Source organism: Haliotis rubra, unplaced genomic scaffold (genome assembly GCF_003918875.1).
Source record: "Haliotis rubra isolate DU_JTF1 unplaced genomic scaffold, ASM391887v1 Scf222, whole genome shotgun sequence".
Classification (NCBI taxonomy): domain Eukaryota; kingdom Metazoa; phylum Mollusca; class Gastropoda; order Lepetellida; family Haliotidae; genus Haliotis; species Haliotis rubra.
In genome coordinates, this window is record NW_025766248.1 from 1,082,843 (window position 1) to 1,197,704 (window position 114,862).

The 114,862-nt window shown below is 40.6% G+C and overlaps 7 protein-coding genes across 7 annotated transcripts; 6 read left to right on the top strand and 1 right to left on the bottom strand.

Moving 5' to 3' along the window:
- The first annotated feature begins 5,092 nt into the window (after window positions 1–5,092).
- Window positions 5,093–16,078, top strand: LOC124277509 (universal stress protein PHOS32-like). The gene is made up of 4 exons (XM_046713219.1): window positions 5,093–5,186; window positions 11,340–11,420; window positions 11,814–11,920; window positions 14,134–16,078. The coding sequence occupies exons 1-4, from the start codon at window positions 5,102–5,104 to the stop codon at window positions 14,323–14,325; spliced, it is 465 nt and encodes a 154-aa protein (XP_046569175.1). The 5' UTR covers window positions 5,093–5,101; the 3' UTR covers window positions 14,326–16,078.
- Window positions 16,079–17,229: 1,151 nt separating this feature from the next.
- On the top strand, window positions 17,230–25,602 carry LOC124277510 (toll-like receptor 4). The gene is made up of 2 exons (XM_046713220.1): window positions 17,230–17,358; window positions 22,167–25,602. Exon 2 carries the CDS (start codon window positions 22,252–22,254, stop codon window positions 24,721–24,723), a length of 2,472 nt encoding a protein of 823 aa, XP_046569176.1. The 5' UTR covers window positions 17,230–17,358; window positions 22,167–22,251; the 3' UTR covers window positions 24,724–25,602.
- Window positions 25,603–29,895: 4,293 nt separating this feature from the next.
- LOC124277519 (universal stress protein Sll1388-like) lies at window positions 29,896–49,741 on the top strand. The gene is made up of 4 exons (XM_046713230.1): window positions 29,896–29,966; window positions 30,417–30,472; window positions 37,140–37,247; window positions 49,064–49,741. The coding sequence occupies exons 1-4, from the start codon at window positions 29,896–29,898 to the stop codon at window positions 49,246–49,248; spliced, it is 420 nt and encodes a 139-aa protein (XP_046569186.1). The 3' UTR covers window positions 49,249–49,741.
- A 2,437-nt stretch (window positions 49,742–52,178) lies between these two features.
- Window positions 52,179–60,490, top strand: LOC124277520 (toll-like receptor 4). The gene is made up of 2 exons (XM_046713231.1): window positions 52,179–52,231; window positions 57,050–60,490. The coding sequence occupies exon 2, from the start codon at window positions 57,135–57,137 to the stop codon at window positions 59,607–59,609; it is 2,475 nt and encodes an 824-aa protein (XP_046569187.1). The 5' UTR covers window positions 52,179–52,231; window positions 57,050–57,134; the 3' UTR covers window positions 59,610–60,490.
- A 4,238-nt stretch (window positions 60,491–64,728) lies between these two features.
- Window positions 64,729–72,572, top strand: LOC124277473 (universal stress protein Sll1388-like). Its single transcript, XM_046713168.1, has 4 exons — window positions 64,729–64,886; window positions 65,367–65,447; window positions 70,633–70,739; window positions 71,769–72,572. The coding sequence occupies exons 1-4, from the start codon at window positions 64,817–64,819 to the stop codon at window positions 71,964–71,966; spliced, it is 456 nt and encodes a 151-aa protein (XP_046569124.1). The 5' UTR covers window positions 64,729–64,816; the 3' UTR covers window positions 71,967–72,572.
- Window positions 72,573–78,545: 5,973 nt separating this feature from the next.
- Window positions 78,546–80,256, bottom strand: LOC124277474 (probable ATP-dependent RNA helicase DDX23). The gene has a single exon (XM_046713170.1). It carries the CDS (start codon window positions 79,997–79,999, stop codon window positions 79,085–79,087), a length of 915 nt encoding a protein of 304 aa, XP_046569126.1. The 5' UTR covers window positions 80,000–80,256; the 3' UTR covers window positions 78,546–79,084.
- Window positions 80,257–82,834: 2,578 nt separating this feature from the next.
- LOC124277521 lies at window positions 82,835–103,543 on the top strand. Its single transcript, XM_046713232.1, has 4 exons — window positions 82,835–83,012; window positions 90,461–90,541; window positions 95,346–95,455; window positions 103,499–103,543. The coding sequence occupies exons 1-4, from the start codon at window positions 82,943–82,945 to the stop codon at window positions 103,541–103,543; spliced, it is 306 nt and encodes a 101-aa protein (XP_046569188.1). The 5' UTR covers window positions 82,835–82,942.
- The last annotated feature ends 11,319 nt before the right edge of the window (window positions 103,544–114,862 follow it).

Genomic DNA, 114,862 nt, shown 5'->3' on the forward strand with positions numbered 1-114,862 from the left:
ATGGTTGACACATGTCATCGGTTCCCAATTGCGCAGGTCGATGCTCATGTTGTTGATCACTGGATTGTCTGGTCCAGACTCGATTATTTACAGACCGCTGGAATATTGCTGAGTGCCTCGTAAAACTAAACTCACTCACTCACTCACTCACAACTATTGGGTAAAAAGTACCAATACTGGGTGATGAATACAATAACAGGTATGCAGCTGAAGTATTATTCATTATATTCAGAGAAAAAGTAACAAAATATATTCTTTGACACGTTTGAACCTTAGTGACATGTCATGTCAATGACCAGTGACCAAATTACTGTCCGATTACCTATGTATAAATGAGATAACTATTGTCCTGCCTGGCTTAGATTCTAGTATATGACCAGAAAGTGCTTGGTTTCATTGAGACAACCGCCTCCGTTTTAGGAATATGATCCCCGACCGCGTTTACCAAAAGACGTTAAAATATGGATTCTGGCGCTCGGCATTATAAACAGGACCGGCTGACAGTATACAGCTATTTCATGCTTCACTGCGGCTTGGTTTCATTCAAGCAGACGCGCATGCACGTCGTCATATGAGCGAAATATTCTCAAGCACGACGTTAAAGCCAATTTCACCTCACCTCACCTCAAGAGAGACAACTCCGTTAATCCTTTTTCATTAGTTTGTGAAGAGTTATCCCCCTTTGGTTGCTTGCTAGCAGACGACATTTTCAGTGATCCTCAGTATGGATGATTTAGAGAAGAGGAAGTTGATTTTAGAGTATTATAACAAGAACATCAGATCAGCTAAAGTGATTACAAGTAGAACAGGCATCCCTTTGTCCACTGTTTATCATGTTTTGAAAAATATTGCAAATGGATATGGCATTGGTCACCAGGGAGGCGCAGGTAGGCCCAGAAAATTGACTGTCGGTGACATGCGGCGGCTTGGTATTCTTGTTTCTAAAAACAAACGAAGGAGTTAAGAAAACTTAAGGCTGGATATGACTGATAGAGGAACTGTGGCTGTCTATAAGGAGACAATTAGAACTGAGCTGCATGCAATTGGTTGGCAGAAAAGTCGAGGAATTCCATCACCGATCATGAAACCTGAACAAAAGGAGCGAAGGTTGAACTGGTGCTTACAGCATAGAAATTTTAACTGGGACAATGTGATGTTCTCAGATGAAAGTTGTGCGTGGCTGTTTCCTAATACACTGAAATTCTGGACCAAACAAACTGAAAAACCTTTGTATCTGCGCCCAAAGTACAGTCCGAAAGTTAACGTGTGGGGTGTCATATCTGTGTTAGGGGCAACGCCCCTCTGTGTATTTGAAGGGAATATGAACAGTGAGAGGTACACAGATATTCTCGAGGGACATTTACTTCCATCTGCTCACGTGTTCTATGGAAATGTTTTGATTTTCCAGCAGGACAACGACCCAAAACATTTTTCAAAGCCTTCACAGGCCTGGTTTCGGACCCAAAATATGACATTATTAGATAGGCCAAGCTATAGCCCTGACCTAAATCCAGTAGAAAATGTTTGGGGACTTATGAAGGAAAGTGTCAATAATCTTTAACTTCTCAATAATTTCTGGTTGTACTGTATATTCCATTTTGCATACCTTGCTTTGGTAAATAACACCCAAGTCCAGAGGAAAACACTCCTTTCTAAATTATTCATGAATGTTCAATTCTAGTGATTATGAATAATGACTTGAATTCATGACATTTTAAAGTATGATTCATCGACGTTACAGATCTTGAGGGTATACATTTTTCAACCTTTAATCCTTTCTATTGCCCATTTATGGTGTCCCCCGCCGTGATATTGCTGGAATATTGCTAAAAGCGGCGTAAAACTAAACTCACTCACTCACTCCTTTCTATTGATTTTGACTTTAATATTAGAATTTTCACTGCCAATATGTGGATTTTATGGAAACTTCATCCAATATTATGATTATTATGACATCCTTGTTCAGACAGTTCTTTCTAAACAGCAATAGATTGTGCCCAGGGTTTTGGTTACACTAAGCCTGTGAAATGGCTGGACGATGGCTACCTTCAGCTGAGGTACTGTAAAGCACCTGCTGAAGTCAGATACAGCATAATGGCACAATATTAGCATGTCAGCCAGTCAGCATGTCATGTGCCAGCATGTCACTCCTTCAGCATGTCATGAATGTAGCATGTCAACCATTTAGCATGTCACTCCTTCAACATGACATCAGTGCAGCATTTCAACCATTCAGCATGTCACTCCTTCAACATGGCATTAGTGGAGCATGTCAACCATTTAGCATGTCACTCATTCAACTTGTCATCCATGCAGCATGTCAACCATTTAGCATGTCATTCCTTCAACATGTCATCAGTGCAGCATGTCAACCATTCAGCATGTCACACCTTCAACGTGTCATCCATGCAGCATGTCAACCATTTAGCATGTCACTCCTTCAACATGACATCAGTGCAGCATGTCAACCATTTAGCATGTCACTCCTTCAACATGTCATCAGTGCAGCATGTCAACCATTCAGCATGTCACTCATTCAACATGTCATCAGTGCAGCATGTCAACCATTCAGCATGTCACTCCTTCAACGTGTCATCCATGCAGCATGTCACCCATTCAGCATGTCACTTGTTCAACATGTCATCAGTGCAGCATGTCAACCATTCAGCATGTCACTCCTTCAACATGTCATCCATGCAGCATGTCAACCATTTAGCATGTCACTTGTTCAACATGTCATCAGTGCAGCATGTCAACCATTCAGCATGTCACTCCTTCAACATGTCATCCATGCAGCATGTCAACCATTCAGCATGTCACTCCTTCAACGTGTCATCCATGCAGCATGTCAACCATTCAGCATGTCATCACTTGTTCAACATGTCATCAGTGCAGCATGTCAACCATGCAGCATGTTACTTGTTCAACTTCTCATCAATGCAGCATGTCAACCATTCAGCATATCACATATCAGCAAGTCAACTATAAAATATGTCATGCCACAAGAATGTCACACATTTAGCATGTAGGAATCAGCTTGTGACATAACTCCCAGATCACTCACTCAGCTGGTCTGTCATACACACCCTGAAACAAATATAAAATACATAAAATCTACTTGTCAGATTGGGTGATTGTGGGTTATGGTGCCCCAAAGTCGTTGCTCATGATATCGAACACTGGATTTACTGGTTTTGACTGACATATTTAGTATTTACAATCTTCTCTGATTTAGTGTTGGTGTTTGTTTGTTTAAAGCCGCGCTCAGCAATGTTCCAGCAATATGGCGGCGGTCTGTAAATAATCGAGTCTGGAACAGACAATAAAGTGATCAACAGCATGAGCATCGATCTCCGCAACTGGGATACGATAACATGAGTCAACCAAGTCATCCAGCCTGACCACTCAATCCCGTTAGTCGCCTCTTACGACAAGCGTGGGTTCTGAAAACTAATTCTAAACTCGGATCTTCACGGGTAAGAATGCTGGTGAGTGGGGCGTCCACGTGTGGACTCAATTACCCGCGGGATGAAACCCGCCTCTAACCCGACTCGAGTACCCGAAAACAATACATTTCCTTTTGAAAATTGTCACATTACTACAAACTTTGCACCTTTTGGGAACCGTATATTGCCGTTTACAGCATCAACATTTGAGCCAAGAAATATTATTTTCCATAAATGTTTCAAGACACACACACACCCGTTGTTGTAGCAATTTGTCAGACTAACAGTAGCCCGTCACACTGATGTACCCTTTGGAGGCAACACTTGTACACGTGTCAGTCGTGCGGGAAGCATATGAAATTGACTTTATAACTTTTGATTTAATCCCCGCCGAGCGATGTATATCGGGTCTGTCCGTCCACCACGTTTCGTTTCGGGAGCAATCTTTCAACCCATACGATATTTCGTCGCCAAACTTGGCACATGTATAGGTCTAGTGGCAAACTGGTGCCTCTTCATACTTTTCAGATTTTTTAAAGATTTAATATTACGAGGTTCCATGGCAACAGCTATAACTTGGACTGCAAATGCAGTGGCGGATACAGCTTTTTGAAAAGGGGGAGTGGTGTGTGGTGTGTGGTGCACTCTCTTGAGAAGTGTGTGTGTGTGTGTGTGAGAGAGTGTGAGAGACACCTCATTGTCAGGAGAGTTTCAATGGTCATTTAATAAACTTTCAGGACAAAGGGGGTGTGTGTGTGTGTGGTGGTGTGTGTGTGTGCACCCCCACCCCCCACCCCCATTGATGCAATATCATTACACAACTTACGACACGCATTCATCACTGAATGTAAACTTACTTATATTTTGAGTTCGTGGAGTGAGTGAGTGTGGTTTTACGCCGCCTTTATCAATATTCCAGCTATATCACTACGGGGGACATCGAGCCCGGGTCTTTTGCGTGACGAGCGAACGCTTTAACCACTAGGCTACCCCTTCTCCCTTGAACTTACTGTAATAATATGGTTCAGGGCCTGTGAGACAGACTAAGGGATTTGCATGTGGGTTTTTCTCACTGCTAATCGTGTTGCCATTGTAACTAAGGGAATGTTATGACAGGTTGTACGTCACGGTACTCAAGGAATACTCAAGTACACAATGTATAGTGTTTACGCAGAAAGTGTAGCCTGGGGCTCCTTTTCAATTATGTATAATTTATTATCTTCTTATGCTTTTTTCTGAGCAGAATATATATAAAATAAGTTAAACACTATACAACACTAAACAGCAGCAGCAACACACGCTCGCGCGCGCGCGCACGCACGCACTCTCTCAGAAAAAAGAAACAAGACAACATTTCGTCACATACTCTTAATGCAGCACTTTTTTAATGTTGAACATGCTATATTTATCTGTGTTAAAGGGTTATTTTTTAGTATAATGTTGTGGCCGTGCTAAATCCATACACAGAATGAATGAGTTAAAAACGGCCATTCAAGTCTTTTCATAATTGTGTGAAACGGGTTCATTCATTTGAGATCCTTCAGACGGGTTGCATATGGTTTTATTTGTTAAGCCTAGTAAATCCAACCTTCCGCTTATCGCTAGCGGTATAGTGAGGGAATTGCGCTCAGCGGAGACATTGACTTTCACAAAACATGGCGGAGAAGTCGGCTACGAGTGGCTCTCGCGTGGTAGTGGTCGCGCTTGACGGGAGCGAGTTTTCACAGAATGCCTTTAATTGTGAGTACACTGGTGAACGAATGAGGTATGTTATATTTAATCAGACAGAACTTAAACGTCGGCGATATGCAAATTAGTCACAGCCCGATCGTCATGTACTTATGTACAGGACCATGCAACTATTCAATACTAACAAGGCGAGGCCGAAGGTGGTTCGTTAACAGATTGGCTCTTCACATTGTCTCATATATTCGTGTTATGCACATTCCTGTTGCATGCGCCGATCGTTTAACAATATATTACAAATTATCTAGTATTTTTATATCGTGCTTTTTTGTCCATTTGATATTGATCAGTGGTCAAGTCAATCCTCAATCTGTACATATTACCAAGGCAGAGCAGGTACTCGTACCAGGTGCCCTCAATCATGAAATGTACACCTGCCAATCATCGAATTTTTTAGCCCTTGTCGTGTTAGTCAGGCATGTGCAGTGGAACCACTGGCTTAGGTTAAGCTATACTGCATACAAACACGGGTCAACCTGACCAGAATAATTTTAAGCGAGCCAGGTTTATTGACCGGCAGACCAAAATGAACGCTGAAAGCTTGGCTAGACCAGAGTGGGAATGCCAGGCACTATTGGTACTGGCTTCTAGCGAGCCCCCTGTCGAGTCGAGTTGGTTGTAACTGGCCATATTGGCTGACTTCCTTTGTTCATCGATTTTCTGACCCGCAGTGGGGGCCTATGTACCAGTTTATCTGCGACGTCATAATCGGCAGCTTGTGTGTACAACATTCGTTGTATTGTAGCTCTGGCGTTTCATATCCTAATAAAATCAATAAATATCTACTTATGGCAATGTTTGCAATATGAGCAATTATAATGTTACTATTTAATGTTGGTATGTGTGGTTTCGTTATTATTCATTTCCAGTCGAATACCGTTATCTCGAATCCCTCCTCGCTATATTATGCTTGCAACGACAGTGAAACTTCAGAACCCCCAGCTGATATTGCATCTCCGCTTATCTCGAACTGCGATTAACTGGAAATATTCTTTACGACTTCGAGTTAGCGATGTTGCAGTGTGCCAAAGTTTATAATTGTCATAACCGACTGTAAATCCACAGTTGATCGGTATAAGGCAGGTCTGAATTTTGTGTGACGCCGGGTTAAGTTTTGTTTAACGCTGGTTTTAATTTGGGGTGACGCTGGTTTGAGTTTCGTATGAAGCCGGTTTAAGTTTTGTATAACTCCGGTTTGAATTTCCTTTGACGCAGGTTTGAGTTTTGTGTGATGTTGGTTTGTCTTTTGTTTAACGCGTACCTGCCAACTCTCACGTCTCCGGGTTGCAACTCAAGTCACGCTCTCACGACAAAACTGATAAATATCACGCCAAACTGGTTCGACCCCCTCACCTTCCAACCAGGGCCTAGATTTTCGAAGCTCTTTTAGCTCTAAGATAGTAAGATAGTCGTACGTTAATGTTAATGTATGGCACTTACGAATATCTTGCGCTAAGAGAGCTTCGAAAGTCTAGATCCTGGTTCCACCCTGGACCCAGCCGTGACTTGTGTTCCTTGGACCTCGATATTTCAATATTTTGTTCAATCTTGGGGTTGGATTATGAATTTAAAAGCCAGTTTAACCAGTATTTCAGTTGTATTTGGGGCGTCTCAGCTTGCAAGCTTGGGAGGAAATTAAAGCAGTGGTGACAAGTATAGTGCTAACAAACCTAGAAAACCGGGATCTCGTAATTTGTCAAGTCTTCTAGACGCAGCCCAGTAAAGCCATTTTCGGTGTCCCGCGATGTCCATCAGGCAACAGTTTTCTTGATGAAGATATAATAAGTCATCTTCTATAGCGCACAGCCTCCAAACACCAAGTGATTGCTCGCGGCGCTTTATCATAATCTGATTCTTATTTCCCCGGATAACCCAAGCTGCCAAGCTGACTTTATCCAACCGGGTACCCATTTTCTGCTGGGTGAACAAAGGCAATTTGGAACAAACTCACTTGCCTGAGATGAGACCACATGTGACACTTCGTTGTGGTACAGGTAAGGCCTGAAATTCTAGAAACTCTCAGGAGTCAAACTGCCAAACACGGTCACCCGTGCAAGGACTGTACGAACTCGACGTTGCTTACAGCTGATTCGTGACCTGAGTTCAATTTCTACATTCAACATTGACACATGGGTGTTTTGTGCAGATTTCTGTAGACTATTCAGAAAATGCACTTGCGTCGCAAGGAGTGAGTGAGTGAGTTTGGTTTTACGCCGCTTTTAGCAATATTCCAGCAACATCATGGCGGGGGACACCAGAAATGAGCCTCACACAATGTACCCATGTGGGGATTCGAACCCGGGTCTTCGGCGTGACGAGCGAACGCTTTAACCACTGGGCTACCCCACCGCCCCGCGTCGCAAGGAACGTGACATTTGTGTTATGAAGCACTCTGCGTGAGGCAGGTTGGTTGTTGATCAGGACCCCCTTTCACAAAGCACTAAGGTGATCGTAAGTCACTAAGGTAACCTTTGTGCAATGTTAAAGAATAGGAGTTAAGGTAGTAAAGGTTGCCTCGTGAAAGGAGACCCTGGCCCCGTTTCTAATTCCGGCAGTTCGTTTTAATTTCAAGGAGCAGTCATACCGCGTCGACATTTTCTTCTAATCTATCACGCCTGTGAGACTTTACAGCTGGCTCAATGGGTTTGTTTAGTCTCCAAACTAACCTCGCCTGTGTATGTGCACGTAGACTTCCAACGCTTGTTTTCCGAAAGGGTCAGGGTTCCGTCGCACAAAGCGATTTTAGCACTAAGGTGGTCGTAACTGCCATACCTTAACACCAACTTACGTTCATCGTAGTGCTTAGGTCGCTTTGAGGAACACGGACCTGGTAATTCATCACAAGTGGTGGGGTAGTGGTTGGGGTTGGGGGGTTGGAGAAACCCAATAGTGTTATTTTTTAACGTTATTTATGTTTTCTGGTCATTTATGATACGGACCCGTGAAGACCCGGGTTAGAATTGGTCTTCAGCAACCCATGCCCGTCGTAAGAGGCAACTAACGGGATCGACGGCAACATATGAAACGGTGCTAACACCAACCCCTATAATAACTGAATGTATATGAATGCAGACTTGGTGTCGTCGCTATTAGGCTGAAACAATGCCGATGCCACGTAAAACTCAACTCAACTTTACTTTAATAATTTAGCAGTCCTTATAAGAGCCAAAACGAAAGCATTGGTCTTGGCTTGGTTACGACGATTTGGGATTTTATTAGTTTTATGCCTGTTGAAGCGTGAAGCACTGCCACAGAAGTGTTTCTGGTGTTCAAAAAACTTTAAACAACCTTTCCGTTATATTCATTTTGTATGAAAGACCAAGGTATTAATTTCATGGTTTGTTATCTCTCACTCTCACACTCATACAAGCGCGTTAAACCCTGTTTCCCCTCACCTTCTGACTGAATCCTGAATGGGATTATTATGCATAGGATGATCATTGATGCTGATGCTGCCATTCAACCACTTCTCCATCTTCCGTTTCAAGCTCGTCGTTCTCAACAGGCAGTCCAATAACGTCTGTGAGCACATTCTGGACCAACATTGATTTTTCTATATAATCACATTACTGCAGCATAACCACTACTCCCAGCTAATTACGTTCCATTTCCTCGACTGATTTCTGGCACTCATCCCGAATCTGTTGTTTGCTGTGATATACTAATTGCCTCTCTCAGAACAACCATCTTCTTGTGACCTGGTAATGGGTTCTGACAAAAAGAGACTTCTGTCGCAACGTTCAATATTCTGGGCTTTAAGAATGAGGACATTTTTTTTATGGATATACAACTTCTTTATTCTGTATAGGGCATGTTTAGCACGCGATTCCAATGACATGCACGAGTTGTACACGTGCAAAAGGTGACATGTAAACCATGGTTCGAATGAGGAATGAATGTCGTCATAATGACGTCAGGATATTATGACGTAACTCAAATTAAGGGTGTATTTTATCCGGCAAACTCTGCGCCTTTGATCTTTAGCGAAGGATACATTTAACCTTATGTGTCTATATATTAAATATTCCTTGTCCAAAATAATTTGCTTGCAGGGGATGGTTTCGTTAAAAGAATACCAGACCGTTCCCATCCCACCAAACAATTGTACAAAGATTATAATTAATGCTTTCCCAAGCAAAAGCATTCGCGTTACTTACCCAAATCTCCAGCTATAATCTTTAAGCCCATTCACAAAAATGTAATGTGAACAAATAATGCCCACCTCAATGAAAGTCATAAATAAACCTATGACAGGGCTTGTTTGACCTCCGCCTGTTGCAAACATCTCGGGACCAATATACCAATGAAACTGAAATTTCACATACCTGTTCCTGCTAATGATGACACTCCAGTTTGTTCAAAATGTTCAAATCCCATTTCATTTTTTATGATCGTTGTTTTACAAAATAAATGAAAATTGAAATTACGAAATTGAGGGAGTTTAACTGTTTGCATGTATGGTTTGTCTTATAGCTGACATCGTGGTTTGTTTACATCGATATGTTTTCAGTCCACAGTACATGTATATATGTGCAAAAAATATACAGTAACTCATATCAATGCTGATATCTTTTCTCGGTTTCTTTGTGGATATTGTAAGCTGTAGACTACACTCTATTTTACATCACGGTGAACTGCACTATTTTTAAAAAGGTGTTGAGGGTTATCCAATGATTTTGAGTCTCAGGTGAAAAAGACACTGTAATTATGTTACCAATAATGTCGGGTCTGCCAGCAGGTTCTAACTGACCAGATGACCAGGTACGTAAATGGGTCATAATAACTAGGGCAAATAACCTCGTTATAACGCTGCAATCCGGTGACTGACCGCTACTCTATCGACCTCAACACAGTATCTTTCATGAATAAGTAATCCTTGTTGGTCACAGTCTCATTTCCCCCAAACCGTGCACCTTATCGGGAATGATAACGACTGACTGACTGAGTTTAGTTTTACGCCGCTTTTAGCAATATTCCAGCAATATCGCGGCGGGGGACACCAGAAATGGGCTTAACACATTGTGCCCAGGAATGATAACGAAATATTCTGTGTTAAACTGAACTTACAACGCTCGCCATGTGGATGACATTTGTTCGATTCCCAACATGGGCAGTGTGTGAAGCTGATTCTGTTTTTGTGATTTCATTTTTGTTTAATATATTTTGTAGCTAGGCATCCTGACTTATGTTAAGGCCAAAAGCGACACTGAGCTGTTTTGTTTGTTGTATGGCGTCGCCCTATATTCTTGTTGTGTGATGGCGGTATATAAATAGTCTGGAACAGACCTCCAGTGATTCTCATCCATCATGAGAATCCATCAATGCAATTGGAATACAGTGACATACATCGGCTGACCATCCGATACCGTTCGCCATCTTTTGGGAATTTCGATACGAATGAGAAATAACCAACAACAATGTTTCTGTAAAACTTGAGGCATCAGTTTCCATGAAGGAAAGCAATTCGTTTGTCAGAATATGCCTTATATGTGCCTTTCCCTGCAAATTGTCAGTACAAACATGTCTTATCCCCTCTTTAATGTGTGTATAGGTGAGTCTCCAGGCTTGGCTGTGCAGAGTTACGTCCCTTGAGTACGCCACTTTGTATGCGCCACACCCACTCAGGGGTTTCACTAACGTGGTGCAACGTCTAACACCCGCATCGGGCGTTACTCCTCCATCAGACATCGTGATATATTTGGAATATTGATGAACTCAATGCACTATTTTTTCAGTGCGGCTTTTTTCATTTTTAGTGAGTGAGTGACTTTAGTTTTACGCCGCACTCAGCAATATTCCAGCTATATGGCGGCGGTCTGTAAATAATCGAGTCTGGACCAGACAAAAAAGTGATCAACAGCATGAACATCGATCTGCGCAATTTGGACATGATGACATGTGTCAACCAAGTCAGGGAGCCTGACCACCCGATCCCGTTAGTCGCCTCTTACGACAAGCATGGGTTACTGAAGGCCATTTCTAACCCGGACCTTCACAGGTCTTCTTATCTTTTTGAGAGAAAGGAGTCGTGAACAAGAAGAAGCACTGAACTTTTTCTCGCATTGCACGATGTTATTATGATGTTAAATTCATTTTGTGGAAAGTTTCTTTTATTCCAATACACTCAACCACTCACGCTTGTTTCAGGGTACAAAGAGCATATCTACAGGCCTGACGATTTCGTGATCGCCGTCCACTCGCCCGAGTATCACCACTGTCTAAACGCAGGTAGGACGCTTTGACATTCCTTTTCATGATCATGATGATGATGATGATGATGATGATGATGAAAGATGATGATGAAAGACGATAGTGAAAGGAGCTGATGAAAGAGAATGAGGGAGGTAGGCGAGAGATGATGAAAAATGATGATGATGATGATGATGATGGAAGACGATGGTGAAAGAAGCTGATGAAACAGAAAGAGGGAAGTAGGCGAGAGATGATGAAAAATGTTGATGATGATGCTGGAAAATGAAGATGAAAGACGATGGTGAAAGGAGGCGATGAAAGAGAATGGGGAGGTAGGGGAAAATTGATGATGATGATGATGCTGATGATGATTCACAGTATTGACAGGGGATGATGAAGGATGTTGCAGTGGTGTCGTTACTGTTGCAGGCCATGAGCGTCCAGACATCAAACAGGTCGTGGATCAGATGGAACAGGAACAACAGAAGAAGAACAAGATGCTGGAGGGATTCAGTGCCCTGCTCTCTGACGCCGGGGTAAGTGCGCGTGCGTGCATACGTAATTGGCGTGTGTGTGTGTGTGTATTGGAAGGATGCTTGGAACAGTCAAATAAACTTCACATGTGCAACACGATTCCCAGTGACGGTTGAGAATTTAAACGTATTTGGAAACCATCTCGCGGCCGAAAGCTCAAGGGATTTTCCATCCCACTACCCAAGGACGGTGGGGTAGTCTTGTTGTTAAAGAGTTCGCTCGTCACGCCGAAGTCCTGGGTTCGATTACCCACACGGGTACACACACGTGTGAAGCCCATGTCAGGTTATCAGATTTTCCAAACATATCAACGGTGGTTGTGTGCAAAGTGGCGATGCACGTGACTCGTTAGGGACCGTAATGACGGTGCCAGTTCATGGACCATGTCCATCATTGAACTTAAGGACCCAAGGGCATGGCTTGCCTCCAGATCGACCTGACTTCACGTCGACATGAACGCTTGTCTCCATAGAGCATACTGGTATGGTTCATAGGTCCATCCAACATTCATGGAAAACAATAAACATAGATCATAAAGGGTGGATTGGTGGCACAGTGGTTAAAGTGTTTTCTTGTCACGCCAAAGGTCTGGGTTCACTCCCCATGAGAGTACAATTTGTGAAGCTCATTTATGGTGTCTCCCGCCGTGATATTGCTGAAATATTGCAAAAAAGTGGGGTAAATCCAAACTCACCTACTGGCCACACCCTGGTGCTTACCTTCTTAAACACACAGGAAGGTGAGTGTTATAGGAAACTTGCAAACTGTTTAAAATGCAAGAAATACGGAAAGGAATAAAACACAACAGGATACCATATGGTGAAAAAATAGGGTAGACGTAAGTGAGTGAGTGAGTTTAATTTTACGCTGCTTTTAGAAATATTCAAGCTATGTCACAGCGAGAGACACCATTGATGGGCTTTACACATTGTACCCACGGGGGGGGAATCGAACACGGGTCTTCGGCTTGACGCCTTAACCGCAAGACTGCCCTATCGCCCTGCGTAGAAATAGAAAACGACATCGTTGACAGCGGGCGAGAGGGAGACTACATGCAGCCTGTAGACAAGTGAAGTCAGTCACGTGTAAGATTGAACACCCTTTCATTGTCGACCTCAAATGTTTAGATTTTTAACCATAATCCACCGAGAGACCCTGATCATCTGAAAGAAATGTCTGAAACATTTTTCGACGATATTTTTTCCAACACACATTTTCATAAACATTAGGAAACGGTCGTAAAATATCTCTTGCTGGGAAATATGAGGATGGGGTCGGCATTAAATATAAGTATCATTCTTTGTTTGTTTGTAAGTTGTCAGCAATATTCCAGCTATATGACGACGGTATGTTAATAATCGAGTCTGGATCAGAAAATCCAGTGATCAACATTATGAACACAGATCTACTCAATTGGGATCCGATGACATGTGTCAACCAAGTCATGGAACCTGACCACCCGATCCCGTTAGTCGCAGGGGGGACAGACGGATATTCTGTGGAACAAGCCTGCCGAATAGAATGGGATGACGCATGTTTCGAGATTATACCAACATTATCAGATAGGCATGAGTTCTGTTTAAAGAGGTTTATGAAATTCAAATGGCAATAAAAGGGCGTTACCTATACTTGAGTGAGTGAGTTAAGTTTTACGCCGCACTCAGCAATATTCCAGCTATATGGCTGCGGTATGTAAATAATCGAGTCTGGACCAGACAATCCAGTGATCAACAGCATGAGCATTGATATGCGCAATTGGGAACCGATGACATGTGTCAACCAAGTCAGGGAGCCTGACCACCCAATCCTGTTAGTCACCTCTTACGACAAGCATGGGCTACTGAAGATCCAATATTCTAACCCGGACCTTCACGGGTTACCTAAAACTTTAAATGACAACGGATGGCACCAGTTTGTGTTTACAAAGTACACCTGCTCTGTTTATAAGAATTCCTTCAGATTTAATGATTTCCGTGCGGGGCATGTCCGCATACCCGTATTGTTCATAGGTCGATCGGGGCGGTGGTGTAGCCCTGTGGTTAAGGCGCTCGCTCATCACGTCCAAAACCCGGGTTCGATTCTTCAGATGGGCACAATGTGTGAAGCCCACTTCTGGTGTCCCCCGCCGTGTTATTGCTGGAATATTGCTAAAAAGCGGCATAAAACCTCACTCACTAACTGTGAATGTGTCTCACGTGTTTCTGTTTGTTGACAGATGACAGGCAAGGTAAAGAGCGTGATCGGCAATCCAGGGGAGGTAATCGTGCGTATTGCTGATGAAGAAAACGCCAGCATGATCATCACTGGAGCGCGAGGGATAGGGAAGATACGGAGGACGCTTCTCGGCAGCGTCAGCGACTACATTGTACACCATTCTCACGTGCCAGTTACAGTGTGCAGGCGGTGACCGACTTCCCGTCGTAGCGTTACCGGAGTATACATGAAATGCGAGAAGCAGGAGCTTAATTTACATCTCAAATGCATAATGTTTAGATTTTATATGTTGTATGTCGGAATTGCCCCTGATAAGAAAATTAGAACATATGCCCTCAATACTCTGCCAGCTCATGAATTCAAATCGTCATATAAGAAGTTATGTTTAAAGAAGTAGCAGACCATGGGTTAAACGACATTTCGGGATATCCCATTTCGATATCTAAACAGTTTTCCTAATAATTGATTGCAAGGCAACATGTTGAACCCATGGGTTGACTTCGGTTCAGCCAACAATTCGACATATCCGATTTCGATACCTCGTCATTTCCACTTTTTAGTATGTCAACATACACCAACTTGTTAAGACTTGACTTAATTTAACCGACGATTCGGCATATGCTAAGTTTGCTATGGTGGTTAAGAATCGACTTCATGACTGGTGATTGTTCGACATATCCGATTTAGTTGCGAAGTTTGTTATTAACGTGTGGTATAGTGTGATAAGTGGTTAGAAAGGGTCAATAGTGCTTACTTTCAATATCCAGTGAGGCACGAAGAATTATGGATTATTTGTCACTTGTGAGTGTGAGTGAGTGAGTGAGTGTGTTGGGTTTAACGCCGCTGTTAAGACCATCAGTCATTATTTTAGGTGTTCCTCATCTACGACTATAACCAGCTAGAGAGCGGGCCCCCCAAAAAAGGAAATATAGTTTTCAAAAATGATTTCCACTAATTGTATAACTATTTTTTAATTTTTTTTTTAAAATGTGGATGATTTAGTAATTTAAATTGATTCATTATGTAGATCGACTTGCTTTCTTTCCAAAACAATTCTTTAGTAAACGTAGATGAAAATAGACCCAGCTGGCCTGACCACTAGGAGTGAATGAGTATGGTTTTACACCGCTTTTAGCAATATTCCAGCAATATCACGGTGGGGGACACCAGAAATAGTCTTCACACATGGTACCCATGGGAATCAAACCCGGGTCTTCGGCGTGACGCGCGAACGCTTTAACCACTAGACTACCCCACCATCCGAGACTGGGAGGAAAGACTGAAGTGATGTAGGTCTACGGAGTTTCCTACTTCGGTAAACTGATAAAGCGGCGACACTCTAGTGAAATTTGGCTGAGTGTGGGTGTGGAGTGAGTGTGGGTGTCGGTGTGGAGTGAGTGTTGAGGGTTGAGTGTGGGATGTGGGATAGATGGCGTGGCTTTTGGGGTACTGTGTGTTGGGTGTGGAGTGTGGGGTACTGGGTGTGCAGAAGGGTGTGTGGATTTATTTGAAGAAGAACATGACATATCAATCTCTCAGAAAATCATTGATGTCGATCAGTTGTTAAAGAGGACGCAATGATGTCATTTTGTTACGTCATGAAGAGCAGATGACGTCATATCGCATACATTTTTGGCTGTGACTGTAAGCGCCATATTAGTATAACCAAGCAACATTTGGAATAATATACTGATACGATTATCAGAATATCATTTTCAATTTTCTAACCTTTGTGGAGTACTGAACATTTCTTTGTAGAGTTTCTCAAAATTTCACAATGTCGAATGTTTGGGGCAATATAGTGCAGTTACGTGTCGTCATTATTGTCTGTTGACGTAACTGAATGTAGGGGTGACGCCTTTGCGTACGGAGTTATGGCAAGTTATCATGCTGCTAACTTCATGAAGAGTTTGTGTTGGTCACTTTTAATAAATGTCACAATTATATGCTCGACGTTGCTTGTTATTATAAACATAAGGGGAACTTCATTTTTTAATTTACGATTCGAAATATTGGGAGATATATTGGAGTCAATCAATGTTGATATGATAATAATGAATGTTTTGAGAGTGCATCACCACTGCATTTCCACCATAGTTGTTTGTACAGTAATCGCTCTTGAAAGATGATTGGTGTATGACGTGAAATTTTCATTTAAAAACCAAAACAAAGAGAAACGGCTAGAAACAAACAATAACACCAGTTTGATGCAAGATGATTGTCAAACTTAATAATCTACAGTGATTTATCGACTGTAAATCGTTAAAATCAAGAAATCACACCCCATGCACATGTATGGGGCTACTGCGTTGTGCACGTGCATCCTTTGCGTTGTGTTTAGTGTTTGGGGGTGGTGATAAAAAGAAATGGTGGTGCGTTCATAACACCCCTGTCTTTGAAACGTTTGTCAACGTTTATACTTCCCTTCCAAACTGGACGTTCAGGTTCCCCTACTTTTTTTTGAAGAGTATACACTGGCAAAGTCATGGCTTGCGATCAGGCGAGTTTTCGTGGCAGTTTTTATCCATCACCTACAATCATTTACTTTTCGTTGTCTTAAATCCAAATTGTCCAATGTTTCCTAAAATCAGTGCCATGGCATGTTCTTCAACTGTTAATCAAATTCTCAACATATTCAGACATTTTGGCGCTTGTTGGCATATGATGTCTGACTCTACACACCTGGGTAACCCTTCAACAATGACTTATCATCTCGTGATGGAAATCAGATATTTATGTACGAACGACGATAACTGACATAATCTTGAGTCGTTACAGGTACATGTTTTGTAGATTAGTGGGTAGAAGATCATTCCCAAGCTCATTTTCAGTCCATACCTTGCTGTCACTGACATTGCAGTTGATGAGAAACAGATGTTCAGATGAAAAGAACGTTTCGAGAATGAAAAGAAATTTCTCCTGAAAGGACATGTGTATGAAACACTATAAAATTAACTCGAAAAAAGGCGAGCCCATCCTGTGCAACCCTTGGCTACCACCAAAAACATCTGTAACCAAACCTCTGTCATCTGTATACTAAAGGCAAGAAGATGACACTCTTCTTTAGTCAACCACAACTCTTGCAACAGGGAAGTGTGATTTATGTTTACAACTGTAAGAGTTAACTAGCTCCAGAACGGACTATGCTGTCAGCCCGTGACAAGGATGTTAAATCTGATTCCAGTAGTCGAGGAACCGCGTTTGCAATGTCAGGACGTCAGTTTTGGTGAGTAGGAATTAGAATAATGACAAAAACTCTGAAACAAGAAATATCCGAAAACTCGTCTAGAGCACAGTAAAGAAAACGATATTAGAAACGTTTTTTCTTCAGTAAAGCATGCTTTGGTGTTATTGTGGTTTGGATGTGGAAACAATGCGTGAAAGAAACGATCCGATTCTAGCAGGATTAATCCTTCCAGTATGTCACTTAATTACAAACGCAATGGACATACTTCTGTAGCTATTTCCTATTAAGTAATTTAGAATTATTACAATTGTGAAATATAACGGTTTCCCTATTTTCATGTGCAAATACATACGTTGTAAGATGACTTATATTGTAATCTCTGGAGGTTCAGTTTGGGAACACCTACCCCAAAACCAATGTTTGTCGCAATTGCAGTCGCCTGGCTTGCAATCTGTATTTGTATGGTATATACGATTCTTATGAAAATCATCACCTGTCCTGTCTAGACCATGCTATTAACAGACCGCCGTCATATATACCACCGGCAAAAAGAAGGGACCTAGTGAAACGATAATACAAATGAAACGACGATAAATGTGTAAAACAAGACCAGATGAGACCTTCATGTTTGGCGTTAAATGCACGACCACCCTGGTGGTAAAGTGTGACTAACTTGAGTATGATTGAGCTTTGTATTGTCGCCATTCCGCTGGAAGAAATTCCTCAGTCACCCCCTCACCTCACCCCAACCCCCTGACACAGAATGTCGTGTACATATCGCCAGACAGTCCATGACATCACCGCAGCGTTGCCATCAACGTTTTCTTCCATTCCTCAATGGGAGCCAAATCGTGATCTTCTAAACCTGGTGTATCGCCATTGGATCACAGTTCGTCCCTGGTGTTGCTAACCCCATCTCCGTAATCCCGAACTTCCCCTTGTGAGTTCCCCTATAGCACTACACACTTTAGCATCTTTGACATACAGTTTCATTGGAATAGATGACATGTTAAAATGCCACGCAGAGGTATTGTAAATGAACATCTTAACGACATCTACCTTCAAATCATTGGCTCCCTTATTTTAGAATATCTTGAATATTGCTGGGTACGCCGCTGGTTCTCTCTCAAAACTACAATGAAGGACATCTCAGCTTAGTACGTTTTTTGACTCAGTATCTTATCTGGACACAATAGACATGGACATTTTTTTTCCAGCTACACGTATGTGAACATTTTCAATTTCATTCTTTGTGTTGGACCATAGTGACCTAGTCAAGTTAGACGATGATAGCAATTCGCCGTTTTAAGCATTACAAAGATCCGTTACTATAGTTACCGAACATCATTTGACCAACTTTATGACCCTTGGGCAAAACCTTAACAATTCCCTTTGAAAACGCCTACAACAAATCGACATTAACTTCAATCACTCACCCATTCCCTACACACGTTTTGATATATCATTATCGTTGTGACTGTACCTGTCTAAAAGACAATATAGGCCATGAGCCAGACAATTTTTCGATACCACTTTTATGTTTTTTTGAAGTGTCATGGTCTCTACATATCGAAAATATATGATGCCATGTTGGTTTGGTAGCTTAGATTCAGAACGAGGCTAAATCCACGATGGCCGCCAATAAACCCCAACATTTTCAAAAAATGTCAATTCCAAGCTTGAATCATGGATAAAGTTCAGCAAATAGGTTGGAAATTAAAAAAAAGGAGATAAAAAGGTGCTAACCTGATCAAAAAGATTTAATTAATATCAAGTGTGTTATTTGATACCTTTAAATCATATTTTGTAAAAGTCAAAGTTGTAAGTTCAAAGAACTTCTTCGAAAACTCATCATTTCATTTATTCGGAAGACACCTCTTTAATTTCAAAGAGTTAGATCACCTTCAAGTTCCTTAATTTGTGTAGTGATAGTCACTTTTCCGCACCATAAACATCAGCTTCATCTTCAGTGTCACTCTTCGGCATGTCATGGTCCTCGCATACCATGTTGTCACAAATCTGGTTCCGACATGTCACGGTGTATTTCAGTCCATTGGTAAGGCATTGACAACTTGGCGGTTTACAGACTGTTGTGCACTTGCAAGAAATGAACTCAAGAACAGCATCTGGAGCAAGAGATCCTGACATCTAGCAAATCGCTATGTGACCATTTTCTTCCACCTATCAATTACCATCTGTTGCCCGTGGAGTTGGATACTCAGCTTCTAGACAGTTGTTCCATATTGCAGCTTGATAGTTTGCTCTCAGGATGTGCATAGATAGACACTCAAAGCAGTGTGGCAATTGTCCTGGTTCAGTTATCCATTTTTTCGCTTCAAATGGGTGGTAGCGCAATTGATTGACATCCCTTATTGAAGAACCTGAGACATACAGGCGGCATGTGAATGCTTGAAGTGAGTTGATCAAACCTGGTGGCACAGCCCACTCATTCTCAAGTTGTTGGAAAGCCTCTGGATAAGAAGTTGACAAGAAGTTTGAATGCATTGACCTTCCCTCTGCCTCCAAGAGAACTGACAGTATCACATACAGTGCAAGCGTGTAGTCCAGGAAGGACCTTGCAAACACTTTGACCAAACGCCACAGCAACTATCTGATTTTGTGTACCAGCTTTGGTGTAAATATTGGTTGCAATGTCACTGCTGTTTGCTAAGGACAAGACAAAGTCATCTGTGTCAACTGAGGAAATGACAACTGATTAGGATTCCAAAGATGCATGTTTAGCATGAAACAGCACCGGCGTGTCTGCTTCTTCTAAGGTAGTAGACAAGGATTCAACTTCAGCTGAAGATTCAGAGGTCATTCTGCAGCACTTGCTTTCACAGTATTCTGTCTTCAGGTTTGGTCCTGGAATGAGGACGCTGCCGGTCTTGAATAATGAACTGGATGATATTGATTTTGCTTTCTGATGATCGTATCTTGTGTCTTGAAGCAATGTTACAGTAGACTAGGCTGTTGTCTGGTTCCCGGCTAACTCACTCTGCTGACTTGATGGAGTTGTTATGGTACACTTCAAACACCACATCGTTGCGGTAACCTGTTCCAAGAGGCAAAGCTAGTCACTTTCGCATGTCCAATTTCCTGCTTTGAGCGACAAGAAGCGTATGGCCAAATAGCTTGTTATCTGTTTTCAGGATTGTTGCAGTATTTGACCCTTTCTTCTTCTTTTGGCAGTTGACATGAGTAAATGCTTTCAGACTTTGTTTTGGAAGACGATAGTAAAACTTCTGTCTGCCTCCTCTCCAAGCTGTTTGGCTCGGTGAAGATCTTGAGCAACAGTCTCAAACCATCTGCTGTGAGTAGGTACTATCTTACCACTGAACATAAAAGCATAAGTCTGAGCCAGCTGCGAAGACTCACAGAGATTGAGGCACCTGACTTGGAACATTCAAGGATAGTCAAGGATGAATCTGATGTTTAGTCCATTGTTAACCTGATCGAAGATGAATGGATCAACCCCCTTGTCACCTGTCCACCTGATCTCATCGGCATATCGACAGGGTCTTGTGCTCCGACAGATGTTGCTCAAGATCTTCAGTCAACAGCTAGGAGAGGAGGCATACCTTCATATTTCTGAAGAAAGACTTGAGAGCTAGACAAAGCAGGAATTTGGACTTGTGGAAGGTACAAGCTTTGCCCCTCGGACTATTACCATTTGCACTAGCGATGGGACAATGAAAAAGGCCAACAAAGCAGCATTAGCAAGACATCTTGAAAAATCTGTCTCATTGCCAGAGGTAATTCCTGGACCCTCAACATGCATCATAGATGGAATGAGTGTAGTACAGAAAACCCATGTTGAGAACAAGACGTTCTGGGAACTGTCACTGTTAGTCATTTATTTCATCCGCCCTACATATAGGAACAGGAAGCTATCCCACAGATGGAAGAAAGTTGCTGTGGCGTTTGGTCAAAATGTTTGCAAGGTCCTTCCTGGACTACACGCATACACTGTATGTGATACTGTCAGTTCTTTTGGAGGCAGTGGGAAGGTCAATCAATTCAAACTTCTTGTCAACAGCAAGGAATTTCAAGAGGTTTTCCAACAACTTTGGAATGAGTGGACTGTGCCACCAGGTTTGATAAACTCACTTCAAGCATTCACATGCCACCTGTATGCCTCAGGTTCTTCAATAGGAGATGTCATTCAATTGCTACCACTTATTTGAAGTGAGAAATTAGAAATTTTACCATAAATTGTATATTTATATACTTTTCCTTTCTCATGACTTGCATCTCTCTCTTGGACACTGAGTGGAACGAATGTAGACTTTTCCCTTAGGCCTCTCTTGTCCATTCGCCCGTGCATATATATATATATATATATATGTATATAAGTATATAAATATACAATTTATGTTCAAATTTTCAAATTTTCAAACTTATCCCATCTCACGACTTGCCCTTATCCCACGGTTGGACAGCGGGAGGCAGATTACCCTGTGTCAGAACAGCGCAAACAGCAATGCTGCATAGACTGAAGACAACCGTAGATCTTTGATTGTCTATCTATGCACATCCTGAGAGCAAACTATCAAGCTGCAATATGGAACAACTGTCTGGAAGCTGAATATCCAACTCCACGGGCAACAGATGGTTATGGATGGGTGGAAGAAAATGGTCACATAGCGATTTGCTAGATGACAGGGCCTTTTGCTCCAGATGCTGTTCTTGAGTTTATTTCTGTAAACAGTCAAGTTGTCAATACCTTACCAACGGACTGGCTTATGGTGAATATGTTCTCTAGGTGGGGGGGGGGGGACTAGTACAAAAGACTACACATTGCTACATCTGTTTCAAAATCCTCAATCCAAATATGTTTCTTTCAGAAAATGTAAGACGTCTACACCAGAGAATAGTCGGTCTCGATTATAAGCCAAACAGATTCATTTGAACGTGTCTGGCAAGTTCAGAATGGCAAATCTACAACATTCAAGGCTCATATTCACATGTGCTTTCGACATCCTGCTGGCAGCAATGATTTCTGGTCAGAGTTGTTCCCCTTGTAACTGTACCTTCGACCACCACCAGGTATACGTGAACTGTTCAAACTTGAATCTTACAAAAGTTCCAAAGGGTTTACCAATATCAACCACAGTGCTTTTTCTGAATGGCAACAACATAAAGACAATAGGATCAAAGGTATTTTCAACAATGAGAAATCTCCAGTATCTATATCTTGAAAGTAACAATCTCAACAGCCTACATGAATTGGCTTTTCATGGCCTTAACAACCTCGTCAACCTGAGCCTAAAAGACAACGATCTAAAGCTGGATTCAAAAACCTATAAAACAAATCTGTTCAAACCTCTACATAAGCTTCAGGTTCTTAACATACAGTTCAATCAGTTGACAGCATGGCCTGGAGATGACAGTGGACATGAAGCATATCCTGACGCAACCTTTCAGTATTTATCAGGACTTACTCATCTTTACATCGATGGTCGTCCAGCAGGCTTTGGACCAGGATTTGCCAAACTTATGAAACTTTCTCTTCTCGCCTTCACCCCCTACACCAACTATTGTAAACTGACCTTGCAAAACTCAACTTTTGTAAATGTACCCCATGTGGAATACCTGTACATGTCCTACTGTCAAATCAGAGAAACAGAACCTTCAGCATTTTCCCCTTTTCATCGTATCCATACAATTGATGTTTCAGAAAATTGGGATTTAGGATTTCCTGAATTTGTTAAAGCAACGTATGGTCTACGTGATTCTCCATTACAAATTCTGAAAATGAACCATATAACTGAATTATCCCAATCTTGTTATCGACTGCGGGTAAACGATTTTGTACATTTAAAGAATACCTCATTGCGTGAACTTGACATTTCTGGCAATGGACTCATTGATTTTGAAAAAGGAACCATGTTAAATTTACCCGTTACTCTAGAGGTGTTGAATGCCCGATGGAACAGGTTTTACCAGGGCCCATACTTGTCTGAAATGACGCAACTGAAGGCACTCCGAGTTCTAGATGTCTCACACCAGAAAATACTACAGCATGCTGGTGCTCACTCAAGTCAAGGGAGAGGGTCGTTTCTATACAATTTGCCGCCAAACCTTCAAGTGTTGAAAGTATCATACTGTTGCCTAAGAATTACTTTAATATCGGGTAAACTGAAGAAAAACGATTTGAGAACCATTTCTCTAAATGGTATTTTGATTTCTTCTGTCACAGGTGTTGTTGATGGTTTTCAAAAGGTTGAACATTTTGATTTCTCTGACAACATAATGGAATTGTTCCACTCAAGTTACTTTAATATTAACAATAGCCTGAGACATCTCAACCTTTCAAAAAACTTTCTTGGAAATGCGATAGATGCTGACGAAAAGGGTGATGCTTTTAGTTACATTGTGAACTTGACAGATCTGGATATATCTCAAAACAGAATAAGTTACTTACCAGAGGCTATCTTTAGAAATTTAACAAATATACAATTTCTCAGAATTAATAATAACAGTATTAGAACAATTAATGCTCAACTCAAACACTTGTCACACCTAAAATTATTTGATGTACGTCATAACCATCTTCTCGAAATGTCTGTCAAGACTCTACAACAACTGGACAAACTGTCACATGTTTCAGTCCGCCTGAGAGGAAACCCTCTAAATTGCATATGCTCATCCCTTGAATCTCTCCGATGGATGAAAAGAGTCGCTGATAAAGTTGAAGATCTGGATTCACTGACGTGTCTTACTAAAAATGGAATGGTCAACAGCTTTAGAAATCTAGATTCTATAATAACAAGTTTGGAAAAAGAATGCAGTTCAAGTGTTCTAACTTCTGTTCTAACAGTGTCCAGTCTCTTTATAACAATGGTCGGTATAGGATTAGGGGCAGGGTATCGACATAGGTGGAAATTGAAATACCTGTACTTTGTCGGGAGAAGAAAGTATCGGGAACTGGAGACTACTGACCAAGATGGCCAAGTGTATGAGTATGATGCTTTTGTGTCATATGCAGACACAGACAGATGCTTAGTTATCGAGAGTATGATATCGGAACTGGAAGACAAAGGTGGACTTCGATTGTGCATCCACCATCGGGACTTTCTTCCAGGGGAAGTCATTGCTTCCAACATCGTCAACGCGATCCAGAATAGTCGCAAGACCTTGATTGTTTTGTCTCCTTCTTTCCTGAAGAGTCACTGGTGTGATTTTGAGTACAACATGGCCCAAATGGAGGGAATTACAAGAAGACAGAACATCGTTCTGGTGGTGCTGTATCAGCATGTTGACATGAAGCATCTACCCAAGGACATGGCAGTGATGTTGTCCAACAACTGTTACTTGGAGTACAACACGGACGTGTATGGTAGTGTTGTATTCTGGGACAGGCTACGTGAATCTATTACCACAGTCAACAGAATGGAATGACACACCATTGAGGATACAACTCTTTAATTGTATATAGATGTAAGCATTACCGTATATCCTATTCCATGGTAACAGATGCAGCATGTGTCCCAGGGTAGTATTTATAGTCTTAGACACACCTGTGTTGCCATACTTCACTCTCTGAATAGTGACACAAAAATGTCAAGAGCACTGTGTTATAATTTTCAGCTTATGACCAAAATATAAAAAAATGATATTGTAACCACTGGTCGTAAAATCATTGGTTCCAAAGACTTAGTAATCCGTACTTTACGAGCAGCAAATTAGTAAAAAGGTAAAGAAAGACTCAAACCACAGTTCCCATTTCTGCTCCTAATTTTTAAGCTATGCCTGTTTGGAACAAACATTCATTCATCCCAGTCCATCAGAGCTTTTAACAGTAGCTAATACATTTTGGTAACATGTCTGTCTCAGCCTATAATTATTGTTTCCTTGTTGACAACGATACTTGTTACCTTTTTAGTGCTGTTGTTTTACTGCATACTTAATCTTATCTTGCCAATCCTTTATCCCAGCTATTATCAGAAGTCTTACTATTAATTTAGTTTGTTGGACTTTTGTGTTTTACTCTATTACTAATACATATTCCTTTGACAATAGTGTCTATTACGCTTTTGTGCTATAATTCATACTGTATTCTCACCATGATCTACTGAGGTTTTCACTGCAAGATTATAAATGTGACTTATTTTTGTGACCACGATTTCTATTGCAGTGTTAGTGCTGCACCTTACATTCTTAACTTCTCTCATAAATGTCGTGTATTGTATGATTATGTATTTGTAAGCATTATTTTATGTGTTCATTCACGGTGTAGCCATAATTTCCCTTTGGAAAATAAAATATTATCTCATCTGATATTAACTTACCTTACCTTTCCTTCACGTTTAAGTCAATTCAAAGTTGATTAATCTTTGATGAGCCTTTTTACAAAACATTTATTCACCCCTCTTGAGTTATAATTTTTAGTTTATGACAAAAATATAATAAAATATTCACTGAAATATTATCTCATCTGATATTACCTTATCTTATCGCATCTTATATGACCATCTTCCCCAACCAGATACGACTTTGTACCACTTCGAGTTCTTCTGTATAGAATATTAACTTGGCTTCATATTCCTAAGAACTGACCATTAGGGAGTAATGAATGAACATGGAAATAAAGTATTTCCTAGCAGGAACCAAAGCATTTTTCACACAAAACATTTTGTCAAGATGTCCACAAAACCATCAGCAATCAAATAGCATATTCTCTTTAAAAGCGAGTGAAACAAAAAGGAAAGAAAAGAAAAGCGTTTTGAAGTGGATCGTGTCTTTAGTGTGTAAGTGCATTACCCAGGTTGTAGTTTCTGTAAGCCGTTGGGCGGTGGGGTAGCCTAATGGTTAAAGCGTTGGCTCGTCACGCCGAAGACCCGGGTTCGAATCCCCACATGGGTACAATGTGTGAAGCCCATTTCTGGTGTCCCCCGCCGTGATGTTGCTGGAATATTGCTAAAAGTGGCTTAAAACCAAACTCAGTCTGTCAGTCTGTTAGCCGTTATCTTAACTGGAGACCAGGCAGTTCCCTTATTGCAAAAATCATATTCGGATTCCGTACACGTATACTATTACGGTAGTTTAGCATGGTGACATCCTGGTATAGAAAATGCAAGCTGAATTCAGAAACCTTGTTTTAACCCTTTCGATGCTTACTTGGAACCTTACTTGCACGGGGATTCGTTAAACTAACACTAACATTCACCATCTTCTTCCAAGTTTGACACCACAGAAGACATGTTTCGTTACTGGAGTGTGTATTTATTTATTTATTTATTTATTCATTTATTAATTTTTTATCTATTTATTTATTCATTACTGAGAAAACTGTATCAAAAACTGTGTCGAATTCGAAGTATTTTCGCAGGGCTTTTCAACAACCTATTTCATAGCAGGAAAACGTAACAGGTACAAGTCGGAGATATTCACGATTCGTTGTTATATGGACAGAAAAATGCCGACTGCTACCTTAAACCCCTATCTTCCCCCTGCCCCCCTAATAAACAAGCACACTTCTTACCAGAAATATTTTCTCCACGTAATGGTGGTAAATACGATTCTCTCACCCATGATCATATCTAATTTTATTATCTATCCAAACTGAAAAGTGCCGTGATACAATACAGTTCAACTGAATTCACTTACTGTTGAAACCAGATAATATCGATCTCCATCATGCTAAGTTCCCGTCAACCAATATCGATCTCTATCATGCAAAGTTCGCGTCAACCAAATAGGCAACGCCTGGTAAATTTGCATAATACCCAGGAAATGCGTCTGTGGTAAATTTGAAGAGTGAGTGAGTGAGGTTAGTATTACGCCGCACTCAGCTATATTTCAACAATATGGCGGCTATCTGTAAATAATTGTGTCTGGACCAGACAATCCAGTGATCAACAGCATGAGCATCGATCATTGTACGCAACTGGGACACGATGACATGTGGCAACCAAGTCAGCGACCATGATCACTCGATCCCGTTTGTCGCCTCTTACGGCAAACATGGGTTACTGAAGATCAATTCTTCACGGGTCTGATTACGATAAACTTGGTTACCGAGATAGAAGATCATTTTATAGAGCCCAAAGCAAACTTTACACTCTAAATGAAGGATAGATGGGTTCTTGAGACAATCACGCTAAACCTTCTAAAACGTTCCGCTTTCATTTATACCATCTCGATTTTGGAATTTCGTTTCGTACACAGTTCTAAAATGGACAATTATATGCCCCTTTGCGATCTATCATTCTCCCTTTTTGGTGTAAATTCCATGCCATTCTCAAACAGTAATATGTTATCATATCCATGGCAGGTACGTGAATGTTGTCATAATTATAATCCAATATGCTTGTCTGAATGCATTGCAAACTCGTACCAGAGGTTTGGAAGCCTCGACGATGATTGGCAAAAGAGAAAGATCAGATGACCCAGTCTCTTACAGCTTGTTCAGTTTGACCTAAGCTACTCTACATATGCATGACCCGGTAGGTCAAATGGCAAAAACGGCAGGTCGAGTTAACTTCATTAAATAGGTGAGCAGAGAATGTAATTAATGCTGCGTTCGTGCGAAGCATGCATAAATGGATTCGTTACAGAACTTGTCCCGGAAAACAACACTTCTGAAAAAATAATCATTTCATGTTTTTCTTGAATTGTTTATGCAGTCATATGCTATGCTATCTAGCTTGGTTTACTAACTTTACAACGTACAGACGTCAGTTACTTTCACAATCCGTTTCGCTCTCGCTATCACCTGTAGCTTATATTTGTTAAAGAAAGTAAGGACATTGCTGACGATTTCTCGTCACTGAGATGTCAAACGGCGACCTTGTCTCGGCTGTTCGGACATGTTGACAATCAACTGACAAAGGTGCACCCTTCAAAATAATGGACCCAACCAGTTGTGACACGGTCACGCAATTCATTAGTATTCACTTGATCAGGTCAAGCTGAACAAGCTGTAGAGGTGTCTTCAGATCTTGACGAAGAATGGTATCGTAACGCTCTACAAAAATAAATTTTAATGAGACCGTACACAGAATATGATAATATTTCAAAGATTATTTCTACCTTATTCCGTCTGCACAGGACAAAACTACACACTGCTTGCAGAAAGTGTGTGTGTGTGTTGTTTTACGCCGCGTGTAGTAACATTCCAGCAAGACCATAGCGGGGGACGCTAGGAATTGATCTCATTGTACATCATAGGAAAACTGAACCCGGACCTTTCTCTTGACGAGCGAACACACTTCTTGGAGTGCGAGTGTATGAACAGCATTCATCGTGGCTGCTTTCTCTTGACGAGCGAACACACTTCTTGGAGTGCGAGTGTATGAACAGCATTCATCGTGGCTGCTTGAGCCTGTGTCAGTCAAGGAAGCAGCTTGTGGCCTTGTGTGAGTGATTGAGATGGGTTTTACACCGCTTGTAGCAATATTCGAGCAATATTACGACGGGAGACACCAGAAATGAGCTTCACACATTGTATCTATGTGGAGAATAGAACTCCGGACCTTCCTCGTGACGAGCGAACACACTTCTTGGAGTGCGAGTGTATGAACAGCATTCATCGTGGCTGCTTGAGCCTGTGTCAGTCAAGGAAGCAGCTTGTGGCCTTGTGTGAGTGATTGAGATGGGTTTTACACCGCTTGTAGCAATATTCGAGCAATATTACGGCGGGAGACACCAGAAATGAGCTTCACATTGTATCTATGTGGAGAATAGAACCCGGGTCTTTGGTGTAACGAGCGAACCATTAGACTACCCCAACGCCCCTATTCTGAAAAAAAGATTATAAATGCATGGGTGAATGAGTATGGTTTTACGCCGCTTTTAGCAATATTCCGGCAATATCACGGCGGGAGACACCAGAAATGAGCTTCACACATTGTATCCACGTGGAGAATAATACCCGGGTCTTCATGGTGACGAGAGTGAACGCTTTAAACCACTAGGCTACCCCACCGCTCCGGATTATAAATCATATAACAATATAATAGTAATATAACAAGAAAATCTTCCCAGGTTTCTGATTTAAACATCATAGTAAAACGCATGACAGTTATTCGCGTAAATACTATAAAACTGTATTACACCCAGCCAAGTAACTCATTTACACTGTAAAGGTAACGTGAAGAATCAGTCGATAATACCCGTGAAAATCACCGTTAGAATTGGTCTTAAGCAGCCCATGCTTCTCGACTGGCTGGATCGGTGGTCAGGCTTGCTGATTGGATTGGCACACGTCATCGTGTCCAAATTGCGTAGATCGGTGTTCATGATGTTGATCACAGGAGTGTCTGGTCAGACTCGATTATTTACATACCGCCGCCATATAGCTGGAATATTGCTGAGTGTGGCGTTAAGCAACATACAAACAAACAAACAAATCAGTCAATAAAAAAATACACACGTTGTGTCATATAGTTCATTTTTTCTGACATCACAACATCGTCACCAACGTATGTCCAGTGTGCTTACTTGTGCTATCTGTCATAGTTATCATGTAACCTCGTTCGTAGTGTCACGTGACTTAGAGATATGCTCACTTCAGACAAGAAAGGTGAGTGACGACGTACAGAGAAATCCATTCACAAGAACCTGTTCAAGATGGCCGACGCCAAGCGAGTTGTAGCCATAGCGATGGACGGGAGCGGAGAACTCGGACTATGCCTTTCAATGTAAGTGTGAGTTGAATCCTAAACAGGAAGTACTGTTTGTAGGAGGGTGGGATTACGTTCTACTCCTCGAGTATCACACGTGTCACGAGCATGTGTGATATGTGTAGACTAATGTGAACACTAGTGGGGCAGATAGCGTCTCTTTTTTCTTCTTCTCTTATCAGCCCCCTCCTCATACAGAATGCATTATATAGTGAGATGTTTTTCATTACGCTATTCTATTCTTGTCAAAATGAAAACTTACTTTCTGAATATTCATTATATGAATTCTGCAGTGTGATAATTACTCCATGCAAGTAGACTATTTGCATTCTGTGGATGAGCTACCTGTCCATTTTCTGTTTACAATGAAATAATTAATATATTTACAGTAATATTTCCACATACATTTATACATAGGTAATATATTCATTGCTTCTCCGCGGGGGTATATGGACAATATTCACAAAGCAAAGACCACGTCATCTTTGTCCACTGTCCAGAATATCGGGCTGTTGTCCACTCAAGTAAGATATGAACGCCATAAACATTAAACTACGTTAAAACGAGACACGCTTATAACGAACTGGCGGGTATAACGAACTGACGGATATAACGGATATAACGAACTGACGGATATAACGTACTGACGGATATAACGAACTGACGGATATAACGAACTGACGGATATAACGTACTGACGGATATAACGAACTGACGGATATAACAGACTGACGGATATAACGAACTGCTTTTTGTTCCGGCCACATTATATTTTAGATAGGGGCGATAATTTAGCCTAGTGGTTAAAGCTTTGCTTATCACCGAAGACCAGGTTCGATTTCCCACATTGGTACAATGTGTGAAGTCCATTTCTGGTGTCCCCGCCTTGATTTTGCTGGAATATCGCTAAAAGCGGCGTAAAACCATACCCACTCACTTATATTTTAGTGGAAATGCGTATAATGAACGACTATGAATGTTTCCAGTCGAGTTCGTTATATCAGAAGGTTACTGTACAAAGTACTTATGATGTTAATCTATTCTGTTGTGTCGGGCTGCCTGGTCCAAAGTAGGGAACACTTTGTGTTTGGTAATTTGACTGTACGTGCATAAAGTCCAGTAAGAGAGTGAGTCTTTAGAATCGATTACACATTAAAGGTGAAAATGAATGGATATCAACTTTATTATAGGGAACGCGACGTTTCCGGGTATATTCTTACTTCTTCATCTGTTAGAGGCATGATATTGTTTTTAGTCAACTGTCAACTGCGTTCGAGTTATATGTTTGTTTCAGTTGAATAAAGTTCTGTATTGACATTCAGGTCAATCTAATTTAATATGATTTTTTGATGATACCTCTCTGCATCTATATTCGAGGTCACCTCGATGGAGGTCAATAAGAGTCAGCAGTGAGGGGCTGTTACATTATTCGATAAGACTGCGCGAAGCGTTCGTAGCAGTATATGTGATTTTGGATCTCGAAAACAGAGCTTAAACAACTTTTCCCGAATGCACATAATTGAGGCCGAGGGATCATATTGTTTTGGAAATTATATACAACCTGTCCGATCTACATCCAACATGGGATACAGTCGAATACATATTCTTGTATATCCGTAGATTTGTTTTAATTAAGATTAAAATTCATGATAATTCTACGCTCTTTCGGCCTACAAATAAAGGAGGATGGGAAAGAATACATAGAAGTATATATATCATCGTTGTCATGTCGGAATGAAATATGGAACAGGAAGTAGTAGAGTCTTATGTCTCTTTGTGGAGCTGTGCTCGCCCACTGAAATAACACACCGTTGTTGAATATGGATACTCCACTCCAGACACATTATGTGGACTCAGTCCCAGCCAACGAGGTTTTGTTTGTACCAATAATACCGACGAAAGGTTGAGGGGTAACAACAAGCAGCATATCTTAACATCTCTTGGTATGGACTGGTATTGGTATCGAACACAGACCTTCCGCTCTCCAATCAGACGTTCCATCCACTCGACCACGAGAGACTGTGTCAAAATGTTTTCAACTCGTCATATTCAACATTAAGTATTTAAGATGCATCTTCAAGTTTCCTAAAATGCAAATGGCGACATGTTGCAATACCAATTACAGGCAACACAGGGCCCTACTTATTTCGAGGGTCAAATCAACAGGTTGATGACAGGAGACATTTCTTGATTGTTACCGATGTTATCAGTTCTCGGCAAGCTCGAAGTTACAACAGCCGACCTCACAATGCACATAGCAGCGTGTTTGTATGACCAGACTCTCATGTATTTTTTATACCGTCATCGTTACATCAAGAGGTCAAGGTCAGCGTAATATCACAATATTTTTTTATACACCGCCATCGTTACATCAGAGGTCAAGCTCAGCGTAATATCTACGTATATTTATACACCGTCATCGTTACATCAGAGGTCAAGACAACGTAATATAACAATGTATTTTATACACCGTCATCGTTACATCGGGAGGTCAAAGACAACGTAATATAACAATGTATTTTTACACCGTCATCGTTACATCCGAGGTAAAGGACAACGTAATACCATAATGTATTTATACACCAACTTTACATCAGATGACAAAGGACAACGTTATTAATATCACACAAAATGCACACTGAGACGCTTTGTAGATATCACATTAGCTATACCTAGTATTAGCTATCATCCTCATTATATCCAGGGTATTACATCTCCATACAATAATTTAGGAAGTACCCGCATGCGATTAGTAAATGATAAAGTCTGGACCAGACAAGCGTGTGGTTGATAACATGAGCATTATGTGTACGCTGACACGCAATCGACCAAGTCACCCAATCCATTCCTATAGACCTTGTGGGCCTTAACAAACAATTGATTCTACTGGAAGAAATAAGCTTATGTTGCCTACATGTTCTCCTAAAATGTTGTCTTCATATTATTTTTTTGATTTTTTAGTATTAGTCTGATACAACTTATGCGTATGGTGTAACGCTGGTTTTATTAAGTATTTTTGTATGTCATATTGGACTGAAACAGGGCTGTGTATTAAGCCCCATTTTATTTACATTTTTGAACAATGAGGTTGACTGCCGATGATCTTGACACATGTCGAAGAGAAGAACAATTATTCCTGACTGACATACATTCTTTTCTATTAATGTTTGCTGATTACGTTATTTTTATTTCTGATCGAGTATGTCCTACAATCGTGGAAGTTAAATGTCAACCTTTCGAAAATGAAAATAATTGTTCTTCGTAAAAAGGTAGAAAATGGTTTTATCGATATCGTAATGAAATTGATTCAGAATATTACTGACCTTGGACTTTTGATGAGCAGAATCACATTTGGCGATATAAATGGGAAAAGGCCATCATTGAATGTTTTCATATTAGTTTGGGCAATGGAAAAGTCCCACTTGGAATATTTTTGTCAATATATAATAAAATGAAACCCATCCTTCTTTGTGGATGGGAAATATAAAGGACATCGAAGACGAGAGGTGGTAGAGAGGGCCCAATTTCTCTCATGTAAAACATTATCTGTACAGGCATTAACCAGTCCTAATGTAATGGCTTCAGTAGAATGCGGACGATACCCATTGTTGTAGATGATGGTTGGGTTGACTTATTAAAATACTGGATAAAACTACTTCACATCCTATCCGATAAACTTCCGAGGTGAGGGCAAATGTTAGTTAATCCTGACTCAAAGGTGAACAGAACTGGCCAGGAGATGTTAGACATATTTATTTAGTTTTAGGTCTTGGCTATGCTTGGGTCTTACAAGACGTTGGATGTATAGGTAAATTAGTTTTCGTCACATTTTCAAACCAAATTAAAGATATGTACCGCCAAAATTCCAAATATACTCCTGCTACCAAAAGAAACGCACGGGTGATAATGGAATTTAAAATTAACTTTATTTTATTTCTATGCAAACAAAACCGGTTACCTTTAACCAAACATAATGTATACTTGTTCATATCCATTAAGTATCAGCTCAAACACACCCATTTCATGAAATATTGTTGTTTGATGATGGTTTTAGAAATATCATGAAATTTTCACGTGTAAATGACACTTCGAACGATATGCACGTGAAAGTTGCTTCACCTATGCACCAGTGTGTAGGGTATGTAGGGGAAGGCAGTTTAACGTGTTCAATTCACTTTCAACGCCAGTTTGCGGCAATTCAACGTACCATGCCACGACTTAGCAGAAGCTGACCGGAACATCGCCATCGGACGTCTTAGAAGCTGGCGAATCTCAGTCATCAGTTGCAAGACACTTCCAGCGTGCATCACACAGCAATTTCCCGTTTACATGGAGGCGCTACAATCAAGCTGGGCTCGACCCGCGACCGACCTCGGGATGATTAGCTGGTACGGTAACCAATGCTGCACAGGACACGCTACATCCCGGGTGTTCCATTTACGTAACCGGGCCGTCCCAGCAACACAAACAGCAGAGAACGTCCCAGAGTCTTCGCCGCGTCTCCGCTGAACCATCGAAAATCGCCTCCAGACAGCGCGGGATACGCGCCCTCGACGACCTCCCACAGTAGGATGCACACTACGACCTCATCATCGCCCTGGCACGTGTTCGATGGTGCCCAGGAGCGTCCAGAGATGGAATTGGAGACATTTGGCGGCAGATTTGGTTCAGCGGCAGATCCTCGTTTCCAACTTCGAGAACACGATGGTAGGACGAGGGTCATATAGACGGAGAGCTTGAGACGTTACGCCCGTAATTGTGTAAGTTGAAGCGGACCAGATTTGGAGAGTGTAAAGTGGTATGGGGGCCATTTCTTACAACAGGAGAAGTGACTTGAGGGTACGTCCGTGGTAACCCTGACGCTGCAATTCGTTACAGGGATGAGAATTCTGCAGCAATCATCTTGCTTTACCTATGTCATCAACCCTCAGCGTCACGTTTTTTCCAACAGGACAACGCCAAAGGACCGCCACGTGGCTCGCATCACGATGGACTACCCGACCCGAATCAGGAACATCCACAGTTCTTCCCTGGCCTTCAAAATCCCCGATTTCAACCCAGTACAGAGCATTTGTGGGACCAGCCTGGAAACGCGTTCGACACGTCGTCGAGAAGCTTCAACTAAACGATTGCAACAACTGCTCTCAGAAGCCTTGCAGGAGATGGAGGAGGATCCCCAAGCACGGATTCAAAGACTGATCGTGTCCATGGACCCAGGAGGTGCCAAAGCTGTGTTTACTGCAGAGCTCGAGGAATTGGTCACAACAGGTACTTTGACCTCCACGCGCCATCTGTACGCCCGATTACCTGCAATGGTTTCAGAGACAAATGATGGCTGCATGTTTTGTAAAGCTGACTCTTGACGGCAGCATCCATAGTGAAAGAATTACGTTCGTGCGATCATTGGATTTAAAGTTTTATTTAGAAACAAAGATAAAGTGTTTACATTCCTGAGTTTTCACCTGTGCGTTTCTTTTTAGGAGTATATTGGCATCTAGCACCAGATAATGAATCTGTGCAAGTTTTAAGATTAGCCTTGAAGCAGATGGCTAATTAATGGAATCGACCCAAGTAATGCATATTAGCAATTATAACCGACTTGGCTCCTGGTCAGAGTTTGATGTATAACTTTGGTGATAACAGGAGACATAATAAAATTACCAAAATCTGAAAGAAGGTTTATATTGTAACCTAATATCGGAGATCTGTACCATTTCCTAACTATATGTAACAGCCTTAAACTGAGACTGACTGACTGACTGAGTTTGGTTTTACGCCGCTTTTAGCAATATTCCAGCAATATCACGGCGGGGACACCAGAAATGGAGCTTCCTCATTGTACCCATGTGGGGATTCGAACCCGGGCCTTCGGCGTGACGAGCCAACGCTTTAACCACTAGACTACCCCACCGCCGCCAGCCTTAAGAAGAAGAACATCCAGGAGCAATACATACCAAATAAATGCCAGGTACATAAGGAAATAAAACAGTTCGGCTTTTAAGCAACCACTTATCAAGATATGTTATGCTATGCTTCGAATATGCCGTGAAGAAAAGGAAATGAGAATCGGATTGAAATGAAATGCGGAGCTCTACTGCTCAAATTATCTATACTGTGTGCACTTCATTCATACGGGCCTATCTAATTTCGGTGAGCTTTCTTACATTACAAAGCGGAATAAGTCAATAAGTTAAAAGTGTCACGGTATATCCAGAATGCAGTTATGTCTATACATTTATTCTGCAATCTAAATTTTACTTGCCACAAGGGGTATACTAAAATGGCCTTCTTAAGCCCACGCTTTCCTGAACACCTCATTATCATGGCTATTTCATGGTGATGGCATACGATTTTAGTATCATGGAATCCGAGGGAGACATATGTCATTGTCGCTCTCTCTCAAAAACAAACAAAATGAAGAATAGAAATTAACGAACGTGCGACAAAGCGACAACACATCCCTTCCAGGATTCCATGCTTTAGTCTGTCATACAGACCCTAAAACAAAGTGTTATGTTCCCAAATGCAGCCTGTGCAGAGTCTAGAATGTGTGGCAAGCCTAGATTATCTACTCTTTTCTGTAAAATATGTTCATTTAGGAGACTAGATGTTAGTCCTAGTACATATCTTTGGAGCACTCGCTGCATATAGTCAACACTGGATATACTTTAAAATAATGGTCAATTATATATTTGTTAGTATTTATATCTGTATTTATCTATGTATTTGTGTGAGTACGTGGTATGTGATATTGTTTTTCTTAGCTCCTGTTTGATACTTCTGTTTGGCACCCGTGAAGGTCAGGGTTAGAATGTGCCTTCAGTAACCCTTGTTTGTCTTAGAAGCGGCTAAGCGGGATCGAATTAGTCCAGGCTCGCTGGCTTGGTTGACACATCGGTTCCCAATTGCGCATATGGATGCTCATGCTGTCGATCACTGGATTATCTGGTCTGGTCTATTTACAGACCGCCGCGATATAAGCTGGAATATTGCTGAGTGCGGCGTAAAACTCACTCACTCCACTCACTTCTGTTTGTGTTGTATATTGCCGTTTAACTGAAATTGCATACGCGTAATATATTTTCTTACTTGGTAATAAAAGCATTATGTTGATATCTCATATGTTATTATAATATTCACAATATGTGTACATACTGCATCATTCAAATGTCCTGTGTTGTAATGCTCCAGGTATGGTGATGACTGACATGGCTATAGTAGCAGACCAACTGGAGGTGGAACAACATAGGATCAAAGAATTCATAGAGCAGCTGGGGAGGAGGCTGAAGAAATTATGGGGTACGTGCTTACAGCCATTCTCTTCCACAGAGATTACTTGTCATATCTTCCTACGAACCTCTGTTCTAATACGGCCATATCTCCCGGTTCTCATCTAAAATCCCCTAGCGGCAAAAGATCGCAACACGAATTATCTCCCTTCTTTTCTATCAATCAGCACGTGTTACATCGACTTAGATTCAACCCGACTAACACAAGCAAATGTGGGAATACAAATATCCCCATCTGCCGGGGACTTGTGTTGATGTTACACACAAGACGTTTAATGGCTAGCTTGTCCGTTGTCAACGAGGGCGATGGGGACGCCACTGATCCCGCCATAACATGACTGAGTTCTGTCACAGAAGAAACGTTTTGCGCATCGCGTAGGGAAGATTTTTATTTTCTCGAAGCATGCGGAAATTACCGAGGCCTTGCGAATGATCACTTTTGAAACAACGTCGCTGATTGCACAGCTAAATCTGATTGCCTCCAATGACGAGTCCTGAACGCTCTCCCCATGAAAGGGCCGTATTAGAACAGAGGTTGCGTAGGAGAGATATGACAGGAATAACCTCTGTGGGAAAGAAAGAAGGAGCTTACAACCAGAGTACGAGAACCTAAATGAACACAGATGCTATCTAAGTTAAGCTGTGAGAAAAATAATGTGAAGTCCTGGCATCCACATGTGCCCCTGTCATTGCTGATCCTGTTTCTTGATGCGTGCCAAATTGGACAAGACAAATTGAAACAAATGTCATTTATCTCTAAGACGTTAAACATAAACGCTTCAGAGATAAATATTCAGAATGAACACTGGGCACAAGACTGTATGGCAAGAGAGGATGATTTCAGTTTTTTGAATCGTCAGCTTCCCCTTAGTGCCTAACAATATTCCATCTTTTTTGTGTCTACAACATTTTGAGGCCGCAAGTGAGGCATACTTTTTCTACGAAGGTTTCACTCAGCGTCCTAGACTCTTGTTAAGTTCTCTCATAGGATTTGCTTCATCAAGGTTACAATATATAAAGGTCAGACCTACAAGTTTTTCTAAGGCAAAATTTAATAATAAACATGTGGAGACATGTCACGAACCAGTGGCCAAGCGATGTCCGGAGCAAAGAGTAGGTGAGTGAGTGAGTTTGCACACGCCGCACTCAGCAATATCCCAGCTATATGGCGGCGGTCTACTTAGCCAAATAATCGAGTCTGGACCAGACAATCCCAGTGATCATCAGCATGAGCATCGATCTGCGCAATTAGGGAACCGATGACGTAGTAATCAAGCAAGTCCAGCGAGCGGCAATACCGATCCGTTAGTCGCCTCTTACGACAAGCATGAGTCGCCTTTTGTGGCAGAAGCACATGGGTTTGCTGAGAGACCTATTCTACCCGGATCTTCACGGGTCTCAGAGCAAAGACCTGTTTGGCTGACCATATGCTACCCAGTGATGGCTTCTCAGGTGGACAATTGACCTGAGTTTGCATAATGTTTTGTGACATGTGCCACGATGAGAATCATTGTTGTTGTTTAATAGTGTTTCTTAAAGAGCATTTCTGCATGATATTATCAGGAGATCATTGAAGTCACCTTTGTTTTTGGTGGAAGAGATTACAGTTGATATGTTGTGATCAAAGACTAAAATACATATCAATATATTCCTCGGCATAGTGAAGCTATGAAACAATATGCATTTGAACAAAGTAATTAATAAATACTTTATGTATGTATATTGTGGATGTTGATGTATTCAACTGTCGAGTGTGGCGGGAGAATCTTCTGAAAATTTCTCAAATTGTGATGAAGGTATTTTCTTTTAAGGATTCACAATGTTTCATTACATTTTATGTCTGTGCTAATATACCAGAACTCATTTCTAGGTAAGATAATTCCATGGACTTAAGTGTTTACTGATAAATTGTAAATGATATGAAATATGTTGGGTTGTATGCTTGTGCATGTCAGAATGTTATATATTGTATTATTCTAATGTGTATAGTCTCAACATTCATAATGATGTTATGAAGTTCTCACACAAAATAATTTTGTTGAATACGAATATATATATAAATGTGATGAAATATATGTTTGTGTTACTTCGTGATTATTGACAAAGCAGAAGGGGAGAAGGAATAAAACAATATGTAAATGACGTCGATATTATATCACTAATGTGTTGACATGCTAACGCCAGACCCATTGCTGACATTTTACGTCAATGACCTTGACACGAAAGCGTGAACGATTCCATGGAGTTGATGTGAAGAACTCAAGTGTTGAATTTAGGTTTCTTATGAATACGGAAAGGGTTTTGTCACTTTCGTATATGTTGACACAAGGACATGCGATCAGCCAAAGTACCAGATCAAGTTAATCGCCATTTCGGGTGTAAACATGTATGTATTAGATTTGTACAAAAGATAGCATTTGCTAAAAATATACCCAGGTATCACAACAGGTGTAAACGTTTGATTTTCTTATTGCCCTGATTGGTGGACCAGGCGAACTCATGTAAACGTTTGATTTCTTAATTCTCATCCTTGGTCGACCTGGCCAACTCATGTAAACGTTTGACTTCTTAAGTCCCCTCCTTGGTGGACCAGGCGAACTCATGTAAACGTTTGATTTCTTAATTCTCATCCTTGGTCGACCTGGCCAACTCATGTAAACGTTTGATTTCTTAATTCTCCTCCTTGGTCGACCTGGCCAACTCTTGTAAACGTTTGACTTCTTAAGTCCTCTCATTGGTGGACCAAGCGAACTCATGTAAACGTTTGATTTCTTAATTCTCATCCTTGGTCGACCTGGCAAACTCAGGTAAACGTTTGACTTCTTAAGTCCCCTCCTTGGTGGACCAGGCGAACTCATGTAAACGTTTGATTTCTTAATTCTCATCCTTGGTTGACCTGGCCAACTCATGTAAACGTTTGACTTCTTAAGTCCTCTCATTGGTGGACCAGGCGAACTCATGTAAACGTTTGATTTCTTAATTCTCATCCTTGGTCGACCTGGCCAACTCATGTAAACGTTTGACTTCTTAAGTCCCCTCCTTGGTGGACCAGGCGAACTCATGTAAACGTTTGATTTCTTAATTCTCATCCTTGGTCGACCTGGCCAACTCATGTAAACGTTTGATTTCTTAATTCTCCTCCTTGGTCGACCTGGCCAACTCTTGTAAACGTTTGACTTCTTAAGTCCTCTCATTGGTGGACCAAGCGAACTCATGTAAACGTTTGATTTCTTAATTCTCATCCTTGGTCGACCTGGCAAACTCAGGTAAACGTTTGACTTCTTAAGTCCCCTCCTTGGTGGACCAGGCGAACTCATGTAAACGTTTGATTTCTTAATTCTCATCCTTGGTCGACCTGGCGAACTCAGGTAAACGTTTATTTCTTAATTCTCATCCTTGGTTGACCTGGCAAACTCAGGTAAACGTTTGACTTCTTAAGCCCTCTCATTGGTGGACCAAGCGAACTCATGTAAACGTTTGATTTCTTAATTCTCCTCCTTGGTCGACCTGGCGAACTCAGGTAAACGTTTATTTCTTAATTCTCCCCTTGGTGGACCTGGCCAACTCTTGTAACCGTTTGACTTCTTAAGCCCTCTCATTGGTGGACCTGGCGAACTCATGTAAACGTTAGATTTCTTAATTCCCCTCGTTGGTGGAAGAGGCGAACACTTGCAAACGTTTGATTTCCTCATTCCTCTCTTTGGTGTACCGTGCGAACTCATGCATGACAATGGTAATGGATTATCGAATTGGGTTTATAATGAAAAGATTAATAATGTTACGAATATTATGATATTCATGAAACAGAAAGCAACGATATACTTGGTATAATCACGGGAGATTTATGCTACAATCAGGTGCCATTATAGAGTCCAGTTATAATGAGACATAATTTATTCGTCAAGGTAATTTATAAATATAATTCGGATATTTATATAGCGCACATATCCAAGGCGCTGTTTCTACCCACGATCATTGGATGTCACTCTCAGCGGCACATCTTATTATCAATCTCAACTCCCACTGGATCATACAACTCTTGCAGCCATTATGCGCACCAAGTTATTGCGACTTTCCCATCCTTACGAGGTACCCATTAACAGCTGGATGGACTGGATGGACACATAGTCACAGTATTTTGTCCACGTTTACTGCACGTTGCTGTACCCGCAACTAGATGTTTGCACATGTGGCCAACATCTGGTCATATACCAACGGATTCGTGGGTTCCTTTAAGTGCACAGGGTTGTGTACTGTACACTAGGGTTTGTGACAACACTTAAAGAGTCTGCACACAAAGTTGACTCCAAGGTTTTTACACCCGGTCACATGTGAGCTCGATCCCGGCACCACAAAGTCGCTGGATCATTAGCCTGGCACCTTAGACAGCCCACCTTGTCCGATATTGCTTATGGGTAATACAGTCAAATATCTTCGTGTCGAACTTTCATGTCTGAACATACGGTTGTGTCGAGGTAAAAGTCAACTCCTTCTATTCCTTCCCTAGTAGTCATAATTTTTCGGTTGTGTAGAACCTCGGATAACTCGAAGTTTTACGTAGGCCCTTTTAGTTCGACACAGCGGTGTTTGTACTGACCATTAGTGTTATATATTTCGACAGGTCAAATAGACACATCAATACATGTACAATAAAAGCATAAGTACTGCATGATATCGGCATAAGGTAACGTCGTGTATAGGTCATGTACTTGGGCTGACATTTGAATCACTGGATGTTACAAGTGGTCTGTGAATGAGCCACTCTGTCAATTACATATCCATATCTGATTATTGCAGTGAGTGGAAACTTGTGGGCATATCTGATACACGGTAGCGATAGACGATGTCGATCCAGTAGGCCATACTGTGGACCCACGCAACATTTCCATCAGTTACAGACACTGGGTGTTATGATACACACAGTGATTTAAATGTGAGGACGGTTTACCTGCAGAAAGTACCGCGCGAATTTTATGGCTGACATGCAGGCTGAGATTTCAAATGTTTTCGTAGAGTTAAATCATCAGGTAACATTGAGTTAAATCTTCAGGTAACATTGAGTTAAATCTTCAGGAAACATTGAGTTAAATCTCCAGGAAACATTGAGTTAAATCTTCAGGAAACATTGAGTTTCAATGGAAATGTGGTATTTTTGTCTCAAATCCACGATGAACCGAAAACCAGAGTGAGTGACACACACACACGCATGCATGCACGTGTGCGCGCACGCACGCACGCACACACACATCAGTGTAATGTGTCTGCCTGGTCTGTGACTCACACAATGTAATATGTCTGGTCTGTGGGCTAGACAGTGCAACGTATTTGGTCACACAGTTTAATGAGACTCTGAACACAGGACAATTGCCTTGTATTACAAAGCATCTTTGCAGAACGACAAAGAGGCCAATATCAAACATTGATACAGTGCATCAAATGTTCCCACCAGCTTATGTCATATACGGATACAGGGAGTGTAAGTATAGGAGGAGAGGAATTGTGTACATTTAAACTCGGTTACCGAGACAGCTCCTACTTAGTTCCACGACAGTTTCAAACGGCTGCGTTGTGTTTGCTAGGTTTCTGATTTGATTACTTCCGGTTGAGATTTGAAGTGTGATTAGCAGAATGTTAAACATCGAGAATACATCATTTCCAGGAAAAGTCTACAATTGTACATGAACTCAAAATAAAGATCAACCTGTTTATTCTCTATGTGTCAAGAAGCAGTACTCATATATCGGTATCAAGTCTCTGGTGGACATTACAAAAATACAAAAGAAGTAATGTCAAAGCAATAAACCATTTAGGGAGTGAGATATGTTGATTTTTATGGAGAAGCATAATATTATGCATTGTGAATGACACCTTCCTCCCTAAAATTTAAAAATCTAAGAAGTACAAAGCAACTGACCCACAGCACCCCCACCGCAACTCCCCCGTTGCGTGTCATGTCTAAAATCAATGACACACCTCCACAGAACAAAATGGATGATCCCCTTCAAATCATCATCACCCCCACTAGCCATTAATTAGGACTGGTCCCTAAGAGAGGGTGAGTGACTTGGCAATAGTCCAGCAATATAACGCCAAGGGACACCAAATATAGGCTTTCACGTTGTACATATGCGATTAAACCACCCTCAGTTCATTTTAGAATTTTGGAGACTCCAAGTTTCCGAGACCTCTTCTTGTCAACAAGGAGGAGTGAGTCTGGTTTTACTCATCCTCAATAATCTCCAGGGTATACCTTACGATCACTTCCACTATACCCTGACGCATCCACGGCGGACCCATAATTATATTACCTCCTTTGCTGGCTTTTATCCAATCAGGTGTCTACGCTGGGAAGTTGAGCGAACCAAACACTACTCACTTTCGCTTCTTAAAATTATCTAACCGTTTAAACTTGGCAAGCACAATTGATGCCGAGGTACTCCTGAAAGAGGTAGAAGGAGTTATTTTATATATTTTTTGATCTGATATAAGTTTCAGATCTGTCAATTTGGCTGTATTATTTCCTCACAAATCTGAGTGGCACTGTGAACTAACCTTCGCGACTGCGACGGCTATATTTGTTGACACTGGCAAGCTCGGATGTAATGGCGGCTTAGCTGATTGGCTACTGTGAGAATGCGGAGCCGGCCTAGGGAGGTAATATAATTATGGGGCTAAGCCATGGATGCATCCAGGGTATAGTGGAGAGTGATCGTAACGTATACCCTGGAGATTATCGAGGATGGGTTTTACTTCGCTTTTAGCAATATTCTAGCAATATCGCTGCGGGGAACATCAGGAATGGGCTTAACATTTTCCACCCATGTGGGGAATCGAACCCGGGTCTTCGGCCTGACGAGCGAAAGCTTTAAGCATTACGCTACCCCACCGCCCCTCACAAACAAAGAAGACAAACCGTAGGGATGACAGTGACAGAACTAGTCTCCGGTGACTCGGTGATCCATTGTAGTGTAACCTTACTACACGGAACAACTAAAGTGCTGGTGCTTGTGAACGCTACACCAGTATCATTCTCTTCCCACAGAGGTTACTTGTCATATCTTCCTACGAACCTCTGTTCTAATACGGCCATATTTCCCTCTTCTCGTAAAATCCACTAGCGGCAAAAGATCGCAACACGAATTATCTCCCTTCCTTCTATCCAATCAGAACACGTGTTACATCGACTTAGATTCAACTTGACTAACACAAACAAAATGTGAGGCCACAAATATCCCCCATCTGCCGGGGACTTGTGTTGATGTTACACACAAGACGTTTAATGGCTAGCTTAGTCAACGAGGGCAATGGAGACGCTATTGATCCGCCATAACATGACTGAGTTCTGTCTAGAAGAAACGTTTGCGCTTCGTGCAGGGGAAGAGGTTTAGTTTTCTAGAAATATACGGAAATTACCGAGGCCTTGCGAATGCTCACTTTTGAAACAACGTCGCTGATTGCACAACTAAATCTGATTGCCTCCAATGACGAGTCTTGAACGCTCACACCATGAAAGGGCCGTATTAGAACAGAGGTTACGGAGCAAGATATGACAGGAGTAACCTCTGTGGGAAGAGAATGCACCAGTATTTGATCTTTGCGTTCCTGTCGACACTTTTACATTCACCGCATTTGTCTGCACTCTGATGTGTTCCATCCATCTCTGTCAAAAAGCGACTGTTGCCTTCCTATATTTAACCAACCAACCAACCAACCAATAAACTTTTTGGTGTCTTTTTTAGTAATATCCACAACGAGAGCAAAACTCATATCGGTTAATCGTGATGTTGCTGGAATATTGCTGAATGCGGATTAACACTTTGTCTAACTATCCAGGGTACATGGCCCGAGCACCACCTGTCATTACAAATACAGTAGTGTGTAGTGTAGTGAACAAATAGTTGACAAAATAGTTGAGGCATAGGTGACTTAACTGTACACTCAGTGCTTTTTCCAAAGATGTTTCTTATTCCGAACTGCAGCAGCTGTTATGAGAAGTGGCACTTCTACTTTGTAATGACGGAGTCTGTGTTATTTTATGCTTCAAAGCATTGTTACACCACGATGACATTTTGCTGTGAAACGCTGTCTCGCGTGCGTGCGTACGTGCGTGCGTGTTCGTGTTTGTGAACGTGTGTGTGTGCGTGTGCGTGTGCGTGTGCGTTGACTTTGGACAAGGAACCAGTTAGTTCACTTCTAAACAGAGTTCTGTTCAGTTCATCGAGGGACTGTTACACCGAGGGCTTTTGGCGATCTGCCTACCAGAGTGAGAGAGAGCGAGTATGGTTTTACGCCGCTTTTAATAATATTGGGCAACATCAGGGCAGTCGATACCAGAAACGGGTTTCACACATTGTACCCATGTGGGGAATCGAACCCGGGTCTTCGGCGTGACGAGCTGTCCCTCCTCCATGGAAATGAGACGTAAATCTAGTTTTATGAATGCAAATTATTCAGAAGTATATCCAGGTTTGTTGCTATAGGTTTTCGGTGATCCATTCATCTATTCATATTCGTCCCACTGCTGTTTTCAGAGGCAGTGATAGCCAAGTGGTTAAAGCCTTACCCCTTCACGCCAAAACCCCGTTTTTTCGTCATTTGCATAATGCGTGAAGCTCATTACTTGTGTCCTCCGCCGCGATATTGTTAAAAAGGGGGCGTACTCACTCACTGCTGTTTTTGCTCCTAATCATAATCGTACAAACAACTCTCAATTGACGTTTTCTAAAATTTCTTCCACTAAAAGTAAATGATGGCAAATGGTCTGAATTTACAGACATAAATAGTTAAGATTATATCACCAATGTCAATGAATAGCGTTCAGATTTCCTTACTGTTAATTTGTCAAGCAGGTTTGTTCTGGGCAGTAGGATGATAAACCAATTCGGGGAGACAACTTGCTGAAGAAGTAGCAAGAAACATCTGCTTCAGGATATTGAAGAGATGAGAATCTTCATCCCTCAGGAAGGAAACTGTAACACTGTTTTACCCTAAGACCTGCCCGAGCAAAACTATCTACTACCCATCAAAGGTTTAGACACTTAAAGCACTCACTCACTATATATATATATATATATATATATATATATATATATATATATGTGTGTGTGTGTGTATGTGTGTGTGTGTGTGTTACATCGAAGCTGAAGTTCTCCACTAACTTGGGAGAACCAACTGCAAATCATTTGCAGATGCTCAAGGATCATGCATCAAAATGCTGTAAAGCATGTGGAAATATTGGGCATGTGAACAGCTGAGTTTTGGTGTAAAGTTTTGTTAAGAATTCGCCAATTTTCACTAAGTTTCATCAACCTCCTCCGTGGTGTAGTGGATAGCGCGTCCGCCCGGAGAGCGGAAGGTCGCGGGTTCGATCCCCGACCGCGTCATACCAAAAGACGTTAAAATATGGTACTTGTTGGTCCCTGCCTGGCGCTCGGCATTAACGGGTACAACAAGGACTGGTCGGCTCGGAGTCAGTATAATGTGTCTGAGTGTCACTGCTGCGTGGTATCTCAGTGGGCTAGCACTATAAAACCAGCTTAAGTCTGGGCTAGTACACACGGATGCGCGTCGTCATATGGGCCAAATATTCTCAGGCACGACGTAAAAACCCAATTTCACCTCACCTTCACTGAGTTTCATCATTTATTGAACTCATGGCAATATTCATTTCAACGTTACGAATTTATTTTACAATACATCAGTACATGTGTAAACAATACCTTTAAACAGTATGAAATATTTTGCCAAATTTAGTACGTGGCTACATTTACACCAGTGAGTCTAAACTTTTGATGAGTAGTATACTTACGTTTTCTCCAATAGACATTGCCGTTGTATAGTTAATAATTGTTGACACGTTAGATATTATTATGTTGATATCTTTACCAGAAATATGTGTACATGGTCAATATGGATCTTTCCTTCAAAGCTGTCACATCGGCCTCTCCCAGCATCATGCACGTTCCTCCGTGAAGCACAGCAGCAGTGAAGTCCATTCTATTGAGATAGCTGGTCACTTCCTCCGCTTCTCCCTTCCTACCGACAAAAAATGGTAACAGGTGTTTCCAATCTTTCCTGAAGGATCTCAAACAGCCAATCATTCTTCTGTCGCCATGTTGATACAATGATGGCTGTGATCATCTTGGATGTGAATTGAATCTAACCTGTACCACACAGGGATCATACAGAAAGGTACACGCAAGACGCTCCACCGTGGGAGGCATGGTAGACGTGAACATGACTGTCTGGTGGCATTTCTTCGCATTCTCTTCTCTACCTTCTGTTTCTGGCATTCCTTGTAATATATCAAGGATTTTACGTAAATCGGACTCAAAGCCAAATTCTACCATAACATCCACTTCATCCATCACAACACAGGTCCGCTGGTTGAGAACAAGACTACCTTTCTCCAGAACATCAAGGAGTCGGCCTGGAGTTGCTACAACAATCTCACAGCCCGAATCAAGCTTGTTGGTTTGCTCCTTATAATTTACACCTCCGATGACTGTGGCGGTTCGGATGCCACTTACTTCGCCAAACTTATCACATTCCTCCTTGACGTGTTGAGCCAACAGACGTGTTGGTGTAAGAATAATGGCATCGGGAGCTTTGGTCGACTTTCCCATCATCTCGCATTTTGGCAATCCGTGAATCCATGCGAAAAGAGCAACAAGGTATGCAACTGTTTTACCGCTTCCAGCTTCAGCAACACCAAGAACATCCCTGTTTTGTAGAGCAATAGGAATTGTTTGCATCTGAATTGGAGTGGGGATTTTGTATCCACTTTTGTCAATGAGCTCCCTTATAAAACTAGGAACTGTGAGGTCATCCCATGATCGCAAAGGATGAGGAGCACTTTCACCTTTGTTATGATTGGTATTTATCATCTCACCTTCGATATCATCAGATGAGGAATGGAATTCCTCCCTGCGATTGTCTCCGCTCCTGCCACTTCTATCTCTGCTCCTGCTGCAACTTCTATCTCTGCGTCTACGTCGATGACGACCTTCTGCGTCAGATCCACTTCTCTGATAATCTCTACCTTTCGACGTGCCTTCATGCAGTGTTCGTTTCCGATTCGTTGTTCCCACTTTATAACCGCTGTTTACAATATACTTTTCATCCGGACTGACAGTCTACACACTTACGTCCATGTCAGAGGCGTGTGTCGATGATGCTTGCTTGAGGCGTGTGTCGCTGATGGTTTCCAAATGCGACGAAATTGCGTGTACACTAGTGTCTCATCATATATAACTTGATATACCCCGAATGCTACACGCTATATGGCTGCGGTATGTAAATAATCGAGTCTGGACCAGACAATCCAGTGATCAACAGCATGAGCATTGATATGCGCAAATGGGAACCGATGACATGTGTCAACCAAGTCAGGGAGCCTGACCACCCGATCGCGTTAGTCGCCTCTTACGACAAGCATGGGTTACTGAAAATCCAATATTCTAACCCGGACCTTCACGGGTTACCTAAAACTTTAAATGACAACGGATGGCACAAGTTTGTGTTTACAAAGTACACCTGCTCTGTTTATAAGAATTCGTTTCAGATTTAATGATTTCCGTGCGGGGCATGTCCGCATACCCGTATCGTTCATAGGTCGATCGGGGCGGTGGTGTAGCCCAGTGGTTAAGGCGCTCGCTCATCACGTCCAAACCCCGGGTTCGATTCTTCAGATGGGCACAATGTGTGAAGCCCACTTCTGGTGTCCCCCGCCGTGTTATTGCTGGAATATTGCTAAAAAGCGGCATAAAACCTCACTCACTAACTGTGAATGTGTCTCACGTGTTTCTGTTTGTTGACAGATGACAGGCAAGGTAAAGAGCGTGATCGGCAATCCAGGGGAGGTAATCGTGCGTATTGCTGATGAAGAAAACGCCAGCATGATCATCACTGGAGCGCGAGGGATAGGGAAGATACGGAGGACGCTTCTCGGCAGCGTCAGCGACTACATTGTACACCATTCTCACGTGCCAGTTACAGTGTGCAGGCGGTGACCGACTTCCCGTCGTAGCGTTACCGGAGTATACATGAAATGGGAGAAGCAGGAGCTAAATTTACATCTCAACTGCAGAATGTTTAGATTTTATATGTTGTATGTCAGAATTGCCCCTGATAAGAAAATTAGAACATATGCCCTCAATACTCTGCCAACTCATGAATTCAAATCGTCATATAAGAAGTTATGTTTAAAGAAGTAGCAGACCATGGGTTAAACGACATTTCAGGATATCCCATTTCGATATCTAAACAGTTTTCCTAATAATTGATTGCAAGGCAACATGTTGAACCCATGGGTTGACTTCGGTTCAGCCAACAATTCGACATATCCGATTTCGATACCTAGTCAGTTCCACTTTTTAGTATGTCAACATACACCAACTTGTTAAGACTTGACTTAATTTAACCGACGATTCGGCATATGCTAAGTTTGCTATGGTGGTTAAGAATCGACTTAATGACTGGTGATTGTTCGACATATCCGATTTAGTTGCGAAGTTTGTTATTAACGTGTGTTATAGTGTGATAAGTGGTTAGAAAGGGTCAATAGTGCTTACTTTCAATATCCAGTGAGGCACGAAGAATTATGGATTATTTGTCACTTGTGAGTGTGAGTGAGTGAGTGAGTGTGTTGGGTTTAACGCCGCTGTTAAGACCATCAGTCATTATTTTAGGTGTTCCTCATCTACGACTATAACCAGCTAGAGAGCGGGCCAAAAAAAAGGAAATATAGTTTTCAAAAATGATTTCCACTAATTGTATAACTATTTTTTAAATAAAATTTTAAAATGTGGATGATTTAGTCATTTAAATTGATTCATTATGTAGATCGACTTGCTTTCTCTCCAAAACAATTCTTTAGTAAACGTAGATGAAAAGAGACCAAGTTGGTCTGACCACTAGGAGTGAATGATTATGGTTTTACACCGCTTTTAGCAATATTCCAGCAATATGACGGTGGGGGACACCAGAAATAGTCTTCACACATTGTACCCATGTGAATCAAACCCGGGTCTTCGGCGTGACGCGCGAACACTTTAACCACTAGACTACCCCACCGTCCGAGACTGGGAGGAAAGACTGAAGTGATGCAGGTCTACGGAGTTTCCTACTTCGGAAAACTGATAAAGCGGCGACACTCTAGTGAAATTTGGCTGAGGGTGGGTGTGGAGTGAGTGTGGGTGTCGGTGTGGAGTGAGTGTTGAGTGTTGAGTGTGGGATGTGGGATAGATGGCGTGGCTTGTGGGGTACTGCGTGATGGGTGTGGAGTGTGGGGTACTGGGTGTGCAGAAGGGTGTGTGGAATTATTTGAAGAAGAACATGACATATCAATCTCTCAGAAAATCACTGATTGGACGCAATGATGTCATTTTGTTACGTCATGAAGAGCAGATGACGTCATATCGCATATATTTTTGGCTGTGACTGTAAGCGCCATATTAGTATAACCAAGCAACATTTGGAATAATATACCGATACGATTATCAGAATATCACTTTCAATTTTCTAACCTTTGTGGAGTACTGAACATTTCTTTGTAGAGTTTCTCAAAATTTCACAATGTCGAATGTTTGGGGCAATATAGTGCAGTTACGTGTCGTCATTATTGTCTGTTGACGTAACTGAATATAGGGGTGACGCCATTGCGTACGGAGTTATGGCAAGTTATCATGCTGCTAACTTCATGAAGAGTTTGTGTTGGTCACTTTTAATAAATGTCACAATTATATGCTCGACGTTGCTTGTTATTATAAACATAAGGGGAACTTCATTTTTTAATTTACGATTCGAAATATTGGGAGATATATTGGAGTCAATCAATGTTGATATGATAATAATGAATGTTTTGAGAGTGCATCACCACTGCATTTCCACCATAGTTGTTTGTACAGTAATCGCTCTTGAAAGATGATTGGTGTATGACGTGAAATTTTCATTTAAAAACCAAAACAAAGAGAAACGGCTAGAAACAAACAATAACACCAGTTTGATGCAAGATGATTGTCAAACTTAATAATCTACAGTGATTTATCGACTGTAAATCGTTAAAATCAAGAAATCACACCCCATGCACATGTATGGGGCTACTGCGTTTAGGGGTGGTGATAAAAAGAAATGGTGGTGCGTTCATAACACCCCTGTCTTTGAAACGTTTGTCAACGTTTATACTTCCCTTCCAAACTGGACGTTCAGGTTCCCCTACTTTTTTTTGAAGAGTATACACTGGCAAAGTCATGGCTTGCGATCAGGCGAGTTTTCGTGGCAGTTTTTATCCATCACCTACAATCATTTACTTTTCGTTGTCTTAAATCCAAATTGTCCAATGTTTCCTAAAATCAGTGCCATGGCATGTTCTTCAACTGTTAATCAAATTCTCAACATATTCAGACATTTTGGCGCTTGTTGGCATATGATGTCTGACTCTACACACCTGGGTAACCCTTCAACAATGACTTATCATCTCGTGATGGAAATCAGATATTTATGTACGAACGACGATAACTGACATAATCTTGAGTCGTTACAGGTACATGTTTTGTAGATTAGTGGGTAGAAGCTCATTCTCAAGCTCATTCTCAGTCCATACCTTGCTGTCACTGACATGGCAGTTGATGAGAAACAGATGTACATAAAAGCGAAAAGAACGTTTCGAGAATGAAAAGAAATTTCTCCTGAAAGCACATGTGTATGAAACATTATAAAATTAACTCGAAAAAAGGCGAGCCCATCCTGTCCAACCCTTGGCTACCACCAAAAACATCTGTAAACAAACCTCTGTCATCTGTATACTAAAGGCAAGAAGATGACACTCTTCTTTAGTCAACCACAGCTCTTGCAACAGGGAAGTGTGATTTATGTTTACAACTGTAAGAGTTAACTAGCTCCAGAACGGACTATGCTGTCAGCCCGTGACAAGGATGTAAAATCTGATTCCAGTAGTCGAGGAACCGCGTTTGCAATGTCAGGACGTCAGTTTTGGTGAGTAGGAATTAGAATAATGGCAAAAACTCTGAAACAAGAAATATCCGAAAACTTGTCTAGAGCACAGCAAAGAAAACGATATTAGAAACGTTTTTTCTGCAGTAAAGCATGCTTTGGTGTTATTGTGGTTTGGATGTGGAAACAATGCGTGAAAGAAACGATCCGATTCTAGCAGGATTAATCCTTCCAGTATATCACTTAATTACATACGCAATGGACATACTTCTGTAGCTATTTTCTATTAAGTAATTTAGAATGATTACAATTGTGAAATATAACGGTTTCCCTATTTTCATGTGCAAATACATACGTTGTAAGATGACTTATATTGTAATCTCTGGAGGTTCAGGTTGGGAACACCTACCCCTAAACCAATGTTTGTCGCAATTGCAGTAACCTGGCTTGCAAACCTGGCTTGCAATCTGTATTTGTATGGTATATACGATTCTTATGAAAATCATCACCTGTCCTGTCTAGACCATGCTATTAACAGACCGCCGTCATATATACCACCGGCAAAAAGAAGGGACCTAGTGAAACGATAATACAAATGAAACGACGATAAATGTGTAAAACAAGACCCGATGAGACCTTCATGTTTGGCGTTAAATGCACGACCACCCCGGTGGTAAAGTGTGACTAACTTGAGTATGATTGAGCTTGGTATTGTCGCCATTCCGCTGGAAGAAATTCCTCAGCCACCCCCTCACCTCACCCCAACCCCCTGACACAGAATGTCGTGTACATATCGCCAGACAGTCCACGAGATCACCGCAGCGTTGCCATCAACGTTTTCTTCCATTCGTCAATCGGAGCCAAATCGTGATCTTCTAAACCTGGTGTATCGCCATTTGATCGCAGTTCGTCCCTGGTGTTGCTAACCCCATCTCTGTAATCCCGAGCTTCCCCTTGTGAGTTCCCCTATAGTTCTACACACTTTAGCATCTTTGACATTCAGTTTCATTGGGAATAGATGACACGTTAAAATGCCACGCAGAGGTATTGTAAATGAACATCTCAACGACATCTACCTTCAAATCATTGGCTCTCTTATTTTAGAATATCTTGAATATTGCTGGGTACGCCGCTGGTTCTCTCTCAAAACTACAATGAAGGACATCTCAGCTTAGTACGTTTTTTGACTCAGTATCTTATCTGGACACAATAGACACGGACATTTTTTTTCCAGCTACACGTATGTGAACATTTTCAATTTCATTCTTTGTGTTGGACCATAGTGACCTAGTCAAGTTAGACGATGATAGCAATTCGCCGTTTTAAGCATTACAAAGATCCGTTACTATAGTTACCGAACATCATTTGACCAACTTTATGACCCTTGGGCAAAACCTTAACAATTCCCTTTGAAAACGCCTACAACAAATCGACCTTAACTTCAATCACTCACCCATTCCCTACACACGTTTTGATATATCATTATCGTTGTGACTGTACCTGTCTAAAAGACAATATAGGCCATGAGCCAGACAATTTTTCGATACCACTTTTATGTATTTTGAAGTGTCATGGTCTCTACATATCGAAAATATATGATGCCATGTTGGTTTGGTAGCTTAGATTCAGAACGAGGCTAAATCCACGATGGCCGCCAATAAACCCCAACATTTTCAAAAAATGTCAATTCCAAGCTTGAATCATGAATAAAGTTCAGCAAATAGGTTGGAAATTAAAAAAAGGGAGATAAAAAGGTGCTAACCTGATCAAAAAGATTTAATTAATATCAAGTGTGTTATTTGATACCTTTAAATCATATTTATTTCTCATTTTGTAAAAGTCAAAATTGTAAGTTCAAAGAACTTCGAAAACTCATCATTTCATTTATTCGGAAGACACCTCTTTAATTTCAAAGAGTTAGATCACCTTCAAGTTCCTTAATTTGTGTAGTGATAGTCACTTTTCCGCACCATAAACATCAGCTTCATCTTCAGTGTCACTCTTCGGCATGTCATGGTCCTCGCATACCATGTTGTCACAAATCTGGTTCCGACATGTCACGGTGTATTTCAGTCCATTGGTAAGGCATTGACAACTTGGCGGTTTACAGACTGTTGTGCACTTGCAAGAAATGAACTCAAGAACAGCATCTGGAGCAAGAGATCCTGCCATCTAGCAAATCGCTATGTGACCATTTTCTTCCACCCATCCATTACCATCTGTTGCCCGTGGAGTTGGATACTCAGCTTCCAGACAGTTGTTCCATATTGCAGCTTGATAGTTTGCTCTCAGGATGTGCATAGATAGACACTCAAAGCAGTGTGGCAATTGTCCTGGTTCAGTTATCCATTTTTTCGCTTCAAATGGGTGGTAGCGCAATTGATTGACATCCCTTATTGAAGAACCTGAGACATACAGGCGGCATGTGAATGCTTGAAGTGAGTTGATCAAACCTGGTGGCACAGTCCACTCATTCTCAAGTTGTTGGAAAGCCTCTGGATAAGAAGTTGACAAGAAGTTTGAATGCATTGACCTTCCCTCTGCCTCCAAGAGAACTGACAGTATCACATACAGTGCAAGCGTGTAGTCCAGGAAGGACCTTGCAAATGCTTTGACCAAACACCATATCAACTATCTGATTTTGTGTACCAGCTTTGGTGTAAATATTGGTTGCAATGTCACTGCTGTTTACTAAGGACAAGACAAAGTCATCTGTGTCAACTGAGGAAATGACAACTGATTAGGATTCCAAAGATGCATGTTTAGCATGCAACAGCACCGACGTGTCTGCTTCTTCTAAGGTAGTAGACAAGGATTCAACTTCAGCTGAAGATTCAGAGGTCATTCTGCAGCACTTGCTTTCACAGTATTCTGCCTTCAGGTTTGGTCCTGGAATGAGGACGCTGCCGGTCTTGAATAATGAACTGGATGATATTGATTTTGCTTTCTGATGATCGTATCTTGTGTCTTGAAGCAATGTTACAGTAGACTAGGCTGTTGTCTGGTTCCCGGCTAACTCACTCTGCTGACTTGATTCAGTTGTTATGGTACACTTCAAACACCACATCGTTGCGGTAACCTGGTCCAAGAGGCAAAGCTAGTCACTTTCGCATGTCCAATTTCCTGCTTTGAGCGACAAGTAACGTATGGCCTGTTTTCAGGATTGTTGCAGTATTTGACCCTTTCTTCTTCTTTTGGCAGTTGACATGAGTAAATGCTTTCAGACTTTGTTTTGGAAGACGATAGTAAAACTTCTGTCTTCCTCCTCTCCAAGCTGTTTGGCTCGGTGAAGATCTTGAGCAACAGTCTCAAACCATCTGCTGTGAGTAGGTACTATCTTACCACTGAACATAAAAGCATAAGTCTGAGCCAGCTGCGAAGACTCACAGAGATTGAGGCATCTGACTTGGAACATTCAAGGATAGTCAAGGATGAATCTGATGTTTAGTCCATTGTTAACCTGATCGAAGATGAATGGATCAACCCCCTTGTCACCTGTCCACCTGATCTCATCGGCATATCGACAGGGTCTTGTGCTCCGACAGATGTTGCTCAAGATCTTCAGTCAACATCTAGGAGAGGAGGCATACCTTCATATTTCTGAAGAAAGATTTGAGAGCTAGACAAAGCAGGAATTTGGACTTGTGGAAGGTACAAGCTTTGCCCCTCGGACTATTACCATTTGCACTAGCGATGGGACAATGAAAAAAGCCAACAAAGCAGCATTAGCCAGACATCTTGAAAAATCTGTCTCATTGCCAGAAGTAATTCCTGGACCCTCAACATGCATCATAGATGGAATGAGTGTAGTACAGAAAACTCATGTTGAGAACAAGACGTTCGTGGAACTGTCACTGTTAGTCCTTTATTTCATCCGCCCTACATATAGGAACAGGAAGCTATCCCACAGATGGAAGAAAGTTGCTGTGGCGTTTGGTCAAAGTGTTTGCAAGGTCCTTCCTGGACTACATGCATACACTGTATGTGATACTGTCAGTTCTTTTGGAGGCAGTGGGAAGGTCAATCAATTCAAACTTCTTGTCAACAGCAGGGAATTTCAAGAGGTTTTCCAACAACTTTGGAATGAGTGGACTGTGCCACCAGGTTTGAGAAACTCACTTCAAGCATTCACATGCTACATTTATGCCTCAGGTTCTTCAATAGGAGATGTCATTCAATTGCTACCACTTATTTGAAGTGAGAAATTAGAAATTTTACCATAAATTGTATATTTATATACTTTTCCTTTCTCATGACTTGCATCTCTCTCTTGGACACTGAGTGGAACGAATGTAGACTTTTCCCTTAGGCCTCTCTTGTCCATTCGCCCGTGCATATATGTATATATATATATATGTATATAAGTATATAAATATACAATTTATGTTCAAATTTTCAAACTTATCCCATCTCACGACTTGCCCTTATCCCACGGTTGGACAGCGGGAGGCAGATTACCCTGTGTATGAACAGCGCAAACAGCAATGCTGCATAGACTGAAGACAACCGTAGATCTTTGATTGTCTTTCTATGCACATCCTGAGAGCAAACTATCAAGCTTCAATATGGAACAACTGTCTGGAAGCTGAATATCCAACTCCACGGGCAACAGATGGTTATGGATGGGTGGAAGAAAATGGTCACATAGCGATTTGCTAGATGACAGGGCCTTTTGCTCCAGATGTTGTTCTTGAGTTCATTTCTTGCAAGTGAACAACAGTCTGCAAACAGTCAAGTTGTCAATACCTTACCAATGGACTGGGTTATGGTGAATATGTTCTCTATGGGAGAGACTAGTACAAAAGACTACACATGGCTACATCTGTTTCAAAATCCTCAATCCAAATATGTTTCTTTCAGAAAATGTAAGACGTCTACACCAGAGAATAGTCGGTCTCGATTATATACCAAACAGATTCATTTGAACGTGTCTGGCAAGTTCAGAATGGCAAATCTACAACATTCAAGGCTCATATTTACATGTGCTTTCGACATCCTGCTGGCAGCAATGATTTCTGGTCAGAGTTGTTCCCCTTGTAACTGTACCTTCGACCACCACCAGGTATACGTGAACTGTTCAAACTTGAATCTTACAAAAGTTCCAAAGGGTTTACCAATATCAACCACAGTGCTTTTTCTGAATGGCAACAACATAAAGACAATAGGATCAAAGGTATTTTCAACAATGAGAAATCTCCAGTATCTATATCTTGAAAGTAACAATCTCAACAGCCTACATGAATTGGCTTTTCATGGCCTTAACAACCTCATCAACCTGAGCCTAAAAGACAACGATCTAAAGCTGGATTCAAAAACCTATAAAACAAATCTGTTCAAACCTCTACGTAAGCTTCAGGTTCTTAACATACAGTTCAATCAGTTGACAGCATGGCCTGGAGATGACAGTGGACAGGAAGCATATCCTGACGCAACCTTTCAGTATTTATCAGGACTTACTCATCTTTACATCGATGGTCGTCCAGCAGGCTTTGGACCAGGATTTGCCAAACTTATGAAACTTTCTCTTCTCGCCTTCACCCCCTACACCAACTATTGTAAACTGACCTTGCAAAACTCAACTTTTGTAAATGTACCCCATGTGGAATACCTGTACATGTCCTACTGTCAAATCAGAGAAACAGAACCTTCAGCATTTTCCCCTTTTCATCGTATCCATACAATTGATGTTTCAGAAAATTGGGATTTAGGATTTCCTGAATTTGTTAAAGCAACGTATGGCCTACGTAATTCCCCATTACAAATTCTGAAAATGAACCATATAACTGAATTATCCCAATCTTGTTATCGACTGCGGGTAAACGATTTTGTACATTTAAAGAATACCTCATTGCGTGAACTTGACATTTCTGGCAATGGACTCATTGATTTTGAAAAAGGAACCATGTTAAATTTACCCGTTACTCTAGAGGTGTTGAAGGCCCGATGGAACAGGTTTTACCAGGGCCCATACTTGTCTGAAATGACGCAACTGAAGGCACTCCGAGTTCTTGATGTCTCACACCAGAAAATACTACAGCGTGCTGGTGCTCCCTCTTCAAGTCAAGGGAAAGGGAATTTTCTATTCAATTTGCCGCCAAACCTTCAAGTGTTGAAAGTATCATACTGTTGCCTAAGAATTGTTTTAACATCGGGTAAAGTGAAGAAAAACGATTTGAGAACCATTTCTCTAAATGGTATTTTGATTTCTTCTGTCACAGGTGTTGTTGAAGGTTTGGAAAAGGTTGAACATTTTGATTTCTCTGACAACATAATGGAATTGTTCCACTCAAGTTTCTTTAATATTAACAATAGCCTGAGACATCTCAACCTTTCAAAAAACTTTCTTGGAAATGCGATAGATACTGACGAAAAGGGTGATGCTTTTAGTAACATTGTGAACTTGACAGATCTGGATATATCTCAAAACAGAATAAGTTACTTACCAGAGGCTATCTTTAGAAATTTAACAAATATACAATGTCTCAGAATTAATAATAACAGTATTAGAACAATTGATGCTCAACTCAAACACTTGTCAAACCTAAAATTATTTGATGTACGTCATAACCAGCTTCTCGAAATGTCTGTCAAGACTCTACAACAACTGGACAAACTGTCACATGTTTCAGTCCGCCTGAGAGGAAACCCTCTAACTTGCATATGCTCATCCCTTGAATCTCTCCGATGGATGAACAGAGTCGCTGATAAAGTTGAAGATCTGGAATCACTGACGTGTCTTACTAAAAATGGGATGGTCAACAGCTTTAGAAATCTAGATTCTATAATAACAAGTTTGGAAAAGGAATGCAGTTCAAGTGTTCTAACTTCTGTTCTAACAGTGTCCAGTCTCTTTATAACAATGGTCGGTATAGGATTAGGGGCAGGGTATCGACATAGGTGGAAATTGAAATACCTGTACTTTGTCGGGAGAAGAAAGTATCGGGAACTGGAGACTACTGACCAAGATGGCCAAGAGTATGAGTATGATGCTTTTGTGTCATATGCAGACACAGACAGATGCTTAGTTATCGAGAGTATGATATCGGAACTGGAAGACAAAGGTGGACTTCGATTGTGCATCCACCATCGGGACTTTCTTCCAGGGGAAGTCATTGCTTCCAACATCGTCAACGCGATCCAGAATAGTCGCAAGACCTTGATTGTTTTGTCTCCTTCTTTCCTGAAGAGTCACTGGTGTGATTTTGAGTACAACATGGCCCAAATGGAGGGGATCACAAGAAGACAGAACATCGTTCTGGTGGTGCTGTATCAGCATGTTGACATGAAGCATCTACCCAAGGACATGGCAGTGATGTTGTCCAACAACTGTTACTTGGAGTACAACACGGACGTGTATGGTAGTGTTGTATTCTGGAACAGGCTACGTGAATCTATTACCACAGTCAACAGAATGGAATGACATACCATTGAGGATACAACTCTTTAATTGCATATAGATGTAAGCATTACCGTATATCCTATTCCATGGTAACAGATGCAGCATGTGTCCCAGGGTAGTATTTATAGTCTTAGACACACCTGTGTTGCCATACTTCACTCTCTGTATAGTGACACAAAAATGTCAAGAGCACTGTGTTATAATTTTCAGTTTATGACCAAAATATAAAAAAATAATATTGTAACCACTGGTCGTAAATCATTGGTTCCAAAGACTTAGTAATCCGTACTTTACGAGCAGCAAATTAGTAAAAAGGTAAAGAAAGACTCAAACCACAGTTCCCATTTCTGCTCCTAATTTTTAAGCTATGCCTGTTTAGAACAAACATTCATTCATTTATCTCAGTCCATCAGAGCTGTTAACAGTAGCTAATACATTTTGGGAGCATGTCTGTCTCAGCCTATAAATATTATTTCCTTGTTGACAACGATACTTGTTACCTTTTTAGTGCTGTTGTTTTACTGCATACTTAATCTTATCTTGCCAATCCTTTATCCCAGCTATTATCAGAAGTCTTACTATTAATTTAGTTTGTTGGACTTTTGTGTTTTACTCTATCACTATTACATATTCCTTTGACAATAGTGTCTATTACGCTTTTGTGCTATAATTCATACTGTATTCTCACCATGATCTACTGAGGTTTTCACTGCAAGATTATAAATGTTACTTATTTTGTGACCACTATTTCTATTGCAGTGTTAGTGCTGCACCTTACATTCTTAATTTCTGTCATAAATGTCGTGTATTGTATGATTATGTATTTGTAAACATTATTTTATGTGTTCATTCACGGTGTAGCCATAATTTCCCTTTGGAAAATAAAATATTATCTCATCTGATATTAACTTACCTTACCTTTCCTTCACGTTTAAGTCAATTCAAAGTTGATTAATCTTTTATGAGCCTTTTTACAAAACATTTATTCACCCCCCTTGAGTTATAATTTTTAGTTTATGACAAAAATATAATAAAATATTCACTGAAATATTATCTCATCTGATATTACCTTATCTTATCGCATCTTATATGACCACCTACCCCAACCAGATACGACTTTGTACCACTTCGAGTTCTTCTGTATAGAATATTAACTTGGCTTCATATTCCTAAGAACTGACCATTAGGGAGTAATGAAGAACATGGAAAGAAAGTATTTCCTAGCAGGAACCAACGAATTTTTCACACAAAACATTTTGTCAAGATGTCCACAAAACCATCAGCAATCAAATAGCATATTCTCTTTAAAAGCGAGTGAAACAAAAAGAAAAGAAAAGAAAAGCGTTTTGAAGTGGATCGTGTCTTTAGTGTGTAAGTGCATTACCCAGGTTGTAGTTTCTGTTAGCCGTTATCTTGACTGGAGACCAGGCAGTTCCCTTATTGCAAAAATTATATTCGGATTCCGTACACGTATACTATTACGGTAGTTTAGCATGGTGACATCCTGGTACAGAAAATGCAAGCTGAATTCAGTAACCTTGTTTTAATCCTTTCGATGCTTACTTGGAACCTTACTTGCACGGGGATTCGTTAAAATAACACTAACATTCACCATCTTCTTCCAAGTTTGACGCCACAGAAGACATGTTTCGTTACTGGAGTGTGTATTTATTTATTTATTTATTTATTTATTACTGAGAAAACTGTATCAAAAACTGTGTCGAATTCGAAGTATTTTCGCAGGGCCTCTCAAGAACCTGTTTCATAGCAGGAAAACGTAACAGGTACAAGTCGGAGATATTCACGATTCGTCGTTATATGGACAGAAAAATGCCGAGTGCTACCTTAAACCCCTATCTTCCCCCTGTCCCCCTAATAAACAGGCACACTTCTTACCAGAAATATTTTCTCCACGTAATGGTGGTAAATACGATTCTCTCACCCATGATCATATCTAATTTTATTATCTATCCAAACTGAAGAGTGCCGTGATACAATACAGTTCAACTGAATTCACTTACTGTTGAAACCAGATAATATCGATCTCTATCATGCAAAGTTCGCGTCAACCAATATCGATCACTATCATGCAAAGTTCGCGTCAACCAAATTAGGCAACACCTGGTAAATTTGCATAATACCCAGGAAATGCGTCTGTGGTAAATTTGAAGAGTGAGTGAGTGAGGTTAGTATTATGCCGCACTCAGCAATATTTCAACAATATGGTTGCTATCTGTAAATAATTGTGTCTGGACCAGACAATCCAGTGATCAACAGCATGAGCATCGATATGCGCAATTTGGAACAGGTGACATGTGTCAACCAAGTCAGCGACTATGATCACTCGATCCCGTTTGTCGCCTCTTACGGCGACCATGGTTTACTGAAGATCAATTCTTCAAGGGTCTGATTACGATAATCTTGGTTACCGAGATAGAAGATCATTTTATAGAGCCCAAAGCAAACTTTACACTCTAAATGAAGGATAGATGAGACAATCACGCTAAACCTTCTAAAACGTTCCGGTTTCATTTATACCATCTCGATTTTGGAATTTCGTTTCGTACACAGTTCTAAAATGGACAATTATATGCCCCTTTGCGATCTATCATTCTCCCTTTTTGGTGTAAATTCCATTCAATTCTCCAACAGTAATTTGTTATCATATCCATGGCAGGTACGTGAATGTTGTCATAATTATAATCCAATATGCTTGTCTGAATGCATTGCAAACTCGTACCAGACATTTGGAAGCCTCGACGATGATTGGCAAAAGAGAAAGATCAGATGACCCAGTCTCTTACAGCTTGTTCAGTTTGACCTAAGCTACTCTACATATGCATGACCCGGTAGGTCAAATGGTAAAAACGGCAGGTCGAGTTAACTTCATTAAATAGGTGAGCAGAGAATGTAATTAATGCTGCGTTCGTGCGAAGCATGCATAAATGGATTCGTTACAGAACTTGTCCTGGAAAACTTCTGAAAAAATAATCATTTCATGTTTTTCTTGAATTGTTTATGCAGTCATATGCTATGCTATCTAGCTTGGTTTACTAACTTTACAACGTACAGACGTCAGTTACTTTCACAATCCGTTTCGCTCTCGCTGTAGCTTATTTGTTAAAGAAAGTAAGGACATTGCTGACGATTTCTCGACACTGAGATGTCAAACGGCGACCTTGTCTCGGCTGTTCGGACATGTTGACAATCAACTGACAAAGGTGCACCCATTCACAATAATGGACCCAACCAGTTGTGACACGGTCACGCAATTCATTAGTATTCACTTGATCAGGTCAAGCTGAACAAGCTGTAGAGGTGTCTTCAGATCTTGACGAAGAATGGTATCGTAACGCTCTACAAATATTATAATGAGACCATACACAGAATATGATAATATTTTAAAGATTATTTCTACCTTATTCCGTCTGCACAGGACAAAACTACACACTGCTTGCAGAAAGTGTGTGTGTGTTGTTTTACGCCGCGTGTAGTAACATTCTAGCAAGACCATAGCGGGGGACGCTAGGAATTGACCTCATTGTACATCATAGGAAAACTGAACCCGGAACCTTCCTCGCGACGAGCGAACACACTTCTTGGAGTGCGAGTGTATGAACAGCATTCATCGTGGCTGCTTGAGCCTGTGTCAGTCAAGGAAGCAGCTTGTGACCTTGTGTGAGTGATTGAGATGGGTTTTACGCCGCTTGTAGCAATATTCGAGCAATATTACGGCGGAAGACACCAGAAATGAGCTTCACACATTGTATCTATGTGGAGAACAGAACCCGAACCTTCCTCGTGACGAGCGAACACACTTCTTGGAGTGCGAGTGTATGAACAGCATTCATCGTAGCTGCTTGAGCCTGTGTCAGTCAAGGAAGCAGCTTGTGACCTTGTGTGAGTGATTGAGATGGGTTTACACCGCTTGTAGCAATATTCGATTACGCAATATTACGAACAGAACCCGGACCTTCCTCGCGACGAGACACCAGAAATGAGCTTCACACATTGTATCTATATGGAGAACAGAACCCGGAACCTTCCTCGCGACGAGCGAACACACTTCTTGGAGTGCGAGTGTATGAACAGCATTCATCGTAGCTGCTTGAGCCTGTGTCAGTCAAGGAAGCAGCTTGTGACCTTGTGTGAGTGATTGAGATGGGTTTTACGCCGCTTGTAGCAATATTCGAACAATATTACGGCGGAAGACACCAGAAATGAGCTTCACACATTGTATCTATGTGGAGAACAGAACCCGGACCTTCCTCGTGACGAGCGAACACACTTCTTGGAGTGCGAGTGTATGAACAGCATTCATCGTAGCTGCTTGAGCCTGTGTCAGTCAAGGAAGCAGCTTGTGACCTTGTGTGAGTGATTGAGATGGGTTTTACACCGCTTGTAGCAATATTCGAACAATATTACGACGGGAGATACCAGAAATGAGCTTCACACATTGTATCCATGTGGAGAAGAGAACCCAAGTCTTTGGCGTGACGAGCGAACCATAAGGCTACCCCACCGCCCCTAGTCTGAAGAAAAAGATTAGAGATGAATGGGTGAACTGTACCCACGTGGAGAATAATACCCGGGTCTTCATGGTGACGAGCGTGAACGCTTTAAACCACTAGGCTACCCCACCGCTCCGGATTATAAATCATCTAACAATATAATAAGAAAATCTTCCCAGGTTTCTGATTTAAACATCATAGTAAAACGCATGACAGTTATTCGCGTAAGTATTATAAAACTGTATTACACCCAGCCCAGTAACTCATTTACACTGTAAAGGTAACGTGAAGAATCAGTCGATAATACCGTGAAAATCACCGTTAGAATTGGTCTTTAGCAAGCCGTGCTGATTGGATTGGCACACGTCATCGTGTCCAAATTGCGTAGGTCGGTGTTCATGATGTTGATCACTGGATTGTCTGGTCCAGACTCGATTATTTACATACCGCCGCCATATAGCTGGAATATTGCTGAGTGTGGCGTTAATCAGCAAACAAACAAACAAATCAGTCAATAAAAAAATACACACGTTGTGTCATATAGTTCATATTTTTTTCTGACATCACAACATCGTCACCAACGTATGTCCAGTGTGCTGACTTGTGCTATCATGTAACCTCGTTCGTAGTGTCACGTGACTTAGAGATATGCTCACTTCGAACAAGAAAGGCGAGTGACGACGTACAGAGAAATCCATTCACAAGAACCTGTTCAAGATGGCCGACGCCAAGCGAGTTGTAGCCATAGCGATGGACGGGAGCGAGAACTCGGACTATGCCTTTCAATGTAAGTGTGAGTTGAATCCTAAACAGGAAGTATTGTTTGTACGGAGGGTGGGATTACGTTCTACTCCTCGAGTATCACACGTGTCACGAGCATGTGTGATATGTGTAGACTAATGTGAACACTAGTGGGGCAGATAGCGTCTCTTTTTCTTCTTCTCTTATCAGCCCTCCTCATACAGAATGCAGATGTTTTTTTATTACGCTATTCTATTAAATGTTTGTGAACATAATATAGTGAGATATTTGTGTATGCTATTCGACATCATTCTTTTAATGTGCCATATCAGAAATCCATCATTTAACTTTCTGAATATTCATTATATGAATTCTGCAGTGTGATAGTAGTCCATTCAAGCAGACTTTGCATTCTGTGGATGAGCTACCTGTCCATTTTCTGTTTACAATGAAATAATTAATATATTTACAGTAATATTTCCGCATACATTTATACATAGGTAATATATTCATTGCTTCTCCACAGGGTATATGGACAATATTCACAAAGCAAAAGACCACGTCATCTTTGTCCACTGTCCAGAATATCAGGCTGTTGTCCACTCAAGTAAGATATATGAACGCCATAAACATTAAACTACGTTTATAACGAACACGCTTATAACGAACTGGCGGGTATAACGAACTGACGGATATAACGAACTGACGGATATAACGTACTGACGGATATAACGTACTGACGGATATAACGTACTGACGGATATAACGAACTGGCGGATATAACGAACTGACGGATATAACGAACTGCTTTTTGTTCCGGCCACATTATATTTTAGATTGGGGCGATAGGGTAGCCTAGTGGTTAAAGCATTTGCTTATCACACCGAAGACCCGGGTTCGATTTCCCACATTGGTACAATGTGTGAAGTTCATTTCTGGTGTCCCTCGACTTGATTTTGCTGGAATATCGCTAAAAGCGGCGTAAAACCATACCCACTCACTTATATTTTAGTGGAAATGCGTATAATGAACGACAACGAATGTTTCCAGTCGAGTTCGTTATATCAGAAGGCTACTGTACAAGTACTTATGATGTTAATCTATTCTGTTGTGTCGGGCTGCCTGGGCCAAAGTAGGGAACACGTTGTGTTTGGTAATTTGACTGTACGTGCACATAAAGTCAGTAAGAGAGTGAGTCTTTAGAATCGATTAAACATTAAAGGTGAAAATGAATGGATATCAACTTTATTATAGGGAACGCGACGTTTCGGAGTATATTCTTACTTCTTCATCTGTTTGAGCATGAGATTGTTTTTAGTCAACTGTCAACTGCGTTCGAGTTATATGTTTGTTTCAGTTGAATAAAGTTCTGTATTGACATTCGGTCAATCTAATTTAATATGTTTTTTTTATGATACCTCTCTGCATGTATATTCGAGGTCACCTCGATAGGTCAATAGGTCAGCAGTGAGGAGTTTACATTATTCGATAAGACTGCGCGAAGCGTTCGTAGCAATATATGTGATTTCTGAATCTAGAAAACGAGCTTAAACGACTTTTCCCAAATGCACCTAATTGAGGCCGAGGGATTATATTGTTTTGGAAATTATATACAACCTGTCCGATCTACATCCAACAGGGGATACAGTCGAATACATATTCTTGTATATCCGTAGATTTGTTTTAATTAAGATTAAAATTCATGATAATTCTACGCTATTTCGGCCTACAAATAAAGGGAGGATGGGAAAGAATACATAGAAGTACAGTGATGTTGTTGATGTTCAGAGCTTTCGAACGATACCCGACATCAAACGATTCGCCTCCCATGTTATTCATACGACGCTTCGAAAACGGAGGTATTTTCCGTTGTTATGTCATGTTACCGAGCGGAAAGCCACTGATATCGGGAAATAGGCAACCATACATATTATTTAAGAAATCTTTTTTATAATAATTTTCTGATGACGTAAAAATGAAAATATAAAAGAAAAAGGCACTGGCATGTTATGACATGTCACAAATGGAAAAAAATCGCCATACTTTTTGAATAACATTATAAAAATAAACTTCATATTTATCAACAGTAGGATTATAATTTCCTTCATAAACATAGGCTTCATCTATGACCTCAGAGTCTCGATAGTAAGGAAAGATATCAAGGGGAAGTAACTCGGTGCATATACTGTGGTTTCAGCAGTACGAACGTTTCACTATCCGAACGGTTTTTTTTATAAAAACCAAAGTGTTCGTATTAACGAGGTCTGACTGTATATATATCATCGTTGTCATGTCGGAATGAAATATGGAACAGGAAGTAGTAGAGTCTTATGTCGCTTTGTAGGCAGTGCTCGCCCACTGAAATAACACACCGTTGTTGAATATGGATACTCCACTCAGACACATTATGTGGACTCACTCCCAGCCAACCAGGTTTTGTTTTGTACCAATAATGCCGACGAAAGGTTGAGGTAACAACAAACAGCATATCTTAACATCTATTGGTATGGACTGGTATTGGTATCGAACACAGACCTTCCGCTCTCCAATCAGACGTTCCATCCACTCGACCACGGAGACTGTGTCAAAATGTTTTCAACTCGTCATATTCAACATTAAATATTTAAGATACATCTTCAAGTTTCCTAAAATGCAAATGGCGACATGTTGCAATACAATTACAGGCAACACAGAGCTCTACTTATTTCGAGGGACAAATCAACAGGTTGATGACAGGAGACATTTCTTGATTGTTACCGATGTTATCAGTTCTCGACAAGCTCAGTGAGAACAGCCGACCTCACATGCACATATCAGCGTGTTTGTGTCCGGACTCTCATGTATTTTTATACCGTCATCGTTACATCCGAGGTCAAGGTCAGCGTAATATCACAATATATTTATACACCGTCATCGTTACATCAGAGGTCAAGACAACCTTACATCACAATATTTTATACACCGCCATCGTTACATCAGAGGTCAAGGTCAGCGTAATATCACAATGTATTTATACACCGTCATCGTTACATCCGAGGTAAAGGACAACGTAATACCATAATGTATTTATACACCAACTTTACATCAGAGGACAAGGACAACGTTATTAATATCACACACTATGCCCATTGAGACGCTTTGTAGATATCACACATTAGCTATACCTAGTATTAGCTATCATCCTCGTATATCCAGGGTATTACATCTCCATACAATAATTTAAGAAGTACCCGCATGCGATTAGTAAATGATAAAGTCTGGACCAGACAAGCTTGTGGTTGATAACATGAGCATTATGTGTACGCTGACACGCAATCGACCAAGTCACCCAATCCATTCCTATAGACCTTGTGGGCCTTAACAAAGCAATTGATTCTACTGGAAGAAATAAACTTATGTTACCACATGTTCTCCTAAAATATGGTCTTCATATTATTTTTTTTGATTTTTTAGTATTAGTCTGTTACAACATACGTATGGTGTAACGCTGGTTTTATTGAGTATTTTGTATGTCATATTGGACTGAAACAGGGCTGTGTATTAAACCCCATTTTATTTACATTTTTGAACAATGAGTTGACTGCCGATGATCTTGACACATGTCGAAGAGAAGAACAATTATTCCCTGACTGACATACATTCTTTTCTACTAATGTTTGCTGATTACGTTATTTTTATTTCTGATCGAGTATGTCCTACAATCGTGGCAGTTAAATGTCAACCTTTCGAAAATAAAAATAATTGTTCTTCGTAAAGGTAGAAAATGGTTTTATCGATATCGTAATGAAATTGATTCAGAATATAATGACCTTGGACTATTGATGAGCAGAATCACATTTGGCGATAAATGGGAAAAGGCCATCATTGAATGTTTTCATATTAGTTTGGGCAATGGAAAAGTCCCACTTGGAATATTTTTGACAATATATAATAAAAATGAAACCCATCCTTCTTTGTGGATGGGAAATATGGGGACATCGAAAACGAGAGGTGGTAGAGAGGGTCCAATTTCTCTAATGTAAACATTATCTGGGTACATGCATTAACAGTCCTAATGTAATGGCCTCAGTAGAATGCGAACCATACCCATTGTTGTAGATAGTTGGGTTAACTTATTAACTCCTGGCTAAAACTACTTCACATCCTATCCGATAAACTTCCGAGTAAGGTGAAATGTTAGTTAATCCTGATTCAAAAGGTAGACAGAACTGGCCAATGCTCTGCTTGCTTGCTTGGGTCTACCAAGACGTTGGATGTATAGCTAAATTAGTTTTCGTGACATTCAAACCAAATTAAAAGATATGTACCGCCAAGAATTCACAAATATATTAGCATCTAGCACCAGATATGAATCCTGTGCAAGTTTTAAAATTAGCCTTGAAGCAGATAACTAATTAATGGATTCGACCTTGTGCATATTTGCAATTATAACCGACTTAGCTCCTGGTCGAGTTGGATGTATAAGGCTGATAACGGGAGACATAATAAAATTGCAAAATCTGAAAGAGAAGGTTTATATTGTAACTTAATACCATTTCCTAACTATATGTACAGCCTTAAAGAACATTAGAAAGCAATACATACCAAATAAATACTTGGTACATAAAATAAAACAGTTCGCCTTAAAGCAACCACAACTTATCAAGATATGTTATGCTATGCTTCGAATATGCCGTGAAGAGTAGAATCGGATTGAAATGAAATGTGACTCTACTGTTCAAATGATCCTATACTGTGTGCACTTCATACATACGGGCCTATCTAATTTCAGTGGGCTAGCATTACAAAGCGGAATAAGTCAATAAGTTCAAGTGTCTGGTATATGGGAAATGCAGTTATGTCTATACATTTATTCTGTCTAAATTTTACTTGCCACAAAGGGGTATACTAAATGGCCTGTGTAAGCCCACCCTTTCCTGAACACCTCGTATCATACCTATTTCATGGTGATGGCATACCTTTAGTACCATGGAATCCGAGAAGGGACATTGTCGCATTGTCGCTCTCTCAAAAACAAGCAAAATGAGGCGAAATTAACGAACGCGCGACAATGCGACAACACATCCCTTCCAGGATTCCATACTTTAGTCTGTCATACAGACCCTAAAACAAATATTCCCAAATGCAGCCTGTGCAAGTCTAGAATGTGTGGCAAGCCTAGATTATCTACTCTTTTCTGTAAAATATGTTCATTTAGGAGACTAGATGTTAGTATATGTTTCACATGGAGTACTCGTTGCATATAGTCAACACTGGATATACTAAAATAATGGTCAATTATATATCTATTGGTATTTATATCTGTATTTTATCTATGTATTTGTGTGAGTACGTGAGTATGTGATATTGTTTTCTTAACTCCTGTGATACTTCTGTTTGTGACCCGTGAAGGTCGGGGTTAGAATGAACCTTCAGTAACCCTTGTTTGTCGACCCTTTTAGAGACGACTAACGGGATCGGGTGGTCAGGCTCGCTGGCTTGGTTGACACATCGGTTCCCAATTGCGCAGATGGATGCTCATGCTGTTGATCACTGGATTGTCTGGTCCAGACTCGATTATTTACAGACCGCCGCCATATAGCTGGAATATTGCTGAGTGCGGTGTAAAACTTACTCACTCACTCACTCACTTCTGTTTGTGTTGTATATTGCCGTTTAACTGAAATTGCATACGCGTAATATATTTTCTTACTTAGTAATAAAGCATTATGTTGATATCTCATATGTTATCATAATATCTACAATATGTGTACATACTGCATCATTCAAATGTCCTATGTTGTGTGCTCCAGGTATGGTGATGACTGACATAGCTATAGTAGCAGACCAACTGGAGGTGGAACAACATAGGATCAAAGAATTCATAGAGCAGCTGGGGGAGAGGCTGAAGAAAGTGGGGGTACGTGCTTACAACAAGAGAGTACGAGAACCTAAATGAACACAGATGCTATCTAAGTTAACTGAGAAAAACTAATGTGAAGTCCTGGCATCCACATGTGCCCCTGTCATTGCTGATCTGTTTCTTGATGCATGTGAAGTGGACAAGACAAGTGAAACAAATGTCATTTGTCTAAGACGTTAAACCTAAACGCTTCAGGTAAATATTCAGAATGAACACTGGGCACTAGACTGTATGGCAAGAGGATGATTTCAGTTTTTGAATCGTCAGCTTTCCCTTAGTGCCTAACAATATTCCATCTTTTTGTGTCTACAACATTTTGAGGCGCAAGTGAGCATGCTTTTTCTACGAAGGTTTCACTCAGCGTCCTAGACTCTTGTTAAGTTCTCTCATAAGTTGCTTCATCAAGGTTACAATATTTAAGGTCAGACTACAAGTTTTCTGAATCATTAATAATAAACATGTGGAAGACATGTCTACGAACCAGTGGCCAAGCGATGTCCGGAGCAAAGTGAGTGAGTGAGTGAGTTTACTTTTATGCCGCACTCAGCAATATTCCAGCTATATGGCGGCGGTCTGTAAATAATCGAGTCTGGACCAGACAATCCAGTGATCATCAGCATGAGCATCGATCTGCGCAATTGGGAAACGATGACATGTGTCAACCAAGTCAGCGAAACTGACCACCCGATCCCGTTAGTCGCCTCTTACGACAAGCATAGTCGCCTTTTGTGGCAAGCACATGGGTTGCTGAAGACCTATTCTACCCCGGATCTTCACGGGTCTCCGGAGCAAAGACCTATTTGGCTGACCATATGCTACCGTGATATTTCTCAGGTGGACAATTGACCTGACTTTGCATGTGTTTGTGACATGTGCCACGATGAAATCATTGTTGTTTAATTGTGTTTCTTAAAACATTCTCATGATATTATCAGAATCGTGCAGTCACCTTTGTTTTTGGTGGAAGAGATTACTTGTGTCTTTGAAATGGTTTTGTCGCTTTTATTTATGCTTTTCTTGAAACAGATTGGCGGTAAGGTTCGGAGTATGGGTGGAACGCCAGGGGAGGTAATCGTGAAGATTGCCGAGGAGGAGAAAGCCAAAATGATTGTGACGGGTACACGTGGATTGGGGAAAATCCGGAGGACGTTTTTAGGCAGCGTCAGTGACTACGTCCTTCACCATTCCAACGTCCCCGTCATCATCATCAAACAGGGACAGTAAACACACAACCACGAATGACGATGTGTCGGTGCATGGTTTCTATAGCGACTTTTAGTTGAACTCTGATGTTACACTAGCAATGGGATGAGATAATGGATGACGTACTCCCGCGTCGTAGCGTGACAATGGATGAGCCATGTCTCGTGGTAAGGCGCACGTCCTTATACCATTCGTAGTGAGCTGACGCACATATGTTGTGATCAAAGACTAAAATACATATCAATATATTCTTCGGCATAGTGAAGCTATGAAACAATATGCCTTTGAACAAAGTAATTGATAAATACTTTATGTATGTATATTGTGGATGTTGATATATTCAACTGTCGAGTGTGGCGGGACAATTTTCTGAAAATTTCTCAAATTGTGATGAAAGTATTTTATTTTAAGGATTCACAATGTTTCATTACATTTTATGTCTGTGCTAATATACCAGAACTTATTTCTATGTAAGATAATTCCATGGACTTAAGTGATTACTGATAAATTGTAAATGATATGAAATATGTTGGGTTGTCTGCTTGTACATGTCAGAATGTTATATATTGTATTATTCTAAATGTGTATAGTGTCATCATTCATAATGATGTTATGAAGTTCTCACACAAAATAATTTTGTTGAAATACGAATATCTATATAAATGTGATGAAATATATGTTTGTGTTACTTCGTGATTATTGACAAAGCAGAAGGGGAGAAAGAATAAAAAAATATGTAAATGACGTCGATATTATATCACTAATGTGTTGACATGCTAACGCCAGACCCATTGCCGACATGTTACGTCAATGACCTTGACACGAAAGCGTGAACGATTCCATGGAGTTGGTATGAAGTTGTAAAGTTATTAAGTCGAACTTAAGTGTTGCATTTAGGTTTCTTATGAATACGGAAAGGATTTTGTCACTTTCGTATATTTTGACACAAGGACATGCGATCAGCCAAATCACCAGATCAAGTTAATCGCCATTAAGGGTGTAAACATGTATGTATTAGGTTTGTACAAAATATAGCATTTGCTAAAAATATACCCAGGTATCACAACAGGTGAACTCGTGTAAACGTTTGATTTTCTCATTCCCCTCCTTCGTGGAACCGGGCGAACTCATGCAAACGTTTGATTTCTTAAAGTCCTCACCTTGGTGGACCGGGCGAACTCAGGTAAACGTTAGATTTCTTAATTCCCCTCCTTCGTGGAACCGGGCGAACTCATGCAAACGTTTGATTTCTTAATTCCTCTCTTAGGTGGACCGTGCGAACTCATGCATGACAATGGTAATGAATTATCGATTTGGGTTTATAATGAAAAGATTAATAATGTTACGAATATTATGACATTCATGAAACAGAAAGCAACGATATACTTGGTACAATCGCAGGAGATTTATGCTAAAATCAGTCCATTTATAATGAGACATAATTTATTCGTCAAGGTAATTTATTAATACAATTCGGATATTTATATAGCGCACATATCCAAGGCGCTGTTTCTACCAACGGTCACTGGATGTCAATCTCAGCGGCACATCTTATCAATCTCAACTCCCACTGGATCATACAACTCTTGCAGCCATTATACGCACCAAGTTATTGCGACTTTCCCATCCTTACGAGGTACCCATTTACAGCTGGATGGACTGGATGGACACATAGTCACAGTACTGCACGTTTACTGCACGTTGCTGTGCCCGCAACTAGATGTTTGCAAATGTATCCAACATCTGGTCATGTACCAATGGATTCGTGGCTTCCTTTAAGTGCACAGGTTTGTGTAATGTACCTCTAGGGGTTGTGACAACACTTAAAGAGTCTGCACACAAAGTTGACTCCAAGGTTTTTACACCCGGTCACATGTGAGCTCGATCCCGGCACCACAAAGTCGCTGGATCATTAGCCTGGCGCCTTAGACAGCCCACCATGTCCGATAATGCTTATGGGTAATACAGTCAAATATCTTCGTGTCGAACTTTCATGTCTGAACATACGGTTGTGTCGAAGTAAAAGTCAACTCCTTCTATTCCTTCTCTAGTAGTCTCTTTTCGGTTGTGTAGAACCTCGGATAACTCGAAGTTTTTACGTGGGCCCTTTTAGTTCGACACAGCGGTGTTTTTACTGACCAACATTGTTATATATTTCGACAGGTCAAATAGACACATCAATACACGTACAATAAAAGCATAAGTGCTGCATGATATCGACATAAGGTAACGTCGTGTATAGGTCATGTACTTGGGCTGACATTTGAATCACTGGATTTTACAAGTGGTCTGTGAATGAGCCACTCTGTCAATTACATATCCATATCTGATGATTGGAGTGAGTGGAAACTTGTGGGCATATCTGATACACGGTAGCGATAGACGATGTCGATCCAGTAGGCCATGCTGTGGACCCACGCAACATTTCCATCAGTTACAGACACTGGGTGTTATGATACACACGGTGATTTAAATCGGAGGACGGTTTACGTGCAGAAAGTACCGCGAAAGTATGGCGAACATGCAGGCTAAGATTTCAAATGTTTTCGTAGAGTTAAATCTTCAGGTAACATTGAGTTTCAATGGAAATGTGGTATTTTTGTCTAAAATCCACGATTAACCGAAAACCAGAGTGAGTGACACACACACACGCATGCATGCACGTGTGCGCGCACGCACGCACGCACACATCAGTGTAATGTGTCTGCCTGGTCTGCGAATCACACAATGTAATGTGTCTGGTCTGTGGGCTAGACAGTGCAACGTATCTGGTCACACAGTTTAATGAGACTCTGAACACAGGACAATTGCCTTGTATTACAAAGCATTTTTGCAGAACGACAGAGGCCAATATCAAACATTGATACAGTGCATCAAATGTTCCCACCAGCTTATGTCATATACGGGTACAGGAAGTGTAAGTTTAGGAGGAGAGGAATTGTTTACATTTAAAGTCGGTTACCAATACAGCTCCTTCTTAGTTCCATGACAGTTCCAGGCGGCTGCGTTGTGTTTGCTAGGTTTCTGATTTGATTACTTCCGGTTGAGATTTGAAGTGTGATTAGCAGAATGTTAAACATCGAGAATACATCATTTCCAGGAAAAGTCTACAATTGTACATGAACGCAAAATAAAGATCAACCTGTTTATTCTCTATGTGTCAAGAAGCAGTACTCATATATCGGTATCAAGTCTCTGGTGGACATTACAAAAATACAAAAGAAATAATGTCAAAGCAATAAACCATTTAGGGAGTGAGATATGTTGATTTTTATGGAGAAGCATAATATCATGCAATGTGAATGACACCATCCTCCCTAAAATTTAAAAATTTAGGTACAAAGCAACTGACCCACAGCACCCCCACCCCAACCCCCCGTTGCGTGTCATGTACAAAATCAATGACACACCTCCACAGAACAAAATGGATGATCCCCTTCAAATCATCATCACCCCCACTAGCCATTAATTAGGACTGGTCCCTAAGAGAGGGTGAGTGACTTGGCAATATTCCAGCAATATAACGCCAAGGGACACCAAACATAGGCTTCTCACGTTGTACATATGCGATTAAACCACCTTCAGTACATTTTAGAATTTTGGAGACTCCAAGTTTCCGAGACCTCTTCTTGTCAACAAGGAGTGAGTGAGTCTGGTTTTACTCATCCTCAATAATTTCCAGGGTATACCTTACGATCACTCTCTACTATACCCTGGACGCATCCACGGCTTGGACCCATAATTATATTACCTCCCTTGGCCGGCTTTTATCCAATCAGGTGTCTACGCTGGGAAGTTGAGCGAACCAATCACAACTCACTTTCGCTTCTTAAATTATCTAACCGTTTAAACTTGGCAACACAATTGATGCCGAGGTACTCTGAAAGAGGTAGAAGGAGTTATTTTATATATTTTTTGAAAGTTTCAGATCTGTCAATTTGGCTGTATTATTTCCTCACAAATCTGAGTGGCACTGCGAACTAACCTTCGCGACTGCGACGGCTATCTTTGTTGACACTGGCAAGCTCGGATGTAATGGCGGCTTAGCTGATTGGCTACTGTGAGAATGCGGAGCCGGCCCTTGGGAGGTAATATAATTATGGGGCCAAGCCATGGATGCATCCAGGGTATAGTGGAGAGTGATCGTAACGTATACCCTGGAGATTATCGAGGATGGGTTTTACTTCGCTTTTAGCAATATTCCAGCCATATCGCTGCGGGCAACATCAGGAATGGGCTTAACATTTTCCACCCAAGTGGGGGAATCGAACCCGGGTCTTCGGCCTGACGAGCGAAAGCTTTAAGCATTAGGCTACCCCAACCCCCCATCTCAAACAAAGGAAACAAACCGTAGGGATGACAGTGACAGAACCAGTCTCCGGTGACTCGGTGATCCATTGTAGTGTAACCTTACTACACGGAACAACTGAAGTGCTGGTGCTTGTGAACGCTACACCAGTATTTGATCTTTGTGTTCCTGTCGACACTTTTACATTCACCGCATTTGTCTGCACTCTGATGTGTTCCACCCATCTCTGTCAAAAAGCGACTATTGCCTTCCTATATTTAACCAACCAACCAATAAATTTTGGTGTCGTATTTTAGTCATATCCACCACGAGAGCAAAACTAATATCGGTTAATCGTGATGTTGTTGGAATATTGCTGAATGCGGATTAACGCTTTGTCTAACTATCCAGGGTACACGGACCGAGCACCACCTCTCATTACAAATACAGTAGTGTGTAGTGTAGTGAATAAATAGTTGACAAAATAGTTGAGGCATAGGTGACTTAACTGTACACTCGGTGCTTTTTCCAAAGATGTTTCTTATTCCGAACTGCAGCAGCTGATATGAGAAGTGGCACTTCAACTTTGTAATGACGGAGTCTGTGTTATTTTATGTATGCTTCAAAGCATTGTTACACCACGATGAGATTTTGCTGTGAAACGCTGTCTCACGTGCGTGCGTACGTGCGTGCGTGTTCGTGTTTGTGAACGTGTGTGTGTGCGTGTGCGTGTGCGTGTGCGTGGACTCCGGACAAGGAACCAGTTAGTTCATTTCTAAACAGAGTTCTGTTCAATTCTTCGAGGGACTGTTACACCGAGGGCTTTTGGCGATCCGTCTACCAGAGTGAGAGAGAGCGAGTATGGTTTTACGCCGCTTTTAATATTGTTCGGCAACATCACGGCAGGCGATACCAGAAACGGGTTTCACACATTGTACCCATGTGGGGAATCGAACCCGGGTCTTCGGCGTGACGAGCTGTCCCTCCTCCCCAAGCAAAGCGTTGAGTTACAGCTCACTCTCAAGCATGGAAATGACAGTTTTATGAATGCAAATTATTCAGAAGTATATCCAGGTTTGTTGCTAGAGGTTTTCGGTGATCCATTCATCTATTCATATTCGTCCCACTGCTGTTTTCAGAGGCAGTGATAGCCAAGTGGTAAAAGCCTTACCCCTTCACGCCAAAAACCCGTTTTTTCGTCATTTGCATAATGCGTGAAGCTCATTTCTTGTGTCCTCCGCCGGGATATTGTTAAAAAGGGGGCGTACTCACTCACAGCTGTTTTTGCTCCTAATCATAATAGTACAATCAACTCTCAATTAACGTTTTTTTAAATTTCTTCCACCAAAAGTAAATGATGGCAAATGGTCTGAATTTACAGACATAAATAGTTAAGATTATATCACCAATGTCAATGAATAGCGTTCAGATTTCTTATTGTTAATTTGTCAAGCAGATTTTTTGTTCTGGGCAGTTGGATGATTAGCCAATTCGGGAGGACAACTTGTTGAAGAAGTAGCAAGAAACATCTGCTTCAGGATGTATAGTTTGGCATGAAATGCATGTGGACAGGTAACTATCATGAACTGCACGTGCATTTACCTTTATGACCCAACACTGCCGCTGTTACAGGTCATTGGCTCCCTCCCTCTGCAAGCAGTTTGCGTTCTGCTGTTTATTTTGCTGACAGTTACATAGACAGATTCTTTAATACAAATGCATAAAATCGGTGATTTACAATGTGATTAGGTTGTCTGACAAAACATCCACTTGCACAGTTTGAGATCGATTGGGTCATTGGATGAAGAGATATTTACAAAAAAAACGGGTCCACATGCATTTCATGCCAAACTATAGAAGAGATGAGAATCTTCATCCGTCAAGAAGGAAACTGTAACACTGTTTTTACCCTAAAACCTGCCTGAGCAAAAGTATCTACTACCCATCAAAGGTTTAGACACACTTAACGCACTCACTACATATATATATATATATATATATATATATATATAAGTGTGTGTGTGTGTGTGTGTTACTTCGAAGCTGAAGTTCTCCACTAACTTGGGAGAACCAACTGCACATCATATGCAGATGCTCAAGGATCATGCATCAAAATGCTGTAGAGCATGTGCAAATATTGGGCATGTGAACAGAGTTTTGATGTAAAGCTTTGTTAAGAATTCGCCAATTGTCACTGAGTTTCATCATTTATTGAACTCATGACAATATTCATTTCAACGTTACGAATTTATTTTACAATACATCAGTTCATGTGTAAACAATACCTTTAAACAGTATGGAATATTTTGCCAAATTTAGTTTAGAACAGTTGGCTAAAGTACGTGGCTACATTTACACCAGTGAGTCTAAACTTTTGATGGGTAGTTGACAAAATAGGCATAGGTGACTTAACTGTACACTCAGTGCTTTTTCCAAAGATGTTTCTTATTCCGAACTGCAGCAGCTGTTATGAGAAGTGGCACTTCTACTTTGTAATGACGGAGTCTGTGTTATTTTCAGTTTTCTCCAAAAGAGCTTGCCGTGGTATATATAGTTCATAATTGTTGACACGTTAGATAATATTATGTTGATATCTTCACCAGAAATATGTGTACATGGTCAATATGGATCCTTCCTTCAAAGCTGTCACACCGGCCTCTCCCAGCATCATGCACTTTCCTCCGTGAAGCACAGCAGCAGTGAAGTCCATTCTATTGAGATAGCTGGTCACTTCCTCCGCTCCTCCCTTCCTACCGACAGAAAATGGTAACAGGTGTTTCCAATCTGTCCTGAAGGATCTCAAGCAGCTTCTCATTCTTCTGTCGCCATGTAGATACAATGATGGCTGTGATCATCTTGGATGTGAATTGAATCTAACCTGTACCACACAGGGATCATACAGAAAGGTACACGCGAGACGCTCCACCGTGGGAGGCATGGTAGACGTGAACATGACTGTCTGGTGGCATTTCTTCGCATTCTCTTCTCTACCTTCTGTTTCTGGCATTCCTTGTAATATATCAAGGATTTTACGTAAATCGGACTCAAAGCCAAATTCTACCATAACATCCACTTCATCCATCACAACACACGTCCGCTGGTTGAGAACAAGACTACCTTTCTCCAGAACATAAAGGAGTCGGCCTGGAGTTGAGACAACAATCTCACAGCCCGAATCAAGCTTGTTGGTTTGCTCCTTATAATTTACACCTCCGATGACTGTGGCGGTTCGGATGCCACTTACTTCGCCAAACTTATCACATTCCTCCTTGACGTGTTGAGCCACCAGACGTGTTGGTGTAAGAATAATAGCATCGGGAGCTTTGGTCGATTTCCCCATCATCTCGCATTTTGGCAATCCGTGAATCCATGCGAAAAGAGCAACAAGGTATGCAACTGTTTTACCGCTTCCAGCTTCAGCAACACCAAGAACATCCCTGTTTTGTAGAGCAATAGGAATTGTTTGCATCTGAATGGGAGTGGGGATTTTGTATCCACTTTTGTCAATGAGCTCCCTTATAAAACTAGGAACTGTGAGGTCATCCCATGATCGCAAAGGATGAGGAGCACTTTCACCTTTGTTATGATCCGATTTTAAGATAAGCCAATCTCTTTGGGTCATTTCATGCAAAGATTTCTCAGCCCAGTGACGATTACCCCTCTGCATAATTTCAACGTGATCATCAAGTGAAGGTAATTCAAGATTCGAATTTTCCTCCAGTTCGATTGAATGGTCTTCAGCTTTCACATGATTGGTATTTATCATCTCACCTTCGATATCATCAGATGAGGAATGGAATTCCTCCCTGCGATTGTCTCCGCTCCTGCCACTTCTATCTCTGCTCCTGATGCGACTTCTATCTCCGCGTCTACGTCGATGACGACCTTCAGCGTCAGATCCACTTCTCTGATAATCTCTACCTCTCGACGTGCCTTCATGCAGTGTTCGTTTCCGATTCGTTGTTCCCACTTTATAACCGCTGTTTACAATATACTTTTCATCCGGACTGACAGTCTACACACTTACGTCCATGTCAGGCGTGTGTCGATGATGCTTGCTTGAGGCGTGTGTCGCTGATGGTTTCCAAATGCGACGAAATTGCGTGTACACTAGTGTCTCATCATATATAACCTGATATACACCGAACGCTACACGCTCGTTGACAAACGTTAGCAGTACGGTATCGCAATCGATACTGTAGTCAAGGGTGACTGCACACACACACACACACAGCTATAGGCGACCAAGAGCTAACAATAGTACAGTACGCTATATATATCTTGAAGAGACCGGTACGACCTCAATACGAAACGATGAAAAACTACTTGTGGTCGTAAACGAATTTGGATTCTGTTACGTGTGATCGTTATTTTGCTGAGATATCGTCGTTCCTACGGTGTATGTTACCAGTGGTTTAAACGTTTCACCACTATTTGGCTGAGACATTGGCTGAGACATTGTCGATTTTACAGACCGCTCTGCTTTTATTAGCGATATCTTATGATTAAGTAAAGTGAGTTTCGTTTTATGCCGCCCACAGTAATACTCCAGCTATATGGCGGCGGTCTGTAAATAATCGAATCTGGAACAGACAATTCAGTGATCAACAGCATGAGCATCAATCTACGCAATTTGGAACCGATGACATGTGTCAACCAAGTCAGCCAGCCTGACCATCCGATCCCGCCAGTCGCCTCTTACGACAAGCATGGGTTACTGAAGATCAATTCTTTGATTATGTAAAGGGTTTCGTCGCTTTTCAATGAATATTTCTAAAGCGATAATGTCGTTTTCGTCCATTCTTTCGTGAATCCGGAAACGTCAAGCATGCCCTCATTGTACCCGTGGGAAGTATGAAGGTGTCGACAGACTGTTACAGTTCCAGCACAAATCGTCCGCCACTATCGCAATGTGATTATGGAGACAGGCTAAATTATGTTTAAGAGACATTAACAGTTAATTTTGACAGTTTAGCTCAGTGTCTCAATCTTTTTATTTTGACGACGACAAGTTAAACACTGAACGACATGCAAACTTCAGAAGGAAATAGCAGTGACGCTTCTGCGCAATATTTATGGCTTACTTCCTGGTTATTTGAATTTATATTTTTTATATGAACTGTGAAAAAGGATTGTGATAATTGCACATTACAAAGATATGTCTATAGACAAAGATATGTCTGTGCAGTACATATAATTTGTGTCTACTGTTTCGTTGACTCGAACTCTTTACGACTATAAACACAAAGCTGTCGAGTTATCCGTAGTCATGCATTCGACCAACTTGTCCGTAGGAATTCTCTCACTAACATACAATTACATCGTTTTGACCATACGTCACATCAATGGAAATCGGAATATAAATATTCTTGAAAAGCAAATAAAGTCCCAGTTGCTGGATCACAATGTGTAATCGATGTTGAGTTAGTCGAGTTCGAGTTAAGAAGTTTTTGACTGTGTAATGGATATTAGATACATCTTTTACCTTTTGGGGAAGATTTTGAAAATCTACAGATAATTATATTGCTCTGTGTCGAACAAGCGTTAATGAGGGGCAGTTTGAGTAAGACTTGTGTCAAACATATATTCAGTCAAACATCGTTGTGTCGACGTTTCAGGGGCTTTTTAGATACTTCGACACAGCCGAACAAAAATGAATCAGAAACCATACGAAGGTACCAAGGTTTTACTTCGAGTCAACTGTAATGACGATATAGCGGAGTTTGACGATACGTATGGGATCGAATTTAAGCTGGGTGATTAGCTACTTCATGTGGTGACCTCGCGCAAGATTATGACGGACTTCTTCAATTACAAGATTGTGATTTATTCAGTCTATTCACATATGAATGTGTCGAAACTTAATGGTTTCGGGAGCTTTAGTAACTGTCCCTTGATTTTATCTTTTTGCGTTATCATTATCGCTGCTTGATAATGAAACGTTTTGTTGATGATCACATTAGATATGAGTAAAAAACCCATTGTATTAGTACGCCATTGCAATCATACGAATCTGAACCCAAAAAATGCATCGCAAAGAGTGACAGTTTTTGGGTGTGTAAGAAACTCATTACAGTGCCCATCATTTATTTACACCCGTGAAGATCAGGATCAGAATTGATCTTCAGTAACCCATGCTTGTTAGAGGCGACTTACGGGATCCGGTGGTCAGACTCGTTGACTTAGTTGACACTTGTCATCTCATCCCATTTGTGTAGATCGATGCTGATGCTGTTGATCACTGGATTGTCCGGCCCAGACTCGATTATTGACGGGCGGCAGGCATATAGCTGGAATATTTCTGAGTGCGGCGTTAAACGACCAACCAACCAATTATTTACCTACTCGTTGAATCTAAATTTCCTTTGCTCATCAGAATATTTTGAAACAACTCGTTCAACATATGGTTACAACAAACATTCGTGTCGTCACCTTTGCATGCCGAAAATGGTCACAAGACCGTTAAGCATAGTCCCTCTTCAAAGAAACTGACCACCTGTCTTAATCACTGACCGACGGTGGGTATGTGGATGACGCATCTGTCGGAATGTTACAACAATTTCACAACAGCGTTGCGTTATCAAAGCTCCTAACCGCGTCAAGCACCGCAAAGTCACGTGACTGATATGTGAACGCTTTGAACGCAGGACAAACGGCAACAGCAAATACATCACCTTTTACATCGCCATCACTTACAACAGCATCAACGATGTCAGAGGAAGATCGAGTCGTCGTTCTGGCCATGGACGGGAGCGAGTACTCCGAATATGCATTTCAATGTAAGTTTCGTTCTGTTACAATGTTACAGTGAAAGGGGCGGGCGTGTAACATGTATAGTTAAGGCAGGTAAGATTATTCGGCTCTCGTCAGCTGTTCTGGTGTGACTTATCAAACCGAGCAGAATGCTGTCCACGTGTCAGTAATCTTGCATGATCGTAGTACTACAGATAATACTTGCTCACGACATCTCTGGATAGAGCGTCTGTCCTCAGAGCGAAAGGTCGTTGGTTCAACCATCTGGCCACGTCACACCAAAAATGTAAGGGGACATTAGTTTTTGAGAACCTGTCGGCATTAAAACTGACCGGCTCTGAGTCAATATACTGTGTCTATGTGGTGTGGGGCATGTCCTGCCCGTGCAAGCCACAACACACACACGCACTTACACATGCACGCACGCATGCACGCACGTAGATGCAATAATGTAGACCGCAACGTTAGGTCCTGTTTCACCTCAGGTTAATTCGACATATCGGTTTATACGAAGTTAGTCTATGAACCTAGTGTATACTTTGTGCTGTCTTCAGTATCCACTTCGCTTGTCTCGAACCTCAGATAACTCGATATATGTAACTGACACTTTGAGTTACCTTGTTGTTTCTGTATATCATCACTGCCTGAGGTATTAGTTGTTCTATTATCTACGTATCTACAGAGTTGTTCTAGAGGTCTTTTCTGTTCTAGTTATTGTGCACACTAGCAATACATAACTCAGCATGTCCGTCTATTGCCCTCAATCTCATGTTTCCAGAGGCACAAACTATCTTTCTGGTTCTGGTTTGAAAGCTCTGGTTCTGGTTTGAAGTTAAAAATAAAATCAATCCATGGATAAATTCTTCAAATCCTCCCGCTCTTAAACACCAAACATTCACCTGTCGGTTATTTGTGCAGGACTTTCGAGCTGAGAGAATGTTTGCAACTTGCTGTCTTCAAACATGCATGCAAACATTTCGAGGTGAACCGTGACCCAGTTGGTTGTTGCGTGACCAGTTAGAGAAATGGCAAACCTTTAAAAATAATAATTTGACGACATTTTGCGTATGTAAAGTTGTTATAATAACTAAAAATATGTTTTTGATATCGCATTCACGCACTGATTCATTCAAACACACACACACACACACACACACACGTCTGGGAAAAGGACATTGTTATTTGTAAAACTGTGTCTAATTTGAATGATAATAATATAATAATGATAATATAACCAGCTTTCAAACTTTTTGCGTTTTTGTCCATAACAGTCACTTGGAATGAATCACGTGAGATCACGCCGACAGCCACGGGCCCAGTAGCCCGTGGCTAGTAAATATCCAGTCGAGCCAGTAAATCGGCACAGTCACTGGCCCGACTGGCTAGTGAATATCCATGGCGTCATTTTGTAAATATACCACTCTCTTGTTAAGTTACCACTTGTTAAGTTATAACACACTTTTAAATCATGCAAGATTGTGGCCTGATAAAAATGTTCATCATATTAGCAGCTTAATGATGAACCCCGTGTCGTGCCGATAATATCTTATTCTAATCTATTTGTGTACTCTTTTGCTTAGTTTCTACATCCAAATTTCGGGCTTATGAAATATTTTGTGAGCTAGTAACTTTCAGGCATAGCCCAACTGGCTAACAAAATTTGGAAACTATTTCGCACACTGCGTTCATGTTTACCAGTTTCCATACAGTGCAGAATCCGCGTTATGAGGTTTCCGTGTCATGTCATTCCCCGACCGATTAACCTTGCAAGCCTCATTGCATTGTTATGTGGACATCACATGATCGTATTACACATCCCCAGGTATGGAAACACTGAATAGAATACGCTTACCTCATTGTCCTTGCTTCGAATGGTTAAGGTTAAGGTTTGTGATAGGTTTGATAAAATAAGAATGTTTGCTAATCCTGCTACATCTCTGGAATCGTATGAAAAATCGTTGTTCGTATCTCCTTTAAGGCAAAGAAATGTGTATACCTTGTATTATCCGAAATAGATATTCTTTCTTTAACAAACACCCTAGGTACCTCATGTATACTCAAACATACTCGAATAAACCTTTATATATTCATATATACTCAGTCTATGCTTCGATCTACTCAATTATGCTCAAATGTTCAAATATACTAACAAACTTGTGAAGATCCTGGTTAGAATTGGTCAGCAACCCATGATTGTCGTCAAAGGCGACTAACAGCATCGGGTGGTCAGGCTCGCTGATTTGGTTGACATCGTATCCCATTTGCATAGATCGATGCTCATGCTGTTGATAACTGGATTGTCTGGTCCAGGCTGGATTATTTACAGACCGTTGCCATATAGCTGGAATATTGCTGAGTGTGGCGTTATACAACAACTAACCAAAGAACATGCTCAGATATAATTTATTTATACTCGCGCACTGAAGCATGCATCCATCATATGGCCCAGATGTATTCAAATATATTCATCTGTTCTCAAATACACTAATATATACATTTAAAAATACTGGGACATATTCAAACACACTGACATGTAATTAAACATTGTTGGATATGCTGAAATATAATCAGACACACTCTAATATGCCCAGGCACATTCAAAGCATATTCAACGATAACATATGTACCCAAACAATTATCGTCAAACATATGAAAATATTAAAAATACTCAAACGTATAACCATAATAATATTTATTAATAATTGAATTTCAAGGATGTTTGAGCCTTATGGTATTTTAAGACTTCAAAGAATGAAGAATATGCTATACATGTACTACTGTTACCCCATCAGAACAGACAACATGATGCAATTGTGCATGTATCGGGGTAAATAAATGTCATATTTTCTTTTATATCCAAACTGCTGTACAGTAATGAAAATATCTTTCACCATACTTACACCAAAATTTAGATAAAATTAAAATTTGAAAGTTTGCGTTAAATTATGATTTATATAACGAAGACAGGCCGGCTCGGAGCCAGTATGCTGTGTCTCATAGGTACAATGCGTGAAGCCCATTTCTGGTGTCCCCCGCCGTAATATTGCTTGAATATTGCTAAAAGCGGCGTAAAACCAAACTCAGTCACTCATTTGGATATATATTTTTGTTTAGTTCAGGTGTTTAAGTTACATACTGTCCAGTCAACATGGAATCACTGGCTCGGATGTTTATATCCGCAACACCCGGTGTTCATTTCCTTATTGTGCTGTCAAACGTAAAAATACATTTACACAGATTTAAGGCACACCCAAGGAACACAACTTAAAGGATCTTACACAACCGAACGAGCCCCTTTAAGACATTGTCGCCTGGAACAGTTGGTCATCCTTGATGTCTGCGTGTGATCATGTTCAAAATATCAGTCCTTGGATTTTCTAGTCCTGGTGGGAGGGGAGGTGGGGTAGCCTAGTGGTTGAAGCGTTGTATCGTCACGCCGAGAGACCCGGGTTCGATTCCCCACATGGGTACAATGTGTGAAGCCCATTTCTGGTGTCCTCCGCCGTGATATGGTTGGAATATTGCTAAAAGCGGCGTAAAATCATCCTCACTAACTCTCCGGTAGGCGGATCACCAACAGCCCTCGACGTACCTGGAGTCACTTAGGCCCCCTTACAGGGCGGCGACCGCTCTGCCTTCTCTCTGCGTTCTAAAAAATTAGCAGGACGCACAACGGTCGCCACACCTATGTTTCAGTGTAACTGCTCCGGCGCCCCTTGTGCCTTACTTGTACAACCTAAACTGGAAATATTTTACATTTCAGGTGCGTTCTTTGAGCGTCCTAGGCGTCCTCTCTGCCTTCCCTCTGCCTTCTCTGTACCATTATATGCAAATAACGGCGTCCGTTCAGCGTTGCTTCTGCCTTCTCGCCGACCGTTGTGCCTTCCTTGTGCATTCATTGGCGTTCGCTCTGCCTTCTCTCTGCGTTCTGTGGCGACTGTTCGGCAACCTGCATGCTCTAGGTATATAAGTACCCGGCTACGACATATTATCATTAGTTTCATACGAGCAGGCTAAGTGATATCATCGTATAACGACTTCAGTAAGCATGAACAATGAACTGCGTTTGCAAATAGCTTTTCGCAAGGTCAACAAGGTTAAATAGAAGGATGAATAGACGTAGAAGAAGACGATGGAAAACCCTGTGGGTCCGCCCATGCATGGTTGATGCAACACAGACGGTTGCAGTTCGGGACTACAACCAACTAATGCAAAAACTGTGTCTAGAAGATAAAGGGTCATTCTACAATTATCTGAGAATGGAGCCAGCCCTTTTTTGACGAACTCCTCCAACGGGTTTGCCTAAGAATCGCCAAACAGAACACGAATTGACGAGCGAGTTTAGAGCCTGGTTTGAAGCTTGCCGTAATCCTCAGGTTCCTTGCAACTGGGGACAAATACCCAAGCCTCCAGTACCAACATCGTGTGTCGCGCAGCACGATCTCCATTTTTGTGGCTGAAGTTTGCAAACCTATCAGAGATGAATATAAGAATGAAGTTGTCAAATGCCCAAGGAGCTCCCAAAAGTGGAAAGCTGTTGCAGATGACTTTCAGAGACGTTGGAACTTACCCCATGCATGTGGAGCCATTGAGCCATATAGCCTTGCGTTATCCACCAAGCACAGACAGTCTCTACCACAACTGTAAGGGATTTTTCTCTCTTGTCCTTCTTGCATTAGTGGATGCAAATTATAATATTTTATGGTGTGATGTTGGTGGTGTTGGAACGATGTCAGACAGCCAGATTTTCAATGAATCTGAACTGAAGACCTGCCTCGAAGATGGCACAATAAACTTTCCAACTCCTGAGCCATGGCCGAATAATGACCGTGACATACCATTCTTCCTACTCGGGCATGATGTATTTCCGCTCAGAACATACATGATGAAGCCATATTCAAACAGGGAACTCAGCAACGGATCTTCAACTATCGTATCTCTCGTGGAAGAAGAGTAGATGAAAATGTATTTGGCATTTTGGCTCAGCGATTTCAAGTTCTACTTTCAACGACGCAGCTGATGCCTAATTCAGTCCAGGATGTGGTTGAAGCATGCATTTGTCTTCACTCAGTCGATCTGCCTTAGCTCTGCCTTCCCTCTGCGTCCTGTGATCAATCCACCATGACGGCGACCGCTCTGCGTTTGTTTTGAGCATGTTCAATACAGTCGCCACTACAGTGGCGTTCTGAGCCGTTCTTGGCGTTGGATCTGCCTTCTTTTTGCCTTCATGGCGATGGCTCTGCCTTCTCTCTGCGTTCGTCGTGCCTCCTTTGAGCGTTCAGTGGCGTTCTGAATTTTTTTAGAATGCAGAGAGAAGGCAGAGCAGTCGCCGTCCTGTGTAAAGGGGGCTTTAATGAACTGAACAGAACAGAAACTCTGTTTAAAACTGAACTAACTGATTCCTAGTCAACTCACTCACTCCTAATGGGATTTTTTACATACCACATTTATAGGGCACCAATATTGGATACACACACACAAACAAAAACAACAACAAACAAACAAACAAAACAAACAACAACACCCCCACCCCCACCCACCCACCACACACACAACACACATATGTACGTGTACTGTTTTAAGCTGCAGTCAGCAATATATGGGTGCATCTAGAATTGAGCATTCTGCCATCTTTGCATTAAGCTTGCACGTGTTCCCTGTATGTTAACCTTTACTGATTAGAAGGAAAGTTACATAATGTAACCTCTTCATAGCCCAGGACGGCTGTTATCTGTCTGTGAACTTGACCTATAGTGTGTATCACCTGACCTTCTCTCACAAGCCTTTACTTGTTGATTAGAGATCCGCCTTTGTCAATGGATTCTAGGACTTCAGTTCACCCGGAGTTCATAGCCCCATTTAGATATATTTATATTTAAATAGCATGTACATTATGTATTCCGAGTTGAAGCTATTGTTACATCTGTATTGAATAATCGGAGTATTTGAGTGAGTTTTAGTGAGTGAATGAGTATTGTTTTACGCCGCTTTTAGCGATGTTCCAGCGTGGGCACCCGAAATGGGCTTCACACATTGCATCCATGTGGGGAATCAAACCGGGTCCTCGGCGTGACGAGCAAACGCTTTCATCAGGAGGCTTTCCCACCGTCCCAGAATGTTTTGTGACGTGAGCTGATGGTGAAAGCGAAATGAAATGGAAACTGAATCTAGAACTTATATGGGCACACTACTGTGTCTGTACTGTGAGGGTTGGTTTGACAGGCCGCCATACTACCCTGGAGAATGTACAGAGAATACCGTTCGTTTGTAATTGTCTGTCGGCTTCTCATGCCATAAATATACATTTAGGATGGAAGGGTGAGATGGCAGTTTGGCTGTTAACCTCTCAGCGCCTCACAGGCAGCTTATGTTGTATGATCCCCAGGGAGCTAAGAATGAAAATCGAGCACACACGTATCCACTGAATGGGGCAATAATGAAGCGCTCTGAGCATTCACATGGTGAATAGGATTTTGTCGCATTATAAATGCACATGTGACAATGATGATGATGATGATGATGATGATGAATGATGATGATGATGATGAAAATTATTCTTTAGCACACCCATATCCAGTTAATGACTGACCTAATGCCGATACTTTTTAAGTAAGTAGTAAGTAAGTAGAATTGATCTTCAGTAACCCATGCTTGTCGTAAGTGGTGACTAAACGGGATCGGGTGGTCAGGCTCGCTGACTTGGTTGACACATGTCATCGTATCCGAACTGCGTAGATCGATGCTCATGCTGTTGATCACTGGATTGTAGTGAGTTTAGCTTTACACCGCACTCAACAATATTGCAGCTTTGTGGCGGCGGTATGTAAATAATCAAGTCTGCACAAGACAATCCAGCGACCCGATCCCGTTAGTTGCCTCTTACGACAAGCATGGGTTACTGAAAATCCATTCTAACCCGGACCTTCACGGGTTTAAAAAGGAAAAAATATAATAATGTCATTTATGTGTGCAGATACATGTATATAACAGTAGCAAATATATTCTTCAGCAATATACGTACATATACTCACACAACATGCCCTCGACGTCCACCTGTCTCCATGTTGCTTCTACTGTGACCTTGACCTCAACATGATGTTAGGAATCTAATCACGCAGATATATATTTTGGTGTGACATAACTGAGGATCGAACCTCCGACTTTCCGGTTCCCGGGCAGGCGCTCTTTCCATTTGACCACAGTTATTGTTTGAAGTACCCGTGACCTTCACTAGAAAATGAAGCGCTAGTAAAACAGCTGTATCGCTGAGTGAGGAGACCAAGTTGAATAAATTACTTCTTTTAGCGAGGGATATCGACCATGAACGATATCAGAGCACAAGGTGTCCAGGATATTTAATTCTTTCAAGCGAAAAGAAAAGAAGTGACCTGACTGAGTGAAGATTCGTGAATGTCTGACTACGGCGTAAAACAATATTCACTCTCATTCATTCAAGCATCGTTCTATGTTGCAGGGTACTTGAAGAATATTCGTCGCCCCGTCGACCACGTCGTGATCGTCCACTGCCCCGAGTATCACAACATCACCTACTCGCGTAAGTATTTTGTTCGACTTGCGATGTATTGAACAATCGTTGCTCATTGGGCCCCTTCCACAAAGCGATTTCGTAGTGCGATTATCGTATGCCTATGACAATGCATGTGAGCTACTTTCATCTCAGTGATTAATTAACACAATGTTAATGTTAAACGCACCGTACGATGACCCGCCATCAACCAAATCACTGACCCTGACCACTCACTCCATTCAGACCTGACTACTCAATCATAACCTGACCCAATATCTCCAGAGGTTCGTGTCGATTATTAATGATCTACATGTTTAGGGGAAAGGAGAGGAACATCACACAATACACTTACTGTTAAAACAAACTTGACAATGACAACGGATGTGGGTGTACATTTAATTATACTATTGACGTTGTGATCCACGCGGGACTTCGCAATGAGAATACGGATTCCCGAAATCCATGTCTGTAAGATTCCACTAAATGGATCGGTTGGTGAGGCTGGATGATTGGTTGCGTGCCATCGTATCAAAATTGCATGTATCGATGCTCATGACATCAATCAGCGGAATATCTCCGTCACATAGATTGAATATTGTAGTGTTCGGCGCGTACAGTGGAAAACAAAACAACAAGAAAAACAACAAGACACCCCACCCGCAAAAAGAAAAAAAGGAACCAAAACCCAACGACCCCCAAAACAAAAACAAACAAACACCCACCAAATAAACAAAACAACAGCAAAAACCCCAACCAACAACAAAATACCCCAAAAAACAACAACAAAAACAAACCCCAAAAACACAAAACAAAACACAAAAAGCAAAACAAAACAAAACCAAACAAAAAAAGCAAAAACGAAACAAACAAAAACAACTCCCCCAAAACAACCCATTAATACAAAAAAAACACCAACACCAAACAAACAAGAGACCATAGAAACAAACAAGCCCATCAACAATACATTTGAAAGAGAAACAACAGCAGCCACACATAGCATATTGTCATATCCTTTGTTTTTTTTGTAGGTATAGCATTGTGTAGCGTGTTGGTTGGAAACGGCCTTAGCATGCGCAGAACGGTTTTTATTCCATTGAACACCCACGAACATCATCCGATACGTGTAGGATAAAGCACGACTCCGAGGTTATGGTTGGGAAAGTAAGACCCGAGACCGGAGGGTGGGGAGAAGTAAGACCCGATGGTCGAGGGCTTACTTTCCCAACCATAACCGAGGAGGGGTGCTTTATTATACATATAAACCGTCAATGATGGATAATTAGATGATGATGTAATGAAGTTACATAATAGTAACTGAAGCGCTAGTAAAATCAATTAAATGACAGTAGGCCTAACTATAAATAGATAATTCAACCATCATTATTTGTCGGCCCGGTGGATGAGAGGTAGAACGTCCGCTTATGAATCTAAAATATACGGTTCTAATCCTGCTAGGGAAAACATTTGCACATTTAAGTTGATCTTTGACGACATTTTTCAATTGATTTCAAACACTAACGTATCATCTGAATTTGAATGTTGAAGTTAATATTGAGTTAGGAAAATGTAAAACCTGGGAAGAGGTCTTACTTACAAAAAGTAAAACTGGGAAAATAGGTCTTACATACGAAAAGCAAAACCTGGGAGCAAACAAAAATCTCAAATGCGGTAATTCTGGGAAAAGAAGCCATGTCTAATATATAGTGAGAAGCAGCCTTCAGGTTTATATTCCTTCATCACTTCCCCAAAATGGCTGCGCAGGATATCTCCTTCAGCGCACATATAGATGTATTCGATGACTAGTAACATCTGAGACCAGGGTTAGCCCAGCGGTTAGAGCGTTCAGTCTTGACGCCAGTGACCTGAGATTGTTTCTCGAGACTGATACCATGTGCAGAACCCATTGCCAGTGACCCTATTCTTCATTATTCACTGTGTCAAATATAGTTGAATTTATAAATGTCATACATATGTATCATATATGAATTGAGATATAGTGCCCAGGCTAATTGAGGATGACGGTAACTGAAGCACTATCATAAAGAGGCTCAAAATTAATAATCAATTATATTCAAATTTTCACACAGTAGTATTGTTAGGCAAAATGGATGGTCAACATTTCATAATTCGCATCGAGAACTGTCACAATATGCTAAGCAAACAGTTCCTCTATGACTCTCTTTGATCGGCCATATTGAGATTCTGGGGCAACGCGGTATGGAAGCTTAGAGTGGACATCGTTTTATGATTTCTCTTAAGTGAGATAACGAGAAACGATGGTACTGGACGAGAAAATATTTTATTCGCGCAACAATATCGCTCTCTCGTCTTGTTTTCTCGTCTCGTATTATCGTTTTATAAGTCTCTCAGCCATTACCGAAGTCAATACAGCGATGTCCCCTTAAGGCCACCATAGTATAGATCCTAGTCCAGCAAGTAAAAACAGTAGATATCAATGTAGATCGGGGATATATATTTTGACCTGGCTGATTTGTTGTTTAAAGCCACACACAGCAAAAGTCCACCTCTATTACGTCATTATTGCTATATAATCGATATAATCCAGTGATTATAATAATGAGACACGATCAACAGAGTTGAATACGAGGACACCTAATTAAATAATGACACTGAGAGATCCTCCAATTTTGTTCCACGCGCCAGTGTATGCAAAGGGCTACAGCGGGCGATTCAGAATCGATATGATTAATTTTGTTATCAATTCAATAACATTAACATTAACATTAATGAAACCTGAATGTTTCCACCAGTCGTATTGTGCCAAAGATGTTCCAGTCGATCGTAGTGTTTAGCAAGATGAGTTAAGTTGTACTGTATTTAACCTGTCACCGTCCATGTTGATAATGGATGATCACGCCTAATGCTCAGATTGGACATGGACCCAGTATCGTTGAGCCTTCTGATGACATTGATTTCGTCACTGTGGAAGTCCCATTGTGGAATAAGCCTCATGTGCTTAGTGGTCGACGTATGTACTGACCACAGTGATTCAAGATAGCGATGTTGTGATGGGTGACTTGCGTAACGATACAAGGGAGTTAAGGGACGCGCACCCGTCGTTTTCATTGTTTAGGCAGCAATGGATCGAAATGCAGCAGAAATGGAATTCCAATACTTTTCCGTTGTGGAAACACGCAGCGATATTTATTTATGTTTTCACCAATAACCTTCATGTCTCCGTTGATCCGACTCCTGAGACTACGGACTGAAGCTATGGCCACCGAGAAGATGGTTATGTGTGCCGAGTCAGCAGTAATGTTCTTGAACTACAAGACAAGACGCTGTTATCTTACTGAATTTACTATTCCCTCAGGAATTAGTCTTTGACCTTGGAGAAATACTTAGAGAACTACTTTTGAACTACAAGACAAGACGCTGTTATCTTACTGAATTTACTATTCCCTCAGGAATTAGTCTTTGACCTTGGAGAAATACTTAGAGAACTACTTTATGGTAGATATAAATACACGGGAGACCGCGGTCAGTCGGTCAGCACAGATGCCATAGGTGACCGCTTTGAACTGAAATGGTAATGGCGTTATAGCTTATTTAGCAGTGTTAAGTGAGACCAACGATATAAAGATGGGGTAATTATACACTGATGATAACCTTAAGGATATGGCCACACATATGAGTTATCGCTGCATACTACGATTTATTCTTAAAGGTGTTTTTATATGCAATCCCTCGGAGAATGCATATGACTTGAGGCTGGGCAGATTTCACATTGGCTAACGTCAAGAACTCGATAAGCCTGTTTCAACTATACCAATTCTCTATCTTCTAAGCAGCAGTGTATAAACGCCTACTGCTGCGACAATTGTTGCATCAATTATGTTTTTAACCGAAATGTCTCATCATTTCAGTTATTATATAACTTGAAATTTTTAATACGTTGCTTCGAATATTTTCCCGTTAATTCTTTTATCGAAATTTCGCTTATTATCTCCTTATTTGGAATATTTTCACATTATATCTTATTCACTTCCTCGAAATTGCTGGATTTTGAAAGAAACTTGAAGCAACGACAAAAAACTGAAGCAACGAGAAAATACTCGAAATTTCGACCCACCCACCTATTCTATGAAATTCTTGAAAAGAAACTTTTATTAACAAAAACAAATGTGAAAATAATTGAAATTTCTTTTTTTGTAGTATTATACAAAAGTGGCATATTAGGCTTTCGTAGTAACTTACGTTGACAACTGGATAGTGTAAACAAAAAGACAATTATTTATTGTATCATTATATATACATAGCATTTACTTTTTGGGAGTGTACATCCTTGACACATGTCATTGGTTCCCAATTGCGCAGGTCGATGCTCATGCTGTTGATCACTGGATTGTCTGGTTCAGACTCGATTATTTACAGACCATCGCCATATAGATGGAATATTGCTGAGTGCGGCGTAAAACTAAACTCACTCACTCACTCAGTGTACATTCACAGTAAGGTAGCCTGTGAGTTATGGAGTTTAATAGATTGATACATACCAGTATGTAAACTATGGAATCCTGGAAGGGACATTGTCGCGTTGTCGCATTGTCGCGTTGTCGCCGTCTCAAATACAAGCAAAATGAGGCAAAATTAACCAAAACGCGACACGCGACATCGCGACAATGTCCCTTCTCGGATTCCATAGTAAACCCACAAATGCTTTAGCAGGCAGAATACAAAAATCGAGGAATAATTGCATAAATATCATATTTTGACATGGTTCCTAATATCGGGACAATAATTTCTATAACCGACACAGAATCCTAAATTCTTTCATCACACCCATCCTCTGACTCACTCTCTATTCCAGAGGCTCCTGTCATGAGTGATGTGACCCTTATCACTCAGATGATCCACGAGGAAGAGAGTCGGGCTCAGAAGATGGTGGACACTTTGAGCCAGAAGCTGAAAGACAATGGAGTAAGTTATAAATCAGTGTGATATGTAGGATATACTTAGACATGGAAAAATGTGTGGGATATCAGAAGGCATAGGTTCGTGTAAGAACTTAGATGTACAACAGATTGTGATATACTTAGATATACACTCACATGTTGGATATACGTCGACACACACGCACATGTAGGATAGACTTGGACACACACGCACATGTAGCATAGACTTGGACACAACTCACATGTTGGATATACGTGGACACACATGCACATGTTGGATATACTTAGACACACACGCACATGTAGCATAGACTTGGACACAAACTCACATGTTGGATAGACTTGGACACAAACTCACATGTTGGATATACTTGGACACACACGCACATGTTGGATATACTTGGACACACACGCACATGTAGCATAGACTTGGACACAAACTCACATGTTGGATATACTTGGACACACACGCACATGTAGGATACACGCACATGTTGGATACACTTGGACACACACGACATGTTGATATACTTGACACGCACACGTACATGTTGGATTGGATATACTTGGACACACACGCACATGTAGGATGACTTGGACACACACGATGTAGGATACACTTGGACACACACGCACATGTCCGCACATGGATATACTTGGACACACACACGCACATGTAAGATATACTTGGACGCACATGTTGGATATACTTGGACACACACGGACACGGATATACGAAACACACGCACATGTAGCATAGACTTGGACACGAACTCACATGTTGGATACACTTGGACACACACGCACATAGGATATACTTGGGATAGACTTGGACTTGACAACACACGCACACATGTAGGATATACTTGGACTTGGACACACGCACATGTTGGATATACTTGGACACACAACACGCACATGTAGGATATACTTGGACACAACGCACATGAAGGATATACTTGGACACACACGCACATGTAGGATATACTTAGATTTACAACACATGAAGGATATACTCAGATTTACAACAACACATAAAGGATATACTCAGGACTTACAACACATGAAGGATATTCGTCTGTCGTCACAAAGACCACCACAAACACCACGGCACGCACAGCGCACATTGACCCACTGATGACCAAATACCCAGCGCTTAAGCTTTGACATCCTCGGTGTTTCAGGATATTATATCTCAATTCTTAATATGATGAATGTTCTTAATCCGGTCGTACCTACATTTCGGTTCTGACCCTCACTAAAAAATAAAAAATAAAAAACCCAAATAAGTTTAAGTTTAATTTTAATTTTAAATGGTCGCCTCATCAAATTTCCCTGATGAGTGAGAGATGTTCAAAGGAAGGTCAGGGTGACGTCAAAATTGAGTGAGTGTGTTTAGTTTTAAGCCGCACTCAGAAATATTCCATGGGGGCGGTCTGTAAATAGTCGAGTCTGGATCAGACAATCCAGAGATCAACAACATCGGCATCGATCTACGTTACTGGCATACAATGACATGTGTCAACCAAGTCAGCGAGCCTAACCACCCGATACCGTTAGTCGCCTCTTACGACAAGCATGCGTTGCTGAAGATCAATTCTAACCCGGATCTTCAAAAGACCTGCAGAACTTTGTCTTTCCTCCTGACACACTGTGATATAGCCAGAATATTGTTCAAAGCGGTGTTAAACGAAACATACAGGCCCGTGGCAGTTATATTCGGACACTTGACGTAATTTCCATAGGCTTACATGTTAATTTATTGTAGCATAAATAATGTTCATGAATGTAATTTTCGTAAGATCCAAGTCAAATTTGTTCATTTGTGAGGAGTCATCTTACCTACAATCACATAATTTCTGTTTAATTTTCCGTTGCTTAATTATCGAAGGGCAACAATGTAATCAGCGTATGCACAGTGCGGAGAACTCCTTTAACATGGCGGCCTATCGGATTGTGCATTGTGGAACCGTACGTAAGTTGATAAATGTGATGTCATTAGTTAAATAGTGGTCGGAAAACTGAACAGAAATTATGTGTGCAAACAGAGATGATTTCACATTTGCCTGTCAAATTTTACAAAGATCCATCCTAAATTCACTTCATAAAAATTATTTATGCTACACGGAAATAACATGTAAGTCTATGGAATTTACGTCAAGTGTACGAATATAACTGGCACGGGTCTGTACATGTACGTAGTGGTCTGCTGACAGACAGACAATTTTATTTATGTCCCACTCGTATTTTCGTAAAATATGCAGCATTATCACAGATAAAAAAGTACAGTCGATTACAGTACTACGACCAGTCGACTTATGAGAGACAATATTACATTAAAAAATACAACAAAAAAACATGATAAAAACATGTACATATCACAACAACAAAAGCAAAGATAAAATTACCTTAACCATATAAAATATCACGACGTTTAGTTAAAATGTCATGGCAGGTTTTGGAGACGATAAAGATTCACATGAAACTTAAGGATATATAAGAAAACATTTCTTCATAAGACAGCATATTAAAATGCAATATTCTGATTGAACAAGAATTAAAAAGATTTTCTCTGATGGTGGTGTAAACGGGGCCGCAAAACAGAACATGGAATTCATCCTCCACTTGGTTAGGACAATTTAAACAAAATCTCTCGTTGTGTGGCAACCTCTCGAGTCTTCTCGTCTCCCCTCTTATTGGGGCCTCTCCACATCGAAATTTCCTGTGATTTCTGGGAAGTTGGCATCGTACATATTTTTCTGTTTCATAATTTTCCTTTAAAAGTCTACATTTCCGTAGCTTATTCTCCCCTTGTCCTCCTTCAACCTTAGATAACTTTCTTTCCAGGATAGCTGATAGTTGTGTAGCAGTTCCCCTTGTATGGCAGCAAGGGATGGCTTTTTCTCTATATTTTCGGCATCCGTTAGGTGTTCGAATTCCAGATTCTCCATGTGACTCCTGACTGTAAAATTCCAATTTTTCCTATAACATGTATTAGCCCATAAATATATTTTCTTGTTTATTCTCCGGCTCGTTGAGTTCACAATTCTTATCCAGTTCCTTAAAACGCACAAACAGTTTCGCACTATCCATGGAAATCAGCCTAGCATAAATACCAGAGCGTTGAAACAAGGTGGCATTGTCACGATAATCTCTAATCATATGCATATTGTCTAACAGTGTTAAGAGCAACCTGTAGCCCTTTAGGTGTGGCGCTGACTAGTGTAGTATCATCAGCGAGCATGATAACTGGAATTTTGAGTACATATACGACAAGACCACAGTCGTTTCTTCTTAGTTCACGGATCAGAGTACTGATATAGACAAGAAAGAGCCACGAGTAGAGCACCCCTTCTTGTTCTACACCTTGTTCAATAGGATAACTATTTGACATTTCTCCACAGTATGTGACATACACAGAGCTCTTGCTGTGACGTTGATAGAGAAGATTCCACAGCTTCCCCCCTATGCCCAGGTCAGCATGCCAAATACGACCATAAGCCGTTTCATTGTCAAGGAAAGCTGCGTAAACAGGTGATTTTTTAGATAGATAATAATCAATACATTTATGTAATGTAGACATAACACCATATTCTTTACGAAATCCAAACTGTAGAGGGTCTGGAGAAAATGGACAGTGTATCTTGCACCACTCTTCCAATCTATGTAAAATTACTTTTTCAAGTACTTTCCCCATGCATCATGTTAAAGTAATGCCTCTATAGTTTTTTTGGATCTGATTTTTCTTTTTTGCCTTTATATATAGAGATTACCATTCCAAGGTTTTCCAGAAGGTTACCGCTTGCAAACAACAAATGATCATTACAAATGCTATCTGGACCTGGGCTTTTATTATTACACAGATTGCGTATTTGTAAGGAGATTTCTCCAGGAACTATAGTTTTGTAGAGCTTTTCATCTGTTCAGTTTAATCATCCGTATTATCCTTGATTGTCTTTAGTCTTTTGTTTATGTGGCTTTTGAAACGATCATTAAAACTTTCAGAGTACATGTAGGGCTGCGACAGGTCGGCGTATTAGTCACCCCATAATTTGAGTATGCCAGATGTAGAAGATTCTGTTTGATAACGGTAGCATAGCTTAGTCACTGGTCTTGATGCTTTTGTTTTCTCACAATTTTGTGAAAAGTATTAACATCTACTTCACAGGACTGTGCTAATTCAGCTCGCACCTCTTTGTTATATCTCCTTTTAGCAATCCTATGTAAAGGTCTAAACTCGCTTTTAGCAGTTTTATATTCAACATATGGTGTGGAATTATGTTCTCTAGGCTTACCACAGGCAGACCAAAGTCGCCTGGCAGCTCTCATTTATAATGGGTATTATGTAAGCCGTTTTTCTTCCAGTAGGGTTTTAGGTGGGAGTTGTAGGAAGAAACTGGAATGGTACGTCCAGCAGACACAAGCAAGGTATTAGTGATAACAGGGTTTTATATTTCCACGTTCCTGGGAGATATAATACCTGCTTGGGAGCTAATATCTTTCAAACAAAGGTCCAGCTGGGATTTATATGGGGCAATGTGCTCACTGTCTGCCTTTGTCCATTTAGTGCACAATGTTGTCATCATATTTACGTTACTACTACATTTCGTGCGGAGGAGTGACACATAGCAGGGCAAGTGGTCAGATGTACCGTAGTTGCAATCATCCAGAACAACACATATTATGACTGACGTTTTCAAGTGAGATGGTGTCATTATGTAGTCAGTAAGTGACCTATGTAAGTTGTCTTTGCTCCTATAGGTAAAACTTGGTCCTCAAGTGCGTACTGTTAACACTGCATTTCTCAAATACCGTTGTTTACTGCGTCTAGGAGTACTAGTTTCTGTCTACAGTATTTGGAGAAACAACAATACACAAAAGAATGTGTCATTATTACATACAATAATTCTTCATGTGTAGTGTATAAATTAGGAGCAACAACAATCTGTAGACATTTCTATCACAAATACATGATTCTTATATTCATAAAAAAATATTGTTTGCCAACGACTTCACAGTTTAGTGAATTCTATAGAAGCTTGAATGGGTATCGTGTTCTTAGCACTTAGGGTCCCCTCACGAGGAGCATGCCTGAACGTGTTGAACACCACCCTGGTAATCCCTAGCCTGTTATCTATACAATGGAACAGCTCAGGTGCGCTTCAACAATGAATAAGGTCTCCCTCTATTGTTAGCCTGTTAGCCTGCCTCACCTCTTGATAAAACATATTAATTCAGGGCATTTCAATAGCTGGGAAATCGCTAAAGCCGCAACGTGTGTGCATGAACACGAAGGCTGACTTCAGTGAATTTGAATACAGAATTGAAAAAGCTTGTTCTGAGAGATTGAATGAGGAAGTCATTCTCAAATACTGCCCATCAATACATTGCATATTATTTCCTGCTGTGTGCCGTTACAGAGTCGACATGGCGACTTTGTCTGGATATACGACGGTATTGGCGTGTTATAGTGGTGTCCTATGACTACAGCAATGTGCGTGGCGTTGGGTGCAGGGGGATTCGTTTATCACTTGGTGCTTCCTTGTAAAAACTTTGTTTACATCCGTTAATCAGGAGAGTTGTGTTAAAGATGAGGGACTGAGATTGAGTCTCCTGTGGATAAGCATTTATGATCCAAATTCATTTCATTGTTGTATTTAAGAAAATGTGTGCGATTTTTGTGCTACGTTACATTAATGTTATATTTAAAACGTTCCTAAAATATGTAAAGAGATACTGGGTTGTTAACATCGCACTTGCCACTCAGCACATAGCACAGCTCAAGCATATATGCTTAAACAGATGTTAGTTACGTAGATATTAAATACAAATAGAGGCATATTATAGCTCATCTTTATTACCAATCTTATATATATATTGAATATCCCTTTTAAGTAACAGCTCATGTTTGTGTCACCTAGTTTGTTGTCAATATGAATAATTATTCTACGTGAATCCTGGTATGTGTCTGACAACGGTTCACACGTTTTACTGGAAAGTGTTAAAGTTTGAATGATAAAACACTGAATCCAAGACATTAATACTGAACGCTATTTTCACATTCCTCTATCTAAAGCTCTTTTGTCTTGCACATTAATTATTAATACACTACTTAAATCTACCATGTGCTAGTCAGTGTTCACATTTTATCATTTTGATTAAATGTTTTTAAAAAGATCAGTGGCAGTTGACTTATCAGGGTAGAAAACCCCTTTTTTCCATTAACAATAATGGTCGCTCTCTCTCTTTGCTTGTCTTTGATTGTTCTGTCAGCAATCTTATGCGTCTGATAAATGGGGTTATAATGGAAAGGTTACATTTGGATTTGTGCATTCAATTGGTTAAGAAATCAATGTGTAGTTGCTCATGCATAGTTCCATGCTTTTGAGGCAGTAAATTATGATTAAATACTAGTGTAAGAGTCTTGTGATTGATAATAATATTGTATGGGGATATTATAAGTATTTTGTAAGAGGAGGTTGTGTAAAGAATTGGGCGTATTTTGTCAAGCATTAGATTGGGTGAAATGTAGTTAATGCAGGAATTGGTATTATTTATCAGTTATAAAACAAACGACTATCCACTTTATCGTGTTGTACAACTAACAGTTGTCTAATGTCAGCCCTCCAGCAATAGATATACATCAAGAAACAAGAAAGACATACAGATTTCACAAGTCATCATATCTGTTAGCTTCCATTAGGATAGGAGCACTCCCAAAGTCTACTTTACATCTTTTGTCAATGTCTTATTGCCCCTCTTCATCCTCTTGTGCTTCACTCTCTGTATCAGATAGCATGACTTCATCATCTTCAGTCAAGTCCTCCAGGTTTGAAAACATGATGCATATTATTCGTAATAAACCGTGCATACGTCTCTTTAAAAGTGCTCCATATTAATTTCTCCAGTTTGGCTTCAATCCTGTCGTCGGTTAAACCTCTTTTGATGTACAGCTGTCGCTTCTCATCCAAAAAGGCTTTATTTAACTCACGCACACGTGAATACATTTGTCTTTTACCTTGCTCTTCAAGATCAACCATCTTATATCATTTTCTAATGTCGTCTGTGACGTCTGTGATTCATCATCATTATTTTCCATTTCAGGACATTGTTTATTGTGTACATGTCTTTGTAAGTTGTGGTTATTGCTAAACACCTGACCACAGTAGTCACAGTCTGCCAGATGACGTGGTGTCTTCACAGCAGAGAAGTTGTCTTCCTCCCACTTTCTTTGGAGTCCCACTTGGGATATCTCAGGCGAACCCACAGAGGACTTTTCAGGACAGCAGTTTTGTCTGTGTTTTGCAAGTCGTGCGTTTTTTGAAACACGAGTCATCACAAGATGGCATTGTTGGGAGCTTTTCTTCACAAGTCTGCTCACTCTGAAAGTCTAAGTCGGACTGATGTGTCCTGGCTTGGAGTTCTCCTTTAAACTGAGTGCATTGGGACAAAGTCGCAAATGGGGAGGTGTTTGTTGTTTTAGATCTACCAACAAGGTTTCTAGGTAACCCTTTGAAACTGGTCCATGAAATATGTATAGTATTCTGGAAACATTTGCCTTGCCAAAGTCATGATGGGTTGTTTATCGATAGGGTTGTTGAACAGAAGCATGATAATGACAATTTCTTTTTTGAGTAGGTCTGTAATACAAAATCTGGTTCAAGGCTCATCACTAAGAGATTACGATGATGACTTCCTTTGGTAAAAAGATCTGTGATATTAGGATCTTAGGCAGCCATAGACATGAGATCATCGAGGACAATGACGTGCACAACACAGGGGTCCAGAAATGCATTCTTTCTGAGGTCAGAAGGAATGCCTTGATGAAATTCAACACTTGGATAAACACAAGTTTGAATGGCATTATACAGTGGCTGCCAACTTTTGTAGAGCCATATAATAAGTTCATGATAAAGTTTATTCTTCATCCTTTCCAGAATCTGCTTCACTAAGTAGGTTTTCCCACAGGAGGTGGGTCCTGACACAATCATGGTAAATGGATGTAGTAGCCTAAATTCTCCCAAAGACTGTATAACACTTTCTGATGAATGCTCTGGTTGCATCATAGATGGTGGTTGAGGATGAGGTGGATGATGATGAGGAGGAGAGGTGAAGCCATATTGTCTGTCATGGAAAAGGTTTCACCATAATGTGGACAGAGATGCATGATGATGATGTTCACACATCGGCAGTCCTACTACAAATGAAGTATTCAATGACAAATTTAGTCTTTTGGATAATTTAAAATTTACTGTAATTCTCTGTGAAAATACAGGGAGCCAAACGTGAAATTATTCCATGGACATCAGTTAGATAGATGGGGTGGTTGGGTAGTTGTTCTAGTGTACAATCCATTTGTTAGTTACTTTGTTTAGAACCGACAGCATTTGCCAGGTTTTTCTAATACGAAAACCTAAGCTATGGCACAATGGATGATCAGTTTCAATTAACGAGGTGTGAATAGCGCAAGCTTATTAGTGCTTAATTAACTAAGTGTTAACGTTCTACGCTCTGCGTATCACTAGCTTCTACCGGCCTCTATGTTTATCCTTGTAATCCTTTGTTATCCCTTTATTCGTTATCATCACTTGTTAATTAGTCCTCTGTTGTATATATATATATCACCTGTTCTCTCCCCTGTATCTAAACGTCGTGCTCCAGAATTAAAGAAGTTGTCATCCATATATACTTGTTCTATCTAGCTGTTAACGGGGTCTAATTAATTGTTAAATCGCTACTGATGGCATTGTGGTAATCTCTTCTGCTCGCCTGCCGATTTTGCACCATATCGCTACTGATGGTATTGCCTGCCTTTTATACTTTTTTAATATCAGTTATCAGCAGTCATGTCACTTATCAAACTTTCAGCATGGAGATAAGAGGGGATATTGTAGACAGCAGACAGATAGTCTCAAGCACAACCGGACAACACAGAACAAGATCGGAACTGTGCTGTAAACTGTACCAAATAAGATTGCAGAAAACTCTCACTATTGGTTTACATTTGATTGTTGATGACGATGACCATATGAAAACTGACGACGATGATGGCGATGACACTGATCAGGGTAAAAAAGACAACGAGCGAGGACTTGTATGGAGAGCGCTTGTCTAAGTTGTATGGGAAGCTGGAGGGGTACTGCTCACAAATCCTCGTCCTTTGCTTTAATTCGGCTCATAACGAGTGAGTGAGTGAGTGAGTTAGTTATTTAACGTCACATCGGCAATATTTCAGCCATATCGTGACGAGAACATTTGACATTGAAATGGAAGATATAGATTATAAAAACCTGCCGACGAAGGACAGTAAAACAACTAGAATATCACAGATATACATGTAAAACTAGTAATTAAATCTAAAACATTTAACTCCAGGGGACAACACAATATAAAATAGGCTATAGATCGCCAACAACTGAAGGCAGAACACCATATTAGGGACCATGGGGACTTACAGTACATTTGCTTCCTGCATGGACCCTAGCTGGATTTACACCATCCCTTCAGCTATCAGCAAGTTTAGACAATTTAGCCATAAGTTAAAATAACACATATTCTTCGGTTACAAATAATAGTATGTTTAAATTGACTTTGAATGTTTTGGGACTTACGTACCCCCACAGCAGGACAATAAGTTTACAATGCTTCAACCCCCTGTGAGGATACAGCCACTCACAATCTCAGCTGCTCAACTAAACTACCAATTTTAAAATATTTATCTATTTACAATTCATTCAACAAATCTAATTCTTTAAAAATGCAAGAACTAAATGAGAACTGATATCAGTAAAAAGACCCTTCATCGTTCGTGATTTGAAATAGTTATCCCTTGTGATGGAATATTCAATACAGTCAAGCAGGACATGCTTGACCGTGATTCTTTCATCACAAGGGATACAAAACGGAGGATCCTCATCTTTTAACAGGTATTCATGAGTATATCTAGTATGGCCAATGCGACATCGTCGTATGATGACCTCTTCAAATCTGGACTGACAACCCAAGTAGGTATAACCAACATAAGGTTTTATTGCATGTAATTTATTAAGTCCCACTTGAGTGTCCCACTTCTTCTGAATCAGATCGCGGATATAACATCTGATGACTGCTTTATAATCAGAGTATAGAATAAGAAGTGGTGTCACAGATTTGTTGAGTACTGCCTTGGCAGCAAGATCGGCCATTGTATTCCCAGAAATGCCAACATGGCTGGGTAACCAATAAAAGATGATGTTGTATTGGCCAGTAGCAAACTCATTATATCATTCAATAATTTCTATTAAAAGTGGATGTTTACAAGAAAGATTTTTTATAGCCTGAATGCAAAAAAAGAGAGTCAGAAAAGATTATATATTGTTTATGTTTAGGGTGTCTTTGAATATATTTAAGGGCTGTTAATATGGCTGTTTGCTTCGGCTGTAAAAATAGAGCTGTTGTCCAGTATTCTAGAAGATATTGTTCTGAACCCAATGACAGTGGCACAAGCCACCGCGCCACCATCCTTGGACCCATCTGTAAATAAGGCTCTATATGCATTATATTTACTTTTAGTAGATTATATTCTTGTTTATATTGTAATTCATTAGTTTCGGATGTTTTAAACGTTGTCAGTGTTAGGTCAACTTGTGGCCTCACAATTGCCAATGAGGAGAAGAAAGAAGACGGGAAGGGGATATATTTTCTAGCTCAATGCCAGCAGCGGAAAGGAAAGGTTTGACTCTTAGTCCTAGAGGTGGAACAAGAGAAGACTTTTTATTGTACAGATCCTCATTAAGAGGATTGAAAACACAGTCAAATACAGGATTAGACTCATTAGAATAGAGTTTTGTTATATACTGTAAGGATAATTTTATACGACGTTGGTTAAGCGATGGCCCATCGGCCTCAACACAGAGACTGTCAACAGGGAAAGTTCTAAGAGACCCAAGACAAAGTCTTATGCCTTGTTGGTGAATAGAATCTAATAGTTTTAGGTTTCTGTTGCAGGCTCCACCATTAGAAACTACTTTCAATAAATCCAGTGCCTTTAGGCATTTATTTTTAAGGGATTTAATATGCGGCAGAAAAGTTAAATGGGATTGGAAAATTAGACCCAAGAACTTGGCCTCCTTGACAACTTTGATTGGAGTGCCATTTAAATTTAGTTCTGGGTCCTTATGTGGTTTATATTTTCTACAGAAGTGTATACAATCAGTTTTTGAGTTAGAAAATTTAAAGCCGTTTTCAAGAGACCATTTATTTATTTTGTTTAAACACAATTGTAGCTGCCGTTCAATAGTATGCATATTTTCACCACGACAAGAAATATTAAAATCATCCACAAACAGCGACCCATCGATTGAATCATTTAAAACCTTGGACAAACTATTTATCTTGATACTGAAAAGTGCTTCCTTGTGGAACACCCTGATCCTGATTGTAATGATCAGAGAGGGTAGAACCCACGCGGACTTGAAATTGCCTGTCAGTTAAAAACTTGGATATGAATTGAGGCAATCCAAAATCGTGTAAATCTTTTAAAATCCCCTGTTTCCAAGTAGTGTCATATGCTTTTTCTAAATTGAAAAAAATCGACACTGCATGTTGTTTTTTGAATAATGGCATTTTAACAAAGGATTCTAAACGCACTAAATGATCAATAGTACTTCTGTTTTTTACGGAAACCACATTGAATATCTGTTATAAGGTTATTGGTTTCCAAGAACCAAACAAGTCGATTATTTATTATTCGTTCCATGGTTTTGCAAACACAGCTACTGAGTGAAATAGGTCTATAACTTGACGGATCCGTATGATCACGTCCAGGTTTAGGTATTGGTACTACTATAGGGTCACGCCATGATGGTCACGTCCAGGTTTAGGGATGGGAACAATAATAGCATCGCGCCATGAAGATGGAAACTTTCCAGATGTCCAAATATTATCAAAAATGTTTAAGAGGGTCTCTAAACATGATTCCGGAAAGAGCTTCAGAAGCTGATAATGTATGTTATCAGCCCCTGTAGCAGTATCGTGAGCCTGGTCAAGAGCAGTATGAAGCTCATGAATAGAAAATAGTTCATTGTCATCTTCCCCCATTATCTGACTTGAAATTAATAGTTTTCTTTTCCTGTTTTTTTTCTTCTAATTTTGGAATTGAGGTAGATAATTCGATGAGGAAGAGTGTTTGGCCAAAGTTTCTCCATGTTTATTTGCAATATCAGATTGACTAGTTTATAATTCGTCTCCATCTTTAAGATGCTTAATGCTAGATTTAGAACCCTTACCTTTTATTTTCTGGATCATATTCCATACTTTTGATATCGGCGTTCGTGAATTAATGTTTGATACATAATTTCACCAGGATTCACGTTTACTTTGCTTGAAGGTATGCCGTGCCTTAGCATTTCTATTTTACAATGTATTCAAATTATGGACCATAGGATGGCGAGGGAAATAATTCTCATGGTTTTCGTATGTGTGGAATTGCAGAGGATTTGGGAATACACTCATCAGCAATGTTAATGAGTTCATCAGAGAAATCTGTAATAGGATCAGGACTTTCTATAAGAAAGTTCAGGTTTAAGTCTGTTACAACACAGAGCTTGATACAAAGGCCAGTTAGCCTTTTTAAAATTCCATCTTGAAGATGGGGTAACATCAGATGGGTTCACGGATGTTGGAATTGTAGGAAAATGGTCACTTCCACTGAGGTCATCGTGAACTGATCATTCAAATTCATTCAGGAGGTTTGAATCCATGATTGATAAATCAAGCGCCAAATAAGTTCCAGTGCTAGGATGTGAATAGGTGTTGGAACCGTCAATTTATATGCATAAATCATTATCTGAACAGACCTCTTCTAACAGTTTACCTTCAGCATTAGTAGTTGTACCACCCCAAAGTGGGTTGTGGCCATTTAAGTCCCCCATAATAATACAGGGTTTTGGTAATTGGTCATAAAGAGTTTGAAGATCAGTCTTCTGAATGATTGAAGACGGTGAGATATACAAAGAGCATAATGTAAATGCAACGTGTAAAGTGAGTCGCGATGCAACTGCTTGAAGATTAGAAGTCAGTGTTATAGAGCTATGGATAACAGTCTGTTTGACTAGGATTGAAGATCCTCCAGTGGCCCTGTCACCTGGAGGTGAGAAATAATGATAAGCATTGAAATGACATAGGTCAAAAGGAAGGATCTGTCTGCTTTAAATAAGTCTCCTGCAGACAAAATGCTGATGGCATACGATCCTTGACTAGTAACTGTAACTCATTGTAATTATGCCGCAGTCCTCTGCAATTCCACTGTACAACGTTATTGGAATAAACTATCTTCTAGGGGGATTTATTGGGGATCTACCCCGCACTGTTTTGGAGGGCGACAAGCTTTGTGCCCTAGAATGGACGTTTTCGGACACGTCCATGTCCTCAAGTGATCCATGTTTGTTATAAAATTTGATTTTATTTTCGGACCCTTTGGGGGCTCTGCCACTTTGCTTTTTTGAATAATCAGGCTTAGGTTTATTTTTTCCTCTAGGAATTTGCTGTACATTAGACAACGATTGAGACCTTGTGTGTGGTTGTGATGATGAATCATGATCAGAAGCTGACCCTGATTGACTTTGTGACATGCCAGGAAGTGGCTCAGCAGTCTGAGTGGATATTTCGGGTGAGAAAATATGTGGAGAATCGGTGTTTACCCAAGTCAAGTTTGTTTGGGAACCTGAAGAAGATTTAGACTCTTTAGTTGATGGCTCAGATGGTGTTTTGGATTTTGGTTTTATGTTGCTTGTGGGTCGCATCTTGGAACAAGTTGTTTCGCTTCGGCAAAGATAATATTTTGAGTAAATGTGATCCTGTTTATTTCCATCTGGTGCTTCCAAATCGGACACTCTTTCGAGAAAGAGGGATGGTCCCCTGAAAAAATGGTGCATTTTTGGTTATTACTGTCACAATCTGCTGTTGTGTGGGTCTTCTCACCGCAGTGAGCACACACAACAGACATTGTGCAGGTGTTTACACCATGACCATACTTTTTGGCACTTAAAACATCTCAGTGGATTCGGAATATACGTTTCCACTTTGATGTGACAGTAACCAGCCTTTATTGATTTCGGAGCAGTTGGATTTGAAAATGGAAACAAATAGGTGTTGGTTTGTTGGAGTGGGTGAGTGAGTTAAGATTTAAAGTCACATCGGCAATATTTCAGCCATATCGTGACTAAAACTAGTGGTGTGTTGGATCTGGTTGTTGTTTTTCGGGTAGTGAACACCTTGGTCCTTCATCTCGGAGGCAATATCAATTTCCATCATATCAGCAAAAAGTCGATCTCGGTCTCTAACTGTGCCCTTGCTGGTGTTAAGCGTTTGGTGGGCAGACTGATACGGGAATGCCGACAAAAGATTTAGTTGACAGGAAGTTGGTAGCCTGTTGCCTCTTACTGCATTCAACAAGTAAAGAGCCTGACCGTAAACGTTTCCTGCAATGCCTTGTATGCCTTTTTGATACGGCAAAAGGGTTCAGTTTTAATGGAGTATTGTCAATGGTCTCAATTACAATAAAACGTGGCCAGTAGTCAATGGATGTGGACAGTCTTTGGTCGTTAACATCAGGATCAGAAGTATCAAGAGGACGTTTAGTTTTTTGAGGGAGGTTTCGTAAGCCATGGTAAGTTTATATTGTTTTATCATCCGAACTCCCCACCCTCCACGGAGTATCACAAGGACAATGCTAAAAACAGGCGGGTTTCCAGCCTGCAGCACCAAGGATACCCGGATGATATACGCAAGCAGAATAATACAAAAGTAAGTATTCCATCTGATTGGCCCATGTGCCACCGCCTTCTAGGCATACGACTCTAGGCAAACACATGAAAGTGTGTATTTGAAATTCTAAAAATTCGCCAAGACTTAAAAATAGTATGTTACAATTTTCAAAATGTTGTGCAACATTACATCATGTAATGCTCAGGGCTTGGCGTAACCAACCGATTGGTTGAACCAGGCCCATTCAACTACCCGTCTAGATGAAGTTAGGCCGAAGTGGTGTGCTGGTCAATAGGAACACTGTTCCTGGTTCCCATACTCAACCACCAGAATCCCTTCCTCCATCGACACAGGGGCGCAACCCATGGCAAACGGGTTAGTGGACCAAACGGGGGGTTGAAGAGCGCTTAGCGTTACCCAGGACCCCTCCACGAGGAGGTGGCTCTTCACGGGTGCCACTTTACCTGAGAAAATGAACTGATGAAACGTTTACTTTTGTTTCTCTTCTATGTATTGCTTATCTATTTTCCTAACAACGTCTCTTATAATGATATCAACCAGCCAATCAAGGTCAATCAAATACTGTGCTAATATTAATGACCTAACACCTAATCAGTCATGGCTTACTGCACACAAGTGCCACTCAGGGACACATAAAACGACCATAGACCACAGAGGGAAATTTCATCTAGATCAATTAAAATCTCATAGGCCACAGAGGTACTAATTTCATGTCGTGGTAAGAACATGCACGCAATAGAAAGGCAGCTACAACTCTGCCTTAACAAAATCTAAAAATGGGCCAATGAAAATGGATTTAAGTTTTCAAAGTCCAAAACAGATTGTATTCACTTTTGTCGTAAATACAGACCACACAAGGATCCAGACCTATCTTTAGATGGTACTCCCATCAAGGTAGTAGAAGAGGCCAAATTCCTGGGACTCATATTCGACCGCCACCTGACATTCTTGCCACACATAAAATATTTGAAAACCAAGTGCTTGAAGGCTCTGGACTTAGTGAAAGTCGAGTGGGGAGTGGATCAGATTGCCCTCCTTCACTTGTACAGATCTTTGGTTTGCTCTAAACTAGACTACGGCTCCATTGTGTATGGTGGAGCCTGCAAAAGCAATTAGGAAAAATGAGATTCTGTCGACCACCAAGGCCTGGGAGCTTTTAGGACCTCTCCGGTGGACAGTCTATATGCAGAGGCTAACGAACCTTCCCTTGAACAACGCCGCATTAACCTTTCACTGCTGTATATCACTAAACTACGTTCATATCAGTCCAATCCAGCATACAATTGTGTTTTCAACCCTCTCTATGAAAACTTGTTTCCTAAACTGCCAAGCCTGGTTCCACCACTTGGAATCAGAATTTAACAACACATATCTGCAGCTAAAATTGATCTCAATAGCATAGCATCTTACCGACTCTTGTCTTCACCACCCTGGCAGATGGTGAAACCACAGGTCGATCTTACCCTCACTAAATTAAAAAGGTGTGAAACAAATCCCTTAGTGTTCCAGCAGGAATACATCCAGTTACGTTCCAAGTATGACACCCATATATCCATTTTCACAGACGGATCCATGGATGAGGGACAAGTCGCCAGTGCTACAGTCATTGGATCTAAGACTGTCTCCTCTAGGATTCCCGACAACAGTTCCATTTTCACTGCCGAGGCCAAAGCTATCTTTTCAGCTCTGACCTATATTAAACAGCAGAAACTTTCCCAAAACTGCATCGTTTTCACAGATTCATTATCTTGCCTTCAAGCACTTCAAAATGTTATTTCAAGCCACCCCATCATTCTGGACATTTTGGAACTTTACAACGACCTCTCTACTGGCCAATGTGACATCGAGCTCTGCTGGTTGCCGGGTCACGTCGCCATAGCAGGTAACACAAAAGCCGATGCTGCAGCTAAAGCAGCTCTTGAGAAGCCCTTATCTCCACTGCTGATTCTGTACAGTGATTTCAAACCCACTATCAAAAGCTATACTAGGGACCTCATGCAAAAACGATGGGACAATCAAGTAGGAAGAAATAAACTGTATGAATTGAAACCAACAATTGGTTATACCTACTTGGGTTGTCAGTCGAACGTGATTAGGTAATTTTACGATGATGTCGTATTGGCCACAGCCGATTTACTCATGACTATCTGCTGAAAACGGATGGGGATGGACCCCCCATGTGTGTCTCTTGCGATGAGGTTTTCACCATCAAGCATATTCTGCTTGAATGCGTGGACTTATCGTCTGCAAGGGACTCACATTATGATGCAACAAACCTAAAAGATCTGTTCTCCCGCATGAGCGCTCATCTGATAGTCAACTACCTGAGGGAAGTTGATCTGTATCATAATTTTAACTGTGAAATGTTACTATCATAAATTATAACTGTGTAACATGTATAGCCAATAGAATTAAAAAAACCCATTGAATACTCTTATTCATTAAACTCAGATAGGTTTTATACTTGGAAGCGAGAACATTAGATTATTATACGACATTATGTTTGAAGCAAAAGTACAAGATAAAAAGGGACTTTTGTAACTTATTGACTTTGAAAAAGCTTTTGACACTGTCTCTAAAGAATTTATAATTTTAACAATTGGAAAGTTTGGCTTTGGACCCAATATGGAAAAATGGATCAAAGTATTAATCAATAATGCTACATCATGTGTTATATAGAATGGTCATTTATCAAAATGTTTTGACAATGAAAGGGGCTGTAGACAAGGGGACCCAGTCTCTCCCTATGTATTCATCTTAGTGGCTGAAATTTAAGGAATAATGATCCGTAACAACACTGCAATAAAAGGAATTACATTGAATAACACTGAACATAATATTGGACAGTATGCTGATGATACTGAATTATTTCTCGATGGGCGTGAAGAAAGTTTAAGGGCAGCAACTGCCACTCTCAATAATTTCTACAAAATGTCTGGTTTAAGAATAAATATAGATAAAACGAAAGCAGTGTGGATAGGCTCAATGGCAGGTAATAGCATGCTTTTATGCCAGGATCTTAAGCTTGATTGGCATAATGGGGATTTTGATCTTCTAGGAATAAGACGTAATCCTAATTTGAATAACCTTTGGGTAATTAATACAAGAAAAAGACTAGAAATTATTAATAGAACTCTAGGGAATTGGAGGAAAAGAAAGTTAACATTAATAGGGAAAATAACTATTATTAAAACATTAGCACTTTCATCATTGGCGCATATATTCCTTCACTCCTAAATCCTCCAAAGGAATTCATTGACAAATTAAACAATATATCTTATGAATTCATCTTACGACACTTATTACAAAAATAGGAGGTAGGTGTGTCTCAGAATGGTTAATGTACAGGTATTCATAAACTCTTCAAAACTGTTAGTTTAACATAAATATCTTCAAACTAATAGCAGTTCTAGCCCTAGTATCTTTCCATTTAAAGATATATTTCTGCTTGGAGCCAATATTGAAAATTATGTCAGTATTACGAATCCCTATTGGAAAGATGTATTGGCTGCATGGGGAATATTCTATAAAACACAAAAAACTGATTTTACAGATATTTATCAAATCTTATCCCAACCCCTTTGGTTTAATAACCAATTCCAAAATAGTAATTTCATAATAAGACATTGGCATCTCAAAGGTATTCACTCTATAAGAGACTTGTGTAATGATCAAGGTATTTTGCCATTTATGAACTTAAGAAAACTTACAAAATTAAAGGCACAATTCTTGACTATTATCAGGTTCTTTCAAATATACCCCCAAAATAGAAAGAAACTACAAGAAAGAATCTATGAATTGTTCATAATCATTTATCTTAACACATCACTGATAGATTTACTTTCAGCACCAAAGAGATCCAGATATTTCTATGATAAACTTATAACTACTGAAAACCTACCTTCAACATGTGAAAAATGGCAAAATATCTTTGATATTGCAATTCCATGGCAAGATATTTTTAGAAAATATAGAAGATGTACAAAAGATACTAAATTGATTGACTTCCAGTTTAAATTTATCCACAATATAGTCTACACAAAGAAAGAATTATTGAGAATGAAATTAGTAGATGATGAACTTTGCTCATTTTGTAATTTAATGTCAGAAAATTTGATACATGTTTATTGGGAATGTGAGTGTCTGAAAACGTTCTGGCTGAAACTGAAAGAATATATTGAAGATTAATCATCAGACAATTTTACCCTGACAAAATATACAGTCTTAATTGGCGGATATAATAACGACCTTATGAATCACATACTTCTTGCCAGTAAAGTGTATTGACGTGTTCTCGTGAGTATATGCACACGTCATTTTAAGATATGTACAACTATAAAAGCTGACAGATGAGTGGGTGAATGAGTTTGGTTTACGATTCTTTAAGCAAAAGTTTCATTATTTCAAGACATGTCACTTTGATGAGCGAGGAACAGGGTTTCTCGTACATGGTTAATTGCCTCTCCCTGTGAATACACTTGAAACGACATAGAAATGACGATACTTATTAAGGAGAAGAAATGTATTTCAATGTTTTTAGTTGATTTCATAAGATAGTGTAGCATGTCCATCTGTAAAGTGTCAAGATCAATTCGTTTGGCATAAAAGTAAATATTGTATCTATTCATTAAATGACACAGAATGAATTGTGTTTAGTACCCTCAAA

Coding starts and splice junctions, on each gene's coding strand:
- LOC124277509 (XM_046713219.1), top strand. CDS start 5,102: ATGGCGGAGAAGTCGGCTACGAGTGGCTCTCGCGTGGTAGTGGTCGCG. Junction 5,187..11,339: donor TTCACAGAATGCCTTTAATT/GTGAGTACACTG, acceptor CGCTTGTTTCAG/GGTACAAAGAGCATATCTAC. Junction 11,421..11,813: donor TCACCACTGTCTAAACGCAG/GTAGGACGCTTT, acceptor TTACTGTTGCAG/GCCATGAGCGTCCAGACATC.
- LOC124277510 (XM_046713220.1), top strand. CDS start 22,252: ATGGCAAATCTACAACATTCAAGGCTCATATTCACATGTGCTTTCGAC.
- LOC124277519 (XM_046713230.1), top strand. CDS start 29,896: ATGGCCGACGCCAAGCGAGTTGTAGCCATAGCGATGGACGGGAGCGGA. Junction 30,473..37,139: donor TCGGGCTGTTGTCCACTCAA/GTAAGATATGAA, acceptor GTAATGCTCCAG/GTATGGTGATGACTGACATG. Junction 37,248..49,063: donor GAGGCTGAAGAAATTATGGG/GTACGTGCTTAC, acceptor GACAGATGACAG/GCAAGGTAAAGAGCGTGATC.
- LOC124277520 (XM_046713231.1), top strand. CDS start 57,135: ATGGCAAATCTACAACATTCAAGGCTCATATTTACATGTGCTTTCGAC.
- LOC124277473 (XM_046713168.1), top strand. CDS start 64,817: ATGGCCGACGCCAAGCGAGTTGTAGCCATAGCGATGGACGGGAGCGAG. Junction 65,448..70,632: donor TCAGGCTGTTGTCCACTCAA/GTAAGATATATG, acceptor TGTGTGCTCCAG/GTATGGTGATGACTGACATA. Junction 70,740..71,768: donor AGAGGCTGAAGAAAGTGGGG/GTACGTGCTTAC, acceptor TTCTTGAAACAG/ATTGGCGGTAAGGTTCGGAG.
- LOC124277474 (XM_046713170.1), bottom strand. CDS start 79,999: ATGATAAATACCAATCATGTGAAAGCTGAAGACCATTCAATCGAACTG.
- LOC124277521 (XM_046713232.1), top strand. CDS start 82,943: ATGTCAGAGGAAGATCGAGTCGTCGTTCTGGCCATGGACGGGAGCGAG. Junction 90,542..95,345: donor TCACAACATCACCTACTCGC/GTAAGTATTTTG, acceptor TCTCTATTCCAG/AGGCTCCTGTCATGAGTGAT. Junction 95,456..103,498: donor AGAAGCTGAAAGACAATGGA/GTAAGTTATAAA, acceptor GTTGCATCATAG/ATGGTGGTTGAGGATGAGGT.